Source organism: Euleptes europaea, chromosome 1 (assembly GCF_029931775.1).
Source record: "Euleptes europaea isolate rEulEur1 chromosome 1, rEulEur1.hap1, whole genome shotgun sequence".
In the NCBI taxonomy this organism is placed as follows: domain Eukaryota; kingdom Metazoa; phylum Chordata; class Lepidosauria; order Squamata; family Sphaerodactylidae; genus Euleptes; species Euleptes europaea.
In genome coordinates this window covers 125,287,970-125,428,334 of record NC_079312.1, presented here as the reverse complement: position 1 = coordinate 125,428,334, position 140,365 = coordinate 125,287,970, and the positions used below count along the sequence as shown (strand labels likewise).

At 45.0% G+C, this 140,365-nt stretch overlaps 1 protein-coding gene across 1 annotated transcript; it reads right to left on the bottom strand.

The window, feature by feature from the left end:
- Positions 1-43,360: 43,360 nt before the first annotated feature.
- On the bottom strand, positions 43,361-138,061 carry MXRA7 (matrix remodeling associated 7). The gene is made up of 4 exons (XM_056860873.1): positions 137,561-138,061; positions 93,565-93,625; positions 74,291-74,387; positions 43,361-43,546 (listed from the first exon to the last, which is right to left on the bottom strand). The coding sequence occupies exons 1-4, from the start codon at positions 138,059-138,061 to the stop codon at positions 43,432-43,434; spliced, it is 774 nt and encodes a 257-aa protein (XP_056716851.1). The 3' UTR covers positions 43,361-43,431.
- Between the last annotated feature and the right edge of the window lie 2,304 nt (positions 138,062-140,365).

Genomic DNA, 140,365 nt, shown 5'->3' with positions numbered 1-140,365 from the left:
ATTAATGAGACCAATAAAGGACCAATTAAAGTGATGAGATCATGAAGACGGCAGGACTAAGCAAGTACAGGTGGGCACCGATGTCAATCTGGTTTCTTCATTTACTTTGCTCCATCCAGGGGCCAACTGGGAAGGAAAAAATGGCCCTGGAAAAGGGCCCCATCCGGAAGGAAGGAAGGAAGGAAGGAAGGAAGGAAGGAAGGAAGGAAGGAAGGAAGGAAGGAAGGAAGGAAGGAAGGAAGGAAAAAGGGAGCCTACCTGCCCAGCCAGCCTGCACAGGGACTTGCTGGCACCACCTCCCCCAGACCATACAGGCTGGGCCTGCCTGTCCCAGGCTGCACAGGGTTGAGGTGCGCTGGATGTTGCCTCCCCCAGACCAGGTGCAGCCCTTCTGCCTCTGGGCAGGCCTGGCCCAGGTGTGCATGAGGGCATCAGCCCACTGATAAAAGTCCTAGTGGCCATAATGGCTAATTTGCTCTTGGCTCTATTCCTTCTCTCCGCAGGCTTGTTAAAAAACAGGGGTAGTGTGAGATCCTTGCAAACGCTCTTCCTTGAGCCTCTCAGCCAGTCATGGACAGTAGCTAATAATGCAAGAAGAGGGGGTAGCGCAAGGGCTACTGGTTGCTGCATGAGGAGAGGAAAACTATCAGTCATAGGGAGAGGGAAAAGGCATTGGGAGTGCCCATGAGTTCCAAAGTACATTGGCTCATGTGTTTTACCACCCCTGCTATTAAGTTGTACATGTAAAGCACTGTGAACACCCAACACGCTATAAAAATGCTAAGTATAATGACTGGTGTGTGCTGTAAGTCACTTTGGTGGTGTAGTGTGAGTGGTTTAAGTGGGAGATACATCTTCAAATAAATAATGATAAGAAGAATACAGGCGCGTAGGACAAATTTAAAAAATGGATTGCTTGTTGCCAAGGTTACCCCCTTTCCCATTTTTGAACCTGGAGGTTGGCAGCCCTAACCAGAAGCCCCCGCGGGGCAGTAGCCCGACCTGGTCACACCCACTTTCTAAAACACTTGATGGGTGCCAGAAAAGGTGTTGGAGAGAGCCATTGTGCCCGGGGGCATCACGCTGGCGATCTCTGCTCTAGAATGTGCGCACGGAGTGAGCCATTACTAGACCACCATGAACAGGAAAACAAGGCACTGCTCTGGAAATGATTCAGTGGCAGACATAGTGTTGACTTTTGAAAAGCTAATCAGTATCACTCTGACTGACTGGATGACAACTTTTGTAGGAAAAACTAGTTGAGTGTGTTATGTTGGTTGGCATTCTTAAAAAAAAAACGTTTTCCTCTTTTTAAGGATTGTATTGTTTCTTTCTTCTAAAAACACATATGGGGACTGATGGGAAGCTACCCCAACTGTAGTTACAAACCAAGTTTTCCTTCCTACAGACATATATCAAAGAGGCCCAAAGGATTACACGTGCAGTCTGAGCTGAGCTCACTTTTGACAGTATATGTGGTTGTAGTGAGGAAATGAATTGTATTGTTTCTTTCTTCTAAAAATAATGACAACAATACAGATCTAATTGCCACAGGGTTTTATTTTATTTTTGGTTACAGTTCATACTTTTGTTCTGACACTTTTCTCTCAAGCAGTTCTTATGAAAAACAATAATTAAAACACAAGAAACCCTAACCCTCCCCAAAAATAAACTCATACTGTTTGTCTGCTGTCATAATACACTGTTATTCACACAACTACTCCTAAGAACACAAGAAAGGCCCCGCTGGATCAGACCAAGGTCCATCAAGTCCAGCAGTCTGTTCACACAGTGGCCAACCAGGTGCCTCTAGGAAGCCCCCAAACAAGACGACTGCAGCAGCATCTATAGACAGACCGAAGTCTACAATAGTAGATAATCTGACAGCTGGCTAATGCAGACAGGTCATTTGTTCAATGATGTGTTGAGGGTGCATATTTGCTCTAGCCTGTGATCGTGCTTCGGAATCTTGAAGGTTGATTATTTCTTTACTTCATTTATACCTCACTTTTCTCCCCACTGGGAGCAAACTCCCCAAAGTGGCACACAACATTCTCCCCTCCTCCAGTTTATTCTCACAACAACCCTGTGAGGTTGTATGGGCTGAACATGTGTGACTGGCCCAAGGTGACCCAGAAAGCTTTGATGGCAGAGTGGGGATTTGAGCCTGGGTCTTCCAGATCGTAATTTAAGAATTACACTACGCCAGCTCCCAGACGTGGAAACGGTCTTGGATCATTAACACATGTGATGGGAAATTGCACTGCAATTAGTAACTTCTAGGCAGAGGTTTGTACCAGAGTAGATTTAGTATGAGAAACAGCCTTAAAACTCTTGGATGTGTCTGCCCTAAAGGGTTATATCCCAAGTACTTGGAACCACAAAACAGGACATACCAAAGTGGTTCCTATGAGCACCCTTTATAGCCTAGATGCTGGTTTGTGCTACAGCCACTGACTGGTCACTCCATCATGGCCACCTCCTCCTCCTCTTGCTGAACAAAATGCCCCCCACAGCCAGGAGCTTGCAAGAAGAGGTTGTGTCACTCCTGTCTCAGGCTCTCAGCTGCAGTAACAGCAGCAGGAGGAGAGTTGCCAGGTTCCTCTTCGCCACCGGCAGGAGTTTTAGGGTGGAGCCTGAGGAGGGCGGGGTTTGGGGAGGAGAGGGATTTTTTAAGGATTTTTTTCACATCCTGGCCTTGGAACGGCTTTGGGTGGTATTGCCATAGAACAAAGAACCGCAAATCGCGGTCTGAATGGCCATGACTAATGAAGTGACTGACAACCGGAGAGTCCTTCACATTGGCCCTGATTCTGGCGCGATGTCGCCAGTCCGGAGCCTCACTTGCTGAATTGTGCAGCCTACGTGAAAGAATGAATGAAAAACCTTTAATGGCATAAGTAATATTACAATTGTTACAGAAGGTACATAAAATATGCAGTCATTAAGATAAAAACATAGGCCAGTAAATTCCAAAAGTAGAAATTACAAACTTTGGGCTTTTTGATCTTTCATCACATCCACTAGAAAATTGGCAACATCTACAGTAACCTCCGGATCGGAATCATTTAATAAAAATTGACGTTTTGCTTGGGTAGATAGGTGATATTAGGAAAGAAGCCAATTTTTTAACCATTTCCCACGGGGTGTTTCATATAGAGGGCAGACCAACAGAATATGATGAATTGAGTCCGGGGAATAGGTATCACAGGGACAAGTCCTTTCCTGGATTGGTATTTGTTGATACCTTCCATATAGCATCCTTGAAGGAAAGGCATTAACCCTAGCAAGAGAGAAGGCTCTGCGGAGGGGTGGGATGTCCAGAGTGTGAAAATAATGGGGAATACTGTTGGTTAAATTCTTGAGACCCAGTATTGCTGGGGAGCAGACCAAGGGTTGAGTGGGAAGTAACGTCTGACGCTCCATATCCAAGAAACGCTGTTTAACGATTTTAAAAATATGGGCCTCAGTAGTTAAAGCCAGGTCTTCCACAGAGACTCCAGATGATCTTATTTTAGACAGAATTAGACAATCCCAGGAGTTATTATGAAGGTGCAGCCTATGTACATCTTGGGGTTAACACAGGAGCAAATTAAGGCGTAAACAACATGGGCAGATGCACAATTGGAAAAATGCGTCAATGTGTAAGTGAATTTACCGTCCATAGAAGTAACCTGCTTAACCGGTAGGCTAAAAGGACATACGGTACACCCTTTGCATTTGAAATGGCCACGAGCTGTCAGTTGGTCCTTCTGAGTCAACATGTCAGTTTTAATAAGTTGATCCCTTAAAGAATGTGTTCTTCTAAGTCCTAGAATTGGAGGGCCCATACAGCCGGGGATGTGATCTATAATATGCCAGTGGCGTAGAATAATTTTCTTAATGTCATAAGACAAATGGGTGTAGTTGAAGGAGGCTGTCAATTTCGAGGAAGACGGCTGTGTAGTCTTAGGAAGGATTAATTTACTGCGGTTGACATTAGCAGCTTTGTCAAAGGCTTGGAGAAGAACAAAATCAGGATACTGCCTACATCTAAGATCTTGAGTTAATGATTGGGCAGCTGAAACAAAATCCTCAGATTTAGAAGCATTGCGCTTAAGGCACAAAAATTGACTATAGGGTAGATTTTTGCGAAGATGAGCAGGATGATGGGATGAGAAATGCAAGCCACCCCCACAATCTGTAGGTTTCCTGTAGGGTTTAACCTGTAGCTTATTATAATCAGAACAGATTGTTTCTATGTCCAAAAACGGCACTGCAGTGGCGCTACAGTTGCCAGAAAATTTTAAATGAGGGTTCAAATTGTTGATCCAATTAACAACAGCAACATAAGATTCTGCTGATTTGCATATAAGATATAAATCGTCCACAAATCTACAGTAAAACAAAACGTGTGTCCAGAAAAAAGATGAGGTTGGCAACAAGTGATCTTTCTCAAACTGAACCATACATGTTGGCAATTGATGGGGCACAAGCGGCACCCATTGAAACACCCTTAACTTGGACATAGAATTGTTGGTCATAACTGAAGTAATTGTTGTCGAAAATAATATCCACCAAACTGAGAATGAAATGAGTGGGTGGATCCTGCTTGCTGCGTGTAAGGAGCCGACTTTCAATTATTGTCCTAACATCTTGTAGAGGAATATTTGTATACAAAGCGGCAACATCCAATGTGGCAAGTACTGCCGTGGGTGAAATTTAAAGACCTTCTACTTGAGAAATAAAATCCCTAGTGTCAGCAACATACGAGGGAGTGTCAATAGAAAAATCGTGTAAGAAAGATTCAATGTAACGAGAAATAGGTTCAGTGGCAGAGCCTACCGCACTAACGATAGGTCTGCCTGGGGGAGAGACCCAGGATTTATGCTCCTTGGGAAGAGTATAAAATACTGGAGTCCTAAATTGTGTGGGCACAAGGAAATCAGCTGTTTTTTTAGATATAAAATCTAAGGCCAAGCCTTCTGAAACAGTAGTTTTGATAAGAAAAACAACGGAAGGAGTGGGATCACCACTGATCTTTTTGTAAAAGATCAATCTGAAAGCTGCCTGTTATTTTCCTTGTCGTATGTCGATTTTTTAAGAACTACCAACCCTCCTCCTTTATCGGCAGAACGAAAAATAATAGAATCGTTACATAAATCTAAAAGGATTTGTTCTTGTCGTTTAGAAAAATTACTCACTCCTCTTGTTGGCCTTCCTCCTTTTTAATTTATCAATGTCTCTAAGTACTAGCCACTGAAAGGTAAGAACTTGATGGCTAGGATTTTTTGATGTGAAGGTAGATTTAGGGTTACAACTCAATTCCTGGAGCAGAGCAGCTTCCTCCCATTGCAGATAACCTGCTACCTGCGCTTCATTCTGCAACAGGAAAAGATGGAGGAGGAGGGGGCAGCAGCAATGGAGTAGCCAGCCAATGGCTGTGGCATAAACCAGCACTCAATTCACTGCAATGTTGCAGCCATTGCAAAGTGAGCTCAAAGTGTATTTGAGCCTCCTTTGGATGTATGGCTCTATGCAGCCTGTAATGCACCTTCAATCCACCTTCAATGCACTTTAACCATCGTTTGCAAGTGGTTTTTGCCATTTCACACAGTAAAATCCAGCTGCAAAGTGCATTGAAAGTGGATTGAAAGTGCATTATTCGGCATGTGCGAAAGCGCCCTTATAAGAATTCGGTGAGCCACTTCCCCACTTCTGGGTGTTTGTATCTATATATCTATTTCTCGAGTGTGGGCAGAGCTGTGGATACTTAAATCCCTGGATCAGGCCCACACTTGAGGGACCCCAAAGGTTTGCAGGAAAATCCAGAACTTAAAAAAAAAATTTAAACTGAAAGATTTAATCACCCATCCAAACAAAAGTGTTGTCTGAGGGGGCAGAAAGAGAGTGATGGGGTGGGGTGGGGGGACAGAAAGAGAGAGTGATGGGTAAGGGGGCAGAGAGAGAGAGAACAACAGGCATGCGGGAGAGAATACGAGAAGGGGTGGCAGGATGGAGAAAGAGTAAGAGGCAGAGAAGTAGGGGGAGAAGGGAGGAAACAAAAGTTGGGGGATGGGATGGCTGCTCTCGCAGGTTTCTTGCGGGTCTCCACTTGTGTTTTCTAATGTCAAACACATGCAGCTTATTATTCATTCCCAACTTGTTTTGGCAGATCATTCTGGGTGCATCACCATGCGCACCAACAATTGCCATTATTCTAATTATTCATTAAGGCTCCCAGTGTCATGGTCTCACCTGCTTCTGAGAGCTCAGATGATGAACTAGAACAAGTAGCAGTCTCGCCAGAGAATGCAGCCAATACATCTCCTGAACCAGCTGTTAGATCAGGGGTGGGGAACCTCCGGCCCACGGGCCGTTTAAGGCCCGCGACATCATCAGCTGCGGCCTGCGGACTCTCCCATGGAGCCGCCGCCATTGGCGACACAGGGCCAGGCGTACACGTGCATGTGGGAAGCTGGGAAGGCTTCCCTCAATTGCGCCGAATGCATGTGTGCATGTACGGCAGGGAGGGTAGCTGAGAAGACTTCCCCCACGTGCGCACGTGCGTGTGTATGGAAGCCGGGCTGAATGCGTTTGTGTATGGAGTGGGGGAGCCGAGAAGACTTTCCCCGAGTGCGCGCATGTGTGTGTATGGGAGCCGTGTGTGTATGGAGGGAGGGGGGAGCCGAGAAGACTTCCCCCGAGTGTGCGTGTGTATGGGAGCTGTGCGTGTATGGAGGGGGGAGCCGAGAAGACTTCCCCCAAGTGCGCACGTGCGTGTGTATGGAAGCCAGGCTGAATGCATGTGTGTATGGAGGGGGGGAGCCGGGAAGACTTCCCCCGGGTGCGCATGCGTGTATGGGAGCCATGTGTGTATGGAGGGGGGAGCCGAGAAGACTTTCCCCGAGTGCGCGCATGTGTGTGTAGTGGAGTTGTGTGTGTATGGAGGGGGGGAGCCGAGAAGACTTCTTCGAGTGCGCGCGTGCGTGTGTATGGAAGCCGGGCTGAATGCATGTGTGTATGGAGGGGGGGAGTCGAGAAGACTTTCCCCAAGTGCGCGTAGGTGTGTGAATGGGAGCTGTGTGTGTATGGAGGGAGGGAGCCGAGAAGACTTCCCCCAAGTGCGCGCGTGCGTGTGTATGGGAACCTTGTGTGTATGGAGGGGGGGAATCGAGAAGACTTCCCCAAGTGCGCGCGTGCATGTGTATGGGAACTGTGTGTGTATGGAGGGGGGGAGCCGAGAAGACTCCCCCCGAGTGCGCGTGTGCGTGTGTATGGAAGCCGGGCTGAATGTGTGTGTGTATGGAGGGGGGAGCCGAGAAGACTTCCCCCGAGTGTGCGTGTGTGTGTGTATGGGAGCCGTGTGTGTATGGAGGGGGGGAGCCGAGAAGACTTCCCCCAAGTGCGCCTGTGAGTGTGTATGGGAACTGTGTGTGTATGGAGGGGGGAGAGACTTTCCCCGAGTGCACGCGCATGTGTGCATGTGTAAGAAGGCCTGGCTGCTAACGTGGCCCAGTGAATGCATGTGTGTATGGAGGGGGGGAGGTGAGAAGACTTTCCCTGAGCGCGCGTGTGTGTGTATGAAGGAGGGGAGCCGAGAAGACTTCGTGTGTGTGTATGGAGGCTGGGCTGCTAGCGCTGCCTGGTGAATGTGTATGTGGGGGGAGGGGAGCCAGGAAGGCGTTTGTACTGAAGCCTCCCTCTCTTTCCTTCCTTCCTTTTCTTTCTTTCTCTTTACTTCCTTCCTTTCTCCTTCCTTCCTTTTTCTTTCTCTCTTTTCTTCCTTCCCGCTCTCCTCTGCATACCCTCTCCTAGAGTTTCCGACCTCCAGGTGGTGGCTGGAGACCTGGCAACCCTAGCCTCCCCCCCGGAGAACTACACCTGGTATGGCCCCCGAATGATGTTGTAAATCTGCAAATGGCCCTTGGCAGGAAAAAGGTTCCCCACCCCTGTGTTAGATTAACAGAGCCGACTCAGGTGAAGGAAGTACAGACCCCATCGGGAAGCCAGCAATCAAAAGGAGAGGATTTATCCCCAGGATCTCACAGAAGAAAAAGATTGAGAGCTATAATGAGTGAAAGACGACGCTCTGCAAGAATTCAGAATAGGCGTGGGATGACAGCTGTGGAAGATTATAGTGATTGATTGCCAGACCAGCCTTGCTCTGAGAGCCAGCTAGATTTAAGGAACTGAGGAAGGAACCAAAGTATGGAAGCAATGTACTGATCTCTGGTCTCAGTGCTGCTCCACTTGGTATTTTCTTGCCTGCTTTTGACCCCTACTGCCTTGCCAGTGACCCTGACCTTGAACTGCCTAATTGACAACTCTGCTGCCTCGACCCTGATAAGTACAAGCCCCAGCCTGACTTCTGGAATTATCAGACTTTGCATCCCCCACTGTCTTCACTGCTTAGTGCAGCCTGCCGGCTGCAGAAGCCTCTGGCTTCAGTTTCCTCCTTGGCTTCTGGCCACCCCCTCCCTCACTCCCTCTGCACCGTGCTGCAATAGCAGCCCAGCTCGCCTGCCCAGCCAGTACACCCAGAGGCTTATAAGCATGAATGCCAAGCAGTAACAATTATAATTATCCATCCCCTGTTCCAATGTGTGTGTTACAGCTAATTTAGCAGCATTTCTCTCCCTTTTTGTAATGAGCCTGCCAATTCGATATGACATTGGACCCATTAATTCTCCACAAGCTATTGCCCAATCAGATAGGAAAAAATAAGCAAAGAAGCACGGAAGCATGCTGTAGTGTTCTGGACGCAGAAAGGAAACTGTTACAAAGCTTTTATATTCTTCAGTTACAGAGACTCTTGTTTTCCCACCAGTTTAACCTTTCCAGGTGACAGGTGGTCATAATGCTACATAACTCATTCAGTAAATTGCTCACATAATGGGCAAGGGGTGAGTTGTCAGTGAGAGACAGGCCAGTGGAAGGGAAGACTGGTTAAGGTCTGTTCTCTCTTCCTGTGCCATTCTCAGCTGCACCACCCTAATTGCCTTGTCAACAACAGGGGAGGAAATGGAGTGCTTTGGGTATGGGGTGGGCTGAATGAGGAATGAGAGAGGTGGGAAGGAACCAAATGGGGTTTTCAGTCTTAGCCAAGACAGTTTAAGAGAACAGGGAAAGGGGAGAGAAGTGGCACAAAGCCTAGGAGCCAAAAGAAAAAGGGATGGAGAGAGAGGGTTGCTGGGAGAGATGGGGGGGATCACTGGAGCAGAGCTCCCAGGAAGTGGAGGAGAACGAACAAGAGAGAGCTGGGGCTGTGGGGTGAGGGGAGGGTTGCACTGAGAGAAAGGACAGTGGAGAGTAGGGTTGCCAGTGGGAGGTTTTTGGGGTGGAGTCTGAAGAGGGCGGGGTTTGGGGAGGGGAGGGACTTCAATAGCATAGAGTACAATTGCCAAAGCGGCCATTTTCTCCAGGGGAAGTGATCTCTATCGGCTGGAGATCAGTTGTAATAGCAGGAGATCTCCTGCCACCACCTGGAGGTTAACTAGCAAACTGAGGGACCTACGCTAACATGATGTTCATTTAGCAGTCTATGCTGTTGGTTGTTGTGATGACTACCTGGAGGATGGCAACCCTAGCGGAGAGGGAAAGCGAGAGAGGGTCTGATTCAGTATAAGGAAGCTTCATGTGTTCATGTGTGTTCCCAGTCCACCTGTTCAATGAAAACTAATTGTCAGGGGTTGGCCTTCCAATAGCTCAATTGCTCTTTTCCAAGGATATATCAGAGCTTAGGCATAGTGAACGTCTGTTACTCTTCACCAGGGAGGATTCAAATGCCGTATTACAAACAAACACGTTGTCAGTGGCAGAGGCAACGCTGTTGGTGCTTCGACCCTTGCTCAACTGAAAATACTCCCCCTGTTAAAAATCAGCAGCTGTCCAAGGCAATGAAACAATGGTATTCCACACAATAATTCAAATTGTTCATGATAAACACATCAAGGTGAAGGAGTGGGTGGGACAGAATCAAGTGTTTCTAAGGTACAAAATGTGTTATCCTAGTAACAAAAGTGCTTTATTGATAGAGAAAAAATTGGGTCTCACACAGTGAATAACAATCACACCATTATTATGATAAATGAAATATTGTTTGAAAAAGCACTGACTTTCTTTGACTCTACTTTCTGGCAAAATTGCCCCACCTTACTAGCAGTCCGAACCCACACAGCAGTTCTTCTGGCAGTAAAACATTCGGGATAAACCAGTTCCTTCTCTGCAAAGGTCAAATGAGTAAAAGCTATTCAGTGTTAAAAATATTGTCGAAGGCTTTCACGGTCAGAGTTCATTGGTTCTTGTAGGTTATCCAGGCTGTGTAACCGTGGTCTTGGAATTTTCTTTCCTGACGTTTCGCCAGCAGCTGTGGCAGGCATCTTCAGAGGAGCAACACTGAAGGACAGTGTCTCTCAGTGTCAAGGGTGTAGGAATAGTAATATATAGTCAGAAAGGGGTTGGGTTTGAGCTGAGTACTGTCCTGCAAAAGTAATGTGCTAATCATTGTCCTGTAAGTTGGACAATGATTAGCACATTACTTTTGCAGGACAGTACTCAGCTCAAACCCAACCCCTTTCTGACTAATTATTACTATTCCTACACACTTGACACTGAGAGACACTGTCCTTCAGTGTTACTCCTCTGAAGATGCCTGCCACAGTTGCTGGCGAAACGTCAGGAAAGAAAATACCAAGACCACGGTTACACAGCCCGGATAACCTACAAGAACCAATATTCAGTGTTACTTTAGTTATGCTATCCAGTTTTTGTGGATATTAACTGATGAACTGATTTAATTTCATTCTCAAGACTTAATTGTCATCACAAACACTATACAACAACAATAGAAAAAAGACAACACAATGCAGGACCAAAATCCTGTGTTGCCAATTAGAACAATCAACTACAGGGGCATATAAAAATACATTTTTGTTTGTTTTCTGTGTCTTCTCCCCAGCAGCTCTCCCACATGAAGTAGCATACTAAACACTGATTCAATGATCTTGCCTCTTCCATTATGCTTTAGGCTGGTGGTTCACACTTTTAAGTTTTAAAAAGCTGCACATGTATTAATTTAATTAAACATATTTTTTCTCCTTTATTGACAAAGGGAGCTTTGACTCATGAAAGCTTATACCCTGAAAATCTGCTTAGTTTCTAAGATGCGACTGGACTCAAATCTAGTTGTTCAACCAATATGAGAATGCTCCCACAAGTTCCTTGAGGGTCCCTTATTTAATTAAAATTGCGACTATTTATCTTTGCATGGATGGCATTTTTGGAAGAGCTGAAAGTGATTTGAGGGCAGAATTATAACTTGAAGGGTGTACACTCATTCTATAATGAAGGCTGCCATGGCATAGTGGTTAGAACAGGGGTGTCAAACATACAGCCCACGGGCCGGATCTCATGAGGGCTCTTATCTGGATCATGAGCCAGCCAAGCAACCACCCCACCCCCGCAGGCGAGACGTGGCCCGGCCCAACCAAGTGACATTTATGTCATATCTGGCCCTTGTAACAAATTAGTTCAACACCCCTGGGTTACAGTATTAGAATAGGACCTGGGATGATTGGGTTCAAATCCCCTGTTCAGCCAGGGAAGCCTGCTGGGCGACCTTGGGCCCAACACAATCTTTCAGCCTAACCTACCCTAACAAGGTTGTTGCTGTGAAAATTAAGTGGAGGAAAGAAGAACCATGTGAAATGCCACTCTGAGTCCCAACGAGGGAGAAAAGAGGGATATAGGCAAATTCAAAATTTGTACAACATTCGCATCTAGGGATCGTATTTTGCAGGTTTTGTTATCTTCAAAACCTATACAACCTGGAACCCACCCACCCACCCCCCGCAAAAGGGCAGCACGGGAAGTAAAACCTCTCTTAAATGACTTTTGACTTTTTTGAAAGCTATATTGTTCCTTCTTCACCCTTAGTGTTATTTTATGTGAGGGTCTTCAACTAAGCGGCAACATTAGCATAGGTACACGGTTGCAGATACTCTCTTTCAGTGACTTTGCTCCGGAACCCACCAGAAGCACAGGTGGGATTTCCCCAATGAAATGCAGGCCTTTTATAGTGCTTGAATATCAGTTCAGAAACTGCTTTGTAGAAGGCTTCTGGCTCTGTTAATTGGCACCGGGGAGGTATGAGTGGAAGAGGCCACCGGCAGCAGAAACGGAACCTACAGGCTGTGTATTTAAGAGCAGGCACTGAGACTAGCACAGAACTGAACAAGGAAAGAACTGAATTCACACTGTAAACCATTTGAAGGCAGCACTGGAAAGGTTTACGCACTGCAAAATTCAGAATTCACCATGAAAGGCAGTCCTCAAATAGAGAAAGCCAGCGTGGTGTAGCAGTCAGAGCATCTGACTGGCTCTGGGAGCCCCAGTTCAAATCCCCACTCTGCCATGAAGCATAGGGTTGCCAACCTCCAAGTACTAGCTGGAGATCTCCTGCTATTACAACTGATCTCCGGTCAATAGAGATCAGTTCCCCTGGAGAAAATGGCTGCTTTGGCCATTGGACTCTATGGCAATGAAGTCCCTCCCCAAACCCCGCCCTCCTCAGGCTCCGCCCCAAAAGCCTCCCACCATTGGCGAAGAGGGGCCTGGCAACCCTAATGAAGCATCCTGGGCCAGCTAGCCACTCTCAGCTACTCTCAGAGTGGTTGTGGAAGAGGTGAGCATGTTGGTTGTATGTGATTTTGGGTCCCCATCGGGGGAGAGAAGTGGGATATAAATATTTAAAATAAATATATGATGTCTCCAACCCTCTGGGAAGTTAGGGGAGAAGACTGTTGGCAAGTTTTGTCAGAATAAAACCCATCTGGTTGTATTAGTTTAACCCACTGATTCCAGACTTAGAAAACGTATCAGTTTTGGACTCTGTTTCCGCTCCTTCCCATTTTAGCCATCATTAAGAATAAAGCCACAGTATGAGAAACACCCCAATATTTAGTGGTAACTCAGTGATCAATGTAGACAGAATGCTCTTAGCTGTAAAATTATTCCTTTGTGTCATCGCAAAGATGCCTGACTCTGACAGCTAATAGGAGACAAGATGTGAACAGTGCTATCTTAATTCACAGTGGGTAGCCGTGTTAGTCTGTTTGCAGTAGTCAAAAAGGGCAAGAGTCCAGTAGCACCTTAAAGACTAACAAAAATATTTTCTGGTAGGGTATGAGCTTTCGTGAGTCACAGCTCACTTCTTCAGATACAGCTAGAATGTGAATCCATCGGTCTTTAAGTAGAGGAACAGTATGTAAATATGAATAGCAGGCTTGATGGGATTAGGTGTGATATGCAGAAGAGTCTGTGATGTCCAGGGGAGAGATGGGTGTGGAGAAATCAGCATTGGTAATGGGCCATGAATGCTATCTTAAGCAGAGTTACACTCTTCTGATTCCATTGACTCTAGTCAACTTAGAAGGCTGTAACTGTCCTTAGGTCTGTGAATATCAACCTAACTGATCAAGGAAAGAAAGAAAAAACCTCTGTGGCAACATCCCTGAACTAGAGTTTCAGCAGTATTTTTTGTTTTCGTAAGGGTGGTTGTACCTTCCAATGACATTCCCTGTAACGTTTAGGGTATGCTTTTATTGTATTTTATTTGTAAGCTGCCTTGGGCAGGTTCCTTGGAAGGTGGCACAGAACTTTTCCAAATAAAATAAATACATAAATAAATATTGCCCCACTCCTCCAACAACCAAAGTCAAGTTCCAAACCACAAAAGATCTCCTGGCAAAAATGGCTGTAGCAGCCTGTGATTTTCAATAACACTAACAAGGAAAGACTCCAAAATCAGACCAAACATGTGTTAACGTCTTCTCGAAAACTGGGACTGGGGCTGTATCACCTCACCTGTAGTATAGTATTTACCTGTGTTTTGTAACATCCATTATTAAGAACTTGTGATCAGCAACTTTTAAAAAGGAATCACCGATGAAAACCCTAAAAAGCATTTGTTTAGTTCTAGCACCACCTAGTGGGCTGTGAAACTGTTACTCAACCCCGGTCCTGTGTCATGTTGTGAAAATATACAACTACAAGGGGTATTGTATAGGCCAGTGGTTCTCACACTTTAGCAACCCAAGAATCCCATTTAGATTACATATTTTTCATGGATCCACAAGCCCTCCCTTCTTCACTGATGCACACTTCAAGACAGTCAGCCCCTCGCTTCAGCAGCACATATACTAAATACAGAGCTTCACTTTGAGGGCAAGTTCGGAAAGAGGGGATTGCCTGTACATTGCCTACAAACTCAGGCCTCAGAAAGTAGGAAATTTTATAAGGCCTGAAAAGGCCTTGAAGGTCTAATCAGTCTAACTCTGTGATTGGAAGGGGTTTTGCACCACAGACGAAGAGGGGGGCACTTCCTTATTTGTTAATAATTTCTAGCTAGAATATAGCGGGAAAAGGGTAGAAAGAGGCCAGGAAAAACTTTCAGAGCTGCTCACAGAAATTTAAAAAACACCATGTCCACCAAAATGCGAACATCGGGTACTAAATTGAAATAGGGTTGCCAACCTCCAGGTACTAGCTGGAGATCTCCTGCTATTACAACTGATCTCCAGGCAATAGAGATCAGTTCCCCTGGAGAAAATGGCTGCTTTGGCCATTGGACTCTATGGCATTGAAGTCCCTCCTCTCCCCAAACCCCACCCTCCTCAGGCTCCACCCCAAAAACCTCCTGCTGGTGGCGAAGAGGCACTGGGCAACCCTAAATTGAAAACAGCCATTGGCTGTTATTGTGTATGAATGCAGAGGTGCATTTCTTTACAGATAAATCCTTTGTATTGGAAAATAGAATGAAACCAGTTCAATCTTATACCAGAAAAAGCTGTGGTGACAGCATTACGACTGCACTGCCTTGGGGTCAAGCCAACTGTGATTCCTAGGGCTGAGATACTGGATTCTGGAAACCAATCAGCACATTTTCTGGCTTATGCTCTGTGAGGTGATCAAAAGCTAGGTAAGGGTGATCCGTGGCAGTTCTATGAGCCCCTTCCCCCCAATCTCTGAAAAAAAGGGGAAAGTTGGTTCTGTTCCACTCCTCAGGGGTGAAGAATCCCATTCTTAGAGAGCGGAGGCTCTGTTTTCATGCTAGTCGAATGATATGGGAAAGGCTTGCCCTCTGCCCTCACAAAGGACTAATAACCCCCTGGAGTACTCCTGCAGACCCTAGAGGTTGCTGATTCTGGTTTGAGAAATGCAATTTTTTTATTGTGCATAAATTGTTTTCTGTTCTCACAGATACCACTACCAGTATTAACATTAATAACCACAAATCAGTATGTGAATGCTTATTTTGTGTGAGCATTATCATAGGATTTTCACTTTTCCTCCCTCCTCCTGCAAGCCCCTACTTCACTCCCCTCCCTGGTACACCACTGACCTCTGGGGAACAGCAGTTTGCAGTGGAAGGAGAGTAGGTGGAAGAGTACTGCAAGAGCTGTTCCACGAGTCCTAATTCGGACCCACCCCAATGCTACTTTTATTGGATTTAAAACAGAAGTCCAGTGGCACCTTATCCCAGCATAAGCTTTTGTCAACCAGAGCCAACATCAAATGCATTGTGTTCATTCATTAGGCAGCCGTATTTCTACTCAAAGCTGCAGGCAACAGAAAAGTGGTGGGGAGGAGGGAGATGTTACAAAGAGGCCATTTAAAAACAATATCCAATCAAAAGAGTATTAATCTACACAGAATGCATGCGTACCACTCCCAACTGTTGATAAATGCACTGATTACTTTGATTTGATTGGTCTGGTTACTCTTTTGGGAGAGTATTGTTTTAAAACTAGCCTTTCCTTTAAAAATCCCCCCATGGGTGTTTTATTTTGCTCCTACAGAGAAAAATGGATATCCATCCAGAATTATCCATTGGATTAAAACAGGTGCTTAACTTTGGCTGGAGTGTGTCCTTCCTTCACCCTCCTCCAATGAAATAAAATGGATAAGGATCATAAAATGGAAAAAAAAATCCAAAACTTGAAACTAATCTGCAACTTTTAATAGACTCTGTAAAAAAAAAAAAAAAAAAAGGTTGAATAACTGTAGGATGTGGTAGTGCTATGATTGAGAATTTTGGGAGCTAGATTTAAGTAATATGCCATATTTGTTTAAGTGAGACTGAAAACAATAAAAACTTTCCACACATGAACAATGAAAAACACTATGATTTTTCAGTTGTAATACAAACATGTTTTATTTCACAGGAAAATTTGCACTTCTCAGATAAAACACCAAACAATACTTCATAAATTAAAAATGTTCAAAATAGAAAAGGACTATCTATGACAAGAACTCTAGCGCGCCAAACTGCATGTTAACTTCATGCTTGTGGTCTACAGTACTTTATTCCACCACTACAAAAGCAAAATCAGGAATAGTGAACTGGAAATGACTGCTATGCTATCAATACAGTACCAAAGAACATCTTCTGGATCTTTTCAAACCTCTAAACAGATTGCCTTTCAGTCTGGTGTACCTTGTGGTGAATAATGCCTCGTTGCCTTCACGGTGGATTTCTGTTGCTGAAACTCTTGCTGCTTAGCCAGGTTTTGACCGGTTAGGATAATAACTGACTCTCAAATCATGCTGAAATGGATCGAGTGTATGCTGGAAAAGAATTATGTTGGGCTTGGCAGTATTACGACAACCTCAACAGTTTGTAAAGCACCACAAACTGAGAAACATGTTGCAAATAACTGTCTTCACTATAGAAGAAAATGCAGGCACTTGCTTCAGCTGGGGTAAGGTGCTAATGAAGTAGCAAATCAAAAATCAATGCAAAGTAGTCAAATGTCATTTATGCATAGGTACTTTCACTCACGTTTGCCGTCTGTCTCGGTTGTTCCTTGGAGTTATGCATGCGTTTTCCGTCCATTAGAGAAGACCTCGCTGCCAGCCCTCACAAATCCCGGGACTTCCCATCCCTCTATTAACCCGATTCTTCCATCTTCTCTGAGCTCAGCCCACTTGAAATGCCCATGCATAAGGCAAAGCGTGGGACAAGGAAGCTTGGGGGAGGGACATTTCTCTCACACAAACTATAAAGCAATTACACAGCGTGTTAAGAGGCGGGGATTCAAATGCTTCCTGGGAGTTCTTTCTGAGCAAAAGAGAGGCATTTAGAAATAAGGCTTGGGTTTCTCCCACCCCTTCCCATTTCTTTTAGGGAGCTCCATTTTGTTTTTGGTTTTAAAATGCTTTTTGACCCGGCACTTGGGTTTCTGGGTGGGGAGGACGTCTAAGCACTACAGACAATTACAAAGCGGCATTTCAAGGGGCGGAGACTCACAAGCTTCTTTTTTTTTAATTAGTTTTATTTTTTTTCCATATGGGGGAATACAGGGGAAAAAGAAGAAAATGAGGGTTTCAGCTGTACAACTGAAAAGGTCAAAAAGTGAAAAACAAATCAAATAGATTACATTGCCATGCTTATTCAACGCAGTTATACAATCAAAATGGCTTCCCACCTTGAAAACGGAAACTTTAGCATTACTAATAATAGAACATCAGATCAGATTTAAATTGAAAAAACAGAAGAAAATAAAACAGCATCTAAAACTATATAATATACAGTTCTTAAATAGTTTAATCAATTTAAAAGACCTCAAATTAATAACATTTCCCCTTTTTAAATTGGATTACCAGGTGAGGGGGTGGTGGTTCTTGTTCCCCCTTTTTAAAACCCTCACAAATTTTTCTCTTACTAGTAATAACTGAGAGAGGTTTTAATTATTCTTTATACACCACAGTCTGTCACCCTTGTTTATGTGAGGAGAGATCTTCTCTTTCCTCCCCCCAGGTGAAATAGAGAGGCTTAGAGGCTGAAGCTGATTTTAAAAATATAATTATAAATTGAAGTTCATTATTTACAGAAAAGTTGTTAGGTTGTTGGAGGTTTTTTTCATCAAGAGGGGTGCAAAGATGGTTACAAACAGTTCAAAATCTTAGATGGTTACAGGCAGTTCAGTTTCTTTTTTTAGTACTTCTTTTTTATTGGGTTTTTGGGGTACAAAATAAAATGGGAAAGGGAGGGGAAGGGGTAAGGCACGAAATAATATGAGTTTCTGTGACAAGCCATAACATCTGTTACTTAACAACTGTTACAAAAGATTTCTAATCATGGTAACCTCAATAATCTCTGTTGTTAATAATCTTAATAATCTCTAGTACAATTTATTATCTTCTATAATCAAGCTTCGTTCTATATAATATTGTCAATTGGTTATCCCGCATATTCATAATAATCTTAATAATCTCTATTAGTAGTCTTAATAATCTCTGTTAGAGCTTTTTAAACTTCTGTAATCCAGCGACATTCTTTATAATATCATCTATTAACTGTCCTGCAAAGAAAGATTTAACATTTACCACACTCAATGAAATCTCTGTTATATCACTAGTTACTTTATTATACTTAAATAAGTACTGTCTTTCTACCCAAGTTTATCATAGAACGGTTGCCACTTATTCCAGAAGTCTTCCAGTGGTTGTTTCTTAATTAAGCAAGTTAGTTTGGCCATTGTAGCAAAGTTTAAGAGTTTTTGCATCCATTCTTTTTTGGTAGGCACTTTGGGTTTTTTCCAATGTGAGGCATGTAAAAGTCTCGCGGCCGCGATAGCATATTGGAAAAATTCTCTTTGGGTCGAGTTCAGTTTCTTCAGGTGACTAATAAACTCAGATGTTGTTCAAAATCCATGTACTCAAAATATACAGTGTGGACAGACTACACTAGCACACAGAATACCAGAGAGTGGAGGTTCACCCACAACCTTTCCCACTACTTAGATTTGCCCACCTCCTGTGGAAACAAATCTTTCTCCCCCAAAACTCTGAGTTGGGAGTCTCCCTGTTTCAGGAGCCACCTCCCACTTAGCGACTGAAGAAAGGGTTATCTCTCTACCACAATCTTCCCCTTGTCACCACTCAGGTTTAGTTTAAACCCGCTAGGTAGTATATGAACACACAAGTTCTCAGTCTTTCCACACACCCGCACAGTTCAGGAGCTCAGAGCTAAAAGCTCAAGAATTCCTCTCTCCCTCCAAAAAGAAGCCTGTCAGTTCTCCAGACTCCATGCACTGCTTGCTGGCAATGGCTCACTGTTCCTAAGTCTCAGAGTTTAACCCTGTATCTGTTACACCAGGCCTCAGCTTTATCTGACGGATCTTATATACTGCAGCACAAAATTTGGCTACTTCTTTCACCATCTGGTCTGACCCTTCCCAGAGGAGACTCCTCAGTCAACCTTATCAAACATATTTTATAGCTACACAATCAAAATAATTTTCTAGATATATTAGATAAAATTTCGCAACACCATAATCACTATAGTCAATTAGCCTCTATTCACTTATTTTTATTAAACCTCAACATATTGATAGAATAATTTCCATTTTTCATAAAATTGCTCATAATTTTTATCACCATTTACCTTGATTGGTCATTTTAGCCATAATTGCATATTCCAATAACTTTTCTTTCCATTCTTCTATGTCTGAATGGAGTGCCTGCTTCCATTTTGTTGCTAGAACCGTTCTGGAAGCTGTTGTAGCATATTTAGATACATCTTTAGGTTGCAAGGGTAATTCTGATGGTGTCATTCCTAACAGCATATTTTTTGGGATCTAGGGGAAATTTTTGTTGGAACATCTTTTGAAGTTTGTGATATATATCCTTCCAATACAACTGCAGCTTTGGACAGGTACAAGTTTCTTGTTTTGAGCTTGGAGACTGCTGGTGCATAGCTTCATGAGAAGGAAGTGTGGGTCCAACAAGCAACAAACCACAGGTAAAACTCCCATGCATAAGCGACCAAAATCTAATCCCACTGAAGCAGAGAGGAACATCAGAAGGCCAAAACAGATTTCAGCAAACAAGTTTAAAAGCCCCACAATCACTAAATAACCATATAAATGCTGGATATGAAACATAAAGAGGGATTATTAAAAGGATGGGGCATTTGAATTGGTTTGTTTTATTCTACTGTTGGATTTGCATTTCATGCAAAATGAATGCATTACATTTGCTATAAGGACATCTTTCATTTGACTGTTGAAGTCTGATGTGTACAAGGATCCCAATCTAGTACAATAAACCCATTTAAGAGAAGACAGTTAGAAGGGAGATAAGTACTTAACCAGCAAGTAACTTTATTGCCCTATCCAATATACAGAAATAGAAAACAGGGAACCAACAAAGAAGTACAAGACAGTATTGCAGAAGTACCACAGCAGTTTGTATATGACAATCCAATAAAAACCTTTCACTTTGAACAATCCTAGTTGTTTTACATTAAACCAGGGCCCGATTAAAGTTACCTTTGAAGGTGTCAATGGGAAAAACTGGCTGGCAGTAACGTAGACCAGCTATGAACAAGGAATGGAGGAGCTTAGATCAGGGAAAGCAGGTAAGATAGGAGAAAGAAAATCATATGTTGCTTGTCCTGAAGAGAAGGATCCAGTGCTTTCAGGTCAGTGGTGCTCAGATAAAATCCTGTAAGGAAACCAAGTACAAAGATGGGGGGGGGGGTTTCCCTGTGATTTCAGTATAGGAAGGAGGTCTGGGAGCAGAACCAACTACAAAAACTGATGGCTTGGTATGCCCTTTTCATGCAAGTAGATTTATCTGGGGGCAAACGGAAGAACCACCGTGAAGAAGTTCAATTAAAATGTACATACAGAAAATAATTGATTTTTATAAAAAAATAATTTGTAAAATGATTTAAGACAATCACCAGGTATGGTGCAATAAATATAGGTACCCTTTTAACCCTTAAAGGACTGCAAATCTCAAAAATGCTTGGTCACCTTGACTGAATTATGACGAATGGCAGGCATGACTCTCCTGTCAATAATGGCCAGGGGTTGGGTTGATGAACCGCTCTGGGCTTATGATTAAAGACATTGCAAGTAAGATTCTGGGAGCTTTGGTAATTATAATACAAACTTGAACCATTGCTTATGACTAGGAGAGTGAGAAGCTCTGGAGGGTTGAAGAAAAGAATACTTCCGGTGTAGAATGTGAATATACCCTGCACCCTGTTAGAGACTTCATATGGAACAATTTTCAAGGCTTTGCCTCTGAAACACTGATCAGTCACAAAGTTCTCTAGGGTTTACCACATTAAACTTTTTCTGCCTCTAACTTCTGATTATGCAAAGTTTTTGAATGTGATTGGTTCTCGTAGGTTATCCGGGCTGTGTAACCGTGGTCTTGGAATTTTCTTTCCTGACGTTTCGCCAGCAACTGTGGCAGGCATCTTCAGAGTAGTAACACTGAAGGACATTTTTGAATGTGAGTCCATTCTTTTTCTCTTGAACTTTTAGCAAGCCAGACAAGACACCTGTATAAACGTTTATCTTTTATTGAGCAGCAGGACAGAAAAATATAAAGACATTAAAAAATTAACCCCACAGAAACTGAGGAATGAATGCTAAAATGATCAGAAATGAATGCTAAAATTATTCCTAGCATTGCCTAATCATATTATAATTGATTATATTTTAAAGCAAATCAGTTTTCAGCTTTTGTCTCTGCTTTCAGGGATTATCAAAAAGGCAAAGTACCCAAAATCTCACCAAGAGATGTCACCTCTTCTTAAAGCTTTGCTTCTGAGACTTTTCAGAGAAATCTGATTTGCTTTTCACAGGAGAGCTTATTTATAGAAAAAAACACACCAATCTTTTCTTTCTCTAAGTGTGATTTCTCACAATCATGTGGTTATTTCTAGATATCTGATTGGTTACTCTAAATAAGAGATAAGCAACACAGGTACAAATAGCCAACAGTAGCAAGTGCATATGAAATCACAACTCTTAAAATGCAATTAAACAAGCCTTTTTCTGTAACTGTTCAAACTGTCCAAGATAAAGGTTGATCTAAACAACAGGTACGTAACCTCTCATTCAACTTGCTAACTCAGCAAAAGAAAAAAAAGGAATGTCATTGCTACTGCAATACCAGAGTATTCAGGCAGTAAAGCTTTTTCAGAGCCATTGGGGAATTCTTGCCTGAATTTGGGGGGGGGGACACGACACCTTCCTCAATGTAAGGCTTGAAATTTTATCTAAGACTCTGGTATCTTATAGCAAAAGGAACCTGAGATGTAAAAAACAGGGAAGGGGGGGTCTCTATGCAGCAATTCCATATTCCAATGGCATACAGAATGAAATAAAACTTTTTTTTTTTTAAGGGCAGGGACACTTTATTTCTTACAGCAACCTCAGTAAGAAAAACTAGCAGCCAATTAGTCCTGAGTGTATTAATATACACCACATTTTCTAGCTAGAGATAAGTTACCTCTTGCACCCATGATCTAATACTAACACATCTAATACTGAACATAGCCAAATCTATGGATTCTTAAATCCAGAAATTGGAGTCATGAATAGACAAGACAGATCTTTCCACAAACAACAACCAGTTTTGCAGAAAAATATGAAATCTACAAAATACATTGGGGGGCTAAACATGATGCAAAATACATTGGGGGGCTAAACATGATGCAAAATGCTTTGGATCCCCACTGTGCAGAAAGGCAGGGAGTAAGTGAACATAGGTGATGATGGGGGGGCAGATAAATGGTAGGTAGGCTGGTGGGTGGGAAAGAGAAAAGTAAGCAGGGAAATGTGAGGATACAGGAGTTGCCTGGAGGATGGAAAGAAGAAATAGTGTGGGGAAGGGGAAACAGGAGGGATAGGAGCCCCCACCCCCGCAAGCTCATGCAGGTTCTTTACTGCACAGCTGGGCCAAGCCTTGTGGCTGGAACTGTGCAACTGGGCCAGACTTTTCCCAGATACAGGCTGCCAGGCGGAGGGAAAGCTGAAGATGGGGGAGATACAAGTAGGTAGGCTTGTCAGTGGGAAAGAGAGAAGGAAGTAAGGAAAGGGGAGAGGCTATGGGGGCTCTCAGGGAAGAGAAAAAGGAAATAGTGGGGTGGGGGAAATGAGATGCCCCCCCTCAAGTCTTTGCAGGTCCTTAGTTCATATTATATAAACTTGGGTTGGCTATAATCCAATTTCTTTAAGCAAGGTGTTTTCCTTTCAGGGGGGAGAACACCTCGATTAAAGGAATTACTTTCCTTGGCTACCAAGTCACATTAGGCACTAACTGATATCTCTGTCCTCATGGAATGGAAGAGGGATCAAGACTGGTGCCGCTTCCAAAAGGTAGCTTGACATGGGAGCCAATCAACCTGGGTCACTCTATTGTCCAGTCATTCCCTCTTTCCCTTTCTCCCTGATGTTTATGTGCCTGGATCAAAAGTGATGTAAGATATATCTGGCCTACAGTTGATAGGGAGTGGAGGACAAAAGCGTAACAAGTAAACATTAACTGGAGAATAGGCCATTGTTAAGAGAAGCCTGAAAAGGTATGATAGTGGTGCCTTGACCAGGTAGCAGCACTCAATGGTGATCAAATCACAATCAGGGACTCCTAATAATGACATTAACATGCTTTCTCTCTTTCCCTCTGTTCTTGCACCGAGGTCTTGAACAATTAAACCATAATACTTAAATAAGACCCATCTCTAAAAACATCTCCTTTCGGCTCTTTTCTGTAGCCTCCAAAAAACAAACACAATAAGTACACTGAGGATTAATGTGCTTTGTGCCACTATTGCCATTACCACATTTATTAAATTGCAGAATTTAAATCCCACCTTTCCTTGTGGCTCAAGGCAGCTTACGAATCAAAATTTAACACATCATAAACACAGATAAAATGAAACCCCCCCACAAAGATGCCTGGTGGTGAAAAGTGCTGTCAAGTTGCAGCTGGCTTATGGTGACCCCATAGTTTTTTCAAGGCAAGAGACTAACAGAGGTGGTTTGTCATTGCCTGTCTCTGCAGAGCAATCCTGGACTTCCTTGGTGGTTTCCCATTAAAGTAAAAAAGGGGTAGTAGAAAAGAGGATGACCAGGATCCGAGCTGAGGAAAACTGTTTAGGTAGAGCCCCGTGATGCAGAGTGGTAAGCTGCAGTACTGCAGTCCAAGCTCTGCTCACGACCTGAGTTTGATCCCAACGGAAGTCGGTTTCAGGTAGCCGGCTAAAGGTTGACTCAGCCTTCTATCCTTCTGAGGTCGGTAAAATGAGTACCCAGCTTGCTGGGGGTAAAGGGAAGATGACTGGGGAAGGCACTGGCAAACCACCCCGTACACAAAGTCTGCCTAGGAAACGTCAGGATGTGACGTCACCCCATGGGTCAGGAATGACCTGATGCTTGCACAGGGGACCTTTAGAGGCTGGTAGGAAGTCTGGAGAGATGAAGGCCGTTTATTTTGATGCTCAAAGTTCCTTTTTTAAATCTGACCTTTAAAATGCCTATTCACTGCCCCCGTGCAAGAGGAGAAAGTCAAACAAATTCCACCCTCCCACTCACCGCCTCCTTCATTTGCATAGCTATTACAATTGTCGTTTGCATAGCTAACCCACAGCTGTGATTCTTCATGCTTCCTTGAGTGGATGCTTCGAGGCGGACACGGAGCAAATTTTAAAAAGATCACGTTAAAGGGGCATTTAAGAAATATGAAGCAGGTATGCGCCGGCTTTGCAGTGACTTCTGGAATGAAGGTTCAGCGTGAAGAACTAAAAAAAAATATATGCGGGGCCCTTCAGCCTGGAACATGCTGCTAATTATCAAGCATAAACGGCAAAAGTCACTTAAAGGATGTAAAAGAGGAAATCTGGGGGAAATCAGCAAAAACTGCCCTGCTCTCCTCCACAAATGTCACTCTGTCAGAGGAACTGCTGTTGGACCAACAGAACTGCATTGTAGGCTCCAACACACATATACTTATTTCCAGCAACTAAGTTAGTGCTCTACATTGGGTATTGGCTTGTGTGAAGCATTTAACCACATAGCTTAACTTTTGTATCCGCTAATGTTAACATCCAAGTGAGCAGCTCTATAGTAAACAGGAAAGAGACTGAGGAGAGGCAATTTTGGGGAAAAGGCTGTTTGTAAATTTGGGCTATATTCACACACACACAGTTAAGAAATAAATTTCTTTGACTGAACACAGTAACAAGATATCCATGGCAGTGGTCAGTAAAGATAAACTAGGCAACCTGATTTGAAAAAATTATTTATCGGGGAAAACATTCTGATGCGCACCACCATTCCTTGTAGATGAAGAAACTATGTCACAATCAACTTTAAAGTTCCCTTATAAAAATGAATTCAATATGCATGTTGAATACGGGGATGTGCAACAGACTAAGAATCTCAACAAAAAGTTAGGCCTGTTATGATACTGATTCTGCTATTGACAGGAACATTCAGATTTTGTTGTCAAGGAAGATTGAACATGTAAAACTGGTCCCTTGTATACAGTAAGGAACAAAACAGAAACAGGGTCTACAGGATGCAACCTCTGACCCTATAATAGTTTCACACTGAAAATGGCTGCAAAATATATCATCAATGCATATCAGTGTTTCAATCACACTGTTCCAACTCCAGATGTGTACGCAGTGCTAATTAATGCCTTTAAGCTTAATGGTAGACTTTATATCTGGAATTTTGGAGATACGGTTTTTACAAGGTCTCTAAACAGAATGAGTTAATACAGTATATTTACACAAACATATACATTTTGAATAAATAACTAGTTCTTGATTCTGCAGGTATTTCCAGTTTTTCCAGTATCATTCAAATAGAAAAACAGGGGAAACATACATACAAGCGCACATTTTTCTTCTATTTTCCTCCACAGATGAAGCAGCTCAATCACCACATTGGAAAATCACTAACAAACTAAAAAATCAGTTTTTTTATTATAATACGATTACACTTCAATAAGAAAATACATTATAAAATTTAATGTCGGCAGAGTTAAGTCCATTTCTTTGTCAGATGTAGTAATCCCATGACAGCCAAAGAATCTTCTTGAAGAGTAGAGGTCTGCAAATGCCAAGTGCCTTTAATACATGCTGATGGCTTCCATAATACTGCTTGTTAAATGTCCATGGAAGTTCATCTTTCTCCAGCAGTCTGATTTCTTCAGATAGTATCAGCCTCAAGCTACAGTCCTTACACAGTTAACATTAGCCTGACTCCTCTAGACAAAAGCTTTTGTTATATTGTGCTACCAAGAGAATAAAAGCCAATTATTCTTCAGAAACAAAACCACCAACTATTTTTTTGAAAAGCAAAGCAAAATAAAATCGCTTGCTGGTCTGTTGCAACAACAATTATAATAACAGTAATAGCAGCATAACAGTTTTTTTTAATCAACTAAAAATCACAATAGAATATCACAGTCCTCTTTCTTAGGTCATATAAAAAGAGGGAGCAAAGAAAACATAGGCATAGATATTGCTGGTAAAGAACGGGACTACACCGTCTGCATATGTTAAAATGTCAAATTATAGCTTCTTTTTCTAAAGTAGAGTGGCCACAGCTTATTTGTCCTAAATAAGCTTTGTTACATCATGAATCTTATGCAACTTAGTCAGCAGAGAATCTCCTACCACTTTAAGATTGTCATATATTGCAAACGGGGCACCCCACACTACCTTCCTTACCAGCAATAACCTTTTCTTTCCTTTCCTCCCTTCCTCTCTGGCAATAACACCATAATTCCGCTAGTGTGTGGCAGAAACACAAATGAACCTACAAACTGTACACTGGGCCACAGCCTACCCATGGCCTTGATTGCAAAAAATGAAGGATCCACATAAACAAAAATGCAATTTTGGGGGCCCTGCTATACCCTTTGAAGATATCGCATATTGAAATAAATTTTGACTGTAGCCTTGATAATTTTTCAGCGTACATTTTCATATAAAATTTGTTAACACATGAAAAATACTTCCCAGTCCCCTTGCAAGGTATAATATGATGGACAAAACCCAAGAAATCAGTGGGCATGTAGGACCGGGATGTAATGAAACATTACATTACTGTTTTTAAGGCTTTTTTTACGTCATTTATAAACATATCTGCTCCTACACTAGATAGTGTATTATCAAACGAGAACAAATTTTTATTTTCAGCAGTAATCAATGGATGTGGTACATAGCAGATGCCAGTTTCATTACAATATTTTTTCATTTGGCGGTTAACATTATGACGTTCAGATTCCATAACCTTAGGATCCTTAGATGGCTTCCAATAATGTTTTGGTATCAATGAAGACCAAATAATAGCAACATCTGGGAATGCTCTTCTAAGGATACCCAAGTCTTTTTGCATCCTGATAACAAGTGAACAGCGACCGTCTGTCAACAGGTCAGTTTCCCCAACATGTATTACTATAACAGATGGGAAAGGGCGGTAATGATACATTTGATGCAGCTGAGGTAACAGATCATCCCACAACATTGAAGCAATACCTTTCCAATTCACACATGCAGCTGTTATCAAGAAGCCCAACTGCAACCCATGACTGCTGTTTTTGGCTCTTACCGACGTTTGCGAAACCACAGCATTTCCACATATCCAGATTTCCTTTTTGGTAGGTTGCTCACTTCCAATACCTAAAAGTAAAATGCCACATTACGTTGACTGCTTCTGTTTGCACTCCGTGGAAGTTCAATAATGCTCTGCAGAAACAGCTCAACCCTTAAAGGAGCAGATATTTAAACATATAAAGATTTTAATGTGCTAGATGTGGTCAATATTCCTACAAAGTCAAAAAAGAGAGCAACCGACTGGACTTCAGAAAGTTGCACTTTATTAATATGCATTAGAATAAAACACTTTCCAAAGCCTGACAAGACACAACAGGGAGACCAAGTGAGGGATTTGTGGCAGATGTGGAAAGTGCAGTAGAGCTAAGTGAAGGCAGGAGTAGTGAACAAAGAACAATTCCTTTGATTGCAAGGGGAAAAAATGAAAGGAGTGATCCTGCTCCCTCCAGACCACTGGGCCACAAGGGGGAAAAGGGGGCTGGCCTAGGGAACCAGCCTATGCCTTCAAACAGCAACCGCGATCACATAGACAGCAGGCAAATAAGGTAGGAAGTAGAAGAGCTTTCCTTCAACCAGCCATCCCAAAGTCAGAGTGTACATGACTGCGGCAAGTAAATCACATCCAGCTCAGCTTGGAGGGGTACGATATTTCCTTCTCCTGCTCAAAGCCAGCCCTATAATATAGCCCCAGCACTGTCTTGAGTAGCATCTCTCCACAAAGGAAGGTCACCCCAGAGGGTTAGTAGTGGAAGCAACCTGGCGTGTTCATCACTGGGCCAGACCAAAAGTTCAGTCTGACCAAAATATGGAAGTTTTGAATGATGTTTGGCACATACATACATATATGTATGTATGTGTGTGTGTATATCTATATCTATATATGGCAAATTTCAACCAATGCATTTGAGTACAAACAGAAGTGCAAAGAGAAAAGAAGTCCCTCTCTCAAAAAAGTGAAACCCTACACTCCAAACTATGACTTTCCTGTTTGAAAAGCAACCACTTTTTAAACCATGCACAATGAAATGAAACCATTTTGATCATCATTAAGCAGAACCTTGCGTGTAAAATGACTCACTAAGAAAGCAAGAAAACACCACTTTCCTCTGCATTCAAACCAGTCTAACTCAGAACTGCGAACAGGATATAAATCAGCAACAGCTGAGAGTCTGTATAGCACAGTGATTAAGGTGTTGGACTAGAACTGTGAAGGACCCAAATTCAAATCCCCACTCAGTCATAAAGCTCACAGAGTAACCCTGGGCCACTAACTTTCTCTCAGAATAACCTACTTCACAGGTGTGTTGTGAGGACAAAATGAAGGAGGGGAGGAACATGTATGTAAATCTTAGAGGAATGGTGGGATAAATGTAAGACAGAGACAGAGAGACCAATAGAGAGAAGGATCTGTATCAGGTGAGAAAAACCAAAATAGCCACCTAATTGTCAGCTGGCAGGGTAGTAAATATGGGTTGAGTTTCTCCAAATATACCAGAGATATATATAAAGTATAAATCAGCCTTCATGCTTCTCCTTTTGACTAAATTCTTAACTGGAAGCCCAGCATAAACATAATCAGGAGTGCAAGTCATAGCCATTAACCTTTATTTTTCCACTGATCTCTGAAGAATTTGATTTGAAGCCACATTCTGAAATTCACTTGCATAAAGAGTACCACTGCTCAGTTTCAACCGCAGGTCTCTGACCCAAATTAACTGTTTTCTCCTTAAGTTGGCACTAGAAAGTGCCATTAAGTCACAGCTGACTTATAGCAACCCCATAGGGTTTTCGAGGCAAGAGATGAACAGAAGTGGTTTGTTATTGCCTGTCTCTGTATAGCAACTCTGGACTTTCTTAGTGGTCTTACATTCAAGTACTAACCAGGGCCCACCCTGCTTAGCTTCTGCTTAACCTAGGGTGGGAAATATCTGAAAATTTGGGGAGGGTGGAGCCTGGAGAGGGGAGGGACCTCAGCCTAGTACAATGCCATAGAGTTATGGTTGCCAGCCTCCAGGTGGTGGCTGGCGATCTCCCACTATTTGATCTCCAGGTGACAGAGACCAGTTCCCCTGGAGAAAATGGCCACTTTGGCAATTGGACTCTATGGCATTGAAGCCCTATCCCTCTCCAACCCCTGCCCTCATCAGACTCCACCCCCAAAATCTCCAAGTATTTCCCAACCCAGAGTTGGCAACCCTACATAGAATCCACCTTCCAAAGCAGCCATTTTCTCCAGGGGAACTAATCTCTGTAGTATGGACATTGGTTGTAAGAGCTGGAGATCTCCACCCCTCCCCCGAGGTTTCAACTCTATTCATAACAACGTAGGACAGGCCAATCCTACAGCCATGGCTGCCGTTTTCCCAGCCACTGGGAGTTAAGGACTCCTTCGACTTCTTGTCACCACAACCAGCTATAGCACAGGTAACATGTTTTGCTTGGTTAGTGCAACTATGTCACTTTTCATAAGTGTTGTTGTTGCTGTGTGCTTTACCCTGTATTTGGTTTTTGCCTTTTTCTACCCCTTTTTGACTCCAATCCCTTTCCCCCCTCTCTCTTCCACAATACATATTTTTATAAAGACTTTTTTGCTTCACTTATTCCAATATATTTCTCTGGGATATTTCTCCTAATCTCTTCCCCATTTGCTAGACTGTATGGGCACTACCTGGTTGGTTATACACTATTTTGTTATTAATCTAGTACTGTGCTGAAAGACACCCTTCTCAGCAGGTCAGTCTAGAGATTCTCAGGAGGTCCTGAATGGTGGCAGCAGTTTACCAGGGTACTTTCTGGGGAACGCTTGATTTAAGGGAGTTTCTCAGCAAGAAAAGGCACTATTTTCTCCTTCCTACTGTGACAGGTGCCACCTCGGGAAATCTCCTAAAGCTAGAATCCAATTTTCAACAGCTGATTTGAAACACAAACAGACAGACAGAATGAGGGAACTGGGGATGGAAACAGAATAAAAGCAGTTTTTAAACTTATAAGAATTAGCTGGTCCGCATGACTTCCTTACCAAGAATGCCAAGCATTCCAAAGTACATAGTTTATCGCTGACAAAGGCCTCCCCCTTGCTAGCATTTGTTTTAAGGGAAGGAGCAGGTTTGTCTTTGACATGTTGGGGGGGGTAATATATGCTCCTTCCCAAGAGTCTAATGAACTGTTCCCCAAAATAAGGAAGGTTTTCTCTAAACACTTTTGGGATTATGTGCATAGCTAGTAGCAGAGTCTACAAGGAGCAGGGGTGCTGCAAAGGTGTGTACCAGGGGTATCAGATTGGGGGGGGGGGTTACACTGCATTTGGCCATTAAATGTGGATGTCTTCCCTAGGATGTGTTTGACAGACTACTGAACATTTATGCCATTAAAGGTTTTGATATTGATAAAAACAGACTACTGGACAGCCATTTAAGCATCAAATCCTTGAAACTGAAAGCTATACAGTACTTTCCTATCAAAGCTACACCTATTTAGCTAATTTAATATAAAATGCATCATTTACTATTTAGTTTGCACATAAACTTGTATTAATTGGCATATTTATAGAATTTAAAAATATAAATGCCTTTGCTTTCTACATGCAAAACTGTAAATACAACCAATACTAATGTGCGAGTGGTATAAAATGCTGCACTGTGCACTATCACATTTCATTCTTTCATTATATCTATACACACACATACACATTCCCCCACAGGTTTTTTTAAATGCCAAAAATGGTGCTTGAGAGAAAAAAAGAAGTGTTTTTTCTCCCAAAAAAAATTCTGGGGCTTCACATCTTTATTTCTAGCACTGGATTTCAAAAAGTGAGGAGGAACACTACCAAATATACCAATCATAAACCACAAGGAAGGCCTGACAAATCCCAAGCACCACATAACCGTGGCACCTACTATTTCCAGCAATTATTTTATTGTAGTGCAGGGGTGGGGAACGTCAGGCCCGGGAGCCGTTTAAGACCTGCAAAGTCATTTGGTCTGGTCCTTCGTGGGTCCTGGAAGATCTCTAGCTCAGAAGGATCTAAGACTGGCGATCCACCCCCTCAAGCGGACCGGAATAGCCTCTATTCAAGGCGGATGTGAGTTTGTTTTGCTGAGAAAAGGAACCTTTTTCCCCCTTGCAAAAGAGTCGTTAGCTATGGAGCTGCTTGGACCGCCCAAGAAACTGTGTTAACCCTTTCCCATCTGGGCCGTGGAGAAACGTATTCCCTCTGTACTACAAGAGGGCTGGGGGAAGAGGCGACAATGGAGGAGTTAAAGGGGGCAGGGACAGAACGCACAGGGGCGGGTTCTTAGCCAGTGTGTCCTCATTTCATCCCTGCAGGTGGAGGTAGCAGGAGCCAGCTGCAGAACCCGGCCCTGACCACGCGGAGCAGGAGCAACTCCAGCGTGCGGCTGGACGGCTACACCCGGCTGGTGCAATGGTCCACCAGGTGGACGAGTGCACCACTGGTTGGATGCCTGCCTGCTTGCCCGGGCGGGGAGTCATCTGGGCACCTGCCTGCTTGGGGCTTGGTTGGTACCCCCTCTCCCTTTCTGGTTTTTTGCCTCCTAATCCTGCAAAAGACGCGTAGGGCAGGAAAGAACCAGATCAGGGCATTACTGGTCCGGGCTCCTTCGCCTACAAGCCCCGAGCGGCTTGTAGCTCACTCCATCTTGTGCTTGCTGCCCTGCCTGAATCTCTTGGGCCCAGCTGGGGATGGCGTCTCCGGTCGTGCCTCTTGGCTAAATGTTTGACCAAATATGGCAGGCTAATTTTTAAGTTGATAATTTTGTATGGCCCGCAAATGATGTTATAAATATCCAAATGGCCCTTGGCAGAAAAAAGGTTCCCCACCCCTGTTGTAGTGTCTCAGTGATTCTCATTAGAAGTACAAAACTTATTTATAATTTCACATCAGAATACTTTTTGACATATAGTATAAAATTTATGTGCATGAAGTTCTTGTCATTGCTTCCTTGCATGTTGATTTACACCATTCAGTGGCAATAGATGAATTCATTTCTCAAACAGCTGCTTTCAATACTGGCTCCAATACAAAATTAAATGGAGATTTCAAAAATAATAAGGAAGTTAGGCTAGGATTAAAGGTTAGCCTTTTGTTGAGATGAAGACAACCAGGTTTACCCCATATTTATTTACATATTACATGTCTTTGGTCATTGCATTAAAAATATTACAAGAAACTAAACAGTTTGTTTTGTGGTGGCAATATGACCATTAAAATACAAACCTCTGAAAACGAGTCTGGCTTATAAATTTTTGGACTGGCTCCTAGAGCGAAGGGTCTTTAAAAAGTTAAAAATTAATATCATGAATTTTTCCTGCAAGCAAGAAGGAAACAAGGATAGCAGTAGTTTCCTACCAGCAGTGGAGGAAAAACTCATTTCATACATACAAGTATTCCACTTGTGTAAATTAAGTGCCATCAAGTCACTTCTGACTTATGGTGATGCCCAAAACATCTTATCATTAACAGCCTTGCTCAGATCTTGCAAACTGAGTGCCATGGTTTCCTTAATTGAGTCAATCCATTTCATACTGGGTCTTCCTCTTTTCCTGCTGCGTTCAACTTTTCCTAGTATTATTGCCTTTTTCAGGGACTCTTGTCTTCTCAAAATATGACCAACGTAGCCTCAGTTTAGTCATTTTAGCTTCTAGAGAAAGCATAGGCTTCATCTGATCTAGAACCCACTGATTTGTCTTTTTGATGGTCCACGGTATCCGTAAAACTGTCCTCCCATACCACATTTCAAATGAATCAACTTTCTTCCTGTCAGCTTTCTTCATTGTCCAATGTGCACATCCTTACTTAGTAAAGGGGAATACTATGGTATAATTTATCTTGGACTTGGTCACCAACAACACATCTTTACATTTAAGAATATTTTCTAGCTCCTTCATGGCTGCCCTTCCCATTCTCAATTGCCTTCTGAGTTCTTGGTTGCAGACTCCCTTTTGGTTGATGATTGAGCCAAAGAATAGAAAATCTTGAACGATTTCAATTTCTTCATCTTCAACCTTAAAGTTGTGTACGGTAATTCCCCATTTTGCCTTCTTGCTGTTCAGCTACAATCCTGCCTTGGAATATTCTGCTTTGACCTTCACCAGTCGTTGTTTCAAGTCTTCACTACTTTTTGGCCAATAATGTGGTGTCATCTGCATATCTCAGATTACTGGAAGGAACATTAACAATTTTCCCTCCATCTTCATCTAAATCTATGCCAGCTTTCCTTATAATATATACTACATATATATAATATATACTACATAAGAGACAAGGAGATAAAATAAATCCTTGTCTGACACCTTTGCCAATTGGAAATTATTCTGTTTCTCCATACTCTGTCTTAATGGTAGCCTCTTGTCCAGAGTACAGGTTGTGCATCAAACAATCAGATGTTGTGACACACCGATTTCTGGTACACCCATTTCTTTTGAAACCAACCATAGCTTTTCATAATTCACACAGTCTAAAGCTTTGCTATAATCTATGAAACACAAAGTGATTTTCTTCTGAAATTCTCATATGCTCCATTAACCACCATAAATTTGCAATATGATCTCTAGTGCCTCTTTTCTGAATCCAGCTTGAACATCTGGTATTTCTTGTTCCATATGTGGTAACAGTCTTTGTTGTAAGATTATGAGTATCAGTTTACTCACACAAGAAATTAACATGATGGTCCAATAATTGCTGCAGCATTTGATGTATTCTTTTTTTTGGAATTGGAATGTAAATTGAGTGTTTCCAGTGTGTGGGCTATTGTTTTGTTTTCCATATTTCTTGGTATATTATTAAGATTTTGATGGACTTGGAATAGCTCTATTGATATCCCATCTACTCCTGGTGATTTGTTTCTCCCAATTGCTCTCAGTGCAGTTTTTACTTCACTTCCTAAAACCGTAGGTTCTTCTTCTAAAGTTTCTTCTCGGAAGGAATCTGTCATCCTTTCATCTCTTCTGTATAGTTCTTCAGTGTTTTGTTCCCATCTTTTCTTTATTTTGTTCTGCTCAGTTAATTTATTTCCATGTTGATCTTTCAGCATGCCTAATTGTGCTTTCAATTTCCCTTTGATTTCCTGGATGCTGTGGAACAGATCTCTTGTTTTTCCATTTTTTGCTGTTCTGCTTCTTTACACTGGTTCTTATGATAGCTCTTTTTGTCTTTGCGTGCAAGTTGCTGGAACACTGCTTTTTTATTTCTGATTCTATTTCTGTCACTTTTTACTCTGACTTCTCATCCATCTTTAGCAATTATAAGTTTCATCAGGCATCCATCAAGGCTTTTCATTTCTTTTGACAACAGGAATAGTCTTTGTGCATTCTCCCTTGATAATATCTCTGGTTTCAACCCATAGTTCTTCCATTTCACATTCATTTGAACTTAGTAATGTAAATCTGTGCTTTACATGGTCTTTAAACTCTTCAGGAATGTTGTTTAGGTTGTACTTTGGCACTATGAATGTTTTGGTGTTTTTCTTAGGCTTTATTCTAATTTTTTTGCTATTAACAATTCATGATCATGGTACTACAATCAGGTCTTGGTCTTGTCTTAGCAGAGAGAATAGAGCTTCTCCATCTTCTGCTTCTGTAATCTAATTGATTTCTGTGTTGGCCATCTGGTGATGTCCATATATGCAGTTATCTGTTTGGTTTCCTGAAATGTGTTTGCAATGAACAAATTGTCTTCCCAGAATTCTGAGTCGCTCTCCTGCTTCATTTTGTGCTCCTAGCTCAGATCTTCAAACAGTATTTGATTCAGCTTCATTTCCTACTTTGCGTTCCGGTCACCTATGATTATAAGCGCATCTTGTTTAGATGTGTGGTCAATTTCTTCCTGGACACTTGCATAAAAGTTTTCAGTTTCTTCTTCATCAGCATTTGCAGCTGAGGTGTAATCTTAGGAGAATGATGGTTATGTGGATAGGCTTTCCATTAAGTCTGATATTATTCCGTCAGACTTTGAATAATAGCCCCTAACTGCTTGTGCTACATCTTGACTCACTGTTACAGCAATTCATATGGTTTTCAAGGGAAGAGATGAACAGAAGTGGTTTATCATTGCCTCCTTCTGCACAGTACTAATGAGGGTTAGCTAAAGTGGCACTGCTGTTGTCCATGACAGATTTTCCACTTAGCTATGGTCACATCATTTAGGTCAATTGCAATCAGATTGCAATCAATATTTTCTTCCCTTTCTGCTAAAGACCCTTATTTAACAGCTTACCTCAAACAGAAGACTTACAGTGTAATCCTCAGAACACTTCCCTGGGAGCAAGTACCAATGAATAAACTTGGATTCTGTTTAGGATTACTTTGTCAATATTTACTTTTTATACCCCACTTTTCTCTCCAATGGGGAGCCAACACAACTCACAATTCTCCTGACTGTCATTTTAAACCTCAAAACAATCCCATGATATATAGGTTAGATTAAGGGTGTATTGCTGGCCCAAGGTCACCCAGCAAGTTTCTATGGCAGAGTGGGGGTTCAATTCTGGGTCTTCCAGGTCCTAGTCTGAAACTAGCCACCACAACACCCTGGCTCTTGTTTTGCTAAACATTGTTCCATTTGTCCACTTCATGATACTAGAAGCATAGAATTGGAAGGGACTACCAGGGTCATCTAGTCCCACCTCCTGCACAATGCAGGAAATTCAAAACTGCCTCCCCCACCACACCTCCAGTGACTCCTACTACAAGCCCAGAATATGGCAAAAAAAATTCCTCCAGGACCCCTGGCCAATCTGGCCTGGAGGAAAATTACTACACAACTCGTACTTCACAAATGCTTTTCTATGTTAACGGCTCCTCACTTTGAACATAAGAACATAAGAAAGGCCCTGCTGGATCAGACCAAGGCCCATCAAGTCCAGCAGTCTGTTCACACAGTGGCCAACCAGGTGCCTCTAGGAAGCCACAAACAAGATGACTGAAGCAGCACCATCCTGCCTGTGTTCCACAGCACTTAATATAATAGGCATGCTCCTCTGATACTAGAGAGAATAGGTATGCTGCATGACTAGTATCCATTTTAACTAATAGCCATGAATACCCCTTTCCTCCATGAATATGTCCACTCCCCTCTTAAAGCCTTCCAAGTTGGCAGCAATCACCACATCCTGGGGCAGGGAGTTCCACAATTTAACTATGCATTGTGTGAAAAAATACTTCCTTTTATCTGTTTTGAATCTGTCACTCTCCAGCTTCAACAGATGACCTCGCGTTCTTGTATTATGGGAGAGGGAGAAAATTTATCCTCAGATTTCATGACCACTCTACTACTTCCCTTTCCAAGTCCCAGGACAGCCCTACAATTAGGTATGGCAAGAAGAGCCATGCTAGGTGGCAGATATTATGGTGCCATTGATGGGCAAATAAAAAAAATCCACATAATGGGGCCATATACTATTCGGAGGAGGGGTTGTTCCAGGGGAAATTCCAAGTTTGCAGAAAAATCTGAAAAGCGAAAAAACAAAAAGAGATAAAAGCAACCCCCCAATGAGATCTATGCCACCACTATGGTGTTACCTGGCAACCCCAGTAAACAATAATGTCGAGTGGGCAGTAGCTGGGAAAGAGTAAGAGACAGCAGTGGGATGAAGAGACAGAAAGATGTACAGGCAGATCATGGCAATAGGACAGATCAAGAAAGAGGTTGAAGAAGTGGTGCAATGACTGGGGAATAGTTACTTTTCTTCAATTTGAACTCTTCTTTCAGAGTAGCCCATTACATTATTCCCTCTTACCAGCTCCTTTATATCTTACAGAACACAATTTAAAATCTAAAGACAGGATAAGAGATTAGTTCGCTATGTGATGAAATGTTAATAAGCATGTACATAGTGCTTTAGAGCGCTCAAAACACCAACATAAGCATTCGTTTTACTAATAAATTAACAAAAGACTGAAAAGACTGTATAGATAAATAACAGCTGTTCATCGTGACTTTTTTACTGCATTAAATTACTTTGACTTACAATTCTTCAGCTTCTCATAAGATTCGTGAAAGTAAACAGGGAAGTTAAGCACCAATATTATTATCTCTACCATGCAAACAAAAAAGGTCCAACTATAGATTCTCCTAAAAACAGTAGCGATGCTCCTAAAAACAGTATCATCCATTCAACAATTGTGGACAGAACCACCTACTTTTTTAAAAAAAGGGCTAAGAACACAAGACCATTAAGTACTTCCTTCACTATTTGCTTTCATCTTCAGGAAATGTAACAGTACCCTGTGTATGCAATGTCTCATAACCAGGGCACATAGCTTAATACATTTCTTTTTCAAAAAAGTCAAAAAGGGCAAGAGTCCAGTAGCACCTTAAAGACTAACAAAAATATTTTCTGGTAGGGTATGAGCTTTAAGGTGCTACTGGACTCTTGCCCTTTTTGACTACTGCAAACAGACTAACACGGCTACCCACTGTGAATTATCTTCAAAAAAAAAGTGTAATCTAATCATAACAGTGGCCATCTCCACATTTTGTGGCAAAGTATTCTGATGGTCAGGTATGTGCCATGTGAAACAGTATGTTTTCATTTATCACATGCGACAACACACCAACAGAAAATCTGTCATCACTTTTATAAAGTCCTTCATAATTTTAAATGCCCCTATTTCAGATTCCTTCTTCAATCCTTAAGACCCCACTTTCTATGATTAAATGGCAAACCTCGTGCTCCCGTTTATAATTCTGCTTGCTCTGTTGGCGTAAAAGTGAACAAAACCTGCACACATTATACGGGTGCACAGCTCTCTTTACTGGAATGCCTGCCTTCTGTGTTTTCAGCCCTTCCTCACTTTTTTGTTTACAGTTTTGTCACCAACATTATTGTTATGTGCCTATACATTTAACACCACCTTAGCCCCACTCTGTGAGAAAAGGGAGCCTCTAAATGTGTTAAAAAATAGATAAACACAGAATAAAAGCAGCTACTGTGCCATGAACTTACTGGAGCCTGCAACCGATTGCTTACCCTCTACTGGAGGCGGGGCAGCTACAACAGCATCACACTCCTTGTTCACAGCCTTTGTTTCTTCCTCCTCCTTTTCCGCGAGAGGAACAGCGCTTGGGGCTCCTCGGCCGGCCTGTCCGCGGCACAGGTCCACGTCTGGCGCGGCTTCCACAGCGGCCATCGCGGCTGGGCCCAGCAAGCCGCGTCTACCCGCTGCCAAAACGGCCTCCAAGGCTTTCAGAATGGAAGGCCTGTTGGGGTCGTCCGGCGCAGGGGACTCGCGCCTCTTTTTGGCCGGGACCCCGCAAGGAATGAGGTTGTGGCTGTTGCGCGCCCTGGAGGGCTGCATGGCTGGGAAAGGCCTTTGAGGAACGGTTTCGACCGCAGGCAGGAGAAAACCCCACCGAGACGACTGCAGCCACCGAAACGGGAGTCTGAGCTCGGCAGGCTTTACTTTTGAGGGGACTGCATGACTGTGCGTCCCGGGGGCGCCGAGAGCCCAATATGAGAGCCGGTAGAGCGGCCTTGAGCGTCGAAGGGCGGCCTTCCAAGGCAGGCGGTGGCGACTCTGCGGCGAGGGAAGGAGCGAAGCGCCGCTCTCCTCCCCCAGCTCCGAGCCTTCTCTGGAGAAAGCGGCTGCAGTCGCTTTCACTTAGGCGGGATGCGGCCGAGGCCGGGCTTCTTTCCCTGCGGGTGGTCTCGAACCCGCCCGCCGCTCGGAAGCCGCTCAGCAACGGCCGGCCATCCGCATCGCTTCGCGCTCAGTTGCCCGGGGAGAGATGACGGCCGAAAAGCGACGAGCCGCCGCCCTCGAGACGCCTCTCGCACGGCGAGCCCTCCGTCGCAAACCGTGAGCGCGGCCCGCCAAGCGACGGGGAAAGCGCCCGCCCCCGACGTCCTCAGCAAATGACCCTACAGAGACGCCGTAGCCAACGTCTTTTCTTCCGGGCCGTATAAGGGCGCCAGCATGCCTGGCTATAATTTCCGAGGTCCCCCTCGCGTCATCCGGGCCTCCGCGCGTTCTGTTTGTGCGCATGCGCAGTGGGCGCCGCGCGAGGAAAAAAAATTAAAGCCCGGTTAGGAAAGAGCGCATGTGCGACTGGCAGGTCCCCTCCCCAAACATGAAAATGGCTAAGGTGATGCTTATTTTTGGGGTGTAAGGGAGGCATGGCGGATTTACTTGGATGATTTTTTATAATGGGAAAATTTGTTTATGTATTGATCTAATCCCTTCACTATAGAATAATAGAATGTTATATAGAGACAATGATGATAATATTATTACTATGTAGGACTTGAAATTGCCTACAGAAGTAGTATAGATCGCTTAAAGCAAGTCTGTATGAGAGAAAATAAGGATTGGAAATTAATTTGAAATGCAAAAGTGTTAACCAGTAGAATTAGTGACTGAAGAAGATGCGGGGAAGTCATATATAGCAGATAGCATTGAATACTATAGATAACATATTCTCAGTAATAGCAATGACCTTTTTTTTGTTACAAGTAGTTACAACTGAATATATTGTTGAAATATGTTTATTTTTGTTGAATTGCGGAAAATAATAAAAATATTTTTTTTAAAAAGGAAAGAGCGCATGTGCAATGAAGGGCATAGTCACTTGTCTGGGGTATTTTTTTAATGGGACAGGGTAAAGGCCAGAACGAGCATTGCGCAAATACCAATGCCCCCCCCCCAAAAAACAGTGGGGCTGCGTTAAAGGCACTCCAGAACAATGTTTGGGAAACCAAAACTCAGAAATGTATGTGTTAAGTGCCGTCGAGTCACTTCCGACTCATGGCGACCCGATGAATGAAAGTCCTCCACAATGTCCTGTCTTTGACAGCCTTGCTCAGGTCTTGCAAATTGAAGGCTGTGGCTTCCTTTATTGAGTCCATCCATCTCTTGTGGACTGCCAAAAAAACCAAACCAGCCCGAACTGACCCTAGAAGCTAAAATGACTAAAATGAGGCTGTCGTATTTTGGTCACGTCATGAGACGGCAAGAGTCACTGGAAAAGACAGTCATGCTAGGAAAAGTTGAGGGCAGCAGGAAAAGAGGAAGACCCAACAAGAGATCAGTGTGAGTCTGTTAAGTGCCGTTGAGTCGCTTCCGACTCATGGCGACCCTATGAATGAAAGTCCTCCACAATGTCCTATCTTTGACAGCCTTGGTCAGGCCTTGCAAATTGAGGGATGTGGCTTCCTTTATTGAGTCAGTCCATCTCTTGTAGACTCTACTTTGAGTCTATATTGTGTGGAGAACAGCAGGTTAGAAGAGCCAGTGTGGTGTGGTGGTTTGAAGCAGTGGATGCTAATCCGGAGAACCGGATTTGATTCCCCACTCCTCCACATGAGCTGCAGACTCTAATCTGGTGAACCAGGTTGGTTTCCCCACTCCTACACATGAAGCCAGCTGGGTGACCTTGGGCTAGTTACAGCTCTCTTAGAGCTCTCTCAGACTCATCTACCTCACAGGGTGTCTGTTGTGGGGAGGGGGAGGGAAGGTGATTGTAAGTCAGTTTGATTCTTCCTTAAGTAATAGAGAAAGTCGGCATATAAAAACCAACTCTCCTTCTTCCAAATAAATAAAACACTGAAGATGATTTGTGTATGTTAAGTGTGTGTTTAGTGTCATCAAGTTGCTTTTGATTTATGGTGACCCTATGAATTAATGGCCTCTAAAGTCTAGAGTCTAAAGCATCCTATTGTTAACAGCCTTGGCAAACTGAGGGTCCTGGCTTCCTTTATTGAGTCAATCCATCTCATGTTGGGTCTTCCACTTTTCCTGTTGTCTTTGTCTTTTCCTAGCATTATTGTCTTTTTCAATGAGTCTTGTCTTCTCATAATGTGGCCAAAGTACAATAGTATGTTAAGCACTATTGCTATAATAATGCTTAGCATTTATACAATACTTTCTCATTAATATTTGCTTAGAAGCAAGTGGGCTTCTCTAAATCCATGGATTTCAATGGGCTTACACTGGAGCAGCGCTACATAGGATTGCACTAGCTGGTGGGGGAAGCAACCACCTACCCTTTTTTGATCTGAACAAGAATGAAATTAGAACAGCAGCAGTCATAGCTGAACCTGAACTAGGGTTGCCAACCTCCAGGTGGTGGCTGTAGATCTCCTCGGATTACAGCTGATCTCCAGACAACAGAGATCAGTTTACCTGGAGAAAATGGTCACTTTGGAAGGTGGACTCAATAGCATTATACCCCCCTGATGTACTTCCCCTCCCCAAACCCACCCTCTTCAGGCTCCACCCCCAAAATCTTCAGGTATTTCCCAATCCGGAACTGGCAACCCAATCTGAACTGATCCAATAAATGTTTTAATCACTGCTTGCTGTTGCCCCTAGAAGCATACTGTCCCACTGTACCTATGGAATAGTTACAGGACCTTGTTGTGGGTAAAGAATGGTGGAGTTACTGAATTTGTGCTTAATTTTGGCCTTGCCTGCCTAATGTATCTAATTTGGCAGGAGTAGTTCTGCCTAACTGGCTTTCACAAATTTTCTAGTATATAAAGAATTAATTCTGAAAGTGTGACTATTTCAGTATGTGTGTGTACGTGTTATGACTAGGGTTGCCAGCTCCAGGTTGGGAAATACCTGGAGATTTGGGGGGTGGAGCCTGAGGAGGGCGGGGTTTGGAGAGGAGAGGGAGTTCAGGGCAATAGAGTCCGATTGCCAACGTGGCCATTTTCTCCAGGGGAACTGATCTCTGTCACTTGGAGATCAGTTGTAATAGCAGAAGATCTCCAGCCACCACCTGGAGGCTGGCAACTCTAGTTATGACCATGAAAATATACAAATAGGATAAGCTCTTAACTTTTAAAATATGTATTTTGGGTAGCTGGAAAATGTATTGTTTACAGAAGAGTGATGTTCTTTTGGCAAACTCGCAGGCATTACACAAGCACCTTGCTCAGTTGTTTTGCTTGCTACATGCAATGAATCCTCTGTTAATTTTACATAAAACAAACATGCCTGTTTTATAAATATTTGGAAGGACTGCAGATGCTCTTCAGATAAAGACAGATTAGAGCAAAATGGGACACTCTTAGAATTTTACTAGCTTCATGGAGTTCCCTGGGAAGTCTTTTTCTTTGCTTCTGCCCCTTTCCTTCCATTCTGCTCGCCTTACTCCAAATAGCCTAAGGACTAATCCCAAGTATTCTGGCGGTCTCTCTTACAGTTAGCACACACATTCAGTCTCACCACCAGTCTTAATTTATGTCAAACTAGGATAAATTTATTGAAGAAATTGTAACACCGACTTTTTTTTAATAGAAAAGATTGTAGAAAATTGATTTCTTTGGAAACAAATGGGAGATCAAATGGTGAATATGTAGTAGAATTTTTTTACTTTTAGCAATAAAGTGTTTCTGATGAGTTGACGATTTAGGAGGCTGCTTGATTTCCAAACATTCTGTCAATATTGATCACTGACGTTTTGAATTGCTCTTGTACATTCACATCTTGAATATATGAAACGTCCTTGCACTGAGTCAGACCATTAGCCCACCTACTGTGATACTGTGTACTATGACTGGCAGTAGCAGAAGCAGAGGAAGGTCCTTCTCAGCAACTGGCATCTAAGATCCTTTAGCTGATTGGCTCTGGGACCTGAATGCCAAGCACGTGCTCTACCACTGAGCCACAGCCCCTCCCTTCTCCTTGGTACACATGGCTTCAGAAACAACTTGGTCAATATCTGTCATATCTGTGCACGAAGGTTATCTCAAAGCATCACTATAATGTAATGGCATATAAAGTAGCATGGGGCTACAATTTGGTATATTCTGGTTTAAGAACTATGTAAAGCCCAGTACGTTTTAGGATTAGAGTTTCTTCGCTAGCCAAAAACAATCACAAGACATTTATGTATAACACTTTTCTTCTAGGACTGATCAGTTCCAAAAGACAAAGAAAGCAAGTCTTGATTATTTTCCATAGGCCTAAAAAATCTCTAACATTATCCTAAAGTACTCTGCAGCTTCCGGCACACCAAAGGACAAAGGAAACGGCGCCATGGCTTGGGTGGCTTACATGTCATAAAGCTTAAGCTGTTCTTTGATATCAGTTTCAGACATCTCTCCAAATGTCTCTGCTTTTTCCTTCATGAGGCCGAAGATGGCAGCCAGCTGCTCTCTCTGAATCCTGCCAAGAAGAGAAGAAAAATAACAAAAAGGAAAAAATGGAAATGCCCAAGAGTCTTTCTGAATAGAGTCAAACAAGACATCAGAAATGCCACAGTGATGTGTGGTGGCATTATAGAGTGTGTGCGCGCACACGCATGTGGTATCTCTTGAGATGCTCTGCATTTAAAATCAAAAGGCTCTTATGATAGGACATGTCAACGAAGCCTTTCACTTACATACAGAATAGAGGATTACCTAAGAGGCTCGAAACTTTGTATGGGAGCCAAAGGTTCTGTTCTGCTAATGGTGGAGCCCTGGAAGACTGGAGGAAACCGCTTGTGCTGGTGGAAGGTTCCTTGTGTCAGAGAAAGGCTCTGCTGCTATTTGAACAGATCCTTTGGATGCTAATTTCTCATCCTGATTGAGTATGCTCATTCATTATCAAGAGATGGCCTTGTTGTAGTTCTTCATTGAGTAACACATCTCACCTTCAGCCTCTTTTGTTATTCACAAGAGCCTCCTTGTCAGATATACAGCATAACATGAGATCCCTTTTGCCCCAGTTTTCATAATTTCCCTCTGGGGGCACATGGTGGAAATGGTAGCCACTGAGGGCTGAAGCAGGGAAAGATGGGGAAAACTTTCATGTTGAGACGCCATTACCACTGTGAATGACTCTGCATTTGCAGCAACAACACAAGCTGCATGGAGAATTCTCTCTCTTGCTCCCTTTCCAGTTTAGTGCTGCATTCCAGGGAAGGGGCCCAAATGTGCTGAATTACTATATTACCAGCTATGTTCACATGAATGAACAGTTTTCACAAGTAGAAAAAGAGTCCCAATGTGACAGGTGCCCAGACCACAAGAGAGCACAACTTCGGTTTAAGCGTCGAGTATGATGTGGAGGAATGTATTTTGCATCAAGCAAACAGTCATCTCTGAAAGGACCTTGGCCTTTGGTAATCTTTCCCCATCCCTAAAATAGTGGTCATGTTCTCCACTGTGACCCATGCCATTTGCATGTATGTGTATTGTGTAGGGTTGCCAACCTCCAGGTACTAGCTGGAGATCTCCTACTATTGCAACTGATCTCCAGCCAAAAGAGATCAGTTCACCTGGAGAAAATGGTCACTATGGACTCTACGGCATTGAAGTCCCTCCCCTCCCCAAACCCCGCCCTCATCAGGCTCCTCCCCCAAAACCTCCCACCAGTGGCAAAGAGGGACCTGGCAACCCTATGTATGTGAGATGATTTTTTCTGAACAACCTGAACTTGGAACAAATCTTTATTCTACAGAAATAAATGCATTACTCCTGACAATAGGTAGGATTCCTTCATGGACTTTTTAAAGGGTCTCATCCTCCCTGAAATCTTGATGAACAGATCCAGCACTTTACCATTGTCAAAATGCAGCCACAGTCACTTAGGGGGCAACACAGGCTTAATTCACAAGGGGGTGGCATGAGATCTGAGCAAGGCTCAATGGGATACCTGTTCAAAAGCAAGCCTTCCGTTTCAAGAAGACCCACTTTGCAAACTGTTTCTATACAAATACCATACACTGGTCCTACTGTTTTCCAGAACATATCTTACAGTATGGGGCTGTGATCCTAAATACACGTTTGTCGCGGAAAAGTGTCCCAACAGTAAGTCTTACGCATTAGAAATCTCAGTTCAGTTCAAAAATCAAGGATGTGTTCTTTTCCTTGTACAGTCACATTAGAAGTCTGCTGAAGCTTAAAATAAAAACTAGTACGGGCTTCTTTGCAACGTTAAGACACCGAGTCAAATTCTAAGGTAGATTTTAATATCCAAACAACACAGAATCAAAGACTAATAAGCTGATTGCGACGTGAGCTTGTAAAGGCAACAGGAAACTTTATTATGTTATTTTCTACAACAGACTAACTCAGCTATTCTTCTAGAATTTAATACCGGTTCCACCCCAGAATATCACAGAGAAGTCATGGGGGTCCGAGGCATGCCTTTATATCCAAGGCAATCAATCCAAGAACAGAATTACACAAGAAGTTGGCAATCTCATATATGTTCTCTACAGTACCCTGCAGATGCTCCAACAACTGTACAGGAGCCATTTCCCCATGAATTCACCCAGAGGCACTGCTGTAATGTTTAAAGGCCCATGGCCCATCTCCACACAGGCAGGGTCAGCTGTATGGGTCCTTGTCACTCAGTCATTGCCAGCTAATGACTGCTTGGTAAAGATCGACATAGCTCACCGTCTCCGTGGGGTAGCAGGCCTTTAAATGTTGCACCAGCGCTGTGGGATGAACTTATGGGAAAGTGGCTGCCCACACCACTGCTTCAAACACCTAGAAGGCACCTGCCATCTTGAATCTATGCAGTTTCACTCTGGTCATTTCTTCATTGGGAAACGTAGAAATGTTGACACAACAGGGATGCAGAATAACATCCTCTCGGGTGGCAACAAAAAGAAGCATCCAAAAGTATTGCAAATCAATTAGAAAGAAGCCTTTACACATGAATATGCAATGTAAGGACTTCTTAATCTCCCCTCCTCCAGTGACTTTCCATAAATGACAAAATCATGCTGTTTTCTCCCAGTAATTTTTTTTTAAATGGAAAACCAGCTAGATGGGAAAACCTTGTCCATGGACCCACCTGCTGGACTTCTGCTGCAGGTTGCAGCCTCTATAGTTGCATTTTGTAAAAGAAGAAAATGCTGAAGAAAAACTACACACCATTTAGTGTCATGTGCACTTTTGGCCCTTAGTCATTATGGTCTGGGAAGTGGTTACCAGTTTTGCTCCAGTAGACCAGCTGCCTCAGGTATACACTGTTAACAGCAATCCATTTTACTGGGCTTGTACAAATCTATTGCCATGACCACTCAAGTCTCTTCTGTTACAAAGTGGTTGAGATTCTTGGTCCTTCCTGATTGGCTACAACCAACATCTCTTTTAATGCATTGTAAGGGACGAAAGAGGGGGCTTGTTTGAAGTTGCAGCCCTTCCTCCTTGGGTGGGAACATCATGGAGGAGGAGCTGCAGTCTTGGACATTGCTTTACATTGCTAACATAAGTAGATCACTCATGCAGGCAGCTGCTCATGCAAGCAAGTCCCAAACTAGATGAGACATATGAAATCAAAACACAAGTCAGGGAAGAGATATGTATGGTATTTTATGCATGGTCGCTTTAACCTCCTTTATTCCCCATTTCAGCCAGGATCAAATTTTTCAGTATGCACGATATCTCATTCCTTGGAAGCTCAATGCTGTTTCGACACAAAACAAACCCGGCTTTTCCCATTCCTCTTCTGGCCTGAATTAAACCGTTCATCCTGGCTCATTCTGGAGTCACAGAGCGTGCATACTCTGTTCTCGGGTTGAGCTTCCTCATGCCATCCCGCCCCACCCTTTTCCAACCCCCTCCTTAAAGCAGCATGCCGATGGTTAAACAGGGGAAAACAGAATATTGGCTTCTCTCACAGCCAATCACAAAGCAATGTGTAAAGAGGAGGGGATTCAAGTGCTTCCTGCTGCCTGCTACCCTGAAGCTCTTTCTGAGCAAAAGAAAGGCTTTTTAAAAATGAGGCTTGGCTTTCTCCCCCCACCCCCTTCTTTCAGGTAGCTCCATTTTTTGCTTTTTTATGCAGCAGTTGGTTTGGGGGGAAGGAAATCTTCTCTCACGGGGAGCACTGCGAAGTAAGCCAATTACAGAGCAGCATTTAAAGGGACATCCAACCCATGCATAAAAGACCTATGACTGAGTGTTGTGTAAAGTCGGGGCCTGAGGGAACTGATAGCTTGAATGACCTTGATGCTTTAAAGTGTCATGATGCTGTCCTTTAAATCTGGCATTGTCCTTTACAGGAGCAGTGAAGCCTCTTGTGAAGAAACCATCACTGGATCCTTTTGATCCAGCAAACTACCACCCAGTATCGAACTTGTAGTTTCCGGGGAAGGTAGTTGAAAGAATGGTGGCGGAGCAGCTGCAGGCATTCCAGGACCATGTCCGCACTTTGCGTTTGCAGCTCCGATTTCTGCGGGGTTTCCTTGCATGTTCGCACTTTATCTCTTCCAAAGGATTCCGGAGACGTCTCCAGAGCACAATTTCTCCGTGTTAAGAGCATTCGCTTATACGGCGAATTAACAGACATTAAACATTTTCCTCACCCGGAGCCTGAAGTGCGAATATAAAATCTGTCTTCAATCCACTTCCTGCTGCCAGCCCACCATCCACTCCCCCCCGCCTAACTGCCCACGCTGGACCAATCGCCGTCCTTGTTTCAAGCACCGAGTGGGCAAGCGCGGCAGGCTACCACCTCAGCCAATCACAATGCTCCTTCGAGCTGGCACGTGAATGCTGCCGCGAGGGGTGGGAACAGAAATTTTAAGTTGTGTTGGATGCTTGAGTACTGGACACGTTTAAATTGCGAGGTAAGTTGCTAGTGCGTTCACGGGCCTGGAGGATACATCGGCTCTGGATCCATTTCATTCTGGCTTCGGGCCTAGCCACGGGATGGCGACCATGCTGGTTGCTCTCACAGACGATCTCCGAAGACAGATGGATCGGGGCTGTGCTGTGCTGCTGTTGATGCTGTATCTCTTGGCGGCATCTGACATGGTCGACCATGAATTGTCGGCCCACCACCCCTCCAGCATTGGAATATGTGGGACAGTCCATCAATGGCTGATCTCATTCCTCCAGGGCCGGGGACAAAGGGTAGCACTTGGGGAGAGGATTTCGACATGTTACCCACTGGTATATGGAGTCCCACAAGGGGTGATTCTCTCCCCAGTGCTTTTTAACATCTATATGCACCACCTTGCCCAGTTAGTCAGGAGTTTCAGGCTGGGATGCCATCAATATGCTGATTACACCCAGCTATATCTGTTGATGGATGGCGGGCCAGACACTGTCCCAGAAAATCTGGCCATGTGCTCGGAGGCTGTGGTGAAATGGTTAAAGCAGAGTCTTCTGAAACTGAAGCCATCAAAGACGGAAGTCCTTTGGCTGGGCCGGGGTGGTCCTGGCTGGGGAGTTCAGCTTCCCACTCTTGACAGGGTTCAGCTAGAGCCAGTTTCCTCTATCAGGAGTTTGGGAGTGACCTTGGATGCCTCTCTTTCTTTGGAGGCCTAGGTCACACATACTGGCAGCATTTTTTCATCTTCACCAAGCCCGGCAGCTGACTCCTCGCCTGTCCCATGCCGATCAAGCCACAGTAATCCATACAACGGTCACCTAGATTGGACTACTGTAACTCATTCTATGCAGGGCTGCCCTTGAGACTGCTCCAGAAACTGCAACTGGTCCAGAACGCAGCAGCGCTGGTCCTAACAGAGACCTCATGGAGAGCTCATATACATAGGGCTGCCAACCTCCAGGTACTAGCTGGAGATCTCCTGCTATTACAACTGGTCTCCAGCCAATAGAGATCAGTTCACCTGGAGAAAATGGCCGCTTTGGCAATTGGACTCTATGGCATTGAAGTCCCTCCCCTCCCCAAACCCCACCCTCCTCAGGCTCTGCCCCAAAAACCTCCCATCGGTGACAGAGGGACCTGGCAACCATAGCCTGGTACCATTCCGTAGGACCTGTAAGACAGAGATGTTCTGCTGGGCCTATGGTTGAGGACAGTGATTGAAATACATTTTAAGCTGGCCTCCCTCCCCATCCCTTTTCCTTCCTTTCCCATTCATTCCCTTCCTTTCCCCCTTCTTCCCTTTTCCCTGCTGTTTTCCTTCTCCTATTGTCTCCATCCCTCTGGAGACAGAGGGCCCCATATCACCATTCACTGGGTGGCCGCTGCTTCTTGAATATACTTCCTAAGGTGGAATGGGATAGTTAGGTGCCATCTGTACATAATGTACATGTATTTAGCTTTTATGAGCTTAGTGTTTAAAAATATATGTATATTTATATATATATATATATATATACGTTGTTGCCGACCCTGAGTCTGGTTCAAACAAACAAAAAAGTAAATAAATACCTCTCAGTCTTGGGCTATAGATATTTCTGATATTTTTGCACTAGAAAATGACTTAATCTTTGAAATAAACCAAGCTGCTAGAAAGCAGAAAAGCTGGAATCGCAAAACTGTTCACAAACAACAATGACCATTCATATAAACTACTTAAAAGTTTATTGGACTGAATAATGGCAATATACATTTCAAGCCACTAAAAATTACAGTCCTCTGTATAAGATCCACCTTCACATTTAGAAAAAAAAATGTAAAAAATACCCAGACAGCCATTTTTGTCATTATTGAGGAGATAGCTTTGCTCTCTGCCACTAGCAGCATCTGGGCTCAGCTACTGTTGTCCCTTGTACAACATATGTATTGCTGTGTAACTGAAACAATGTTGAATATAAGGCATTCTTTGCATAGTTAATGGTGTTTGGAACACTGAATCTGTCAGACAACATGAAGTGGAGGCAGAGTGGCTGGTAACAGGTATGTCAAAGCCTATATATATATATGATTCAATTGCAAACTGGAATATGCTCGTGAATACGGAAACAGAAGCAGCTTTGTTTCTTTGTAGCCAAAACTTCCTGCTGCTTCCTAAATAAGCCCTTTCCAAAAATTATGCTAGAGACAAACATTTCCCAAACCTAGGTGTTCCCAAAAAATGACTGACTAAATAATTTAAAGTACAGTTTGCATAAAATTTTATTTGTTTAAAAAACCACAGGGGCTTGATATATTCTGAAGCATAAGATGGGAAGTAGCGTGCCCTCCGGACATGATGAAAAAACAGGCCTATGCCAGAGAAATTCCAAACAATGGTAATCCTACAGAGCAGGAAGTGACATCAGTATAATACAAACATTTCCTTTTGTAGACGACATACTGAAAACCAGTTGTGGTCTGTTTGGAATTATGGCCTCAGCCCAGTAACCATTAAGGCTCCACAGACTGTGCAGGTTAATGATTGGACACAGAGAGATCTGGGTGAGGAGAGTGCCACAAACAGAAGTCCAAAAAGGAGGACTATGCTATGGTAGTGTGGTAGTATGATAAAAGGAAAGGGATATATCTTTGCTGTTATTTCAGAAATTTAGCATTAATAACCCAAGGGTAAACTTATATTTCGGACTGAAACTTTCAAAGGTCCCTCTTGGGAACAGGAGCAAGGGCTATGTAAATAGAAGCGCTGGCTATCGAGCATTAATGAAGCTCAAGTCCTCATGATGAAAGTCTGTCACAAACTATAACACTAGATCATTCTTAATTCTCAGGATCTTCTCCTACTTATAATGGAGGACACTTTCTTCTCTGAAAGGCTACAAAGCAAGATTAAATTGGATACACTAGAAAACTACATTGTACAACCATCTCTGCACCAGGGTGCAGAGGGAACCTATACAATGTTTTAAATCTCAATGCATAGTCTTCAAAGATAACAAGAAAAAATTCTGGTCCTGGGTCAGAACTGGAGAAAGACTAGACACTTAGATGTAGTAGCTGGACTGGTCTGACGTAACTGAATCCTTGTCCATGCTATCAAGAAAGGATCTACTGTGAATGGGATAGAGCTGATATGGAGTGACTAACACAACAGTGTGTGCCTGATTTTGTTCAAGGGTCTTACTCTCACATTCAAGAACAGAACCCTCAAATATCATTTCACAGCCACTTTCTCTAGCCCACAGAATCCTGGGGACTGAGCACATTGATTTCTTTCCAGTCATGTTATTGCCATGACTTATTCTGAGGAACTCCGCTTCAGCCAAACAGAAAGTCCCGTATCATGAGGGGATATCTAGTTTTCTGTTGTGTATGCGTATATCTGGTTGGATTTGTTTTGTTTTGTTTTTTCTTTCAAGCCTTTAAAGATGCCAAAGGAAAAGCCTTAGGAAGAGTCTAGGGATAACTTCATATAGTCTTCAGTTCTGCAACAAGAAACAAGAAGAAAAATAAAGAGAATGCATTTCAGTCATTTCACCTTTGGCGGGATATCGCGATTACTTTCTGTGGTGAGTGGAGAAGAACTCCGTGCAGGGAGGGCTTTTCTGAAAGTTTCTGAATCACATAGGCACACACACAAAGCAAGTTAGCAGAGAGAGTGCTTCAAGGTTTAAGGCATTTTGCTTCATCATTTGCAGCAGGATAGTCTAGTCCCAAACACCCCAGTGAAGGGAGACTCTGTCAAAACTCTGCTCGGCTCCAGTTGTGTTTCAAGCATTTTCTAGACCCATAAACTGATGCCCAACCTTGGACATTTCGGCAGCTATAGACTTAATTATTCCCAAAGCATTTCATGCTCTGAACATCCCAGGAAAATGGGCTCTCTTAACCAACTGCTGGCTCTGTGGCACACCTCCCTTATTTAACGGGACTGCTGATTCATAACAAGCATTGTGATTCCCAGCTGCAGCACTAAGATTGCTCTGGAATTAATAAAGTAGGTATTCCACTGTTGTCAGAAGCCTTTTCAATGGCCCAAGAAACTACAGTTTGCAACGCATTACTACAGTGCCCTGCTAAAAGCAACCTTTCTACCAAGGGCATCAAAACCCCTTCTTGAAAATGCACACGTTCCAGCATTATTTCCTTTTAAAATATTTATTTGCACATCCTTGGCAAGGACAGCATCCGGAACTGTATGAACACCGGTAATCATGTTCCATAGTCTACAGTGCTCAAGGCTACCGTTTGTATCACCCACATCTTATAACAGACAAAATGCGTTTACATCCAAGCATCCAGTAGAAAAGGTGCACGCCACACTGTTTATGCTGGAGGGGCTTGCAGTGATTGACGAGGGACGGAATGGTCTGTCCCAGATCCAAAGTGCTGGTTTCCTTTCACAGGGTGGAAAGGCGGGGGACGTTTCAATAACTTTTATTCTGGAATGGCCCTAGTGAAGAGAATGAGGCTAAAGCAGTGCAAACGATAATAGGTCTATGAGGATACAGTCAACAAGCTGCTTAAAGGTGGGATGCCTGTACTTAAACCAGTTTTGCCTCATTTGTGTTGAGGGAGCTTAAGGGCTTAGCGATGGACCGTGTGCCTCTGCAGTCTCTTTCTGCATCCTTCGGAAACATTGCTCTTGAAATAGCGTTGTGTGGGAGTAACGGACCTAATGACCGGCAAAAGTCCTGCCCAGTCTTTGTAAGCTGTTCAGCCAAACAACTGTTGGCTTCACACTCCATGGGTCTCAAGATACTTATTTGTTCACTCATTTCCGTGGGATTGTTTTTCAGGGGGGAAAAATTTAGGAAGTGAACGTCACCCAATCAGAGATACCGTCGTGCTTTCGAATTCTAGTGTCACTGTCATCCAGTCATTCTCACACACTAGCAAAACCGGAATAATTGAAGGCAACAAAAGGAAAGCTTTCAGAGAGGGTTGCCAACCTCCAGGTGATGGCTGGAGATCTCCCGCTATTACAACTGATCTCCAGGTGACAGAGGTCAGTTCACCTGGAGAAAATGGCCACTTTGGAAGATGAACTCTATTGTATTATACCCCATTGAAGTCCCTCCTCTCCCCAAACCCCTCAGTCTCCACCCCCAGAATTGCCAGGTATTTCCCAACCAGGAGCTGGCAAGCCTACTTTCAGAGGATATAGTTCTTCTGAAATCTATATGTGAGGAGTATATTTGTGCATACGTGAAGGGCCAAATCAGACATAAACCAAACTTCCATGATTAGGACTTACTCTTTGTATTGTGTGTGTGTGTGTGTCTCCTCAAAAAGCAGGACTATGGGAAGAGGGCAAATTGGATCACGCCTACAGTGCTGGGAGAGCCCCCCCTCCCCCAGCACCATTTTTCTGAGGAAAGTCTCACATGTATATGGAACTGCTATTTGCCCCATAGGAGGAAACATATGGGTACCATATTGATGTTTGTACATTTTCACCTATGGGACAAATAACAGCTTCAGAGAAGTAAAAAAGATAGTGCCACAAGAACCACATTATCATCCAAAAGTGATGACCTCTACTAAGTGGCCCCATGCTGCTCTACCTTCATATCTGCTAGGGTTGCCAGGTCCCTCTTCACCACCAGTGGGAGGTTTTTGGGGCAGAGCCTGAGGAGGTCGGTGTTTGGGGAGTGGAGGGACTTCAATGCCATAGAGTCCAATTGCCAAAGTGGCCATTTTCTCTAGGTGAAGATCTCCAGGTGAAGTGGCCATTTTCTCCAGGTGAAGATCTCTATCAGCTAGAGATCAGTTATAATAGCAGGAGATCTCCAGCTAGTACCTGGAGGTTGGCAACCCTACATGTAGCTCAGGTGCAAGCCCACAGTGTATTCGGTGAGACTTGATGCTTAGGATTGGGCTGCATAGCTGCCAAGACTGGGAGGCCACGGTTCAATGGCTTGCTACACATCTCTTTACTCTTCAAGGGAATTGTATATTAACCTACATTTTGTTAATGGTGAATATGTAGAATTATAAGAAGATTACCGGTTGAAGGACTGATGAAGAATTTATAACTAAGAATTTGAAACGGCCGTACCCTCACCGTGACTTTGGCATCTTCAAAAGAACTACCATACATGTGGAAATATATTGCTAAATTATGGCGAATGCACTGAGACTTTTTTGAGACTTCCTTTTGACTTCTGACAATTTATGCACCTTTTCACTATTTTCTGATGGACTATGGTTTGTTGTATTGTGGGTTATATGACTTGTTGTGTTTCCATGTTGTATATATTGTTGTTGTGTAGTGTATTAGTAGCCTTTTGATAAACTTTTTTGCACTTTGTTAACATTCCTCGCTCCCGTACTGATTTCCTAATCTGTTTGATACTAGTACAGTGGTGCCTATCTTCCACCCAGTACCTGGAGGTTGGCAACCCTACATGTAGCTCAGGTGCAAGCCCACAGTGTATTCGGTGAGACTTGATGCTTAGGATTGGGCTGCATATCTGCCAAGACTGGGAGGCCACGGTTCAATGGCTTGCTTGCCTGCCCCCTTTGTCTGATCTGAAATGTGCCATGTTAACGCAGGCAGGCAAAGACCAAACATTCCATCCATCAGTAAAGACAGCATGCCAGTACCTGCTTTCACCCAGCCTTGGTCCTGGAGCACCATGCAGAGAAAGGGTATTTCTCCAACATCACAGCCCCAAACTGAACCCCCACCGCCACCCCCAAGAAAGCTTAACCACAGATCTTCTGGCCCAGGGATTGATCGTCATCTTTATCACTCACAGCAAAAGGAAGATAACCAGGTAAAATCCTTTGGGGGATTAGGCTAATCATTGTAGGAGCTGGGAAGTGTACTATTTTCCTTCATGGCCACTTGAGGAGGACGTCTGTTTTGTCACAAACTGGGATTGGATTGGAAGATGAGAAAGTGATAGACACCTCCATGCATGGAAGGGAGGAAGGGGAGGCATGCATCCTCTTCCCATCTGGTGCACCTGGCTGACCTCTGAACACCTGCACTGAGGGATTAACATCCAAACTGAGTGCGTGGGTATACTGATCACATACTCCATTATCAGTTTTTAATGAGAAACCAAATGCACAGTCTGCATACGCTTACGGTGTACACACTTAAGGTCTGGTTCCTCCAGTAGATATACAGAAGCAGAACAGGCATTGGATGGAAGAGGGGCTGGGCATCTCTCCCCCCCCCCCCATGCTGAGGAGTCTGGAATGCCTTCACATTTCTGATCTGGCCCTATCAATCCAATTCCACAGCCCAATTAAATCAAGCTAAAGGCGCTTATATTTTTACCTGAACCATAAGGGACTGCATCATACCCTCCAATACGGACAATTAACCTGATGCAGTATTAGCAAACCCTCCCTTGTCTGCTTTGCAGGGGGCACTATAAAAAAGAGCCAAAGTTTGAAATGCTGCTGACACAGAACCATATAAGAGTGCTCAGGAATGAGTGAGCTGCTGAAGAATGACAGGCTGCCTGTGGGAAGACCTCCGCATAGAGCAGAACACATGAGAGACATGCAGTGAGAAAGACTGCCAGGTGGGGCAGAGATGATGAACAAAGACCAGAGGGGAACTAGCAAATAAGCATAAATGGAAAAGACTCAGAAGCTCAGGGCAGCAGAACTCCCCTCTTCTCTAGGACTCTGCATTGCACTAAGAAAGGAGAGAGATTTTGACCCAGTGCGCTCAGAAGTTATTCCCCCCCCCCTCCTTCCCTGCAGGAATGATATCAGTGTTTGGTATGGCCAGTGCAAGCATTCAGCTGTCAAAAAAACATGAAAGGTGAATGACCATTTTCAGTTGTGCATCTGCTGTGAGGGACCATGTTTTCTCTTGGAGGAGCAGCTGAATTTTCACAAATTGATTGGCTGGTCCTTACATCAGGTAACTTACATCAGGCAGAAGTGCCCCCTCCTTGTTGCTGTTGAAGAACCTTCTGCTTTTTGTTTTGATATACATTAGGTGACTTAACCTGTCTTATTTGTGTTATACAGGACCATTTATGAATGGGACTTTGTTCCTTTTGTTTATTTACCTTGGACTGTTTCTTCTTGAGTGTAACTTCCTTTGGAAGTATTTCTGTACATATTTTGTTACTCATGCTTTTGTTACATTGTGTTGTTACACAGCAGAATTCTACATCAGTAAATTGAACTGTTTATGTGAGCCCTCGTGCTGTTATTATTGTTAAAACCGCCAGGTAGTAGCAGGAGATCTCCTGCTAATACAACTGATCTCCAGCCGATAGCGATCAGTTCACCTGGAGATAAATGGCCACTTTGGCCATTGGACTCTATGGCATTGAAGTCCCTCCCCTTCCACAAACCCCGCTCTTATCAGGCCCCACCCCAAAAATCTCCCGCCGGTGGTAAAGAGGGACCTGGCAATCCTACCAGTACAGGAACAAAGGCAGGGAGTAGAACAAACAGCTGTGCCCATTCTTGTTCCTATGTATAGGAACTCCTGCATGGCTGAAGGAATGCTTCAACTAGGGTTGCCAACCTCCAGGTAGTAGCTGGCGATCTCCTGCTATTACAACCGATCTCCAGCCAATAGAGAAAATTTTCTCCAACCTGGAGAAAATGGCTGCTTTGGCAATTGGAATCTATGGCATGGAAGTCCCTCCCCTCCCCAAACCCCACCCTCCTCAGGCTCTGCCCCCTTAAACCTCCTGCCGGATGCGAAGAGGGACCTGACAACCCTAGCTTCAACCAATTATGTACCTACTGTGTTTATAATAGGGTTGCCAACTTCCAGGTACTAGTTGGAAATCTGCTATTACAACTGATCTCCAGCCTATAGAGATCAATTCACCTGGACAGAATGGCCACCTTGGCAATTGGACTCTATGGCACTGAAGTCCCTCCCCTCCCCAAACTCCACCCTCCTCAGGCTTTGCCCCCAGAAGCCTCCTGCTGGTGGCAAAGAGGGACCTGGGAACCTTAATTTAGAAAGATATGGCAAGTTGACCATCAGGTACAGAAAATGTTGTTGAAGTGTGCTCCAAAGACTGATGGAGCAAACTTCACACACATGCAGACCCCGTCTGCCACTGGAGCACCCAAATATTTTTTTGTTACAAGGCTACAGATGCTGAAAATTAATCGCAGCTGCATTTGGACATCACAACAAGCTCCAGTTAAGCCAAGGTGAGCACCAACTTGGCTTTTGGCCATGTTTGTAGGATGTCTCCTTCCTTGCCAGAGGCGGATCTACTGTGAAGCTAATGAAGCTTAAGCTTCAGGGCCCCTAATCCCAGAGGTGCCCCCTGAAGCAACTTTTTTTAATGTGAATTTCTCAACAAAATCGATGGAGTTTTTTAGCGATAGAATCATAAGCTAATGGGATGAAGTACTTAATACTGACTTTAGAATATGCTCAAATACCCATTTCATATGGCCTGAAAATGTCCCTGTAATTGGTCAAATTTCAAAATTTTGTCAGGGGCTTGCAGAACTCAAACCCCCAGCTGTAAGGGCTCACTGAGCTCACCAGAATCTATTCATAGCCTACATTTTGGCAGCTGGATCCTCGAATCCCTTGTTGATCCATGGCTTAATAGTTCTATAGTTTTATTCCATCACTGTATGGCCCATTTTCAAGGACTCCATCCCACCACTCTGTTCTCCACCATTTGGGCCTCAAGGTCCTTGCAAGGGCAGCAAGGCCCTTTGGACCTTGCTGGGTGTTGCCCTGTTGTTGCTGGTTACGAAGGGGCCCCCATAACAGTTCAAGCTTCAGGGCCCCAAAAATGTAGGTCCGCCACTGTTCCTTGCCCTTCCTTTCTTGCACATAGTGACTAAGGATTCCTGGGTTCAAACCAGCTCCTGATCCCTGTGACAAACTGGCATTCTAAACCACGGTTTAACCCAGGTTTGGAATCCCAGTTTCTATGGAGTAAACAATCTTTGGTTTCCTGGGTGCCTGCATTTGTACAACACAAGTTTCACACTGGGAATACTTAACTGCACTTCGCATGAAAAGGGAAGGGTGAAGAGGAAGAGTATGGCAAAACCACAGCAACAAGCCAGGATTGTGCATGTTTTGGCTTAATTGGAATTTATTGTGACTTCTGGTTGCCAGGCACAGAGGGGAAATGCCTGAGGAGGGCGGGATTAGGGGAGGGGAGGGACTTCAATGCCATAGTGTGCAATTGCTAAAGTGGCCATTTTCTCCAGGTGAACTGATCTCTGTAGGCTGGAGATCAGTTGTAATAGCAGGAAATCTCCAGCTAGTACCTGGAGGTTGGCAACCCTAAGCCAGTGTGATATCAGACTCAAGGAAGCTCAGTCCTGCGTCAGATTACCCAGTCTGGATTATGCTATGGAGGCTGTTCCTGAAAACAATAGCAAATGTGTTTAATACAATGCTAGTTGCCGTTACTTTCTAAAACACCTTCATTATTTCTGGTTGTCACCGTAACTATTGTGCCCTGAATGCCTTGGGAAACAAGATGGCAGAATATTGCTAGAAGCAACATCGAGTGGCCATCGTTAAATGCTGGATAGGAAGCTTGTTGGAAAATGGCAATTTAAATTGTATAATTTTCCCCCAGTCATCTTATTATTAATAATAATAATAAACGTTTGATCTAGTAGGCACCTGCAAGGCATATTTTAAAAGGCACTGACATGTATCACAGAGAATAATAAACCATGGCTTACTGTGATGGGAAAGAGCCTGTGGGATTCTTGGGTTTGTGCGTTCCATACCTCTCCTAGGGCTCAATAATGAAAGAACACTGCTTTTGTACGAAATTATAGTTTTGGTTACATCTGAATAAGAAATTATAGTTCTTTCCCCCCACAAACCAAGATTAAGCCATAATTTAGAGCTGTGATATGTAGGAAACAAAACACTGTTTGTGATTTGGACGGAACAACAATTATTATTTTTCATGGAACTGGAAACCTTCCAGTTTTGATCCACATGTGAACTGGGGGAGTGTAAACCTGAACGTATTACCATGACAAATCACAGTTTGTTCTTGTAACTACAGTTTGCCATTATATTTGAACCATTCTGCCACTCAGGAACATTGGGGGTTGTCACTTCTGGTTTCAGAGCAGGAAGTGATGTCACAATGATGAGAGGGAGGGCATCTTGGCCATTTTCTGGGCATGGAGTAGGGGGTCACTGGGGGTGTGGAGGGGAGGTAGTTGTGAATTTCCTGTGTTGTGCAGGGGGTTGGACTAGATGACCCTGGTGGTCCTTTTCAACTCTATGATTCGATGATCTGGGAATTTCCAAATCTCTATTGTCTTTGCCGCAGAAATTTGAAAATTCCCAGAGCACTGTGACATCACGTCCTGTGCCAGTCAATGCCATTCCTCCCATTACTCCATCAAACAAAGGCAGGAGGCAGAGAGCTGTGGTTGATATATACAAGTGCAGCTAACGTCACCCCAGGATGAACAGATTATTAGATGTTGTCTGGTATGGCAGTTTTTATGTTGGTTGGCAATCTGACCAGTGTTGTAGACTATACTTGTAGAGAAATAAACACCTGGCAATTATGCTTATTATAGTAAGACTCCGGTAGTAGCATTAAACTCCTGCCGCTCCTTCCCACCTTTGAGGGTCCTATCGTGCTGCAGAAGATGAAAAGCAAAAAAGAATGACAACTTACCAGCCTCTTTTATCCCAAAGAAGCACCATGCTGGACAGGAAAGCAAAGCTGCTGAGAAAGAAGTGGGGGAAACGAGAATGCAAGCAGCGGAAGGGCAAATGATTATGCAAGAAGATTTACACCATTCCAGGGTTACACACGTATTGAAGCAAGCAGAAGTCATGGAGGAGCAAGCAGAGGTGGGAGCATGCATTGGAGAGCAGGGTTGGCAGATGCCAAAGGGAACCTGCCCAAAATGTATCCCCTACTACCGCCTTCAAAGCCTAGCTGTGTTTGTGGATGGGAAGCTGGCATAATAGTAAACTGCAGAATATTCTGCAGCCATTTCTTTCCTTTGCGCTATGAGGAGGAGCAAACCTCTTTTTAAAACCAGCAATGAAGCAACAATGATGGGTAGTATGTAGGAAGAAAAATCCTATCTGCAATCCCATAAAAAAGCAGCAGAATCCAAAATGGAAAATTCTGCTCCTTCCTGCCCTACTCTATTGCATTTCTGCAAAAGGTTATCATATAAGACAGGAACAATAGTTCCTTCCATAGTAAGAGTTCCAATTTTGGGTGTCAAAACTGCTGTAAACATTCCCCCCTTGGCTTTCAGATGAAGCACAGATAGGGTTCCCAGATGCCTGGTAATGGTGGACAATTGCCTGCCAATGAACAGGTCTGCCCACTGGCGGGCAGAAGCAAGCCAGCCAAAGAGGGGCAAGCCACACTTGCGGGGGGGGGGGGGGAGTGCCGCGATAACATTGCTTCCAAGTTTACACTAGAAACTACGGAGACGCTCTAGCAAGTTTCTTTAAAAAAAAAAACTTCTGGAAACCATAGAGTTTTAGAGGAATGTGCGAGAGCGTCCCTGTCACTTCCAGTAAACCTGAAAGTGACATTATTGTGGCACACACATGGATCACACACACCCGCCCCACCACAACAAAGCTCCTGTCGGTAGCGAAGGGGCACCCTGCCAACCCTAAGCACAGAATGCGTGTATGTGTAAAGTGCCGTCAAGTTGCAGCTGACTTATGGCAACCCCTTTTGGGGTTTTCATGGAAAGAGACTAACAGAGGTGGTTTGCCAGCGCCTTCCTCTGCACAGCAACCCTGCACTTCCTTGGTGGTCTCCCATCCAAATACTAACCAGGGCTGACCCTGCTTAGCTTCTGAGATCTGACGAGATCAGGCTAGCCTGGGCCATCCATGTCAGGGTAAGCACAGAATAAACAAGTATTTTTCATGTCTGCCTGTGCTCACACATATCCCTGCCATTCTCCTCTTCCTTAAGTTCAAGATTAAACCAGCTGCAATGTTAAATATATGACTGCTACTGAAAACAGCTGCCTCCTGTCAATATTCCCCTCTTCCTGTAATTTCTAACAGACCTCAGTTTGTATTACAATATCACTATGATCTGCATTTTCCTGTCATTGGCTGCTGATGGCAGAAATGTTAAGCACTGTGATATCAAAATATATTATTATTATTTATTTATTTCATATCTCACCATTCTCCCTAGTGGGGACCCAAAATGGCTCACACCAGTCTCCTCTCCTCCATTTTATCCTCACAACAACCCCGTGAGGTAGGTTAGGCTCAGAGTGTGTGATTGGCCTAAGGTCACCCAACAAGCTTCCATGTAGGGTTGCCAGCTCCAGGTTGGGAAACAACTGGAGATTTTGGGGGTGGAGCCTGAGGAGGGTGGGGTTTGGGGAGGGGAGGGACTTCAGTGCCACTGAGTCCAATTGCCAAAGCAGCCATTTTCTCCAAGGGAACTGATATATGTCGCCTGGAGATCAGTTGTAATAGCAGGAGATCTCCAGCCACCACCTGGAGGTTGGCAACCCTACTTCCATGGCAGAGTGGGGGATTTGGACCTGGCCTCCCAGATCCTAGTCCAACACTCTAACCACTATACCACACTGGCTCTCTGTGAGCTAAATTCTACTAGAATTAAGGAAGGGGAGAGAAAGACAGAAGTGCAGTTGATGTTTTCAGAAGCAACACATATTTCCCATAGCACCTAGTTTAGCCTTCAAAAAAAGCTTGCCTATCACCTAGCGTTATCAAACTCCCAACAATACCAATATGATTAGATTGTGCCAGGATTAGATTCTGTTGCTATTTCTCCAGAAAAGTGAAGAAGCCGAAACAATCTGAAATCACATTTTGCTCTACGAATTTGGGAGGTGTTTTACATTGTCCGTAGACTCATCCTTGCTCTAAAACAAGGAAGGGTCAATATTTATGATCAAGCACATGGACTCCCCCAAATGGAAATCCATATGAGTAATCCCTTTGAATATAACTCTGGTAAAGCTTAGACTCAAACCTTAAATTAATACTCAGCAGAAAAGCCAATCTCTATTTCTCTTATCCCTCTAATAGGATGCTAAAAGAAAATTTCGCAATAGAATTGCTAGATGAAGCCACAGTTCCCTTAGTCTGCCAAACTTCCTGCTGCTTTATTGATCTTGGGCAATAAATAAAAGTTTCCCAAGGCAGTTGCAAATTAAGCTGTATGAGCCTGCAGAACATGCTGCACTTCAATAAGGAGCTGCAGTGTGGTGATCCATCAAGTCTCTGTTTCTGCCATTTGCTATGTCTAGGACATGACTTCACTGCATTTATACTGTTGTTATGCCTGGGAATTGTAGTTAGGTCAGACGGTGAGAATTTTATTTAAAATATCTCACACGCATACACAAAGAACAATTCCCAGGCTTCCCTGGGAAGAAGGAACAGCTATTAAACTAACTTAAACCTGCAGTGTGAATATGCTCATGGTAACCATAAAGTGAAGGGATTTTGCTGCTGGGAATTTGAAACTAGATTTCCGAATCAGAAAAGCTTGGTAAGGTCTACAGAGGGCGCTCCAGTGCCAGGAATTTTATAGCCTTCACAGGGAAGCAGCAAAATACAGCATGACAGATAGAAGACCGGAAAGAACCACATCTACAATTCAGATCCTTTGATCTTTCAGGACCTAATGCCAATATTAACTTTCAGGACCTAATCTTTCAGAACCCAATGCCAATATATTAACAGAACTGGTGGTGGACATGTGTGTGTGTGTAAAGTGCCTTCAAGTCGCAGCCGACTTACGGCGACCCCTTTTGGGGGTTTTCATGGCAAGAGACTAACAGAGGTGGTTTGCCAGTGCCTTCCTCTGCACAGCAACCCTGGTATGCCTTGGTGGTCTCCCAGGTGATGGACATAATTGTTGAAAAATCATTTACTAAAGATGCCTTATGCTCCTGATCCTAAAATGCATGTTTTGGACTTCTACATTTATGGGTGTGTGTGTGTAAATAGCATCAATTCCACTTAAATCAACCAGATGTGTGTTTAAGATTAGAATGGAGTGATAATTCCCTTGAGATCTAAGGGACTAATCTAGTTTAAGAATAGGAGTCCAGTAGCACCTTAAAGACTAACAAAATTTCTGGCAGGGTATGAGCTTTCGTGAGCCGCAGCTCACTTCTTCAGATGCTACAGGACCCCTCCTCTTTTCTACTGCTAGTGACAGACTAACACGGCTACCCATCGTGATCTAATCTAGTTTAAGTGTAAGTATGCCTGTACAGAGGAAGGCACTGGCAAACCACCTCTATTAGTCTCTTCACATGAAAACCCCAAAAGGGGTCGCCATAAGTCAGTTGCGACTTGATGGCACTTTACACACATACACATGCCTTGAAAACTTGATGGCACATACCACCACCATGCCAGAGTAAAGGACTGGTGGCCTGCAGTTTATGGCTGCAATCCAAAAACTGATTACTACAAAATAACTCCGTGGTCTCAATGAGACATATGTGAGACCAACACTGATTCACAGGCACCAAGACAAGTTCTATGATGGAACTGAGCCAAGAAGACCAAGGCTGTAAGAAACAGGCTTGGTGGGGTAGTTAGATGCCTGGCAGAGCTAGGAATGTGTGCCTGTTTGCTCCTTGCCTTTTGGTTTCCCATTCAAAGCTTCACTTGCTGCTAACCCCTGGCTCCTGCATTGTAGGTTGCTCTCACCCTCTTAGTCCTTGTACCTAAAAGAGTGTCTTTCTTCCCCACCCCATTGAGGATGTGAGTTTCCTGGCATATAGGGTTGCCAGACTCCAGGTACTAGCTGGAGATCTCCCACTGTTACAATTGATCTCCGGCCGATAGAGCTCAGTTCGCCTGGAGAAAATGGCCGCTTTGTCAATTGGACTCTATGGCATTGAAGTCCCACCCCGCCCTCCTCAGGCTCCCCCCAAAAAGCCTCCCACGGGTGGCAAAGAGGGACCTGGCAACTCTACTGGCATGACAATCAGCCTCTGTCACCAGTATTTGTCTACTGCCTTGGCATCTGACTGGGACCAACTATACCCCTTGTGCTCCCATTCCGCAACGCTCCACGTGAAGTACCGAACAGGTTCAATGCTGTCCTTTTGCTCCGAGATTAAAATGGCTGATTATCAGAAAAGTGACACGCCCTGTACGTCTCATGAGTACCCTCCATGGCAGCCCATTAGCCACTATAGAACCTTGGATGATAAAGGGCCTGAGCTGTGTTTGGGAAATCACAAGCCCTGCCTCTGCCATGAACTCAGTAGGTGGTCTTAGGCAAGCAGCTCTTTCTCAGCCTCAACTTTCCTCTCCTTCTAATCTTCAGTATAGGAATAATAATGGAGACCTACCTCATAGCGTTTGCTGTGGACATAATGTATGTGAGTGCTTTTCAGCACTCAGCACTACATAAACACTAAGCAATAATAATTTTCAGGTGAGCATGGCTTTTGTTTTTTCCATTATGAAAGTCTCTGGAGCAGCTGGGAAATCAGTCCTCCCTCTTATTTTGATGATTATACTACAAGCTAAGCAGTTTATTATCCTTCGGTGGCTGTCTGTTCCAAAATGCAAACATAGCTTGTAAATAACTGAGCAAATCAGAGAAGAAACATCACTGGACTAAAGGCGATGCATCCTGTAAATATGTGCCAGTATATTAAAGAGTTAGGGTATGATCCATCCAAAGTTAGACACCTTAATCTCTTAGTGAGTTCACTGAAATAGAAGCACATGCTTCACTCTCTCACTACAGCAAACAGAACCTACTAGTACCTAATTTTGGGTGGATTGTGCCTTTGGTGTGTGATAGTAATTAAGAGCATGAGCTTTGGGCCAGGAAAATCAGGTCTAAGGTTGCCTAGAACTTAGAGGCACAGGCAAGTCAACGTCTCTCAGCTCCCTCCACAGGGAGTAATCACCCCGTCCTGCTACATGCCGTTTGTCTCTCATCCTTGGTGGAGAGTTTCTCCAGGCACAAAAGGCGTCTCAAAGACCACCATCAAAAACATATCCTTGTGCTGAATGGAAATAAGTGCTGGGTCCTCTGTAGAGTCAGTCAACTGGACTCTTTCCAAGTTTGGGAGGCAAGAGCTTGCGATGGTTTAAGAGCGTGAGCTTGCGGGCCTGAAAAACTTTCCTAAGTATTGAGGTGCTGAACACCTCTTTCCCGATATTTTGAGGGTTTGGTGTCTAGTGGCAGCACCCCACGAAACGGACAACAAAGGCCAGTGCGGACGTTCCACTAGGAAAAAAGCAGCATGTCCTCTTGAATTATATGGATTTGTGGCGCTCGTGGAAAATGAAGTGAGGGCACAGAGGGAAAGGGGGAGACTGATTCATTAGTTATGAAGAGGAAGAAGGGAGGGAGGGGAGGTGCAGGGGGGGAAACATGGTCAATTTTAATTTCAAAACACATTAGCAGAGGTTATAGGTGGTACCACTACTTCTAAAAAGCATCATCTCCTTACCAAAAAGATTTGTAAGAATGTTTGTGGCCGAGGACCTAAGGTACTTGCTACAGGGATGTGAGGTCAGAGGTCAGCTCAATCCTGCAACATAAACGCAGCAAACCCGGGTCACATCACAGTGGCAGCATCGTCAGGCAGTGCCTGGCAGCATAAAAAGGGGGGGCAGTTGTGTGGACGGGACTGCGAGTAAGGGGGGGGGAATGGTGTGGCTACCCTCAGCTGATCCAGTGTAGCTCCTTACCTGAGGGCAGCCCCGACCCAACAAATCAGCTAGAAAAGAGAGGACGGTGTGGAGAAGCCTGAAATGAAAAAACTGCTGATGCCACAGCCAGCACTTGGAGGTAGGGGGGACGAAGAAGGAAACAGAACAAAGCCAGAGCTTGGGAAACAAAACACACAGAGAAAAACATGGCACATTGACAAGAAACAGAGAACCGGTTAGAAGAAGTGCAGCAGTCTGCCCATTAGTGCAGGAGGCTGGGGGGGGGGGGGTTTTGCAAAGGGGTCCTGCACAGAGACAGCAAGCAGTCAGTCAGTCTTCCAGGCGAGTTCTGGCAGGTGATACGCGGCGCTGGAAATGTCGTCCGCCAGGAACTAAGCCTCCGCTTACAACACTGGCGCTACAATCCCGAAGGGGTGTCAGAGTATACATTCATCCTTTATGAAAAGCTGTCGCACAGAATTAATTGCCGTTCTGTTCAACGGAAGGTCAAAGGAACTGCCTCAATCACCTTCAAAGACCTCCTTAACGAAGGTCAGAGAACGGCATCTAGTTATTTTTGCATCCGTTCTCTAACATGTTTATTCCATCTGCACAATGAATGGATGTGTCTATACAGCAGCCTTGGCACAGCATGGGGGGGCCTGGGATACATTTGTTCAGCCACCTTTCAAGCACTCACGGGTAACCTGCAGGTTCAGGCATTTCCCCTGCCTCCTAAACCAGACACTTCAGCAAGCACCAGTGCCGGCTTTACGTATAGGCTTGGCAGGCCGAAGCCTAGGGCCTCAATATCTAGGGGGCCTCCGGCCAAGGTGTATAATATTTTTGACACTGGCATAGGCCTTTCTTACACATGCTGTCATAACGCACTGTAGTCTCTAAAGCAATGTTCCTTGCTTATTATTTCAGAATAATTACATTTTCCTAAAAATTCCTGCTTATTCCACAAAATGTTTACAAAGTTCAGTTATTGTAAAGGCTTTTCACAGTGTTAATTGTAACATTGATGCTTTTCTCCCCCAATAACATATTATGTCCTTTTGGAGGAGGAATTGTGAATTGCGGGATTTTAAACCCTGTCATTACCCTCGGCTTCACTAAATTTTGTTTAAAGCACTCGTCCATCTTCCTCTAGCCGTGAGGGTGGGGCTTGGGAGGGGCCTTGCAAGTGGAATAGCCTAGGGCCTGTCTTCATCTAAATCCGGCCCTGGCAAGCAACTGGGAAAGCACGCCTATCCATAACTGGGGTGCAACATAGTGCCACGAGACTGCATGTTGTGCATGGCGCCTATAAAATAACAGGGGGGAACTGTCGAGTAAGCAGGTATCTATGTTGCCGAATACAATTCCCAGCAGCATAGCAACATCACTCTTTTTTGCTTCTATGGGACACTTGGATAAGGAACCTCTCAGAAGGAACCGTAGGGTCACATTAGCAGACACACGGCCCAGACTCTTCTGTGAGTTTCCAAGAGGAAGGCATAAAATAAGATTTCGCATCTGTTAACCAATGCTAAATCAGTATAATGGTTTGCAAAGTCAATATATAAAAGGGATTGTCACCTAGAGCCTCTTTTATCTGCTGATGCATCAGGGAGAAGATAACTAACAGTTGCTGACCAACTTGTGTATTAGTAACAGCAGAAGAGGTATAAAGAGCCCCTTATGTCAGATCTTCATGGGTCCTTTAAAAAACCACCAGCAGAAGAAGGAAAGAAAACCCTGTCCTAACACGTACACAGAGCAAGATTAAATCACAGGAAATGTACGTATCTCCAGTGCACAATGATATGCATCTCTCCAGTGTGCAATGACATGCATTACTACAGAAATGCTACCAACTTGTACTTTCTGTATTCCTGCACGTATCATTTATGTCTGAAGCTACTCCAAAAGTTTAACTTCTAAGTAAATGAACTCAGGAATGAGATACAAGATATCCTTTAGCAATGCTAATCAATCCCAGAGAGCAACTACAGGCAATATGTTTGTGCCTTCGTTTTGTTTTTTGGTGGTTTGATCTGGGCACAACCCAGCTTATCCAACCACCCAGATTAATTGAAAACTCTGCCTTAGAGAGAGACGGCTACCCACAGCAAGCTGAAGGCATTTCATCAGAACTGTGGTGAATGACCTGCATCAGGAGATGGATGGAGTGCCACCCTGTTGATTCTCCTGGACTTTTCATCACCTTTTGATACCATCGATCATAGTATACTTCAAGACCAGGGGTGTCCAACTCAATTGTTACGAGGGCTGGATGTGACATAAATGTCACTTGATTGGGCTGGGCCATCCCATGCCTTGCCAGCCCAGACTGAGAGTGGGGTGGGGCACCTGCCTTGGCTGGCTCGCAGGCCGGATAAGAGCTTTCAAGGGGCCGGATCCCGCCCTCAGGCCTTATGTTTGACACCCCTGTTCTAGACTGCCTTTCAGGGTTCGGACTGAGAGGTGGTTTCAGTCCTACCTCAAAGGTCGGTTTCAGAGGGTGACGCTGGGGGACAGCTGCACCGCCCCTTGGCCTCTGGCCTACTGGGTCCAACAGGGCTCCATCTCGTCCCCCGTGCTTTTCGACATCAACATAAAGCCAGAGGATACTCGGCTCTATTTCATGCATAGGGTTGCCAACCTCCAGGTGGTGGCTGGAGATCTCCTGCTTTTACAACTGATCTCCAGGCAACAGAGATCAGTTCACCTGGAGAAAATGGCCACTTTGGAAGGTGGACTCTATGGCATCTGCCTAGCTTGCCTCCTTAGGCTGCTTGAGCAGGGGAGAACTACATATGCCACCCTTTCAGCACAACCCTAAGGAGAGTTACTCCAGTCTAAGCCCATTCATTTCAATGGGCTTAAACTGGAGTAATTCTGCATAGGATCGCACTGTTAGCCTCTTCAAGGAAGGGTAGGATAAGAATATGATGGACAGGTTTACAGTGCAAACCTAAACATAGTTACACCCTTCTAAGACCATTGGGTTTAAAAGGGTGTAACTCTGCTTTGCATTGCTGGTTTTTCAGCACTATTGCTCACCTGGCAAGCAATGCCCTGACACTATCAATCAGTTCACATGTGTATATTTTTACATGCTTTTTTTGCTTGTTCATTCAGCCATTTCATGTTTTTTTTTGCTTGTTCATTCAGTCATTTTGATCATCTTGAGGTATTGCATGTCCACCAGAGAATGGGGCTTCCATATCATTGTGTAGGAAGTGTAGATTGTGTTGGTATGTGTAGATTGTCATGTCAGTGTTGCAGCGGGGATGAGAAAAGCTGTACCTATTGACCTTCTCTTTTCTACACAATTATTTCAGATACAGAAGTCCCATCCTCTGTTGTGTCTAACTGGTATCCACAACCACCAAACTATTTATATTAAAGGAATCCCCTTGAATTCTGGGATCAGACCAGCCTGGTCTGAGTTGTGCAGTGGGCTACTTGATTTTCCTATGGTGATTTTGGTTGCCCAAAAAATCAGAAAATATTTGGCCACTTGAATCAATTAACATAATTATGAATGGACTCCTTTCCCACTCCTACCATAAAGTTATATTTCAAAACCACTGAGGTTTTGAAAACCCCTAGCAGAATTCTGATATCCATACTATATTATTTCCATTAGAGAGCCAGCATAGTGTAATGGTTAGGAGTGGTGGACTCTAATCTGGAGATCCAGGTTTGGTTCCCCACTCCTCTACATGAGCGGTGGACTCTAATCTGGAGAACAGAGTTTGATTCCCCGTTCCTCCACAAGACCAGCGGAGGCTAATGTGGTGAACCAGGCTGGTTTCCCCACTCCTCCACATGAAGCTAGCTGGGTGACCTTGGGCTAGTCGCAGCTTTCTTAGAGCTCTCTCAACCTCACCTACCTCAGAAGGTATCTGTTGTGGAGAGAGGACGGGAAGGAGAATGTAAACCGGTTTGATTCTCCTTAAAAGGTAGAGAAAATTGTCATATAAAAACCAACTCTTCTTCTTCTTCATTCGTTTATTATTATTATTAAAACATAATTGTCAAACCAGGCTCACGATTTAAGGAGCTATGGGCTAAATATTTCAGCTTCCTAGTTTATGACTCAGAGCTAGTTATGAAGCTGGCCTCTGGTCTCCGTTAATAAGTACATTTCAGCACAGCTCCGCCCAGACTTTGCAGACTTTGCAAAAAAGGAGAGAAAGTAGCAAAGCTTCCACATCTTGAAGCAGCAACACAGGAATTGCCAAGACATTTGCAAGACAAGGAAGCCCCGTGACCATATTCCGGCTTTTCTAGTTATTTTCTTGATGTCAATATTTGTACATTTTACCGAGTGGGGCAAGGTCACAAGAATTACATCGTCATACAAAAACGATGTCCCCTCCCGGCTGGCTCTGCCCTGCTCTACCTCTGCATCTGTTTTCCTTATCATTCTTAGCTCAGGAGCAAATGCCATTCATGCCATTTGTTTAGTGAGACCTGCTGAGTAAACATGGGTAGGATTATGCTGCGTGTCTTCCAAAGCCTGGAGGGCATGGTTCAATGTCTTCCTCTGTGATGGAAGAGGTTGCAAGTAAGTAGAGTGCCTGCCTGTCCCCACTATAAAAGGTAAGGTCATTACTGACCCATGGGGTGACGTCACATCACGACGTTCACTAGGCAGACTTTGTTTATGGGTTGGTTTGCAGTTGCCTTCCCGTCGTCTACACTTTACCCTCAGCAAGCTGGGTACTCATTTTACCGACCTCGGAAGGATGGAAAGCTGAGTCAACCTCGAGCCGGCTACCTGAAACCGACTTCCTTCGGGATCGAACTCAGGTTGTGAGCAGAGCTTTTGACTGCAGTACTGCAGGTAGGAAATATGCAGTGCTATAGGAGGCTGGCAAAGACTAAACATTCCAACAATCAGCTATGACTAATGCTCTAGAGGGAAATATTATGCTATATGGATCATCTTAGGCCTAAATTTGCCTCGCATTAGAGCCCAGGATCCATTCATATCATTAACCAATGTAACCAGCCATGCCAGAAGCTTAAGCAGTACAACCGACTGTATATAAATGATGCTTAATTCTCAATCAATTTCTGCTTTGCATTCAGCCATCTGGGAATCTACAAAAGTGGAGCTGGACAGGCTATTTTGTGAGCCTCGTTAATTCTCAGGAGCTACTTATCTACAAGTCGTGGTATAATTTACAAAGCAGGGCACCCTGCCCTTAGTTAAGTGCTTGTCACAGAGGAATCAAGTACAAGCAGCAGGAAATCTCAATGGTTGGAAACATGCAAAAGTGAGCAATGGATAAGGGTGGAACAGCCTGTTTAATCTACTCACTAGCAGACATTATTTTGAGTTTTAAACATGTTTTGTTGTGCATAGGGTTGCCAGTTCCTGGTTGGGAAATACCTGGATATTTTTGGGGTGGAGCCTGAGGAGAGCGGGGTTTGGGGAGGGGAGGGACTTCAATGCCATAGAGTCAATTGCCAAAGCTGCCATTTTCTCCAGGTGAACTTATCACGATTGGCTGGAGATCAGTTGTAATAGCAGGAGATCTCCAGCTAGTACCTGGAAGTTGGCAACCCTAGTTGTGCAGGGTGACTATAATAGTATTTATAGGTGCTGCTTCAGATGGGCCTGTAATACACACACCCTGAAGGCTGCCATCTTTTTTCCTTGCAAGATTACCAGGATCTTAATATCTTCATAACAGTCAGAAATGTAACAGGCAGAGCTGTTCATATCAGTGTACCTCCACACTAGAGAGAAAAAAATCACTGTTGAATCTCTGCCTGCCAGACAGTGGTTAAACTTTTACACACACACACACCCGCCCTGTACTTGGGACACTAACAAGCTCAACCACTGAGATGATCACAAGAAAAAAAGAGTGCCTGAGATGCTACAACAAACAAAATGGCACTTGAGGCTGGTGTTGTATTACTGAAGTGTATGTTAGTTTGATAAGCTACAGTTTACTTATATGGGTATGAACTCTTCACACAACATTAAAGCAGAGCCTTCTTGAATCAGGGATAGGGTTGCCAACCTCCAGGTAATAACTGGAGATCTCCTGCTATTACAACTGGTCTCCAGCCGATAGAGATCAGTTCGGCTGGAGAAAATGGCTGCTTTGACAATTGGACTCTATGGCATTGAAGTCCCTCCCCTCCCCAAACCATGCCCTCCTCAGGTTCTGCCCCCAAAACCTCCAGTCGGTGGTGAGGAGGGACCTGGCAACCCTAATAAGGGAAGCCAGTTCCTGTGGTAGGGTTCCTTCTTGGCCCTTTGCATAGTCTGGCTGTGAAGGGAGACCCTGGCTCAGCTCAAACCATGGTTAGCTTGTGAAACCAGGATTAATCTCACATAAGTAATTCAGATCCTGGTCTGCCTGAACAAATACTAGTCCTGCTGCCTTTTCTTTGTAGCCAGAATGGAGTCGCCAAAAAACAAGCTAGGAATAAACTGGTATTAAGTTAGGATGTTTGCATTTGGACATCTCACAGATCCATCATTAAGACTACTAGTGGTTAATAAAGAAACGTTACATTCTGGCAGTGGCCTGGCATCAGTAGTTTGACCTGACCAATCGGTAGGGTTACCAATCTCCAAGTACTAGCTGGAGATCTCCTGCTATTAAAACTGATCTCCAGGCAATAGAGATCAGTTCACCTAAAGAAAATGGGTGCTTGGGCAATTGGACTCTATGGCATTGAAGTCCCTCCTCTCCACAAACCCCACCCCTCCTCAGGCTCCACCCAAAATTTCCAGGTATTTCCCAACCCGGAACTGGCAACCCTACCAATCGGCTGGTCTTCACATGTGGCCCTGCTTTGTGTCAAGGCAATCTTTGTTCACAAAGTGAACAGGGATGAACCATCTCCCCTATTATTTATTTAGAAAATCTATATGCTGACTCTCCAAAAACCAGCTTAAAGTAGCTCACCAAGTAAAAACATTACAACAACGTAATTAATAACATCTTTGGGTCATGTTGAGTTTCCTGCATGCTTGCATGTGCAAGATAACAACCAGACTAACTGTACCAGAAACCCAACCAGACCAAGAAATGGAAGTGCTGAAATAACTTCATTTATATATAGGGTTGCCAGGTCCCTCACTGCCATCAGCGGGAGATTTTGGGGTGGAGCCTGAGGAGGGTGGGGTTTGGGGAGGGACTTCCATGCCCTAGAGTCCAATTGCCAAAGCAGCCATTTTCTCCAGGGGAACTGATCTCTATCGGCTGTTGAGATCAGTTGTAATAGCAGGAGATCTCCAGCTAGTACCTGGAGGTTAAGCAACCAAAATAAACACCACTGCACTGATACCACAGGTAAGAAAGAAAAGTGCAGGAACTGCTGGAATTACTGAGATATAACGGACAACACACAAGTGTGACAAAGTGTATCAAAGTGTATCAAGTGTACAAATTAACATATAACAAACACACAATATAATATAAAACTCTTTCAAAGTCCAAGGTACAAAATGCTAGTTTAAGAGCCAAGCATCAAGGAATTCTTCATATAGAAGTTGCTAGGAAGACAATCGTTTCTGTATTCTTCATCAGTTCCATTTAGTTCAAGTTTCTCTTATATGCACATAAGGTTATCCAATTTAAATACAGTCTCTTTCTCAAACTGATAGGAGATCAAGCTGTGTATGGTCTTTCAAATTAAGGTTCCAGTACAGGATACAACATTGTCAATACACAGATTGTATAGACAAATTCAACATTTCAACTGTTCCCACCGGGATACTGCAAGTAACTTGAAATTTGAAAGACCATACACAGCTTGATCTCCTATCAGTTTGAGAAAGAGACTGTATTTAAATTGGATAACCTTATGTACCTATAAGAGAAACTTGAACTAAATGGAACTGATGAAGAATACAGAAACGATCGTCTTCCTAGCAACTTCTATATGAAGAATTCCTTGATGCTTGGCTCTTAAACTAGCATTTTGTACCTTGGACTTTGAAAGAGTTTTGTATTATATTGTGTGTTTGTTATATGTTAATTTGTACACTTGATACACTTTGTCACACTTGTGTGTTGTCCGTTATATCTCAGTAATTCCAGCAATTCCTGCACTTTTCTTCAGTACCTGGAGGTTGGCAACCGTATTTATATAATGCCTGCCATAATACGTTCAGGTAGAAACTAATAAGTAAAAATGGAAAACATACTCAAACTGAGCTTGTCTGGTGATGTTTGCTGGATTAAAATCTTAATACTCTGGAGATATTCTGGGGATTTTTACCTGGGTACCCTCATCATTTGCTTTGAAACGAGAGGCTGGAACCATTCCTAGCCTACCAATCTCCATTCAAGGAACTAGGCAATGTTAGGGTTGCCAACTCCAGCAAAGGAAGTTCCTAGAGATTTGGGGGGTGGAGCCTGGGAAAGGACTGCAGTGGGGTATAATGCCATATATTCCCTCCTCCAAAAGCAGCCATTTTCTCCAGAGAAACTGATCTCTGCCATCTGGTGACCATTTCTGGTGGCCAGGAGATCTCCAGGAGATCTCCAGGTCCCACTGGGAAGCTGCCAACTCTAGCAATGCTCCTCAGGGGATATCACACAGGGGTTACCCACACTTTAATTCCCAGAAAAATAGCTGGTGCAAACAGGCACTATCCTTAGAAGTACGAGCCAAATAGTTCCTGGTTGCAAGTTGTAACCGACAAAAAGCAGGTTAGAATCACCAAATGTTCTGCCAAACATAAAGGAAAACCAACCTACCTTTGTTCCTCTTCAAGTTCTTCTTTGGTCAGCAGGGTTTTGTACTGGTTTCCCCTCAGTTTTCCAGGACTATATTTAAAGGAGAATTGTTCATCTACTATAGAAGAGAGAGGGAGAGAAAGTCAGGAAATGCTTTGCCTGAGAGGTAATTGTCGAAGTGCTAACCGAAAGCGGAACAGAGCCATTTTATTAATCTCATGTACATTCTGAACAATCTCACTTTTTCATTTGAAGTACTAACACAAAACATACAAATGCAGTTCTTAGTCACAAATGTAATAGCACTGGTCTCAATTCACAATGACTTTTAAGCTGTTTAATCCCCCTACAAAACAAGATACAACTAAGGCCTCAATTGTAAACCCATTTGAGACTCAGCATCATAGAACTCAGTGGGATTTACTCTAGGGTTGCCAGGTCCCTCTTCGCCACCAGCAGGAAGTTTTGGGGGTGGAGCCTAAGGAGGGCAGGGTTTGGGGAGGGACTTCAATGCCATACAGTCTAATTGCCAAAGCGACTATTTTCTCCAGGTGAACTGTTCTCTGTCGACAGGAGATCAGTTGTAATAGCAGGAGAACTCCAGCTAGTACCTGGAGGTTGGCAACCCTAATTTACTCTGAAGTAAAATTGTACTGGAAACTGCGGAAGACCATTGTAATTACGAGGAAGTAGATGGTGATCAATGCAGCCCTTCCCCATGTGAGAGCAATCTCAGGTCATTAGGGAGTTAACTTTCACACAGCACTGTAAATGATGAGCACCTGGTGATGGGGAAAAAGGTTAGTTTTCACTCTCTGTTAAAAGAAGAGGAGGGCTCCAGATAAGAAGCCAGCCAGGAGGAGAGCGTCTGGAGAACCAGGATGGCTGCCAGAGACAGACAGGAAGAAGTGGCTTGCTTGCCTCCCAGGAGACAACTTCCCACCCTTATTTAAGACTCAGCCTGGATAAAAGGCTATTTTTGTTTAAAGATTACTTAGCCTGGGTAAAAGGGTGTATTTTTTGTTTAATAAAACTGAATACTTTGTTTTCCCCAACACTTGCCTGTTGGAATCCTTTCTTTACCGAACCATGGGTAATACAAAAATATAGTGTGCCCTGACCTGGATGGCCCAGGCTAGCCTGATCTCGTCAGATCTCAGAAGCTAAGCAGGGTCAGCCCTGGTTAGTATTTGGATGGAAGACCACCAAGAAATACCAGGGTTGCTGTGCAGAGGAAGGCACTGGCAAACCACCTCTGTAGGTCTCTTGCCATGAAAACCCCAAAAAGGGGTCGGCTGCGACTTGATGGCACTTTACATACACAAAATATAGTGTCAGGCTGTTGTTTACATACTTGAACAGACTTGGCTTTTTCCTCCTTTTTACTTCCTGCCCCCTTTTTTCCTGCAGAGCTGTCAGGTAGAAGCAAATGCTTTTTTTGATTGCCCTGCATGATTCAGTCTTCACACTCCAACTATAAGTTATTTTATTGTGTGTTCAGATACTTTTGTTTATCTTTCACATCTTCCAGAAATTCATAACCATGTAAGAAAATACACAGAATAGATGAGGGCTGAAGTATACAGCAGATTGAAATCTAGCCTTGAAATTTCCACTTCAGAATTTTCAATCCTGAATGTTCAAAATGAAAAGAAAATGTTGCAAAAACACTAAATGTGGAAACATTTTTGTCATTATTTTCTGGCCCTGATGCATACTTTAAGGAAGGCCAGATGTGCTACCCTCTTGTAATCCACTGAGCAGATCATAGAGTAATTGTTTTGTTCCTATGTGTTTCATCTTTTCCTTAATCCTCCCCTTACTTTCATATCCTACTACTGTTTTAGGTCACATCACAAAACAGGCATAAACTCTGTACTGGATTGTGCCTACTCTATTTTTAAGACAGACCCCAAACTATGATAATCCCATATGTACACCCATCATGCAAACATAGATTAAAACTGGCTGTAACAGGAGAATATGCCTTCCTCTCCCCACACTTGTGCAACTATCAGCATATAAAGAATAGTGCTGTGGGCTGACCCACAACAGATAGGATCCTGCAGCTCCATATCTGGCCAGTTCCACAAGAGAAGTCATTGGTGATGGAGTGTATTTGTCTAACAAGCAGAAGAACTAGAAATCACATGCCCATTGTGTGACTGTAAAATACTAACATGGGCGGCCATAGAAAGGCCACCCATTAGCAGTGGCGGATCTACATTTTTGGGTCTCCAAAGCCTGAACTGTTATGGGGACCCCTTCACAACCAGCAATAGGACAACATCCAACAAGGTCCAAAGGGCCTTGCTGCCCTTGCCAGGACCTCAAGGCCAAAATGGTGGAGAACAGGGTGGTGGGGTGGAGTCCTTGAAAATGGGCTATACAGTGAGCCCCTTCCCACCAGCAATGAGGTCTGGGTAACCGCTGTTATCGTCTTCAGTGAGGTTGTTCTATGACAGATGTATTGGCTCATTCTCTAACAGAGAGGCGGAAGGTCATCAGAGGGTACTCGTTAGGATAAAGATGTGAAAATCTGGATTTGGTGTTAAAATGCACAAGCAAGACGAGTGCAGCCTGAACTGAGAATTCAGACATCTTTTTATGGTCCCACTGGCTCTAGCCTAAGGGCTGAGCTATAGAACTATTAAGCTGTGCACCAACGAAGGATTCGAGGATCCACATGCCAAAATGTAGGCTATGAATAGATTCTGGCAAGCTCAGTGAGCACATTCAGCTGGGGGTTTGTGCACTGGAAGCCCCTGAGAAAATTTTGAAGGTTGACCAATTACAGGGACATTTTGAGGCCATATGAAATGGGTATTAGAGCATATTCTAAGGTCAATATTAAGCACTTCAACCCATTGGCTTATGATTCGACCACTAAAATAGCCTTATTTTAATAACAAACTCCATCGATTTTGTTGAAAAATTCACTTGTTAAAAAAAATAGAAGTTGCTTTAGGGCCCCTCCAGGATTAGGGGCCCTGAAGCTTAAGCTTTATTAGTTTCATAGTAGATCCGCCACTGCCCATTAGCAAAAACAGGTAATAGAAAGAAGAATGGAGCTAAGTTTCCCTTGTTACCAGGTAATAAGAGCAGAATCCCCTAGTTATAACCTGTGTTTCGTACCTTTCTTTGAAGCAAGTGATTGCTTTTCTTTCTACAGCCTGTAGACCACATTTCTTCTCTAATTAAAGCACTTGAGCTAACTGACCTGCAGCTAACTGGCATGCAAAGCAGAACTGGCAAGAACTCTTTGTTTATGTTTGAAAGCACTCCTCTGGGTTATCTTTCTATGAGAATCCCAGTAAACAATGGGGCTGGAGATCAATTAAAAGGCATCAAAACAAGGGTTGCACCTGTGCCTGCCAGCTTCTTCTTTTTTTAAAGCGCCCATACAGATGGGCAAGATTTAAATAAACACTGAAATCAATGGACTGTGGAGCAATGCTGTCTCATGTTAGAAATTCCAGTGGGGCACAGGTTCTTCCTAGGAGTGATGAAGGTAGTGGAAAGAGGTGTATCCTTAGTGTGGCCAACCTCCAGGTGGTGGCTGGAGATCTCCCTCTATGACAACTGATCTCCAGGCGATAGAGATCAACTCCCCTGAAGAAAATGGCCGCTTTGGCAATTGGACTCTATGGCATTGAAGTCCCCCCCCCCAGGTGAAGTCTGATCTGGAGAACCGGGTTTGATTCCCCACTCCTCCACATGAGCGGCGGAGGCTAATCTGGTAAACTGGATTTGTTTCCCCACTCCTACACACGAAGCCAGACGGGTGACCTTGGGCAAGTCATTCTCTCTCAGCCTCACCTACCTCACAGGGTGTCTGTTGTGGGGAGGGGAAGGGAAGGTGATTGTAAGCCGGTTTGATTCTCCCTTAAGTGGCAGAGAAAGTCGGCATATAGAAACCAACTCTTCTTCCCCCCTCCTCTCCAAACCCCGCCCTCCTCAGGCTCTGCCCCCAAAATCTCCAGGTATTTCCCAACCTGGAGCTGGCAACCCTATCTTTTCTCAGAATGTAACTTTATTTGTAATTGTAACTTCACTATTAACGGCCTTTGCAACCTTCCGACTAAAGGTATTGTTGTAAGGCTAAGAAGCTTTTTCACCACTGTGAGCCACAATACAAACTCATTATGAATCAGAGGACTGCTGCTAATTTGTATATGCTAATATCATGCCATCAGCATAATGACATACCTTCAGCAATTTGCATCTCATTTGGAAGAACACAGACCAGACAAATAATATAATCTGTGCCATAGACTATTATGGGATTATGTTACTTCAGTTAAGACTCTAAGCAACCTTTGTCTTGGGGACAGAGAACACAGGAGGAGGAAGCAAGCATTGGAAGGTTGCCTAGCAATGATCTATGCTCTCTGGACCCCAACAGCTAGATGGGGAGTCAAAGCACCAAAGGGAAGGTTCCAATGTTGAGTAATACCAAACTAGGGTTGCCAGGTCCCTCTTCGCCACCAGCTGGAGGTTTTTGGGGCGGAGCCTGAGGAAGGCAGGGTTTGGGGAGGAGAGGGACTTCAATACCATAGAGTCAAACTGCCAAAGCGGCCATTTTCTCCAAGTGAACTGATCTCTGTCACCTGGAGATCAGTTGTAACAGCAGGATCTACAGCTAGTATCTGGAGGTTGGCAACCCTATACCAAACCCTGACAGGTGCTGCATTCAGGAATTGCAACAATGAGCCTGGGAAGACCTTGGATTTGAACACCCACGTCCTTTCATGTGTAGGGTAGGACTGATTTGCAACAAACCATGATATTATTTGATTAGAATCAGACAGATTAAAAGCTTCAGTCTGTTCTCTTGCCTACAAACCACCTGAGATCTTGGTTTTGTAGACAGGGTAACAGCCCAGTTTTTCATTCATCTGATGAAACAACAAATTATGGTCCATTGTAAACCATGTAGATTTCAATTTCTGAGCCACATTCAGAGGAGGAAGGAGGTGGAGTGCATAAATCAAAGGTCTTGCTAGGTTTGTTCCCATAATAATGACGATGGTTCCTTGGTACAACTGTAGATAGCCAATGTCACATAGAAAGGCAAGAATTAACAGTGTTGCTGTATCCAATTAATTTATTCATTAGCCAATTAGGGAAAACATTTAAAGGGTCACTGTGGTTGTTGGTTATGGTTGCAAACCTCCTGGTGGCACCTGGAGATCTCCTGCTATTACAATTGATCTCCAGAGGACCAGGATCAGTTCCCTTGGAGAAAATGGCTGCTTTAGCAATTGGACTCTATGGCATGGAAGTCCCTCCCCTCTCCAAACATCACCTTCCTCAGGCTCCACCCCCAAAATGTCAAGGTATTTCCCAACCTGGCGCTGGCAACCCTATTCACCTTCATGATTCTCCCTCCCTTTGGTGGATTGTTCCTTAAAAGGTAAAGGTAAAAGTCCCCTGTGCAAGCACCGGGTCATTCCTGACCCTGGGGTGACGTCACTTCCCGACGTTTACTAGGCAGACTTTTTTGTTTATGGGGTGGTTTGCCAGTGCCTTCCCCAGTCATCTTCCCTTTACCCCCCAGCAAGCTGGGTACTCATTTTACCGACCGCGAAAGGATGGAAGGCTGAGTCTACCTTGAACCGGCTACCTAAAACCGACTTCCGTCGGGATCAATCTCAGGTCGTAAGCAGAAGCTTGGACTGCAGTACTGCAGCTTACTTCTCTGCACCATGGGGCTCTTCTAAGGATTGTTCCTTAGTTGTGATCAATTGTTGTGCTGCCATTCAGAAATTCCTGAGGCCCAAAACAGTGTAACATTTTTCAAAAAGCTGTACTTTGCACACTATGTATAAACCTATTACATGGGCTAGGTGTCCATAAAGAGCAGTTAAAGCAGGGTACTGGTGGACAAACCATAACCTTCTAGAAGAAATCCACTATCTTCCACCAAAATGTGTGTAAAGTGCCATCAAGTTGCAGCCAACTTATGGTGACCCCACAGGGTTTTTCAAGGCAAGAGACTCAGCGAGGTGGTTTTGCCATTGCCTTCCTGGTTGGCACCTGGTTGGCCACTGTGTGAACAGACTGCTGGACTTGATGGGCCTTGGTCTGATCCAGCAGGGCCTTATGTTCCTCTGCATAGAGACCCTGGTATTCCTTGGTGGTCTCCCATCCAAGTACTAGCCAGGATCAACCCTGCTTAGCTTCTGAGATCTGACGGGATCAGGCTAGCCTGGGCCATCCAGGTCAGGGCTCCACCAAAATCCCTCCTTTTAAATCCCAGTTTGTCAGTATTTTCATTTAGATTTCCAGGAACATCCTAAATCAAAAGCTGAAATGGACAGGTACAATAGTTGGCCTGTAGCACTGAAAAGCAGCACCATGCAAATTCATCCCTTTCCCACATCCCTTTCCCATGGTGGGGCCGTGGCTCAGTGGTAGAGCATCTGCTTGGCATGCAGAAAGTCCCAGGTTCAACCCTGGGCATCTCCCGTTAAAGGGACTAGGCAAGGAGATGATGTGAAAGACCCCTGCCTGAGACCCTGGAGAGCCGCTGCTGGTCTGAGTAGACAATACTGATTTTGATGGACCAGGAGTCTGATTCAGTATAAGGCAGCTTCATCTGTTCACATCCCAAATGCCTTTGTATAGCCAATAACCACGACTACCCTAAACACCAAAGTCTTGGCTCAGGAGCATCAAAAATTTAAGTTTTGTAAAATCTCATTTCCCTTCATGGAAAAACCAGTGCTGTTCCCTGGCAGGCATACATGCCTGATCAACTGGAAATGAACAGAAATTTAGCTCATTTAATTATCACACACTAACAGAGATCTTGAAAAGAGGCTATAATGGGTCACTGATCTTGGAGTTCCTCAACAAATGCTAGGAAGACTGATTCAAACAGCCATTCATATACACCAGCAGTTATCCCAGTGATTTATATAGCAAAAGAAAACCAGGTCTCACTGTCCACCAGGGATAGGAAAGTAAGAAGAAAGTATTTGTTCTGCATTTGGGTTGGTAAGGGCACTACCACATGCAGAAAGATCCAAATAACTGGATTTTGTTTGTTTGGGTTTCAAAGTAATGTTCCAGGAAGCTGTTGCAGTTCATTTCCTTTTAAGAAAAGAGAGCTCTAGAAACTTAAAGTATCATTGCAATACGAATGTATGAGGTGCCCGGCTGGATCAGACCACTGGCCCATCTAGTTCAGTATCGTGCTTCACATGCTAACCAGTTGCCCTGGCGGCAGGGTTCCCAACTGCCTGCTAATGGCGGGCAATCGACCACTAATTCGTTCTGCTGCTCACCGACACTCAGCTCGTTGACGGGTGGAAGCAGACTAGTGGAAGGGAGGGGGATAGGGTTGCCAACTTCCAGGTGGGGGCTGGAGATCTCCCTCTATTACAACTGATCTCCAGGTGACAGAGATCAGTTTCCCTGGACAAAATGGCCACTTTGGCAATTGGACTCTATGGCAGTGAAGTCCCTCCCTACTCTACACCCCGCCCTCCTCAGACTCCACCCCCAAAATCTCCAGTTATTTCCCAACCCGGAGCTGGCAACCTTGGGGGGGGGAGCGATAGGCACCCTTGCAAGATGACTTCACTTCTGGTTTATGTAGAAGTGCCGGCATCACACAGGAGGAACACACTAGCACTACCCCCCCCAAAAAAAAAATCTATGGAAACCATAGAGTTTTTTGGCAAGTGCTAGAGCATCCCTCAGTGCGATGCCAGTATTTCCGCATAAAATTAATTTATCATAATAAATTAATTTATCATAATAAAATTAATAATATAATGTAATGTAATAGATTGATATAGATTCTATTATATACAATATATAATATTATAATAATAATTAATAATAATAAAATCATAATGAAAATAAAATTATATGTTGCTGACTCTGCTGACCATAGTATTGCTGATTATATTATTAAGATCTAGGATCATAATAAAATTAATTTTACCATAATAAAATTATTATTAATATAATTTATATATAATTCAATACATAATTGATTAATAAAATATATAATATAATAATTATTATTAATAATAAAATCATAATACAATTAAAATTATGCGTTGCTGACTCTGCTGACCATAATATTGCTGATTATATTATTAAGATCTAGGATCATAATAAAATTAAGCAAAGTAAGTATTATGGATGAGAGAGAGAAAAGTCCTACTTATCCACCACCACCCATGCATAATTATATAAACCTCTATCAGCTTCCCCACCATTCATCCCTTTTCTAAACTGAAAGCCCCCCAAACTCTTTAGTTCTTCCTAGGGTTGCCAGGTCCCTCTTTGCCACTGGTGGGAGGTTTTTGGGACAAAGCCTGAGGAGGGCAGGGTTTGGGGAGGGGAGGGACTTCAATGCCATAGAGTCCAATTGCCAAAGTGGCCATTTTCTCCAGGAGACCAGCTAGTGCTTGGAGGTTGGTAACCCTAGCTCAGGGATGGGGAACCTCAGGTCCTGGGGCTGTATGCGGCCCCCGAGGACATTTTTTGTGGCCCTCGGGAGCTCCGGGGCCCCGCAGAGGAGGCGCGGCACAGGGCGGCCCTCCCTGAGGGTGTTCCTGGGGCCATGGCTTGCAGGGGCGCTGCGGCGCTCTTTGGACCTCCTCTCGCCAACTGACGGCTGTTGATCGGCGAGAGGAGGGGGAGGGACGCTTCCACCAAGGCTGCCCCCTATAGCCGCAGCGTGCAGGAATGCCGGGGCACACTGTAAGCCCCTCTTGCATCCTGTCGGCTGTTGAGCAGTGAGAGGGAGGAGGGAAAGAGGCCCGTGGCTCCTGGCGGCAGAGCATGCGCGCAGGAGCCAATCGGGCTTCAGGGGGCCTTTTGTGGACTCTGGGGGTGGGAGGGCATGGAGGCTGGGGCCAGGTCGCGTGGGGCCGGCGGGTGTGTGTGTGTGGGGAAGGCTTTTCTCTCTCCCTCTCTTTCTGTCCCTTTCTTTGTCTGTCTCCCTCCTTTTCTTTCTTCCCCTCTTTCCATTTCTTTCTCCCTCTCTCCCTTTGTTATCCCCCGCTGATTAGGCTGCCACCTCATGCACATGTGCGCATATGTGTGTGTACACATACACAGTCCTACTGCACGAGGGAGTGTATTACAACTCTTTCATGCTCCTTTTAGCATTGCAACCATAAATGGGCTTAAAGGAGACAAGAGTACACTCTGCTTCCCCAGGGTTGCCAAACTCCAGGTACTAGCTGGAGATCTCCCACTTATTACAACTGATCTCCAGCCGATACAGATCAGTTCACCTGGAGAAAATGGCTGCTTTAGCAATTGGACTCTATGGCATTGAAGTCCCTCCCCTCCCCAAACCCTGCCCTCCTCAGGCTCCACTCCCAAAATCCCCAGGTATTTTCCAACTCGGAGCTGGCAACCCTATGCTTCCCTCTTCCAGCTCAAAATGGCTGATTGTCTTGATGCCTCTGTGATCATTTCCCATTTCTTGATGGAACTATCAAGGATTTTCATGGCAATTTCCTTGTACCTTGTCAAGAATTTCCTATGCTTGAAAGCATAATTTTTCACTGACAGCCAGTGCAGTGTGGTGTACAGAGTTTGGACTGGAAGGTCTAGGTTGAAATCCTTGGCCAGCCAGAAAACTTACTGGATCACCCTGCTTCAGTCACTATCTTAACGTAACATAAGAAACTGCTGTGAGAATAAAAAGAGTGTGAGAGAAAATAATGCTATGGATGATCCTTCCTTTCTATTATGGCTGAGAATGGCTGACATTTCTTCAGTGGGTACTAAGTGTTAGGAAATGGTCCCTTGTTAGCTCTGTTAAGTATCTATGAGGTCTTGGAGAAGGTGTCATAAGAATAAAAGAAAAGCTATGCTCAATCAGACCAAAGGCCCATCAAGTCCAAAATTTGGTTCACACAGTCACTAGGGCTGCCAACCTACTGATGGGGCCTGGAGATCTTTTGGGATTACACCTGATCTCCAGGCAACAGAGATTAGTTCATCTGGAGAAAATGGCCACTTTGGAAGGTGGACTCAATGGCATTATACACCATTGAAGTCCCTCCCCTCCCAAGGCCTGCTCTCCTCAGGCTCCTTCCCACCAAAATCTCCAGGTATTTCCCAGCTTGGAGCTGGCAACCCTAACAGCGGCTGACCAACTGCCCCTAGGAAGCTGACAAGCAGGGTAACTGCAACAGCAACCTCCTGCCGATGCTCTCTGACAACTGATATAAAGAGGCACTCTGCCTCTGGTACTGGAGAGAGTAGATATCCACCTTAGTTAGTGTCAACAGAAGGCAGGAACAAGTGTGTGAAGAAACAGAAGGTCTGGATTTGAAAATAAAGACAGACAGAGAGCTGTGAGTTGATGGAAGTATCTTGGATCTCTGTCTCATGATCTGATGTGGGTTAATGGGCCCACTGCCCTGTAGGAATGCCTCTTTTCTTCAAAATGACATAAGTTTCCAGTGCTCTCTCTCATCTAAAGGGAATCAACAGAGGTAGCACTGCTCTTGCAACTTCTGTCCACTTGACAAAATAGGGATTATGTAACAATATGAATGCAACCTGAGCTCCTTGGAGGAAGGATGAGTGTACATATGCAGGGTTCCCAGCTCTGGGTTAGGAAATACCTGGAGATTTTTGGGGCGGAGCCTGAGGAGGGCGGGATTTGGGGAGGGGAGGGACTTCAATGCCACTGAGTCCAATTGCCAAAGCGGCTATTTTCTCGAGGTGAACTGATCTCTATCGGTTGGAGATCAGTAGTAACAGCAGGAGATCTCCAGCTAGCACCTGGAGGTTGGCAGCCATATTACATATGTGAGAAAGAAGAAAGAAATGTTTATGGTGCTGCACTGCATTTTCAGCCAGGCACACTGAAAGGGATTGGCCTGAAGCCCACAGCTGATCAAGCAAGGGCCTCTGTTGCTGAAAGTTGGCACAAGCTCCTGCTGAATTTCTACCTAAAATCAAGTTGTTATTTGGGGGGGGGAGCCACTCCCCCTCCTGAATCAAGCTATAATAAAAGGGCTGTTCTCTGTAGAGGTAAGGACGTGCCAGCTGAGACATCCATTTGCAATGGGCAGAAGCTTAGAACCTGGGCGGTGCTGCAGGCACACAAAATGCATGGGAACACAACACATTAGGGAAGCACAGCATTTGCTGGCTAACAATGCAAGCCCATGTGGTTCTGCTGGAGGCCTCCACTTCTTGGCCTTCCCTGGCCCCTTAATAGGCCTGAATTATTATCAAAAACTTTCCTTCAAGGCATGGAGGGTGGGGGAGAACAGCAGCCTGTACTTATGTAATGCTGGCATCTTGTATGCAAAAGATTTTAGATCTATTCAAGGGACTGAAGCCTCATAGTCTCCGCCCTTCCTACCAGGGGCACCTAAGGAACCATTTCTCCTGTCTTAGGTTGGTCCTAATCTTTCCCTTTAATACAGAAATCCAGTACTCAAAGAGAGATCAGTGCTAAAGACTGTGCCTGATGTTTAGGGTCGCCAACCTCCATGTACTAGCTGGAAACCTACTGCTATTACAACTGATCTCCAGCCGATATAGAGTTGCCAGGTCCCTCTTCGCCACTGGTAGGAGGTTTTGGGGGCGGAGCCTGAGGAGGGTGGGGTTTGGGAAGGGGAGGGACTTCAATGCCATAGAGTCCAATTGCCAAAGTGGCCATTTTCTCTAGGTGAACTGATCTCTATCAGCTGGAGATCAGTAATAGCGGGAGATCTCCAGCTAGTAGCTGGAGGATGGCAACCCTAAGCCGATAGAGATCAGTTCCCCTGGAGAAAATGTCTGCTTTGGCAATTGGATTCTATGGCACTTAAGTCCCTCCCCAAACCCCACCCTACTCAGGCTCCACCCCAAAAATCTCCAGGCATTTCCCAACCCGGAGCTGGCAATAGGGTTGCCAGGTCCCTCTTCGCTATTGGCGGGAGATTTTTGGGGCAGATCATGAGGAGGGCGGGGTTTAGGAGGGGAGGGACTTAAATGCCATAGAGTGCAATGGCCAAAGCGGTCATTTTCTCCATTTTCTTCCTCTTCTACCTGGCGTCTGAAACAAGAATTCATATATGATTAGACTTCTATGGACAATATTGTTAACATAAGAGTGAAAACAAAAATATTTATATTACTTATCTGATATAAGAAGGATTTTGTATCTTTTTGATACTTTGTATGTATACACTAGTTGGTGTGTTGTGTGTTGACAATTTTGTAACAAAGAATTTGCATTTATATAAAATTGTGACTGTATTTTTTGGGTTGTGACTAACATTTGTACAGCAGTGTCTACTTTTTGCTAATTACCTGGAGGTTGGCAACCTTAGCTGGCAACCCTATACATGCAGCACACCTAGGTTACAACGACCTTTAGTTTAAGCGAATAAAGTACTGACTAACCCAGTCCATAGGGCAACCAGATGCAATGGAAGGCAGGATTGTTGTACTCTTAACTGCTGTGTAAGAAAGGAGGTTCACCTTTTATCAAACCTGCAAAACAGTTACTACAAAGCTCCCTCACCTAAAGAATTATTAAGGTGCAGAATCCTTGTCATCACTTTTGCTTCTCGCCACCGCAACACCAATCTGAGCCTTACTAAGGAAGAATAGCTCTGCCATCTCCCGTGAGAACTCTGTTTCATTACCTACTATGTTATACTTAAAATGTTCACACAGCCGCACAGCGGGTGCCACCCACATAGGCTGCCTCAGCTGTATAATCTATTTGTCTAGGTGTAACCGGTGTTACCATCCCTTTCAAGCAGATGGCTATCATTTGATTCCCTTATAAAAAAGGGAATGGGAGTTGAACTTTGAGAGCATGGCTCCAAAGAGTCTGCACACAGGGTGGTCATGGAGCACATGCAGCTAAATCAAGCTGTTCCTGCATTATATCAGCTGCAAACTCTTTCAGTCAGCCAGCCGCCAACAGAAAGTCAGCAGCCTGGAGTCTACTCTGACTGCGATTTCTGATCACTTGCTTACAGGCTCAAACCGAAAGGAAGGATATAAAGTACTAAGCAGCAGTAGGAAAGAGCTGCTCCATAGCGTTAAGTGAAGAAAGATGTTCTGTAAGTACAGTTGCCAGGTCCCTCTTCGCTACCAGCGGGAGGTTTTTGGGGCGGAGCCTGAGGAGGGCAGGGTTTGGGGAGGGGCTTCAATGCCAGAGTCCAGTTGCCAAAACAGCCATGTTCTCCAGGTGAACTGATCTCTGTCGGCTGGAGATCAGTTATAATAGCAGGAGCTCTCCAGTTAGTACCTGGAGGTTGGCAACCCTATCTGCAAGTCCTTAAGAGCTGGTTTTGGACTTTCTCTTTTTCATTTTACTGGGCATCACCTGCTAGATTCTGATGCTGTTTCAATTACTCTTTCTGGAAGGCGCTGAAGGAACAGTCATTGGAAAGTTGTTATATGGGCAGCACTTACACCTCAGTTATACGTGTGGTTGCAAGTTATTACATTTCAGTTTGATGCTAAAATAGATAATCATTAAAAGTTTGCTATCTTTGGAACACCTTCACAGTTGACTGGCTTCTATGCAAGCCACAAAGGTAAAGGATGCTGTCATGAACCACCTTTATTTCTCCATCCGGAGTATTTCAGAAGTGGTGGGATTTGTGTAGCCAGGGTTTTTGCTGGTTTATATAGGGGTTGCCAATTTTTTGTCTTTGGAGAGGGCCATATTTGCCTTACAAGTGAAGGTTCAAGAGCTGGATTTCCCCCTCTGCTCTGCACCTGTGATATTCTCCTTTCTACAGAGGAATTATTAATGGCATAGGCACCCTCCTTCCTATTGCATCTGGTAACTTTGAAGCAAGTGTTTCTAGGGAGCGCAGCCAGGTGCAACTGCTATGGGGCAAAATTCTGTTTGCTAAGGCACAAGAGCCTTCTAACTGATTAGATCTGGCCACTATAATCAGTAAGGTTGCCATCCTCCAGGTACTAGCTGGAGATCTGCTGCTATTACAACTGATCTGCAGCCAATAGAGATCAGTTCACCTGGAGAAAATGGCCGCTTTGGCAATTGGACTCTATGGCATTGAAGTCCCTCCCAAACCCCTTCTCAGGCTCTGTCCCAAAAACCTCCCGCCGGTGGCAAAGAGGGACCTGGCAACGCTAATAATCAGTGTTCTCCAGGCATCTTTTTAGGATGTGTTCTCCAGGCATCTTGTCCCTGCTTCTGTGCTTTTAACAGCGTCCGAGTACACAGGAATAAACCAGAAGGAACTTCCTGGCATGAAGATAAAATGCATGTGCTTAGTTTCTGATGTGAATATGCTGTTAAAGGCAGAGGATCGGGACCAAAAAAGAAAGGGGGCGACTCCTAGTTTCCGATCTGAGCTTCAGCAATTTTACACACAGTGTTCTTCATTTTTCTTCTTTTCTCTAACAAGCAGGAATAATGTTCACCCTACCCTGTGGCCATGATGTGCAAGAATTAAAGATGATCCATCAGAATTATAATCCTCTTTAGACAATAGGATTGTGGTTGTGCATGGGGGCCTCGGGGGGACAGCAAGAAAGTGGGGCAAGGAGGGTGCATTTTCTCTTCCCCCTTTTGCACAAGGCGTACACAGCAGGGGTGCCACAAGGAATGGGCACTGATGTATTAATCAGTGGGTGGGTGGGGGGAAGAGTAGCACTTGGATGTTTAGACGGCAGTGCAGCCAGGTGGCCTTGGATGGGGGAATCCTGGGAATCAAATCCCTGGTCTACTGTAAAGCTCACCCCCTGGTCTTGGACAAGTCGCTGTCTCTCAGCCTAACTTGCATCAAAGGGTCGGGCTCAGGATAAAATGTATTAGCCCCCATGTATATCCTCCTAAGCTCCTTAGCAGAAGGGTGGGATACTAATATGTGCTAAGTGAGTATATAAATCTTCTTTCAACTAATGCAACGACAAGAAAAAATTTCTAACAGCTGTTTAACAGCACTTTTGTAAGCCAACATCGGTGATTCTCCCCTCCCCCCCACACACACACATAAAAAGAGGTTTTGTAAAAGCTTCTAAAATAGACCTTCCCTAGTGACTCCTCAGTTACATTGGGACAAGATATTAGATTTAGGGTTGCTAATTGACCGGGGTGGGGGGAACCCCAGTCTGGTCTGTTTGATCTACAAAGTTTTTCATGGCATGGAGATGGGTGTAATCACCGAACTACTGTTCAAAGCACAGCTGTAGAGACAAATCAAAAAGCTGGCAACCCTTGATGGGATACATGATATCAAGTTATCAGAGCTGGGTCGTTGTGTAAAATTTAGGATTTGCAAAAACTGCCTGGAAAGGTGTTAATCATATACATGTTTTGTATGTTACAATCTGTCTGTGCTGGATGAAGCTTTTGTGATACCCTCTCAAGTTAGTCAATTAATCATTTTCTAATCAACTAATCTCTTAAACACAATGCCTGATAAACCACTCCAGAGATCCCTTCCAGGGCTGGCAAGTAGTATCTGGGCTAGCTTTGAAAATTGGGGTAAAGCAAAAGAAGGTGATGGTGGTAGTAGTTGAAAAAACCTTTGAGCTGAGTGTTGAGGAATGTCATTGAGATAGGAAGATGGGCTTCAAGAAAGGCCTTGATTTTAAAGATTTTCATTTTGAAACCAGAATGGGCAATTTATTTGACAACAGAGTTGGCAGGCACGACCTGGCAACTGGCAGGAGTTGGAGGGGTAGGGACATGAGGGAGCACCACCAGTTAAGGCACAGGGTTGTCAGGCTGCAGCTGGCAACCCCCAAGAGTAATTAGGGGAGGGGCCTAGTATGCCAATGTTACGCCAGCATGCCTATGCCATTTCTGATTTAAACTGGAAGTGCCATGGGGGATGCCCTAGAATTTTACAAAAACTCTATGGTTTTACCATACAGTTTATACAGAATGCTAGAGTGTCCTGTGTCATTTCCTGTTTAAACCTGTGACTTTGCTTTGATTCTCTGGTTTGACGTTGGTTTTATTGGGTTTGTTGGTTCTGTTTGTATGTGGAAGCTTTTGGCCAGTGGTTGTTCATGTGTATTTGGCTATTGGGTTTTAAAATTTTTCCCCATATAGGAAACAACTGAGACAAGTAGGATGGCTGGGGACACCTTGTTCAGGGCCTATAGAGTAGGACCCCTTGGTACAGTTTGCTTGAAACTGGGGGGATCTTTAGAGGACAAGCAGCACTAGCTCTCCTACAATTTTCATTTCATTTGGCTGAAAAACAGCCACTACGGTTTCCCTGAAAAGTGTCCCCCATAGGGAATAACGGAACTTGAACAATTCCAGAATCCTGGGGGGGGGGGGAATTGAACCTGAATCCCAGGACAATATCAGGGGACTTGAATGCCCCTGAATACCAGCATGGAGGCTCTTCCCAAAATCCAAATTCAAACAATGCGGTTTTTAAGGTGCACATCCCTAGACTTCGACATTTTCTCTGAAACCATGAGGACTAGAACTTAATTTTAAACAAAATGAAAACTGAGCTCCTAATGAGATACCTAGAGCTGGTCTTTTTGAATACAGTTTTGTTTGTTAGCTGTTCCGTTTGTTTGTTTGTTTGTTTGTTTGTTTTAAATAAAAACCCACTGAAAATGCTTCAAGCAGTAGCCAAGTGTTCAAGCCTTTTGTAAAGCAATGTCACCAGCAGAACTAGAATCAGTTAGGAAATGCACATAGGGCTTCCTTATTCTAAGAGGATGGAATGTAACCATATAGAAAATGACAATAGCCCCAATATCTGTTTTTCAATTGAGCTGGGATGACTACTATGTGAAAATCCTGTCCTGGGATCATGGAAGGGATGTAGGATGATAGCAAAGAATCTTGTAAGAGCCCCCCAGAGCCTGGCTGTTGCATACAGCCTCACAGAATTAAGGGCAGTGCTGATTTGGCAGCTGCATTAATGTGACATCCATCCACTTGGCCATTAACTTACAGCCTTGGCAAGCACCCAGTTCCCCATCCTTTGCACGGTTTAATTTGACAGCGCCCTAATTTATCCTAAGGATCTCTCTCCCCTCCCCTATTACACTGGCCTTCTGACAGAGAATGCATGGAGAATTGCCAGGTTTCACCCCCACCCATCCCCAAAAAAATCCCAGCAGCATCCTTGCCTTTTGTTCTCCTCCTGCTTTGCATTGCGACTGAAAGAATTAACAGCTCAATAATCAGGAGGAGGAAGCAGCTTGCTTTTGAGTCTCAGCCGCTCGGGGGCAGGCAGCTAATCCTCTGCCTTCCCCTGAGAGGAATGTGGCAGTGCCGTGCCCTGGCCTGCTTCACCGGGAGCCATATTTATAGAAAGTGACAGCTTTGCTCTAGTCCTTCCGTAGAACCCAGGATTCGACTCAGGCTCTCCAGCTCATGCACAGCATACATACAGGGCTCTGATGGACACAGAGGGGAATGCTTGGCCTGCCGCATTCTTCCTCCTCCCCTCTGCCTTTCCGCTTCTCTGCTAGGAAGGAAAAAATGGAAAGCGACAGCTCGCCGGACTCTCATCATTACTGGGTCAGGAGAGAGGCCTGAGCATAAAATACATCAAGTTCTGATCTTAAACACTAGAGTTCTTTATCACTCCCTTCAGTTGCATCAGAAGCCCAGAGGGGGGAAGGCAAAACAAAAATCCCCCTTAATGTTCTTATGCCATTCCTAGTTTCTTGGTAGGGTTTCTGGTGTTCTTTCAATGCGGTAGCAACACAACAGAGTTTTGCCACTAGGGAACTTTCCAGTTGCTCCACAATGCTTTGCACAATCCCCTTGTACATTAGGGAGGGGCTGTGGCTCAGTGGCAGAGCATCTGCTTGGCATGCAGAAGGTCCCAAGTTCAATCCATAGCATCTCCAGTTAAAGGGACTAAGCAAGTAGGTGATGTGAAAGACCTCAGTCTGAGATCCTGGAGAGCCGCTGCCAGTCTGAGTAGACAAGACTGACTTAGATGGACCAAGAGTCTGATTCAGTATAAGGCAGCTTCATGTGTTCATGAGAAAAAACAAGGGTAAGCTTCAGCTTTGGGGAGGGCTGTCAGATTTCCAAAAATTGCTTGGTTGGCCAAAAGCAGGAAGCCATCAGAAAAAGGCCTGCTCAGACACATGGTGGAAGTTCATCTGAATGAGATTTCAGAAGTCAATGGAATTAGCACTACTGGCCTCTTTCATTAGATATTGTTAGTTCATGTTTATTTAGGACTACTTTTAGGTTAGGACTGGGGGGAAATCAGATTGTAGAGAGCATCCAGGAAAAGGGTCCTGATAACCAAATCAACACAATTAATATATCCTGTGAAAAGAGATTTCATCGGCCTTTTATGCATGGCTGTTTCCCTTGCCATCACTGCTCCAATTACTCCAGGTCTTTGTTTTGATTATACATGCCATTTCCGACAGTCAGAGGTCGCTTCACTGTCCGCACGTTTTGCCCACATTTATCAAGCATTTGAAAGCACAGGCAAAAGGCGCAGAAACGCAGGGAGAGAGCGAGGCGACCTCTGATGGTCGGAAACAGCATGCATAATCAAAACAAAAAATTAAAACCATCAGAGGGGTGACCATGAGGGAAACAACCATGCATAAAAGGCCTTCCTAACCTTAGAGCACAGGAATAAGCTTTGCTGGTCCATCTAGTCCACCATCCTATTTCCCACAATGGTCAACCGGATGCCTCCACAAACATGATAGGACAAGTTTCCCCCAGTTGCTGCTCTCTAATAACTGGTGTGCCTCATGGTTTAATTTAGCCACCAAGGCTGTTGATGGACTTACCCTCCATTCATTTGACTAGTCCCCTTTTAAAGCCATCTAAACATCTTCTGGCAGTGAATTGCATAAGTTAGTTTGCATTGTGTGAAGAACTTTTATTTTACTGCATCTTCTGCCAACAACTTCATTGGGTTGGCCCGGAGTTCTAGTATAACAGGAGAGAAAAAAGTCTCTTTCTCCACCTGCTCCATATCATGCATAAATTTATAGACCTCTACTATGTCCCCTTTTAGTTGTTCTAAAAAATCCTCGTACACTGTAGCCTTTTCATACATTTGATTATCTTGTCTTCACCTTTCCTGATTTTAGGAGATGCAGTGACCAGAACTGTAATGGAATTCCAATTGAGACCACACCACAGATCTACTTGCTGTTTTACATTACAAGTTTTGAACTAAGGCTGTTTTCACAATAGGTTCCTGTACTTCTTGCATCAGGAAATCAATGTACATTTGATTTTTAAAATGGCTCTTTACATTAACTGCATGCATGACAGATATTCTTTGCATCGCTGGCAAAGGCTTCCATTGCTCAGATTTCTGCCACCAGTCACGATGCAGCCCAGAACTTACCATTTTCAGACTCGGGTTCCCTCACCACCAGTTTCTCCATTTCTGATTCTTGGTCTTCCTCCTGCAACAGGAGAATTAAACACAGGTTTGTTGTAAAGACTACAAAGCCTCCTTACGAAACAAACTGAACCGCCACGTATCACAAAGCATAATGGCTCAGAGGCAGAATTCTCCTTAGGTCCCACAGAAAAACAGTCAACATCAAGAAAACCCCCCTATTTGCTTATGTTTCCCTCCACACAGCAGAAGCAAGGCAATGCTCAACAAGCCACAGATCCACACTGTAACAAATCTCAGAGGGCACACCTACTATTTTGTAAAACATGGTAACAGCAAAAATGGGCTCAAGGGATGAGCCTGAAATGGGGGAGCGGTAGGGTTGCCAGCTCCAGGTTGGGAAATACCTGGAGATTGTGGGGGCGGAGCCTGAGGAAGGTGGGGTTGGGGGAGGTGAGGGACTTCAATGCCATAGGGTCCAATTGCCAAAGCGGCCATTTTCTCCAGGTGAATTGATCTATGTCGCCTGGAGAAAATGGCTGCCCTCCAGTAGTATGAAGGGGGATATGGCAGGTGTGGCGGACAGGCAAAGAGCTGCAAAAACTCACAGCTTCTCTTCCATACACCATGCAAGTCACTCGGATATGATCGTTCCTTAAAAAGAAATGCACCAAACCAGGTTTTGGAAAGATTGCCGGACAAGAAAACTGGACACGTGGAGATGACCAAAAAACTGCACCATATTAAGGAAGCTAAGCAAAACTTCCATGTGGAAGTGGTCTGAGTGTGGACAATTCTAGGCTAGATTCACCTATGGTAGGGTTGCCAGGTCCCTCTTTGCCACCGGCAGGAAGTTTTTGGGGCAGAGCCTGAGGAGGGCGGGGTTTGGGGAGGGGAGGGACTTCAATGCCATACAGCAGGGGTGTCAATAGGCTTTCCAGGCCCCGCAGCTCCACCGGCGGGAGCTTTGTGGGCTGCGGCCGATGTGCGCACATGCGCCTGGCGTGACATGGACGTGCACCCTGCGCAACGTGCCTGCGTCACTTCCGGGTCTACCCGGAAGCGAAGCAGACGCTCTAGCAATCCCGGCCAAAACTCTATGCTTACCATAGAGTTTCAGCCGAGGTTGCCAGAGCGTCCACATCACTTCCGGGTTTGGAGAGCGTGCGGGTGGGCCCACTGAGCCCGCTGGCCCTCAGCTGGCTGGCGGGCAACCCAGTTGATTGGCGGGATTTTACCCGCCGCCACCGGGCACCTGGCAACCCTAGGTGTCAAACATAAGGCCCGGGTGGGGGGGGGGATCCAGCCCTTTGAGAGCTCTTATCCGGCCCACGAGCCAGCCGAGGCAGCCACCCCCACCCAGTCCCAAAGTGTCAATGTTCAAAGACTGTTAAATAAAAGAAAATACTGTAAGAGTGTTCTTGGGTTAAGCATGTTTGCATTTTAAGTAAAAAATAAAGTAAAAATTACTATTGTTAATTGGCTTTGCCTGTGTTTTCTATAAAGTTTGTATCTCCGGTCCCTGGCATTCAATTTCATGGTACACATGGCCCGGCCCAACAAAGTAACATTTATGTCATATCCAGCCCTCGTAACAAATGAGTTCAACACCACTGCCATAGAGTACAATGGCCAAAGCGGCCATTTTCTCCTGGTGAACTGATCTCCAGCTAATACCTGGAGGTTATGAAATTAGTACAAGAATATGCTGAGATATCTGCAAAAACAGTTTGTATTGGAAAACCAAACAAACAGTAACAGCAAAGTGCTATATACAGAAGTGACAAATCACATCAGTGAAGTGCTATGTACATAAATTGCCATAAGCATTTACAGCAATCTAGGCATATATTTTTCGTATCCTAAATGCAGGTAGATGTTCAATGGATGTTCATATTACTGAAGAACAAGATGGAATGCTGGGATACGATCATTTCGGAGTCTTCTTCAGTCCCACATATTTCACCATAAGTGTATGTGTTAACTTCAATGAAGATTAATAAGTTCCTCATATGGATACATGGTCTTGCTATATTCAATTTTCATAAAGATCTGTAGTACAGTTGTCTTAAGAATTTTAAAGCAGACCAGGTGCACAGCTTCTTATAAAGACTGTAACAGGTTGCTCAAGGGATACAAAGTGTAGCAGTAATATGAACATCCATTGAACATCTACCTGCATTTAGGATACGAAAAATATATGCCCAGATTGCTGTATATGCTTATGGCAATTTATGTACATAGCACTTCACTGATGTGATTTGTCACTTCTGTATATAGCACTTTGCTGTTACTGTTTGTTTGGTTTTCCAATGCAAACTGTTTTTGCAGATCTCAGCATATTCTTGTACTAATTTCCTAATCCATGGTAACAGTACAGAGATGTTTGTTTTTGTTGGTTAGTACCTGGAGGTTGGCAACCCTAATCTATGGTCTGATTCAGTCTAAGGCAGCCTCATGTGAGAACAGGCAAAGCGGAAAACTATACAGATGGCTGAGGCTCTGGGAGTTCAGTATCCAAGAGGAACTCACCCCAAACCTGTTTTCAGCTGCAAAAACGTTCTCATACGACTAGTGGGATAAGACCAGCACTAATCGTAATTACCACTGAAACTATTCTGCTAATTGTATTTATATCCTTTTGGAGAAGTTGTCATCTGTTGTTCTTCTAATGTGAGCAGCAAAATGAAGAAGGTACTTTAGAGAGGAACGACCAATGTAATTCCTCAGAGAGGGAAGGAAGGCAAAATATGTTTGTGCTGGAATTCGGTGTTCTCTTGACCTTTTCCATTCCAGCGCTGCTTCTGGGCCATTCTTACCCTCTTAACAAAGGAAGATTGGCTGTGATAAGTGTTTTAAAAAAAAATCCTTCCACCTCTTATTTACTTGAAAGCCTGAAGAATCCCAGAGGGAACTATGTTGTTGTTCCTTACTGCTCTCCTCATTTGAAATATGGTTCATATACGAGCCAGTATGTTTTTAACAGCTCAATCCTAAACAGAGTTACACCCTTCTAGGCCTTTTGAAGGGTGCTAAGAATTGTCCTATAAGAATGGTATGGCTCTTTGCACAGGGACCATTTTCATGGGTAGGGTTGCCAGCTCCAGGTTGGGAAATACCTGGAGATTTTGGGGTGGAGCCTGAGTAGGATTGCCAGGTGCCCGCTGGTGGCGGGCAAACCCCCGGCAATTGACTCCTCTGCCCGCCGACCACCTGAGAGTCTCGCGGGCAAACATGGACGTCACTTCCGGCTTAGAACTGGAAGTTCCGCTTCGCGAGGGGCCTTATACCTCTTAGATGAGTGGTAAAGGGCCGCTTTACCACTCAAACAAAGAGGTATAAGGCCCCTTGTGAGGCGGCACTTCCAGTTCTAAGCCGGAAGTGACGTGCGTGCGTCGGTGCATGCGCTCGTGCACACACACACTTACACAGAAAAGCCTCCCGCCAGAGGAGAAGAGGGACCTGGCAACCCTAAGCCTGAGGAGGGCAGGGTTGGGGGAGGGGAGGGACTTCAATGGGGTATAATGCCACCTACCAAATGGGGTATAATGTCCACCTACCAAAGTGGCCATTTTCTCCAGGTGAACGGATTTCTGTTGCCTGGAGATCAGTTGTAATAGTGGGCAATCTCCAGCCACCACCTGGGGGTTGGCAACCCTATTCATGGTGTACTCCTGAGAGGGCTCTAAATGCTACTTTCCCTAACTCAAGAAGGAAAAGGGAAGGGAATCACAAGCATGCCCCTTTGGGTTCTGTTGAGAGCAAGCAGACATTCATGATAGGCTTTCCTTCCTTTCTAGACATTGCTGTTTTCCAGTGCTTTTTCAGGTGAGTGGCAGGTCACTCAGCATTCTGAGCCAAAGGCCATTCCTTTGGCTGTGTGCTGCTCGCAAAATCAAGACCGGAGTGGCAGCCATCATCCAAACTACTAAAATAACCACTTCTTCATATAAGGCATATCTAGACAATAGATTGTTTTAATCTGCAACGCTCAGGCTAGCCTCATCTTGCCAGATTTTGGAAGCTCAACTCGTTAATACTTGGATGGGAGACCACCAAGGAAGTCCAGGGTTGGTATGCAGAGGCAGGCAGCGGCAAACCACCTGGGGAATGTCTTTTGCCTTGAAAGCCTTACTGGGTCGTGGTCAGTCTGCAGCTACTTGACAGCAAAAAATAAATAAATAAAATACAACAGACTAAAGCTGGCTTAACAGTTATTTCCTGTCTTAGGGAACAGTAATTCTGTGAAGGATCTAGGAAACAGCACAATTTTCAAAACCTTTGCTGAACTACAAATGAAGGTTGCCAAAAACATCTTGTCCCTTTCGTAAGGGCTTCATGTGTGGGAAGGGGCTGTTGGGGCTTTTCGTGGCATAGGGGGTCAACAATATCACCTGGTAAATAACATCCCATTAAGCCTCTGCTAAAGGTGCAGAACATTTTTCTCCAACTCTACTGCAAATCCCAGAGTTTGGAGGGGGAGGGGCTTCACCACACCAATATTAATATACACTGCAAGTCTGTGCCGTGAGGTACTTTGTATTTCACTTCCAAGCATGCAACGACATCACAGATAGGGTTGCCAGGTCCCTCTTCACTACCAGTGGGAGGGTTTTTTGGGGTGGAGCCTGAGGAGGGCGGAGTTTGGGGAGGGGAGGGACTTCAATGTCATAGACTCCAATTGCCAAAGCAGCCATTTTCTCCAGGTGAACTGATGTCTATCGGCTGGAGATCAGTTGTTATAGCAGGAGATCTCCAACCAGTACCTGGAGGTTGGCAACCCTAATCACTGAAGAGTTGGTGGTTGGAGGTTCCCTAGTCAGCCAATCAAAAAGTCCCCTCTTGCACATATAATAAGTGAATGCACACACGCACAACTACACTAAGGTTGCCAACTCCTGAGTTGGGAAATTCCTGGAGATTTGGGAATACAGCCCGGAGAAGGCAGAGTTTGGGGAGGGGAGGTACCTCAGTGGAGTAGGATACCATAGACTCCACCCTCAAATGCAGCCATTTTCTCCAGGGGAACTGACCTCCGTCGTCTGGAGATCAGTTCAAATTCCGAGGGATCTCCAGCCCCCACCTGGGGGTTGGCAACCCTAAACACACACACTTACTTTTCCATTAGCAATTAGGTGCAGGAACGTGCAACAACAAGGCGGAAAGTACCACACATTCTCTCTGCGGGGCTCCGTATCCCTGGAGAGGAGTGGAACAGCCAGTCAGATTTCAGATGGTGTGTGGGCCTGTCACCAGCTCATCTCCTCTCCCATGTTTCATTCAACGGGACGGGGCCTTTACGGCTGCTACGCTTTGCTCTCTTTGTAAAGGACAGTGCTGGTAGAGAGGAAGAGCCACAGGAGGTTGCCAACCTCAATTAGAGAGACAGAGTCAAGACGGAGAAGAGACAAAGGCGGCGAATACAGGCATAAGGGGTATGCCTTCATCAAGAATGTGGAGAAAGAGGAGCTAAAACAGATGTTGCCTCCTTCCTGGAAAGGTCTTGGGAACTCTAAAAGCAGTTGGAGATAAAAGTTAGAAAACTGCTGCATCTTGGACAAGTGGTGTCACCACTGGAAAATGTGTATTATTTATCTGGCTTTTGGTTGCTTCTTGCATTCTCTGGTCCCTGACTCACCAGCCAGACTCACGCCCTGCCATCTCCACCTCCTCCACACACACATCTATTTTAGACCATGCTTCCAAAAATGGAAGCTCTCTCAGCCTCCTCATTCATCTTTTTCCCCCAGCCCATATTTGGGGGAAGAGGAAGCATGACCCACCAAGCTGGGATTTACTTACGCATAGTTCTGGAAAGAATGCCAGAGGCAAGATGGTCAAGGATACACCAGACCAGAGAAATGCTGTCTTTGTACATGGCTGTGGTTGTTATTGTAATGTTCTGGCCGCGGCACTGAGTAGTTTCATCCCACCGGTTACGTTTTTGGTCCTCGTCCAATGTGCAGAATCTTTCATCTGCCTTACCTTTATTAACCATCTCTCTTGCTGTGATTGCCAGATGTGCGTGATACCGGGGGGGGGGGGGGAAGAGGCTCAGGCAAGCAGATGCACCTAAAGCTGATCAGCTGAATGGAGCCCCTGTACACCCGCCAGATCGTCCAACAGATATGGCCCAGTGCTGACAAGACTGGAACATATTATAGAGATGTTGCAAGAATGGATGAGAAATGCAAAGTACTTTCTAGACAGATAGGGGTGTGCATGCGTGCAAGTACAACTTAGAAATAGCTACGTCCAGCAGGGGATCAGTTCTGCTTTTTGTGATATTTCAGTAAACTGAATTTTTGCAGGCCTGAGTGAAAATTTATCATTGTTAGCTGCCCTGAGCCTGGTTTTGCTGGGAAAGGGCAGGGTATAAATGGAATAAAATAATTTTTTTTTTAAACAAGTTGTTGGCCATCTCCAGTGATTCAGTGGTAGAGTACCTGTTTGGCATGCAGAAAGTCACAGGTTCAGTCCCTGGCATCTTCAGTTAAAAGGGTCCAGTATTAGGTGATGAGAAAGATCCATACCTGGACCCCTGGAGAGCCACTGACAGATTCAGTATAAGGCAACTTTATGAGTTCATGTGAAAGCCTACATCACATGGCAATGAATTTTAAAGATTAATTGTTGACTGTATGGGGGAATCCTTTGGCTCATTTTAGGTGCCTTCTAATTATAACGCTATATGAAATAAATGATTGCATTATCTGGGACACACACTGCATTTTCAGTACTGCAAGATATTACACTGTGAGTACTTGGAAAACATGAGCTTCTTAAAAGCTGTGCCAGTACTGAATGCCCTTTCAGAAGGCTAGGATGTCCAGCATGCTCTCTTTCTCGGCTCCATATTCCTCAGACAAGGATAGCGTTTGGAGCAAAAGCCCTGGTCCACAAGATCACCTTAGACAGACAGGGAAGTGGAAGACCTATGTCCAAGACCATCACAAGTTCAGTATTTCTGTGAGGGAGGGAGGGTTGCCAGCTCCGGGAAAACCAAACTGCTCTTAAGTGCCACACACATATGAAGCATCAGTAAAATAGAGTTCTGACTCAGTTAAAGCTTATTGTGACAAAAAGCAGGGAGTTTCCATTGTACCCTGCTGTACATTTCCCAGGGGTATCTACCTAAACACAGTGGTGATAAAGTGCTTGACTACTGGGACCTTTTGATTCTGATGCAGTTCTTACAAATTAGACCCACATGTCCATGTGATGCATTTCTCCATGTAGACTAGATTAGGAATCACTCTTGTGTTTGCAAAAGAGACATTTTAAATTGCATCTTTGAGCTACATGGTGTTGCATGAAAAATCCATGATTAGGAGCACAATCCTAAACAGTATTATACCCTTCTAAGCCCACTGACTTCAATGGACTTAGAGGGGTGTACCTCTGTTAAGGATTGCACTGCAAATCTCCCCAAATGTTTGCATTTACAACAGGGGTGGGGAACCTTTTTCCTGCCAAGGGCCATTTGCACATTTATAACATCATTCGGGGGCCATACCAGGTGTAAATCTCCTGGTGGGGGGGGGAGAGGCTAGGGTTGCCAGGTCTCCAGCCACCACTTGGAGGTTGGCAACCCCAGGGGAGGCCACACAGAGAAGGCCTGCGGGGCGCCCCCACTCCCCCCCTTCCAGGCAGGAGGGCAGCCAGCGGTGGGCCCGAGCAAACGAGGCACCAGGGGGGAGCAGCCTGCAGTCGATTGGCAAGGGAGGAAGGGAGGAAGGAAAACAGAGAAAGAAGAAACAGGAGGGAGGGAGAAAGAGAGAGAAAGAGAGAAAGAAATGGAGAGAGGGGGAGAAAGAAGGACAGAGGGAAAGAAAGAAAAGGACGGGAGGAGACAAAGAAAGAGACAGAAAAAGAGGGTGAAAGAGAGGGAGAGAAAGGAGAAAGAGTGACAGAAAAAGAGGAAGAAAAGAGAGAAAAGTCTTCCCCCACACACACACCCGCGCACACCGGCCCTGCACGACCAGGCCCCAGCCTCCCCGCCTCCCCTGCCCACACACACACACGGCGGCGCACGGAGCCCCGCGCGACCGGGCCCCAGTCTCCATGCCCTCCCCCCCCAGAGTCCACAAAAGCCCCCCCCCCGAAGCCCGATCAGTTCCCGCATGCATGCTCTGCCGCCGGGAGCCTCCGGCCTCTCCCCCCCCTCGCTGCTCAACAGCCGACAGGCAGCGAGAGGGGCTTACAATGTGCCGCGGCGTTCCTGCACGCCGCGGCTGTAGGGGGCAGCCTTGGGGGAAGCGTCCCTCCCCTCTCCTCTCGCGACCAACAGCCGACAGTCGGAGAGGAGGCCCAAAGGGGGCCGCAGCGCCCTTGTAAGCCGCGGCCCCAGGAACACCCTCGGGGAGGGCCGCCCTGTGCCCCGCCTCCACGGCAGGGCCCCAGAGCTCCTGAGGGCCACAAAAAATGTCCTCGTGGGCCGCGTACGGCCCCCGGGCCTGAGGTTCCCCATCCCTGATTTACATTAATACAATCCAATAAATGTAGGCTCAGCTGAGAGGCATTTTGTCTCTAGGTGCTCTTTCTGTGATTTCTGCCCTGCTCACTCTCCAATGAGCTCAAGACCGTGTATATGGTCCTTCCCTCCATTTTATTATCGCAACAGCCCTGGGAGGTAGGCTAAGTGTGAGGGAGCGACTAGCCCACAATCACTCAAGGAATTCCTGGGACACTTTTGTGCTTCATCTCGGGTTTCCTATAAGGGAAAATGGTGTGGCAGAGTTTGGCTGAGGGAGAGCAGGTTTGGTCTTTAGTTCTGCTATGAAGTGTCTTGGGCAGGATGCTACCACACATTAGGAAAGGTATCATCAAACCCACAAGAATGCCAGTGGGGTTAATTGGCAGAGACAAGGAAGCCATGAAAGCTAAACTGGCTTCCTTTAAAAATAAAAATCTCTTCCAAATTAGAAACACAGGAGGAGCATAAGCTCTGGCAAAACATATATTAAAGGGCAATTAGGCAGTCAACATGAGAATTTGAGGAGCATATCGCTAAAAACAATAAGGCTTTATCAGGATCAGGAAACCCACCAGGGAGGCGGCTGGACTGAGGGGAAAATACTGTTTTTCCACCCCACCCTAGCGAGTGCCGTCATTGCCGTTGTGAGTCCAATCCCAATACCAAAACATTTAATGGAATTAAAAAAACTTAAATTATACAATAAAATATTACATGTAGCTCAAATAATGTTACAGTTGTCAACAATATTCATCCCTGAGTTTTGTCATGTTGTACTTTTAAGACGCTCTGAAAGAATGTGGCCACTTTCTCAATTATGGTGGGAGAGTGATTCTTCAAATGAAATGACACCTTTGCAGGATCAGATAATCCAGTAGTGTTTCCATTGTGAGTCGTGTGTAGACTGTGTGTGCAGCGTAGTGCCTGTGACCTTGCCAATAACAAGCCTCCAATCTCCACGCACCTCCTTTCTGCCATATTAAGGTAATGGGAGCTTTAGATGTAGCCCAGGGGTTCACTTAGGGTTGCCAGGTCCCTCCTGGCCACCAGCAGGTGAAAGGGGGGTAGGGCTGCCAGATCCAGGTTGGGATGGATCTTGGGGAGGACAGGGAACTCAGTGGGGTACAATGCCACAGAGTCCACTCCCCAAAGCATCCATTTTCTCCAGGGTAACTGGACATAAGCTGCCATTCTGGGGGATCTCCAGGTCCCACCTGGAGGCTGGCATCCCTAGGCTGCTCACAGGAATGGGAAATTACTTAATGTACAGTTGGAAGCATGGAAAGCTGTCTTGGGGGGTGGATAGGGTTGCCAACCTCCAGCCGATAGAGAGTGATCTCCAGCCTATAGAGATCAGTTCCTCTGGAGAAAATGGCCACTTTGGCAATTGGACTCTATGGCATTGAAGTCTTCCCCCTCCCCAAACCCCCCTTCTTCAGGCTCCGCCCCAAAAATCTCCAGTTATTTCCCAACCTGGAGCTGGCAATCTTAGGGGTGGGGCTGGTATAGGGTTGCCAGGTCCCTCTTTGCCATCGGCGGGAGATCTTGGGGGTGGAGGCCTAGGAGGGTGGGGTTTGGGGAGGGGAGGGACTTCAATGCCATAGAGTCCAATGGGCAAAGCGGCCATTTTCTCCAGGCGAACAAATCTCTATCAGCAGGAGATCAGCTGTAATAGCAGGGAATCTTCTGCTATTACCTGGAGGTTGAGCAACCAAAATAAACACCTCTGCACTGATACCGAAGGTAAGGAAGATAGTGCAGGAAAGGCTGGCAATAAACAACTGACAGAACTAGTGATATAACAAAGTGTATTCAGGGCAACAAATAGGACTAACCAAGCTATGTACAAAATATACACAAAACTCTTTCAAAAGTCCAAAGCAGGTACAATTGTCCAAGAAATCCTATGATAAGGATGCAACAAGAGACATCTTCATACAGAAGTTGATAGGAAGACAATCGTTTCTTTTTCTTCTTCAGTTCCGTTCAATTAGAATTTTTCAATAATGCACATAAGAACATCCAACTTTCATTCCATTCTACTCTGAGGATGAGTAAACAACTATATATACTGAAAATAGTGGGGTTCCAATACAGGATACATCATATAAGGTACATAGTTGTACAGACGTTTCTACTGGTTTGACTGTTCCCGACGGGATAATGTGAGTAATTCACATTGTTTACTCATCCTCAGAGGAGAATGGAATGAAAGTTGGATGTTCTTATGTGCATTATTGAAAAATTCTAATTGAACGGAACTGAAGAAGAAAAAGAAACGATCGTCTTCCTATCAACCTCTGTATGAAGATGTCTCTTGTTGCATCCTTATCATAGCATTTCTTGGACAATTGTACCTGCTTTGGACTTTTGAAAGAGTTTTGTGTATATTTTGTACATAGCTTTGTTAGTCCTATTTGTTGCACTGAATACACTTTGTTATATCACTAGTTCTGTCAGTTGTTTATTGCCAGCCTTTCCTGCATTACCTGGAGGTTGGCAACCCTAGGCTGGTAGGGTTTCTCATGCTCACAATGCACTTCCCCCCACATAGGTTGTGGTACCCATGCCCAGCTTGAAATCTCCTGCAGTCAAGGTGTGCTCTATGTAGGGTTGCCAACCTCCAGGTAGTTACTAACAAAGAAAACACCTCTGTACTTATACCTATAGGTTTGGAAATTAGCACAGGAGCGAATTAATATAGCAAAGTGCAAAATATATTGAGTGCTACAATATCACAACATCAAATATATATAGACAATAGTGACTATCCCAAACAATTATATACAAAAGGAAAAAATCTTATTTAATCCTGGATGTGAATCCTAAAGTTTCAAATGTAGAATTCCACTTAAATCCATAAGATGGAAAACAGAAAAGAAGGTCCAGTTGGTACCATCAGAGAAAGCAGAAGGGGATACGGCCGTTTCGAATTCTTCTTCAGTCCCACTTCTAAACAATTCAACAAAAGTTCTTGTACTGTTACTGTTTTTCCAACATAAAATTCTTACAATATCGTACATCAGGATGATTGGTTGGTTCCCCATAGGGATACATCTTTTGTCAGTATAATCCTTTACAACATCTTGTAACAAGTTCACTAGTTCCCAGCAGGGATACAAAGTGTATATTTTGCACTTTGCTATATTAATTCGCTCCTGTGCTAACCTCCAGGTAGTAGCTGGAGATCTCCTGCTATTACAACTGATCTCCAGCCAATAGAGATCAGTTCCCCTGGAGAAAATGGCTGCTTTGGCAATTGGACTCTATGGCATTGAAGTCCTTCCCCTCCCCAAACTCTGCCCTCCTCAGGCTGTGCCCCAAAAAACCCTCCCACTGGTGGCAAAGAGGGACCTGGCAACCCTAGCTGTATGGCACCTGGGATCCACTCAGCCCCACAAAACATCTCCTTGCCATACCGAAATTGCCATAGAGTCCTAAAGCCAAGTCTCCCTTCTGTAAGCTGGAACGTGATGGAGGAAAGCAGAGGAGAGAAAACCCCATTAGGGAAAAAAGAGACAGGCTTGACCCACTTGGCAAAGCAGCACGCAAAGGCGCAGCCGCTCAGCTTTTCCGGGTCACGGGCTGCGGCACCCTTGGGCTCGTGCTCTCCTGCTGTTTGCTGTGGCTCTGAGCGTGGCGTCCGCACAAATAGCAAGGAAGGGGTCTTCCTTTTGGGAAAGAGGGCCATGGAAACTCTCCTGCCAGTGGGAGGAGGCGCAGCTTAATTATCTGGGGACATCTGGAGGACTGCCACGTCCACTGGCAGTTTAGACAGCTGCCGTAACAGACAAAGATCACTTTACCGGAGGCTTAATAAAGGGGCCTCCTTAGCTGCCCAGGATACTGAATCAGCTTCTGGATTTTCGCAGCTGTTTTTGTTTTCTCTCTTTGTTCCAATCTCACTGTCTCAGTACTTCTCCAGCCAGAAGTACCTTGCAGACATTTGCTCTTCACAGCCTTCTCTACTGAAGCTAGGGTTGCCAATCTCCAGGTACTAGCTAGAGACCTCCTGCTATTACAAATGATCAACTCACCTGGAGAAAATGGCTGCTTTGACAATTGGACTCTTTGCAGTGGCAAAGAGGGACCTGGCAACCCTAACTGGAGCTGATGCCAAAGCACAGCTGATCTGGGTACCACATAGTTATGGCTCTCACTTGGATAGTTACTTGAGAGCTGGGTACCCAAAAGGTTGGGTGAAATAAAATTCAATTAAACAATGAAATATATTTATTACAAAGTGCTCATGCATATATTAAAAACAAGCCCTTATGACAGCAAGTACAGGGTTGATAATCTAAAACCACGTGCTAAATGTGTTTTGTCCCCCAGGCCTTTTTCAGTGGTCTAGTAAATATATTATGCACACATGTGCATATATTAACAAACAGAATGATTTTGTATCAGCCCGGGTACGTATTTTAAGATGTATTCCTAATGGACTTTGTGCCCATGATATCGTATTGCTACTAAAACATGTTTTGAATTCTAAAAGCACACATCCGAGGAATGCAATTGAATTATTTCTTTTTGGAACGGGCTGATATTACATTCAAAGTGTGCATATCAGTATGCACACCGGTATGCACACTTTGATACCGGTATGATACTGGAATGCACACTTTGATACTGGGTCATTTCCCCCCTCTGTTTTGTCTAGTCTAGTTACTTTAGAGCTACAGCTAATTGGCTGGGATGCAAAGTATTGAATACCGAAAGTGTGTACCACTCTGGCCGCTTGTCCTAGACTGCATGTGTGTCGGATTTGCAGAGATGCTTCCAATAGGGCTGCCAGCTCCATGTTGGGAAATACCTGGAGATATGGGGGGTGGGGCCCGAGGGGCAAGGTTTGCGGAGGGCAGGGATTTCAATGGGGTATTGAGGTGGCTGTAAGTATTGAAACACTAAAAGTTCAAACTGAGTTCATGAAAGCAAAGGGAGGGGAGATGAGTCGTGCGGGCGAGGTAAGCAGGTACAGGATGGTAGAGAAAGGAACGCAGTGAGGTCATTGGAAAGAGCCAGACCACGGGGGCCTCCTTGGAGAAAGTAATGATTAATGATAGACAAACGCTGACCCTCACGCAAATGAAGGCTCCAAACAGAACTGTTTTTAGCCAATGATATTTTAGATTGTATTATAAAAGAACCAATTAGAAATGAGTAGAAATGTTGTAAAACGTTAACCAATATGCAAATGATGGCTCCAAATAGAACTGTTTGTAACCAATGATATTGCTGTACTTAGTACAGAAGCAAAACTATGTATAACAAAGTGCAAAAATATTTTAGAAGCTACCCCCGGTTAGCTATCTAGCTTGTAGCAAGGTAGGTGGTGACACTGCTACCTTTGTTTGTATCCCTACGTGGAACTTGGCGACTATCCGGCATGTTAGAATGCAGTCATGAATTATTGAAGCTGGAATAATATAAGATTGATTAATTGTAAGTATATGATTATATTTGCATGTATATATGTGTGTGTATATTTTGTATGTATGTGCAGTATAATATTGTATGTGATTTATTATATATGGGTCTAGAGGGGACTGAGGAAGTACTGAACAGAACAATGTTGAAACGGCCGTATCCCCTTTCTACTGTGACTTCACATGTTGAAGATACCAGCTGGATATTGTCTTATGCGTATTTTGGAAGGAATGTACCAGGATATGCCATGAACTATGGATTTTGACTGTTTGATGATAGATTGCCACTATGTATGATGTTATGTGGTAGCTTATAAAATATTTTTGCACTTTGTTATACATAGTTTTGCTCCTGTACTAATTTCCTAACTTTGTAGTATCAGTACAGTGGTGTCTATTTTTTCTACAACCTCCAGGTACTAGCTGCAGATCTCCTGCTATTACAACTGATCTCCAGCCGAAAGAGATCAGTTCACCTGGAGAAAATCACTGCTTTGGAAATTAGACTCTAGGCATTGAAGTGCCTCCCCTCCCCAAACCCCACCTTCATCAGGCTCTGCCCCCAAAACCTCCCACCAGTGGCAAAGATGGACCTGGCAACCCCAGTTCCACTACACCTTTATGTTTTTTTTCAAGTGGGTTAGAAACCTTGTGGTAGATCCAACTATCCTTCACATAGGCTTCTTCCAATGAAAGAGCCACTTAAATTGGAGAAGACTTCAAATATTGCTCCATGGAGTGGGAAGATAGAGGGTTGCCAGCTCTGGGTTGGGAAATACCTGGAAATTTTGGGGGTGGAGCCTGAGCAGGATAGGGTTTGGGGAGAGGAGGGACTTCAATGGGGTATAATGTCATAGAGTCCACCCTCTGAAGCTGCCATTTTCTCCAGGGGAACAGATATCTATTGGCTGGAGATTAGTTGTAATAGTGGGAGAACTCTAGCTACCACCTGGAAGTTAACTAGTAGTAGCAACTAATGAAAAGAACAAAACCTATGCTGAGAAATAACCAAGTTCAACCAAAATAGCAGCTCAATTGTTAACTATCAAATGCTACTTGAGAATTATTTTAAATGCTGTTTTTAGTCTGCAGCTATTACAACTGGCTTTTTTGGGGGGGGGTATTGTAATGCCTGTAATCATTATTATTGTATGCTTATGTGTTCAGTTTGCATAATTGCTCTTCTGGAAAAGCTAGGCCTAAAGTATAAAAGCAGGTTTGTAATACTGTGTATTCATAATGCACACATGGAAGCTTTGGGAAGGTTGGCATCGGGGGGCCATGAATCAGCCAGCTCACGCTGTCTGTGGCTGATACAGGCTTTCACCAGTAAGCAGCGTATCTTCGGAATTACCTTTCCATTGAGGAATGTGGTATCTAGTTACTTCCAAGATCACAAGACCTAGAGCTGCCTAGAAACGACGTCAGGCAAAATCTATAGGATAGTCTAATCAAAGTAAAGTATATCCCTAAAGTGTGATTGGGACTTTTCTATGTCAATCTGCTTGTCAGCAGCCATGGGCCTGCCCCATGCGAAGGCATAAATGATACTGACTTTCCTTTGTTTCTCTGGTGAGTACCCTGCATCTTAATTGTGGGCTATTTCACCCCAGCTCTGTTGTTTAGCTAAATAAAGAACTGATTGTAACCTCCTCCTAATTGTCTTTATTGGACTCTATGAGACATTAGGCTTTTCAGTATTTGCTACATTTCTCTACACTTTTCCTCCCAAAGGGCTCAAGGTGGCTTAAAACAATATACCCACAAGGTATCAAAGAAGTTAAAATGCCTACTGCCAATTCAACAAGCAATCTGCAAAAACAACATCAATCATAGGCCAGCATCACTGCCCCAGAACAATGCTGTTCCTTAACAAACTTCAACAGAATGTTCCTTAATACAAAACTCCCCCCACCCAAGACTGATAAGGACGGTGCCATCCTAAAAGGGCAGACCATTCTGTAAGAGTAGGGCAACAACTAAGGTTGCCAGCTCTGGGTTAGGAAATACCTGGAGATTTTTGGGGCAGAGCCTGAGGAGGGCGGGGTTTGGGTAAGGGAGAGACTTCAATGCCACAGAGTCCAATTGCCAAAGCGGCCATTTTATCCAGGTGAACTGATCTCTATCGGCTGGAGATCAGTTGTACTAGCAGCAGCTCTCCGGCCAGTACCTGGAGGTTGGCAACCCTAGCAACAACTGAAAAAGTCCAGGCATGGGCTGGGGAAGACTGCAGAGAGAGCCTCAAAGATGGAGCCAACCATAGGAACTGATCAGAGGATTACAACTGGAACTTGAGCTCACATATTTTGTTATTAAGGCTGTAAGTTGTCTTGAGCATTTTTAAAGGAGAGGCAGCCAATGAATATTTTAATTAAGCACAATAGTGATGATCTCCAATTTATTTTAATCGACCAGTCTTGTCTTAGCTTCTCCCCCTTCATCTGAAAGAATATGTGGGGGTTGTTTCTTTACTGAGGTGTTCCAACTAGTGCTACTGATAATGAACTTTGCAAGAGCTCAGCTGCTCAATCAAACCAGAGTTCCTTGCAGGAGCTTAGCTTCTCTGCAGATTAAACTGGAATAGGTAAGATACATTTGAAAGTACTAAGATAAGATGGAGATTTCCTAAATTTGAAAATGCTTGACAGATTTACTATAGTTACTCAAAAGGAAGGTGACCCTGAATGTTATACACCTTTTTTTTTACAGGACATAACTGTAACTTTTATGCAGCTGTAAGACGACTTCCTCTTTTTTAATGGCATACCTGGGGGTGGGTGGGGAAACAACCCTAGTCTGGCACTGAAATAAATACTGTATCTTCAAAGAATTCAAGCACCATTATTTTGTGTAACATTTTTATTTTTTAGGAATTAGGGTTAGTGCCTAATGATCTTTTATTTTTTGTTTTGTTTTCTGCCAGGGAAAAACAGTGATAATATGGGTCTCAGGGACACCTGAATGTAACAGGAAGAGTTAAAGGTAGGCGTGCCAGCTCTGGATTGGGAAATACCTGGAAATTTTGGGGGCAGAGCCTGAGGAGGGTGGGGTTTGGGGAGGGGAGGGACTTCAATGCCATAGAGTCCAATTGCCAAAGTGGCCATTTTATCCAGGTGAACTGATCTCTTTTGGCTGGAGATCAGTTGTAATAGCAGGAGATCTCCAGCTAGTACCTGTAGGCTGGCAACCCTAGTTAAAGGAGAAGCCAAGCCCTGCCTCTTTTGAAAATTGTTCAGTAGTGGCAGCTGTGTTCCTAGGAACATGACAGAGGGAAATGGTAGGCAGAAGAGCACATATTGGCTATAATAGGATCCCTGAAACTGGTCAATAATTCATTTTTAAGTTTCTTGATGAAAAGAAAGGCCCATAATATTACCTTCTCTCTCTCACACACACAGACACACACACACACATCCTGACCCATACACAATTCTCAGCCTAGCAGCAATAGATGTTTCTTACAGAAGAAAAACAAGAAGTAAAGTCAGCCTGCCTGCCTGATATTTTTTAAAAAATTTAAAGGTAAAGTTGCAATTTCAAGCAGAAGGGCTGGAGGAGAAATCTGTACAATCCCTTCGTTGGAGAGAAGAGAAAGGGTGTGAAGGGAATGCAAGCGCCCAGCTTTGAAAGGGGAGTTTGAAGGAAGCCACAGCTTGGAAAAATAACTCTTGGCAATAGTACCGAAGTATGTAGCAAGTTGCCATTTATGGCTCTGCTCTCTGATCCAAGCCTGATGCAAGACATTGCAAGAGGAAAGGGGAAAGAACAGAGCCTGGAAATGAAGGCAGGGGAAAGGTAGCCTTTTGCTTCAAGGAGAATAAACAGTTTCATCATGGACTGTTCCCTTTCACCCTAATCCTGCATCTAGATCTCTTGTGTTAAAGGAAATAGCAAAAGCAAACCACCTAGGTCTCTGGACTGCTGATCTAGCGGGGATGTGAGGGGCCGACGAGAGGTCTGCCTAAGAGTGTGAAGTCTCCTCCACAAGAAATGTGGTTGTTATGCAGACTGCAAAGGGGGGGAGGAAGCAGCAGAGTGAGATTGCCATCCTGTTTGTGCAGATGTACACATGATGCCCTATGTGCATGCATGCACATAAATTGAAATCAAACAAGGAGTTCCATTTGCATGCACATAAATTGAAATCAAACAAGGAGTTCCATAGAAATGAAGGGGAAACTAGATGCCTTTGTTTCCTGATTACAGGTGAAAAACGGTGACCAAATGCCAAGGGGAACAGGAATTCCAGAGTTTTTTTAAAAAATTGGCAGCTTCAGTTTGTCAGTCATGGATGTCCCTTTTTCATACAGCTCTAGGGTTGTCTGTTCCAGGTTGGGAAATACCTGGAGGCTTTGGGGATGGAGCCTGAGAAGGGCAGGGTTTGGGGAGGGGAGGGACTTCAATGCCATATAGTCCAATTACCAAAGTGGCCATTTTCTCCAGGGGAATTGATCTCTATCGGCTGGAGATCAGTTGTAATCGCAGGAGATCTCCAGCCACCACCTGGAGGCTAGCAACCCTATACAGCTCTGAACAAGACCCCTTTGCCTCTGGCTACCCTAGGGGAAAGCTTTGGAGGCGTCTAAACAGTGGGTGTAAATAAGGCTGCTGTGGGTGGCAGCCTGGCAGGTAGAGAACTTCCAGAAGCAATAGCTTACCCCAGAAAGGGATTGGGGGCCATGACCCTGTAATCGCAGATGAATTATTTGTTACAGAGCTGAACTTCAAACACACATAACCCCGGAAACCATTGCAAAGGAAAAGGGTAACTAGAGAGGTGGGCTCTTGTACTTTCCATAGTTGTTCAGAAAAAGGCTGTCAGTGGCCGAGCACAAATTTTAAATATATAAGGTTCTGGATTCAGCCTCCGGCATCTCCCATTAAAGGATCTCTGGGTTTGGGAAAGAACCCTTTTCTGCCTGAGGTCTACTGCCAGTTGGAGTAGGCAAGACTGAGCTGTATGGGCCTGTGGTTGCTAGAAGGCAGTTTCAGGTGTGCCTAACTTAAGCAGCTGCAGCTTTTTTCTCACACCCTGGAGACAAGCTGCTCCTGCCAAAAGCTTTTCATCTATGCAGTTATTAAAGGTAACAGGTGAATGGAATAGGTATCTGTCTCCCAACTGAAGTGCCCCTTCTATGTGGAGGGAAACCACCACCCCCAGACATGAATCTCAGATGGTTGCCGGTGACACATCAGTACAATAAGACGCTAAGAGCCAAACCAAACATTATGGCAGCCACAGATCCGACCTGTGGCCATGAACTCCATTTTAGAGAAGAATCTGGCCATTTAAAAATGCCATGAGGGTGCCTTTTCAAGTGGTGAAACAGGGTTCCCCGAAAGGGTTTGGTGATATTCTTGGATCAATTTGCTGTAACCCGAAATGCACCTCAAGGGCCTCTATGATGTTTGAAAATAACAGTATGTAGCATTTCAAGTGTGCATTCTTTGCATACATTTTCTTACTGTAATCCTTACAAGGTAGATCACGATTATTATCCTGCTCCTGCAGATGCGGGGGAGCTGAAATTAAAGGAGTATAGCTGCTTGTCTAATACCAGTTAGTGAGTTCAAGGCAAAAGTAATATTTGAAGCCTCTCTGAAACGTAAGCTAGTGTTTCCAGCAATCTGGAGAAAAATGTCCTGCCCTTTTAACTGAGGCCTAATGTGTGGAAATGGGCAGTTGGTGCTTTTTCATAGCACAGCGGCAAATAACATCCCATTAAGCCTCTGTTGAAGAAGCAAGACATGTTTATCCCAGGTTGTTAGCAATTCTGTATGTAACGCAGATTCTTAGCTATTATGCTAAACCAGCTCTGTAGACTGGGCACCCGCACCTCCCATTCCCCAGCCACTAAAGTCTTGGCAACATGGCGTGTGAGCCGACAGATGAGTGTTTTTGTCCGAGCCTGCATTCTTCTCTCAGCTTGCTGTTGAAATCATTGGGGTGGAGTAGATGAGAAACTTCTCTCTCAGATTACAATCCTAAACATACTCACTTAGGGAGTACGTCCCGCCGAATTTGGATTTATATTTAGGTATCTGTCACACTGTTGGTCTTTCATCTGTAAAATGGGGATAATAACGACTTACCTGACATTGGTGGGGAAGAATGGGATAAGAACTGAAATGCATTTAAGGGGTTATATATATAGCTAATTAGATTCTGTTTCATGAACAGGCTGAAAGGACACTACGGACTCATATAAATGCAGTGTTACTGCATTAGGGTTGCCAGGTCCCTCTTCACCACCGGCAGGAGGTTTTCTGGGCAGAGCCTGAGGAGGGAGGGGTTTGGGGAGGGGAGGGACTTCGATGCCATAGAGTCCAATTGCCAAAGCGGCCATTTTCTCCAGGTGAACTGATCTCTATCACCTGGAGATCAGCTATAATAACAGGAGATCTCCAGCCACCACCTGGATGTTGGCAACCCTATACTGCAGTGTTGTACCATGAGCTATGGCCAGGACTGGATTGCTGAATGCAGTGTACAATTCTTAAAAAAAAAAAAAAAAAAAAGGCTTGTCCTCGTTTCCAGTCCCACAAGCCTACATACGCGGCTCTTCTAAAGAAAAAAGGTGACCCAGGGGACCTTCTATAACATTCAGGAGCTAGTCACCTGCAGCTGCACCTAGGTGCCAGCACCCTCAGGTGTATAATTAAACCCACCCCTAGACAAATTCTCTATTATCAGACACGAACCACCCCAGAATTGCTATTTATTCTCCTTCTATATTTGTCCCTGCTCTGTTAAATAGCAATGAGCTAACAAAGGGCTTTGAACCCCACCCAGTGCCTTGTTATGCTTTGCCCAGGCTGTTTGAATCTGCTAATTTTAACAGTATCTTTAATCTTACTTATTACCAGACCTCTAGGCACCTTTGCCTGGCGATAGCCTACTATCTTTTCTGAATGTTCAGAATTGGACATGGGAGACTGGTAGGGCTGGCAACCTCCAGGTACTAGCTGGAGATCTCCTGCTATTACAACTGATCTCCAGCCAATAGAGATCAGTTCATCTAGAGAAAATGGCCGCTTTGGCAATTGGACTCTATGGCATTGAAGTCCCTCCCAAACCCCACCCTCCTCAGGCTCCGCCCCAAAAACCTCCCACCAGTGGCGAAGAGGGACCTGGCAACTCTAGAGACCGGGGTTCTCTGTGAAGCTCACCAGGGATGTTGTTACAATAAAATGCGATAAACCCTGTAGGACACTCTTATCTTCTTGGAGAGTGGCTCCATTCACTACCACCACTGCAAGAAGTGAATTTGTATGAAAGTTAGTACTTCACACAATAGGCACTAACGTCATAATGTCCCTATGGTCATTTGGACATGCGTTGCACAATGGTAATCATTCTGAATGTTATCCCACCACATCCTCCTCCATTCCCAGCCTATTTGGTAGTCAAGACTTTCTGCCAACCAACACCTTTTTTCCTCTGTTTCTGTTTATTTGCAATATTTGCATAACCACCCCTTTCTTACAGACACACCTCAGGGTTCTTTCTTCCAGGGCCCTGGGTGCATATTCAAGCTACAATCATAAGCATTAGTATTTGGAAGGAAGTAGCAAATAAATGGAATTTATTTCAGAGTAAATATTTTAAATATTGCACTTACAGAGAAGCAGCAGGTATATGCAGAAGGGGCACAATTGCAGGCTTTGGGGGTGCGGAGTGTGAGAAGTAAGTCACAGAAGGGATTGAAGGCATACATTTAAGACTAAATGGGATAAAAGCAATGTATTTTAAGCAAAACAATAACACATCAAATAGTGGGGCAGAAAGGTACTGCTGCAGACATGCATAAAGAAACCAAAGAGCTCCCCACCCCCTGAAAACAGTCAGATTTGGCTTGCTCCACCGAGGGATTTGGGGAAGGCTTCTGAGAAGAAGCTGTGTTACATTTCTTATTATTATTAATGGAGAATAGGGTTGCCAGGTCTGGGTTGGGAAATACCTGGAGATTTGGGGGTGGAGCCTGAAGAGGGCAGGGCTTGGGGAGGGACTTCAATGGGGTATAATGCCACAGAGCCCACTTTCCAAGGCAGCCGTTTTCTCCAGGTGAACTGATCTCATTTGCCTGGAGATCAGTTGTAATAGCAGGAGATCTCCAGCTACTACCTGGAGGTTGGCAACCCTAATGGAGAAAGATCAAGCAATGTGTTCCATACACACACAAAACTGGTTTGCTGCATTCCTGGAAGTGGTTCCTAGCCTGCTCTGGCCCCTTCTGCTTGGGCCCACTTAGGCTTACCAGGTCCCTCTTCTCCACTGGCGGAAGGCTTTTGGGGTGGAGCCTGAGGAGGGCGGGGTTTGAGGAGGGGAGGGGCTTCATTGTCATAGAGTCCAATGGCCAAAGTGGCCATTTTCTCCAGGCGAACGGATCTCTGTCGGCTGGAGATCAGTTGTAATAGCAGGAGATCTCCAGCTAGTTCCTGGAAGTTGGCAACCCTAGGCCCACTGTAGGGTTGCCAGGTCCTTCTTCGCCACCGGCAGGAGGTTTTTGGGGTGCAGTCTGAGGAGGGCGGGGTTTGGGGAGGGACTTCAATTCCATAGAGTCCAATTGCCAAAGCTGCCATTTTCTCCAGGGGAACTAATCTCTATCGGCTGGAGATCAGTTGTAATAGCAGGAGATCCCCAGCTAGTACCTGGAGGTTGGCAACCCTAGCCCACTGACTGCAGAAGGCAGCTAACCCAGTAGATACTCTAACAAAAAGGGTGTTACAAGAACAAGGATACATTTACTAAGTTCATCACTTCATGGTTTGGGAAAGTTGAATGCTGCGCTTGCAGTAGGAGAAAGATATTTTTAAATGGTTTGCCTGTCAGATGTATTCAAGAACCAAGCAAAGAATAAGATCACAAAGAGATTTTACAGAAATCTTTTCTCTCCATATAAACCTCAGTGAAGCAATTGTGTTCTGAAATAATAAGGATATTCAGAAAAGAGACTCATAGGTATATATCCCCCCCCCAAAAAAAAACAAGGAAGGTCTTAAATTAAGCAACATCTGGCAGTCCTGCTATCCACCTCTCCTGCCACCCCCCCAAAAAAAACTCTTGCAGAGCAGCTGGGATAATATCCATTCTCTGCCCATTAATCAGGACCTTGTCTAATTGAAAAGCAATGCTTGAGTTAGGAGACAGCTGACTCTGCAAGAGAAATGTCAGCTTACTGTGTGAATAAGACCACTGTTGTCTAGCACCATTCATTTTCCACTTGGCTGTGCCTGTCAGAGGTGGTCCCTGCCCAGGACTGCCGCACTGTGATCTTGACATCTTTACTTGGTTGGCGACAGGCACAGTCGTCCGGATCTTTTATTCATCAATTTATTATTATCATTATCCCTAACAAGGCAGGGAACTATTGAAGGGCTGATTAGTAAATGCATATACTTCATTTGACCCTCACCTTGATGGCTAGGGTTGCCAGGTCCCTTTTTGCCACCAGCGGGAGGATTTTTGGGGGCAGAGTCTGAGGAGGGCGGGGTTTGGGGAGGGGGGACTTCAATGCCATAGAGTCCAATTGCCAAAGTGGCCATTTTTTCCAGGTGAACTGATCTCTATAGGCTGGAGATCAGTTGTAATAGCAGGAGATCTCCAGCTACTACATGGAGGTTGGCAACCCTATTGATGGCCCAGGCTAGCCCAATCTCGTCAGATCTTGGAAGCTAAGCAGGGTCAGCCTTGGTTAGTATTCAGATGGGAGACCACCAAGGAATATCAGGGTTGCTATGCAGAGGAAGGCAATAGCAAACTACCTCTGTTAGTCTCTTGCCTTGAGAACCCCATAAGGGGATTGGCGCAAGTCAGCTGCGACTTGACGGCACTTTACACACAAACACATATTTCATTTGATGTATACTAATGGCTCAAAATGAACACATGAATGGCCTCGCATTGAAAAAATACTGTATTTTAGTCAGTGTCAAGTGATGAGAATGGTGTTTGATATAAGATAACTATTTCACATGTACGAGTCATTACTGCATGCTGGTCATATGATGCTGCCTTAAACTGAGACAGATGTTGGTCCATGTAGTGGCCAGTATTGCCCACTCTAACTGGCAGCTGTTGTCCAAGATCTCAGGCAGGAAAGGGTTTGCCCAACATCTGCTATCTGAGATCCAGTACCTGGAGATGCTAGGAATCAAACCTGGGAATTTCTGCATACCATTTTGGTATTTCATCATTGAGCCACAACTAGGCACTAGCTGGAGATCTCCTGCTATTATAACTGACCTCCAGCTGATAGAGATCAGTTCACTTGGAGAAAATAGATGCTTTGACAATTGGACTCTATGGCATTGAAGTCCCCTCCCCTCCCCAAACCCCACCCTCCTCAGGCTCTGCCCCAAAACCCTCCCGACGGAGAGGGACCGGGCAACCCTAGCCACAACTCCACCACTGAGAAATTAGTCTCTCTAGGCAGATATTGGCCACTCTGGCAAACACCGACACTCTCTGCCTGAGAGATTCTTTCACAGCACTTTTTACCTGAGATATGTTTTGATGAAGATGCCAAGGATTGCAACTAGGACCTCCAGCAATGCAAAGGGGGCGCTCTGCCACTGAGCTGCTCAGAGGCCCTCCTCAAGGTGCACTTGAAAGCATACAGGTGGGTGTTAGGATGGACTGCCAAGGCTTGAGCCAGGAGTAATGCAGTCCGAGCCAGGGACCCAGCTCAATAAACCGCCTAGAATGTGTGTGAGCAAACCCTGAGCATTTTTTTTAAATGCCTTGCTTAATTAGCTCAAGTCTCTGAGGATCAATGGCAGTACAATTAGTGTTGCCAGGTCCCTCTTCACCACTGGCGGGAGGTTTTTGGGGTGGAGCCTGAGGGCAGGGTTTGGGGAGGGACTTCAATGCCATAGAGTCCAACTACCAAAGTGGCCATTTTCTCCAGGGGAACTGATCTCCATCGGGTGGAGATCAGTTGTAATAGCGGAAGATCTCCAGCTAGTACCTGGAGGTTAATATCAAAAAACAAGACCTGAGCTGCTAAAGTCGTAATTGATAAGAAATATGCACCCACTATGGCATCAATTAACCCTTATACCATAACATAATAAATCAAAACACAGCTTCAACCTAACATACTATATTCACAAAAGAGTCATCATACATATGTAAGACAAATTACAAGTGCATCCTCATTCATTTTAAGGATGCAAAAGTGGCCTCAATACCTTTTTCATTCAAATTAATCATACATAAATGGTAGCAGTCCAACAATTGGGTGGTAATGCAATACTAGTAGCAGTCCAAAGCATATGGGTGGGGATGGGTGGTTACCTGGAGGCTGGCCACTCTAAGTACAATGCATAATAGCAGCTGAAGTTTGGACACAGTGGACTGTGATGGCTTGGATCTGTAGAGGGAGTGGAGTGGTGGGAAATGGCATTAGAATGTATTCCACTGCCACAATGACCCATAAGGAGATAAGAAAGCCTTGAATCTTTGAAGAGTACGTTGTTAAGAGTGGAATACAAAACTTTGGCTTGAACAAGAGGAGAAACACTGTGGAGGAGGCTCACACTGCTTTGAACAATTAAAAGAATGTGGGGAGGGAAACAATGTGGAGGCTCCATCCCATTACATGAAATGGTATGCAGGATGGGCAGCACAGAAATGTGTAGGTTAGGGTTGCCAGGTCCCTCTTCACCACCGGCGGGAGGTTTTTGGGGCAGAGCTTAAGGAGGGCGGGGTTTGGGGAGGGGAAGGACTTCAATGCCATAGAGTCCAATTGCCAAAGCGGCCATTTTCTCCAGGTAAACTGATCTCTATCGGCTGGAGATCAGTTGTAATAGCAGGAGATCTCCAGCTAGTACCTGGAGGTTGGCAACCCTAGTTAAGAAGCTCCATAGCATTATCCAAAAATGGTAATTTAGTAATTTCTAGTTTGTGTGTTTGTGTGTGTATTTAGAAGCCTTTAATAATCTAAGCCCCTAAATTGTAGTTTACTTAGACTATACATAAACCCAAATCTGCAGGCACCTTTCAATGATAAGAAGAGGGAAGCAAGATCAAAAGTGGGTATCTCTCTGGCATATACCTAAAGATGTCACACATTGTGGCATAACTGAAATTTGCAGTCAGGTTCGCTTATTTGATTGGGAATTTTGGGGAGATTTGTTGGCAGTGCCTAGGGGGTCCATTTCCTCCGGGACACAGATAGGACTGCACCTGGAAATCTCCCGCTATTACAACTGATCTCTAGACAACCAAGGTCAGTTTCCCTGGAGGAAATGGCTACTCTGGAGGATGGATTCTATGCCATTATACCCTGGTGAGGTCCCTCCCTTCCCCAAACCCTGCCCTCCCCACACTCCACCACCAAAATCTCCAGGTATTTCCCAACCCAGAGCTGGCAACACTGGGAACACACCTGTCTGGAGATCAGTTGTGATTCCAAGAGAACTTCAGGCCCCATCTGGAGGATATAGGATTCAAAAATTACCTCGTGCTTAATTAACAGAGTTTAAAAGAAAAACACAGCACTGATGGCTACATAACACATCAGCATACACTATATCTATATTTGCAATATTTACAACTTTTCCAGTTACATAAACTGAATTCCATCCATAAAGCAAAACACAATTCAGTCTCAAAGCTGTTATAATGAACTGCACCGGGTGAATTCGTCCTGATGTGTGCAGGCTAGGAGTGTCACTCGTAGGCTGAAAAGCCGCACGCCGATTCAAGATCCTTAAGGCAAAACAAGTAGCAAGCCGATTCTTGGGGGATTGTGTCGTTTCATTAATAGGGTATATTTTCCCTTTTAGAATTTTTCTGTTATGACCCGAGAGAGGATTCCGGTAAAATTCCTATTTCGCTGAAGCTTTATCCATCGGGCAATCAAAAGGCATGAGATGAATGCTTATCTCAATTGCCAGTGAATAGTATCACCTAACATTCATTTGGAAGGCTTGTAGTGTTCTCCTGTGTGGCCCCTGGCCTGTCTCCTCCTGACTGTTAATATCATAATATAAAACACACATGCCAGACTCAGTCTTGCGTCCAGGATGACAGTACAATTCCATAGTGCAATGGCCATCCAGAGGAAAAGCCACATTCTACTTAACCACTTTCAGCAGTTATTTCCATCTCTGCAATCTCTCACTTTCTGTCTCTGTGGGGAAGAGGACGGAGAACTGTTTTTCCATGTGGCTGTTGCTAGGTAGTGACCTCCCCTGTTTGTTTGCTGCTTCCTGGAGAATCAGAAACAAAACACACAGAGCCATTGCCAATCCAAATTTCTTCCACCATGTGGTACCTTTCTAGAGAGTCCAGGAAGAGAAGCCAAAGAACAGCAGCCACAGCAATAGGATTTTCAGGCAGACTGTCTTCTACTGCCTCATCAAACATAGCTGCTGACCAAGCCTCAAAAGCTATCCAGTAGTCTTACCCTATATTCCGCATGTCTAGCAATAATTGGTTTAAATTTGCCAACGGGCAAGATTTTTTCAATTTATTTTGCCTTCAAGTCCTAGAACTCATAGAATCATCGAGTTGGAAGGGGCCATACGGGCCATCTAGTCCAACCCCCTGCTTAATGCAGGATCAGCCTAGCCCAGTGATGGCGAACCTTTTAGAGACCGAGTGCCCAAACTGCAACCCAAAACCCACTTATTTATCTCTGAGTGCCAATGTGCACCACGGCAACACGGCACAGCCCTAGGCCAGTGGTCGGCAAACTCATTAGTCAACAGAGCCAAATATCAACAGTACAATGATTGAGATTTCTTTTGAGAGCCAAATTTCTTAAACTTAAACTATATAGGTAGGTACACTAAATAAAACTTGATATCATACTTAATAATGATCTTATTTATTGATAAAAATTAAATTGTAAGTCCCTGCCATTTCCCCTTCCCCGCCCAGAGTCCCATTGGGAGGCCAGGTCTACCCATTGGCTTTCTTGGCAGTAGACCTGGCCTCTGGAGGCCCATAGAAGCCAATTGGTAGACCTGGCCTCTGAAGGGGGACTTTTTTCCCCTCCTCAGAGTCCAGGTCTACTGCCAAGAAAGCCAGTGGGTAGACATGGCCTCTGAGGAGGGGAAAAAGTAAGTAAGGCATCCATAAAATTAAATCATGACAATGACTGACAAACACTGTACATTTTCCCCATATGCATTCTCAAAACTCTGCAGGGGGGCTTATTGTTGAGTTGTGCATCTGAGTGGCAAATCCAAGGCAAAATCTCCCATTCATAAATGGCCAATAACTCCCCATGCAGAGTTTTGAGAATCTGGATGGGGAAAATGTGCATCTGAGTGGCAAATCCAAGGCAAAAACCTCCCATTCACAAATGGCCAATAACCCCTGTCCCGAGCCCAGGCCTCCCCGGGCCACCTTGGGACTTCCCAGTCACCGGCGGGGGCTAGCCACCACACGCAGGGGGAGAAAAGGGGTCTGGACGGCAGGATAAAAGCCCCTCCCACCCATCCTTCCCTCCGCCCGATGACAAACCTCCGCGGTCGGGCACCTGGCCGGGAGGGGGAGGAGGGTCAAGCGCCGACGACACCACCCCCAGGCAGGAGCCGACCCCCACAACCTACCTTTCCCCCGCAGGTTCCCCAAAGGCAAGAAGGGCAGACGCCCCTGAACTGGCCCAACCGAAGAGGGGGGGGCTTCTGGCGGGCCGGGAGTCCAGCCCCCCCAGACACACGTGTGTGCGTGCGCGCCCCACTCCTCTGTGTGGGCCCCTCCAGAGGGCCGCGGGGGCCAGCTGGCCCCCGCTGGCCGGCGGGAGTGAGAACGGTGGTGGGGCGAAACACCCTCCGGGGGGGCAGGGGGGCGCCAGATGCCAAAGGAGGCGGGACAGAGTCAGCGAGCGGAAGCGGCGATGGGCTCCCCTCTTCCAGGCGGCAAGAGGCAAGAAGGCCTGGCTCAACAGCCGGGGAAGGAGCAGCGGGAGGCCCCGATGCGCGCACCCCACCACAGGGATTTCTCCCCCCACGGCCAGGCTCGGGAGTGGTGCGGGAGGCCGCGGGGTGGGGGGGGTTCTCCGCCCCCCCCTCGGCTCCGGGCAGGGGGGGATTGGGACCGAGGCCAGGGCGGAAAAATTCGGCGGGGAGTCCAGGAAAGGGGGGGCTTTGAACCGAGCAGTTCAAAGACCCCGCGGCCCAGCTGGGCGGCCGCCTGCCTACAGCCTCCCCCATCCGGGGCGGGGCAGAGCCAGAAAGGCCAGCAGCTGGGAGGAACCATGCGTGCCGGCAGAGAGGGCAATGCGTGCCGGAAGTGGCACGCGTGCCATAGGTTCGCCAACACGGGCCTAGCCCATCCCTGACAAGTGCTTGTCCAGCCTCTGCATAAAGACTGCCAGGGAGGGGGAGCTCACCATCTCCCTAGGTAGCTGATTCCACTGTTGAACAACGCTTACTGTAAAAATGTTTTTCCTAATATCCAGCCGAGACCTTTCCTCCCACAATTTAAATCCATTATTGCAAGTCCTATCCTCTATTGCCAACAGGAACAGCTCCCTGTCCTCCTCTTAAGTGACAGCCCTTCAAATGCTTAAGGAGAGCAATCATGTCCCCCCTCAACCTCCTCTTCTCCAGACTAAACATTCCCAACTCCCTCAGCCTTTCCTCATAGGGCTTGGTCTCCAGGCCCCTGACCATCCTTGTTGCTCTCCTCTGCACCCACTCAATTCTGTCCACATCCTTTTTGAAGTGAGGCCTCCAGAAGTGCACACAGTACTCCAGGTGCGGCCTGACCAATGCAGTGTACAGTGGAACTGTGACATCTTGTGATCTGGATGTTATGCCTCTGTTGATGCACCCCAAGATAAGTCCCATCGGACTAATGGCGACCCCTGGTTGGGGTTTTCAAGGCAAGAGACACTTAGAGGTGGTTTACCATTGCCTGCCTCCCCATCAAGACCCTGGTATTCTTTGGAGGTCTCCCACATCCAAATACTTGACAGGGTTGACCCTGCTTAGCTTCTGAGATCTGATGAGATCAGGCTACCCTGAGCTATCCATGTTAGGGCACTGACGGGATTAGGCCCAGCCGTTACATATGCACTCTCCTTTCCCAACATCATTAGAAGTATAATTGCCATCTTTTGCACATGTACATTCATTCAAAAGGGATGCCAATTGTTCTTTTACTAGCATGGAGATGGCTTTTTAAAAATTCAGATTTATACAGATGAAGGATTCTCATCTGAGTTTGGGTCCAGCATAGGGTTGCCAGCTCTGGGTTGGGAAATACCTGGAGATTTTTGGGGTGGAGCCCGAGGAGGGAGGGGTGTGGAGAAGGGAGGGACTTCAATGCATAGGGTCCAATTGCTAAAGCAGCCATTTTCTCCAGGGGAACTCTACCGGTTGGAGATAGGTTGTAATAAGCAGGAGACCTCCGGCTAGTACCTGGAGGTTGGCAACCCTAGTCCAGCAGCACCATTTAGGTCCTTATGTACCAGTATATTTTGATTTTAGAAATTATTATATATTGGGGGCTTTTATTAATATTATATAAATGATTTTAATGTATTTATTGAATGTAATGTGTTGGTGCATTTAACTTGTTGTTCACCGCTTTGAGCCCGGCTTTATCGGGGGGGAGCGGGATAGAAGAAAAATAAAATAAATCAATGTGCATCCTTTTTCTCAAGTGCTTTGCCTTTCTCCTCCACTTCAAAGAAGGTAATCTTACCACTTAACATCTAGCACCCCTAAATAATTCAATTAAATCTCATTTGCATTTCATCTGCTGAATGGAGGGGCAGGGAGAGGATGTGTGCGCATATGTGCATGTGGTTGAGGAATAAGCTAAAGTCTCTCCCCTTACTAATAACACTTGGAGAAATTGTCTTAAAGCATTTTAGGTCACCAGATGGCAAGCAGGGTCGTCATACGCATGGCATAGCCCAGTGGCTAAGCAATCACATGTCCTTTTCCTTGTTCTGCCGCTAGTCCAGCATGTGATTCTTAAAAATAACAAAAACCTACAGCTTCTTTGTGTGCCTCATAGTCCTCTTTTGCAAATGGGAACAACAACAGTATAAACCCTCCTATGTGAAATTATTTTTTTTAGTCATTTTGATTTAAGAGTGCAATATCTTATAATTTTAGAACAAAATTAGAATGCTGGGCTTGTGACTTACAGGGTTCATTTCTGTATGTGTACTTCGATAAGTCAATGGAATTGGCTTCTGTGGCTAAATGGTAGAGCACAGACTTTGCATATAGAAGGTCCCAGGTTCAATCACTAGCCTAGCATGTTTAAGGAACAAACAGCTGCTGGCTGTCACTGTGGACGCAACTGAGCAAGATGGATCATAGAGCCCAATTGCCAAAGCAGCCATTTTCTCCAGGGGAACTGATCTCTATCAGCTGGAGATCAGTTGTAATAGCAGGACATCTCCAGCTAGAACCTGGTGGTTGGCAACCCTAGCTATATACCAGTGGATCAGTTCTTTTTAAAATATACATAAATCTAGCTTAGTGGTCAGTTCAGAAAATAGAAGGGTTTACAAGCCACATTTTAAATACAGTCAGAGGGAGAGCACCATTAAAAGACCTAAAGAAACCATAGGTGTATGTATGCCACTCGTCTGTGATCAAACACTAAGCCTCAGGAAGTATGAAGTCTGCTACTTATATGTTTGCCACATCTGTTTTTTTTCTGATTACTTTAGACTCTGAATAGTCCAATTCTTATAAGAGAGAAAAGAAGAATGCACATAATGATATCCTAAAGCATAATGATATCCTAAAGGGCTGCCTGGCACTAAATGACAGGGGCTGTAATGACTTTGGGGGTTTATGGAACCCAGTAAGTATCATTATTTGTTTTCATAGGACATTTGGTTTGGGTCTGGGTGGTATGATGGGAGCCCAAAAGGAATCTACGTCATGGGCTTGTGGTAGCTCTGTATTAAGTACTGAATAGACCAAGTACCAGAAACGGCTTCAGCTTCCTACCATTTTGCGTGGTCTGTTTTCTCCTAGTCTGACCCCTAAACAATATGTTGCCAAATTAAGTGCTGAAGTACACAAATATGTCTTTGTCTTCCCGTCTTAAAGATGTTTTGCTTGGTATGTCATTTGCTTGGAGAGAACATGGTATATCAGTCTCCATTTGTGAAACTTTCCCATCATTTCCTTGCGACCTTAGAAGGAGGGAGGCATCTTCCTACTCATTGTCAGCAGGTGTGATGAATATATTCCACACTGCTAGCGTGGGATATAGGAAAGACCCAACAGTCAGAAACATAGTCAATGCTTTTATAAGGATAAACACATCAGGAAGAGTAGAGGGGGTTCTGCTGGCATTCATGCTTGATTTATGGGTCACAGGCTTGGTATGGGACTGAAACAGCCCTAGTCGCCCTGGTGGATGACTTGCACTGGGAGACGGACAGAAGGAGTGCGACTCTGTTGATTCTCCTGGACCTCCCAGCAGCTTTCAATACCATTGTTCATTGTATACTTCTGGACTGCCTTTCTGGGCAAGGAGTGGGAGGCACCATTTTGCAGTGGAAGATACATTTCAGAAGGTGATGCTAGGGGACTGCTGCTCAGCCTCTTGGCCTTAGGCCTATAGGGTCCACAAGGCTCCATCCTGTTCCCTATGCTTTTCAACATCTACATGAAACCCCTGGCTGTGATGTCACCAATATGCGGATGACACACAGGTTTCTCTTGCACTTCTGGCTGATCCCAGGTAGGCTGCAGAAACCCTGAACTGGTGCCTGGAGCCAATTTTGGAGTACATGTGGGCTAATAAACTGAAGCTTCATCCCAACAAGATGGAAGCGCTGCTGGTGAGTGGAAGGTCTGACCCAGGACTTATTCTGTCACCGGTTCTGGATGGGGTTGCACTCCCCTTGAGGGAACAGGTCTGTCGACTGGGGGATGCTCTTGGACCCAAACCTACTGCTGGATAAGATGGCAGCAATGGCCAGGAGTGCCTTTTACCAGCGGCAACTGGTTAGCCAGCTACAGCCTGAGCAGAAAAGATCTGGCTACTCAAGTTCAGATCAGAAAGGAAAACTAGGCGTCAGATTCACCCATGTTCTCTTTCCTACATCCTACTTTAACCAACATCAGCTGAAATGATTAGAAAGGCAGAGATGCATGCACTATAGCCTTTACTTTTCCAGCGAGGAGACCCTCCGAGGCTGATATAGAGTATTTTTCTAATGACTGAATGGGGTTGCCAACCTCCAGGTACTAGCAGGAGATCTCCTGCTATTACAACTGATCTCCAGCCAATCAGTTTGCCTGGAGAAAATGGCTGCTTTGGCATTTGGACTCTATGGCACTGAAGTCCCTCCCCTCCCCAAACCACGCCCTCCTCAGGCTCCACCCCAAAAACCTTCCACCGGTGGCAAAGAGGGACCTGGCAACCCTATGACGGAAAGACCTCCTAATATCTTTGGCAGGGAATTTCTACACCAGCCTGTAACAGTACTCCATCAGAAGAGGCCCTCCTGTCTACCTCTTTTCCTTTAGCTCAGCACGTGAGCTGTGGCTCACGAAAGCTCATACCCTGCCAGAAAATATTTTTGTCAGTCTTTAAGGTGCTACTGGACTCTTGCTCTTTTCTTTTCCTTTAGGCACCACTATGTGGTACATTTTGGTTCTGAGACTGAGAACCTCTCCCCTGCCGTTGTTCTTCTCCTTGTGCCCCTGCCTGCATTTGGGAAATAAGACAGCAATTTCTCCAAAAGAAGGATTTTTCCTCAGAGAATGGTGAAGGAAAGTGATGTTCTAGGACATCTTTCTGCAGCAGTGAAGAGAGAACCAAGAGGTCAGCCCCACCTTCTCATGTGACCCCACAGGCAGGAGAGGGAAGAGGGAGAGCCCCCTGTTCCTCCAAGCTGTAAAATTTTCCAAGGCTAGCCTGCACATGCACAGTTCCCATGTAACACTGCACAAAGGGCACAGCGAATAAGATAGTAATTGCATGTATATCTCATAGTGAGAGGTGACTTGGCTTTCCTGTATGAGCGGACAACCATTCTTTCAAGCAAAGATTTCAAAGGTGTAAAGGCTGGGCCATAGACTGTACTGCAACCGAATAAGCAAAAACAACTTGCCCTCAAGGGAAGGGTTTGCACATGCATAACTGCAAAACAAACTATGACTTCCATGTGTGAATGAGTCATTGCTTATCAAAGACCATAAGCAGAGATTTCACATCAACTCAAACATAATGCTCAATAGTCAGTTGCAAGTCAGCTGGGGGATAATCAAATTATGAGAAATCCAGGGCTGTACTTGCGTTGCCGTGGTTTTGTTCAAGTTATTCTCTACAGATCCATGTACAAGGATGGTGCTAGATATATTAGTCAATAATAAAGTTATCAAGTGACAAACTGGCATGTATAAGCCAGCTCTTTTTTCGTATATGAAAATGTGTGGCATAAGCATTCTGGTTTGACATGAATGACAGCCTATTAGTTCCATTCACTCTGAGAATATCTTTATCAATAAACATTTTAGTGGCCTGATGAACACTTGTGGCAAAATCCATGAATGTCCCAGTATAACAGATCTAGAAAGTTAAAGGGGAGACAATCGTCCTTGTTTTTCTGCCATTGTCAATTTAGTGGTTCAATTTAAAAACAAAAACTTTGCCTTCTGAGTGAGCCTTTGAGGTTGTTACAGAATTGACACCATAGCTCAGCACGTCTTACTGTCTTGGGCAGTAAGTAACCCTAACCCTCTGGATTTCCCCCGATTGGACAAAAAATATTTTGTTAATAAATCATTTCAGACACAGATATAAAACTTACTTTTAAGGCAAGGAAGAAGAATAAAAGTTGGTTTTTATATGCCGATTTTCTCTACCTTTTAAGGAGACTCAAACCGGCTTACAATTGTTTTCCCTTCCTCTCCCCACAACAGACACCTTGTAAGATAGGTGGGGCTGAGAGAGTTCAGAGGGAACTGTGACTAGCCCAAGGTCACCCAGCTGGCTTCATGTGTAGGAGTAAGGACACCAACCCGGTTCACCAGATTATAGTCCACCACTCGTGGAGGAATGGGGAAACCAACCTGGTTCACCGGATTAGAGTCCACCATTCTTCTTGACCTCTATACCATGCTGGCTCTCTGTGTTGTTACAGCCAGGATGATAAAACCTTTATCCTGGCATTCAAAGGCAGTTTGCCTTTATAGGATACCATCCAGATGGCACTGCCTTACCAAATCTCCATGCTATGGTTCTTGTCTGCTAAAATTAATAAGGATTAGCATCTGTTAGAGTGAAGGGCTGTTTAGTATTGCTTGGTATTTCTATTGATTTCTTCTACTTGAATTTTTTTTTAATGAGCAAACAGATATTAAAAGCTGAGTAGCATTCCCATTTCTGGGAGAACGAGAAGCAAACCACTGGTGACCACACCAAGCATTGACACTGAAAGAGGGGCTGAGCTCAATAGTAGACATTTGCATTCAGAACTTTCTGTCCTTGGCATCTCCAGGTAAAGGATTTTAGACCGTAGGTGTTGGGAGAGACAATTCACTGCTAGAATTATTGTTTGAAGGGCATTTTGGACCGCAGTGGGAGAGGACAGGCAGCAAAGTCACACTTCTCATTGGACAGAAGGAATTTCTGTCTGTAACCTTCTGGTGGATCCAGGCCATTTTCTCTTATTTTACAGGGTTTTTTTTAACCTCTCTAAAATAGAAGAGAGTACAACAAAATGGTTGAATAAGTCAGATGTGCCAATGAAATATATTAAAATTACAGTTTGATTAGCTGACAAAAAAAAATCACAGGGCTTATCTAGATGACATGGCATTCAGAAAGTAACACAACCCAAAAGCTAAATCCACAAAACCATCTTCTGGGGACTGAACACAAAGCAGGTGATCATGTGGTTTAAACACAGCGAGTTTCTACCCAAAAGCTTTCTTATTTCAGATAAAAATTTTAACAGATTTATCTTATTTTAGTTCTAGCGAGATACATTAGAGACCAAAAATGTCTCAGGTCAAGTTTTCAAGGATCAAGTGACAGCTCCTCTCTGTACTGCACCACTGCCACCCATCTTGAATTCCGAGGGCATCATTTGCTTGAATACCAGCTAAACAAATAGCTTGCTCAAAGGAGCCCTGGCACGTGCCAGATCTTGCATGCCCTCTGCCAGGCCAATCCTTTCAAGCCCTTACTCAGTGCAGAAAAATGTCTCTCCCTCCTCTCCCTTCCCCTGGATGCCAGACGCAGCCTCCTTCTGGAACCAGCCAAGAGAAGCTATGCAAAGCAAGTAACCTAAATGGGGCCATTCTTCCTACAAACAACATGCTGCGAATGGCAGAGAAGTCATAAATCAGAAAATATCCCGGCTGGCTTTGCAGATCCAATGAGATGGGATGGGGTGAGATGGAGAGAGAGTGGTGTGAAATTAATCCCCTGTTGCCCCAACCTGGGAGATAGCAGGCAGGAAGAGAGTTGGCAGGTTTGGAAGTCTGTTGGCAAGATATTCCGTCCTTTTGTCTTTCAGAATGTAGTTTGCATGAGACCATGTACAATATACAGCAGTTAAACCAGTTAATCCTCAGTGGGATTAAATTATCCTAAATCAAAGTATTCAGTATTCAGGCTTGAATTCCAGCCATCTCTCCCTATAAATCCCTTTGGACCTAGTATGCTATGACACACACAAAACCAAGCACAATTCTTTTAAGTCTTCCAACTGCAGTGCTAGACTGAGACTCCTCCTTTAATGGAATGTGCTTACTGCTACAGACGGACGCATTTGGTGTGTGCGCGAGTGGTACTTATACTGGAAGCAATATGACGTCAAGTTTGATCTATGGATTTCAAGGGGCCTCAGGAGCATGGAAAATATATGGGAAGGTTGAAGACTAACCATCTCCACTCTTCTTTGTGCATTCCTACCTTTACACAAAGTAGGATTCGCTATCTAGAATTCTGTAACTCTCAAGCCAGAAAGAAACCATACTCTACTCCACTTCTCATATTAGGATGGCAAACCACATCCACCAGCAAGAATCAGCACTCCCAGGATTGATTTTGCTAAGGTCCCAACCTCTGCATGGGGCTGCCCTTCAAGACAGCTGTTACTCATGTTTTGAGAGGAACTGGGCATCAAGATCATACAACATGTTGCCAGTTTGTTTCTGGTAACTAGAGGTATTGGTTTAGATCATAAAGCCCTAACCTAACGAAGACCCAGGACACTAAATGAGAAAGTCTATCCCTGTTATGGTCATCTGAGGAAAATCCTGCTCTGAGTATCCCTGTCTAGTCATTCAGTCTGTGGAATTCACAGTGGGGCATTTTCTGTGATAGTGCCACAAATGTGGAATACCTTCTACAGAGAAGTCCATATGACTGCTTTATGACTTCTTTACAGAGTTTTAAAGGCAGGTAAAGTTCTATCTATTCCTCAAGGCCTTTGGAAGTGGCCAATGCTACTTCTGTTGTTAATTTGTTGTCTATAGTCTTCTTGCATCTTTATTTGTTTTTCAAGTTGACTTACTTTCTTACTCTTGCGCAGAACCATGGGTAACCACCAGTTTGACAGAAAAGTGATCCAGGAGGGATGAAAGGAAGAAAATCTAATTAATAGGGCAAATAAATTACACAAGGCAATTAGCAGGTGCAAATTTATTTGTGCCTGGATTTGCATCCTTCATTCAGAACAGAATGATCAAGTTTCAATAGCAATTTTAGAATGAGGAACCATAGATTGCAGGGGGAGTGTTATATGTCAAGGAAAGTGATGATGGTGAATGCATGGAGAAACATGATTAGAAACACTGGTATATATCCTCCTACTTCACTGATCAAGGCTTTAAGCCTTCCTTCAGCCTAAGGAGGGTCCATAGACTGCAGGAAGCCTTCCAACTTTGATGACTAGGATGGTAGGATACATGCCATAATCTTTAATCATATTTCTCACCACCATCATCACTGCCAGCCTAAGGTAGAATACAAGGGGAACCAAGTACAAACTTCTTGTGTCTTGAAAGGTAGAAACGCCCCATTTCCCCACCTAAAATTATCTTCAAGCTCATGAAGGATAGGCGCTGACCTGGATGGCCCAGGCTAGCCTGATCTTGTCAGACCTCATAAGCTAAGCATGGGTATCTCCCACGTGTAGGGTTGCCAGCTCCGGGTTGGGAAATACCTGGAGATTTTGAGGGCGGAGCCTGAGGAGGGCAGGGTTTAGAGGGGGGGGTTTCAATACCACAGAGTCCAATTGCCAAAGCAGCCATTTTCTCCAGGTGAAGTGATCTCACTATCAGCTGGAGATCAGTTGTAATAGCAGGAGATCTCCAGCCACCACCTGGAGATTGGCAACCCTACCCATGGGCATACTTCCTTTTATCTAGGACAGATCCAAAGATAATGATCAGACGTGAGATATTCCTTCTCTTTCCTATTTTGGGCTATTCCACCAGTTTTGGAAAGTTGAGAGTTTAGCCCTTGCAACAAGTCCCAGACCAAAACTCTCCACCCAAGGGAGACTCAGGCTCGCCTCCCCCTGGTCCCAGGCTCGTCACCTGCTCAGTGCCGGATTTAGATAAAGAGAGGCCCTAGTGCAAACCTATGGCACTCGTGCCAGAGGTGGCACTCAGAGCCCTCTCTGTGGGCACGCGCGCTGTCGTCCCAGCACAGAGTTCATCTGAGGTCATTCCACCAGCTGAGGAGGCTGGGGACCAGCGGTGCCTTCCCGGCTCCTCCGGGAAGCGCCGGGCTCCTTCCCAGCGCCTTCTCCGCAGTCGCCGGCTGCGAGCTCCGGAAGTGAAGACGACGACGAGCCTTCTGCCGAGGACTGGAAGAGGCGGAGCCGGGACGGGGTTGGACCGGGAGTGGGACGCCTGGGCGGCCATCTGTGGCGGGCTGCAGCACAGGGGATTGGCGGTGAGGGCCAAACGGGGGCCTGCCTGGCGTTTGTGCTGGAGCCGAGCCCTTCGCTTAGCTCGGGTTTCCACTCTGCTCGTTCTTGCAACCGAAGGTGCCTCTGAACGTGTGCAGACGGCTGTCCCCACCATCAGCCCCCCCCCTGCATAACAGGTTTTTTTAATTCATATGAAGATAACAGTTGGAAAAAGAACCAAACTGAAGGGGTGGGGGGTATGCTACAGCTGCTTTCCTTCCCCTGCTCGGCCGCCCATGCAGAGTTGCCAACCTCCAGGTAGTAGCAGGAGATCTGCTATTTCAGTTCACCTGGAGAAAATGGCCGCTTTGGCAATTGGACTCTAGGGCATTGAAGTCCCTCCCCAAACCCCACCCTCCTCAGGCTCCGCCCCAAAAAACCTCCCACCTCAGACTCCACCAGTGCCGAAGAGGGACCTGGCAACCCTAAAAGGACATAATATGCTATTGTTAAATACTGTAGCAATTGGAAAAAATGCATAAATGTTAAAATTAACACTGTGAAAAACTTTTGCAATAGCTGAACTTTGTAAATATTTTGTGGAATAAGCAAAAATTTTTAGGGAAATGAAATTGTAAGTTTACTGTTATATCCTTTAAAATACATGCATTCTTTTAAAATTCATATTAAGAAATAAAGAAACTACAGTCATCAAATACACTAGGCTTTTGAGGCTCTAGGCTTCAGCCTGCCAAGCCGATAGGTGAATCTGGCCCTGGACCTGCTTATGCAGCCGCCAGCAAGAAGAGCAAGGAGGCAGGAGGGCTGGCGACGTGCCTCCCTCTTTACCCGGCTGGCTCAATTGCAGCGTGCGAAGGTGACCCAGCCCCTGGAGGACAGCCATGCGGCTAGGATGCTCTTCCTCCTCACCTTAGTGTGCTGGGGCCTGGTGGCCACGCTGGTACCACGAGACTGCACCTAGGCACGACTTCTCTGCCTTGAGTCTCAGCCCAGGGGGGGGGGGGCGTGCGCAGCAGCGGGATGGCTGCCCTTCCTCTCCCCACGCCTGTGGCAGCCACCCCTGCCAGTGCCTCTCAAGATCCGGTCCTGGCCCTAGTTAGTACTTGGATGGGAGACTACCAAGGAATACCAAAGTCACTATGCAGAGGAAGGCAATGGCAAACCACTTCTGTTAGTCACTTGCCATGAAAACCCTACTGGCTTGCCATAAGTCGGCTTCAACTTGATGGCACTTTGCTAGGGTTGCCCACCTCCAGGTTCTAACTGGAGATCTGCTATTACAGCTGACCTCCTGCCAACAGAGATCAGTTCACCTGCAGAAAATGGCCACTTTGGCAACTGGACTCTATGGCATTGAAGTCCCTCCCCGAACCCCACCCTCCTCAGGCTCCGTCCACAAAACCTTCCGCCGGTGGCGAAGAGGGACCAAGCAACCCTAGGCTTTACACACATAGGAAGGATAGAAACTGTGTTTTTAAAAAACCCTGAAAACTGAGATTGACAGGAACCAACATTCTTCACTAGAGTTCACTTGGAATCGCAAAAGCCAAGGCGTGTCCATGCTGCAGCCTTGCTTGTGAAGCAAAGTTCAATCGACACAGAGGCCGGAGACAGAAGAAACTGCCCTTTAGTCTGGAGTGGGGATCATCACCGAATGAACAAGGCGACACCACATTGGGGCAGACAGTTCAAGAGGCAGTAAAACAAGGTCATCTTATGTACATAGCTGGAGTAAATGTAGTTTTTGTAAGGACCCTAGAAAGCCTGGCTAAGCTGTGGCTAATGTAGGGAAGGAAAGAGTATGGAAAAGGTGAGAAGTGGGGAAAAGGTCATCCCTTCCTCTGCAACAGACATAACACAGCAGTGGTGTGACTCCAGCCAAGCACGCTGCTGGGACTGTCAGCTGTTTTCCCTGCGACTGCTGTGCACTTCCAGCCGGAAGAGCCCTGGCCTGCTCTGTACCCTGCAGCTAGTCTGAGCAGCGCTCAGAAACCCAGCTGGTTTACAGCAACTCCATCTTGATCAGAAAGGCCACTGAGGGCACGGCTCCCATGTTTCCCCTGGGGGGCCGGAGGCATAAATAGGCACAGGCGCAAAACTAGAGGCATGAAAAGTCATCTCTGGGCCCGGGAATAAGGAAAAACAAATAAACCTCCTCCTCCTCCTCTTGGCATACGGGCTGCAGGAGTCGGTTTTTGGGATGTGCTGAGTCTGCTCTGCTTCCATTCACTTCACCAAGCCAAAGGGGTGTGTATGCTGGAGGGACACAGCACTGGCTACAAGACAGGAAACTTATCATGCAGAAGCAAAACGGGCAATATAAATGCCAGACTCTTTCATCAGGCCCATCTCTCTAATCCTCTTCCTGAATGCCCAGGGAGAAGGGACTTTGGTGAGGTTTTGTCCAAGATTTAAGCCCACAGATTGGGCCTTCCAGAGAATTTAACTGAAACTCACCCCCTCCCTGGCCTATTTTTACTCCTGGCTATTTTGCCAGTGCATAACATAACAATGTGTAATGATGATGCCTTTATATAGCACTTTCTGAGCATTCAGAGAACATTACATCCATCATTTCGGCAATATTTCCAATGATGTGTAAGCAAGGCTGATATTATTAGCCCCATTTTACAGATAGGAAGGTAACATTGAAAGACAGTTAGAGCAGTTCCTCAGTGGAACAGGCTTTCTCAGGAGGTGGTAAGCTCTCCTTCCCTGGAGGTTTTCAAGCAGAGGCTAGATGGCCATCTGTCAGCAATGCTGATTCTATGACCTTAGGCAGATCATGAGAGGGAGGACATCTTGGCCATCTTCTGGGCATGGAGTAGGGGTCAGTGAGGGTGTGGAGGAGGTAGTTGTGAATTTCCTGCATTGTGCAGGGGGTTGGACTAGATGACCCTGGTGGTCCCACCTCTATGATTCTGTGACTGTCTGTGATCAGAGACAGATTGTCTGTGATCAGAGATCAATGTGAACTCAGACTTGGGGAACAAGCCTAAGCAGGTATACTCAGAAGTAAGTCTCATGTTATTCCTTATGATCACAGACTTACTTCTCAGCTTATTAGGGTTTCCAACTTCCAGGTACTAGCTGGAGATCTCGTGCTATTATAACTGATCTCCAGCCAATAGAGATCGGTTCACCTGAAGAAAATGGCCGCTTTGGCAACTGGACTCTATGGCATTGAAGTCCCTCCCTGCCCCAAACCCTGCCCTAATCAGGCTCTACCCCAATAATGTCCAGATATTTCTCAAACTGGAGCTTATTTGGCAACCCTACAGTTTATGGATCATGCTGCTAGCCACTACAACACACCAGATTTTAAAAAGTTATACCATTAATATACATTATATTATAACCCACAAATAAAAGAACGAAGGTTTTTCCTCCCCAACCAAGGACGCCGTAGCAGTGGTGAGGCTGAACTTAAGCCCTTAATGAAGCCCCTCCATTATTATGTTTCTGTTTCAATTGTGATAGATGTGCACCTGTCAGAAATGGGGGCTGAATCTGAGTTAGCAAGAGAAGACATTGCCAATGTCAGCCCTGAACTATGCAACACATAGTGCATTGAGTGCCTTTCCTTTACTGCTCATGAGCAGGACCCACCTCGGAGAAGAGAGGAAAGGACTTCTTAGTCAGAGGGCTTCATCTCAACATGTCCCATTTTGGAACTTAGCTCCACTACCACCACCAGGGAATGTAGTCCATAGAAACAGAAGCTGGGATCCTGGTCTTTTGGCCATCCTGACTGCTCCCAAGCAACAGACATTTTTGTCCCCCTCCCCCCTTTCGGTCCTTTTAAACTTGCTCATCCAGTCACTCCCAGGAAGGCAAAAGGAAATGCACTACTCAGAAACAACTCCCAGGTAGGGGACCAGATCTCTGCAGTCCTATTTCCGGCAAGCAAAACCTAAACTTCCCATCTAAGTCTAGCTGACTGCCTAGAATGCTGGCGTGTTGGCGAGGCGCGTGTCCTCTTCGTGCCCTTAGGACTGCTCATTTATTTTTAATCAGAAACAATCCCATGCTGCATGCGGGAGGCTGATTTACTTTCACTGCATGCCACCGCCTCATGCCCTGCCTTGTAGCCAAGGAATGTTTCTGGGGGGAAATAAGTGACATCATGATTTGTCTCTCTCTCTAGACTATGGGAAAACATGAGGCTGCATGAAATGAGGGATCAGACCTGTCATTCCTCAGGGCTGCAGAAGAGGCCACCCAAGGAGGGGGGGATTTCACCTTGCACGGAGAGGAAGGAGCGGAGTTCCCAAGGCCGCTTCCCTCCTCTGGAATTAAGGCCAGAGACAGAAAAGTGACTACCTGTAAGCACAGATGACTCTTCTTTGCTCCAAGTGGCTTTGTGACTCTCATTTAGTTCACAAAGCCACCCAGTCGTCTGTGCTTACAGTTAGCCATTAGTGCCATGTGCAATGCTACTTAGTTTGTCCAGTCATTGAGTATGCCTCGTCTCTGGGAAAATCTCAAGCTCTGCTTTCCGAATGGCGGAGGAGACGGAAACCCCCGTCTGTAGCAGCAGAAAACCATCCTTGCTCACAGGTTCGGCAGTGAAGCAACAGGTGGGCCTCCCGAGCTGATCATTTAGGAAAGCGGGCGGCGGATGTTCTCAGTCTCTACTTGGAGGAGGAGAAATGGGTAGGAAGAAATCTCAAGGGGCCATCCAAGTAGCTTGGTGTTTGTAACCAAGACTGGGGGTAAGATGCACAGAGATTCAGGATCCAAGAATCCTCCTCCTCTTCATTACCGCTCTGGCTCTTCTACGTAAATGAAGGTTGACCAGGTGAGCCAAACCGGGGAGAGCAACTGCCCGGTGTAGAATGTGGCATCCGAAACCGCTGGAATTTCGCACAGCAATTGCCTGAGATACCGAACAAGCACTGGGCAACAAAGCAAAGCCTACTCATATTACAGGGAGTCTTTGGCTCAGCACTTTGACTGGGTTTGCTGGGCGGCGGCGGTGGTGGTGGGGGGGGGCTCATCTGGCCTCAGAAGGGAGGAATGAGAGTTTATCCCCCCGGCCCAGCATCCTGCAGCGCTGGAGCACTTTCACGAGGCGGGAGAGTCCTCAAGCCCGGCCTCTGCAAAAGCCCCGGTTCTCTATCCGGTCGCAGCCCCGGAGCAAAACGCGGGCAGGGACACCCAGCCAGAATGGGGGGGGGGAGGGGGGTGGGCTCCAGAAAAGCGGTGCCCGCCCGAGTCCCAAGCCCCCCTCCCGCTCACCCCTCCCCTTTTACCTTGCTCTCGTCCTCGTCCTCGTCGTCCTCCTCCTCCTGCTCTTCGCCCTCCGCCGCAGCAGCACCAGCCGCAGAAGCGGTCTGGCTGGGAGCCCTCGCCTCCGGAGGGGGGCTCCGCGGCTCTGCCCTCGCCGTCCGAGGCGCGGCGTCCTCCTCCTCCTCCTCCTCCCCGCGCTGCTCCTTCTCCTCCTCCTCCTCCTCCTCCTCCTCGGCCCCGATCTCTTCCTCCGGGACCCCCTCGCCCCTCCCTCCCCGGCCCGCTCCGGCTTCCGGAGGCCCCTGGGCGCCCTCCTCCTGGCTCCTCTCCCCTCCGCCTCCCCGGCCGGCGGCGGCGTTAGCCGTGGCCGGGGGCTCCCCTCCTGCCTTCGCCTTCGCCGCCGCCCCCTCGGCCCCTCGGTCCCCTGCCGAGGAGCGCAGCTTCACAAAGACCGAGGCGAGGAGGACGGCCAGGGCCGCGAAGAGCAGCGGCACCGCCAAGGACCACTCCGGCGCCACCTCCATCCCTCCCGCAGCTCCGGCTCTCCGCGGCTGACCAGGGGAGCCCCCGCGGCTGCTGCTGCTCCTGCTGCTGCTGCGGCTCGCAATTACGCGCCGCCGCCCTCCTCTCCTCTCTCCTCCTCTCCTCTCCCCTCCTCTCCGTCGCTGGCCGGCTCTGGTCAATTTCCGAGGTCTGCAGGCGCGCCGCAGCCCGGCGAGCGGCAGTGGGCGAGATCGCGGCTTCCCTAAAGCGGGATCGGGTTTCACCACACGCGCGTCATTGCCCCGGGCCCTGCCCACCGCTGCCTCTTCTGCCGCCCGGGGGGAACCGAATGGGCGACGGCTTCCTCGCCCTTTCTTCTGGGCGGGGCCCCCTCCCGATCCTGGGGGATGTCACCAGGGCCAGTCGTTTTTGCGCCCCAGGCAAGGCCAACCGCTTGTGCCGCCCACCCCCCCCTCCGCCCCACCGTTGCTAACCCATTTTCAAAAACAGATGTCCTGTACACAAAAAAACAAAAACACAAAAAAAAATCCGAAACTTTTTATAAGACATCATGATTCTTTCTATTCCCTAGCACTGTTGTGGTACTGATCTTAAAATAAATATATATATATATATATATAAATTGCCAGTTGCATTTTTTCCCCCAAGTTGCATTCCAAGATGATCCTGGGTGAATGTCACCAGGGCCGGTGCCAGTCGTTTTTGCGCCCTAGGCAAAAACGCTTGTGCCGCCCCCCCCCCACCATTGCTAACCAATTTTCAAAAACAGATGTCATGTAAACCCCCCCCCCTTGAAACTTTTTATAAGACATTATGATTAATTCTATTCCATAGCACTGTTGTGGTACTGATCTTAAAATAAAATATATATATATAAATTGTCAGTGGCATTTCCCCCCCCCCAAGTTGCATTAAAAAAAAAAAAACTAATCAGTGCTGCCTCTTCTGCCACCCACGGAACAAAAGTTGCCACGGCTTCCTTGCCCATTCTTGGGGGGCAGGGGGCTGATCCTGGGTGAATGTCACCGGGGCCAGGGCCAGTCATTTTTGCGCCCTAGGCAAGGCCAACCACTTGTGCCGCCCCCCCCACCATTGCTAACCAATTTTCAAAAGCAGATGTCATGTAAAAAACAACAACCCAAAAACCCAAAACTTTTTATAAGACATTATGATTAATTCTATTCCATAGCACTGTTGTGGTACTGATCTTAAAATAAAAAATACAAATTGTCAGTTGCATTTTTTTCCAAGTTGCATTTTTTTTTTTATAAAAATCTAATCAGTGCTGCCTCTTCTGCCACCCAGGGAACAAAAGTTGCCACAGCTTCCTTGCCCATTCTTGGGGGCAGGGAGCTGATCCTGGGTGAATGTACCCAGGGCTGGTGCCAGACATTTTTGCTGGTCATTTTTGCACCCTAGGCAAGGCACTTGTGCCCCCCCATTGCTAACCAATTTTCAAAAACAGATGTCACATAGAAAAAATAAAAGCACAAAACTTTTTATAAGACATTATGATTAATTCTATTCCATAGCACTGTTGCGGTACTGATCTTAAAATAAAAAATATAAATTGGCAGTTGCATTAAAAAAAAAAAACCTAATCGGTTTAAAACTGTGCCCCTCGGGCCACTTCTGTGTCCCTCTGAGGTCTGTGCTCTAGGCGACCACCTAGTTCGCCTAATGGTAACGCCAGCCCTGAATGTAACTTACAACAGTTAATAAAAGTGGGTAATGAAATACCCCCTCCCCCTACAAAGACAGATGAGTTTTTTGGGTGTCTGTGCGGAGACAGTGATGTACAGTAAGCAAGTTCTCTCATCAGGTTTGAGTGAAGATGGCTATATCCCCGGCACAACCCCCCACCCCCCGCACTGCTTCCAGGGAGTTAATCCAATCCTGGCTTCCACAGTAATCCTTGTTTGAGCATAAGGGCTGCAGGCAGGGCATTTATTTGGCGATTTGTCTGTAGACTGAGGAGCAGTAAAAAGCTGATAAGCTAATTTGCCTGGCTGAAGCCCCAGGGCATGTGTGGGATTTTGTCAAAGGAAGCTGGGAAGAGAGGACATGTTTAAACGGGCCACCTAATAAATTCTTCAGTCCAGCCACTGGTCTGCATGTAAGCCTCCCCCACCCAAAACCGCCTTTGTTTATTAATTTGCATAATAAATCTCTGGTGTTTACTTCTTATGCTTTAAAAAAATATATCCCACTTTCCTCCCTGATTGGGGTCTCAAAGCGGCATTAGTTCCTCCTTCCTAGGGTTGCCAACCTCCAGGTACTAGCTGGAGATCTCCTGCTAACACAACTGATCTCCAGGCGGCAGA

What these genes read in the sequence shown, in the direction of transcription:
- MXRA7 (XM_056860873.1), bottom strand. Translation starts at nt 138,061, where the DNA reads ATGGAGGTGGCGCCGGAGTGGTCCTTGGCGGTGCCGCTGCTCTTCGCG. An exon ending in AGGACGAGGACGAGAGCAAG is followed by an intron (nt 93,626 to 137,560) that starts GTAAAAGGGGAG and finishes CTCCTGTTGCAG; the next exon opens with GAGGAAGACCAAGAATCAGA. An exon ending in GGAACCCGAGTCTGAAAATG is followed by an intron (nt 74,388 to 93,564) that starts GTAAGTTCTGGG and finishes TCTCTTCTATAG; the next exon opens with TAGATGAACAATTCTCCTTT.